At 32.7% G+C, this 144,179-nt stretch overlaps 11 protein-coding genes and 2 long non-coding RNA genes across 21 annotated transcripts; 8 read left to right on the top strand and 5 right to left on the bottom strand.

Annotated features, from left to right (window-relative positions):
• Window positions 1-995: 995 nt before the first annotated feature.
• Window positions 996-6,626, bottom strand: LOC108850444 (disease resistance protein RRS1B). The gene is made up of 4 exons (XM_057008011.1): window positions 6,169-6,626; window positions 2,033-3,044; window positions 1,661-1,948; window positions 996-1,589 (listed from the first exon to the last, which is right to left on the bottom strand). The coding sequence occupies exons 1-4, from the start codon at window positions 6,624-6,626 to the stop codon at window positions 1,314-1,316; spliced, it is 2,034 nt and encodes a 677-aa protein (XP_056863991.1). The 3' UTR covers window positions 996-1,313.
• A 21,247-nt stretch (window positions 6,627-27,873) lies between these two features.
• On the top strand, window positions 27,874-29,215 carry LOC130511996 (uncharacterized). The gene is made up of 2 exons (XR_008945527.1): window positions 27,874-28,455; window positions 28,956-29,215. It is a non-coding gene; the product is annotated as an uncharacterized LOC130511996 (long non-coding RNA).
• A 2,056-nt stretch (window positions 29,216-31,271) lies between these two features.
• Window positions 31,272-33,131, top strand: LOC130510916 (uncharacterized). The gene is made up of 2 exons (XR_008944698.1): window positions 31,272-31,545; window positions 32,106-33,131. It is a non-coding gene; the product is annotated as an uncharacterized LOC130510916 (long non-coding RNA).
• A 12,078-nt stretch (window positions 33,132-45,209) lies between these two features.
• Window positions 45,210-59,945, top strand: LOC108850445 (disease resistance protein RPS4B-like). The gene is made up of 6 exons (XM_057008012.1): window positions 45,210-45,685; window positions 52,517-53,705; window positions 53,796-54,110; window positions 55,482-56,023; window positions 57,637-57,952; window positions 58,896-59,945. The coding sequence occupies exons 1-6, from the start codon at window positions 45,210-45,212 to the stop codon at window positions 59,943-59,945; spliced, it is 3,888 nt and encodes a 1,295-aa protein (XP_056863992.1).
• Window positions 59,946-68,168: 8,223 nt separating this feature from the next.
• On the top strand, window positions 68,169-69,501 carry LOC108854669 (protein PHLOEM PROTEIN 2-LIKE A8). Of its 3 annotated transcripts, XM_057007639.1 has the most exons (4): window positions 68,169-68,203; window positions 68,282-68,637; window positions 68,709-68,887; window positions 68,994-69,501. In XM_057007639.1, exons 2-4 carry the CDS (start codon window positions 68,350-68,352, stop codon window positions 69,403-69,405), a joined length of 879 nt encoding a protein of 292 aa, XP_056863619.1. In that variant the 5' UTR covers window positions 68,169-68,203; window positions 68,282-68,349; the 3' UTR covers window positions 69,406-69,501. The 3 variants fall into 3 exon arrangements, with proteins under 3 accessions (XP_056863619.1, XP_056863620.1, XP_018483784.1); XM_057007640.1 differs by lacking the exon at window positions 68,169-68,203 and having other exon boundaries at window positions 68,225-68,637; window positions 69,015-69,501; XM_018628282.2 differs by lacking the exon at window positions 68,169-68,203 and having other exon boundaries at window positions 68,229-68,637.
• A 3,961-nt stretch (window positions 69,502-73,462) lies between these two features.
• LOC108854668 (cyclin-T1-5) lies at window positions 73,463-77,352 on the top strand. Of its 3 annotated transcripts, XM_057008653.1 has the most exons (8): window positions 73,463-73,684; window positions 74,204-74,472; window positions 74,681-74,762; window positions 75,033-75,167; window positions 75,244-75,419; window positions 75,509-75,660; window positions 75,758-76,719; window positions 77,098-77,352. In XM_057008653.1, the coding sequence occupies exons 2-7, from the start codon at window positions 74,243-74,245 to the stop codon at window positions 76,714-76,716; spliced, it is 1,734 nt and encodes a 577-aa protein (XP_056864633.1). In that variant the 5' UTR covers window positions 73,463-73,684; window positions 74,204-74,242; the 3' UTR covers window positions 76,717-76,719; window positions 77,098-77,352. The 3 variants fall into 3 exon arrangements, with proteins under 3 accessions (XP_056864633.1, XP_018483781.1, XP_018483782.1); XM_018628279.2 differs by lacking the exon at window positions 77,098-77,352 and having other exon boundaries at window positions 73,464-73,684; window positions 75,758-76,948; XM_018628280.2 differs by lacking the exons at window positions 73,463-73,684; window positions 74,681-74,762; window positions 77,098-77,352 and having other exon boundaries at window positions 74,332-74,472; window positions 75,758-76,948.
• A 2,089-nt stretch (window positions 77,353-79,441) lies between these two features.
• On the top strand, window positions 79,442-82,096 carry LOC108854998 (CBBY-like protein). The gene is made up of 11 exons (XM_018628683.2): window positions 79,442-79,825; window positions 79,929-79,975; window positions 80,074-80,137; window positions 80,458-80,506; window positions 80,598-80,666; window positions 80,763-80,824; window positions 80,905-80,985; window positions 81,140-81,294; window positions 81,399-81,483; window positions 81,587-81,730; window positions 81,844-82,096. The coding sequence occupies exons 1-11, from the start codon at window positions 79,560-79,562 to the stop codon at window positions 81,944-81,946; spliced, it is 1,125 nt and encodes a 374-aa protein (XP_018484185.1). The 5' UTR covers window positions 79,442-79,559; the 3' UTR covers window positions 81,947-82,096.
• A 68-nt stretch (window positions 82,097-82,164) lies between these two features.
• Window positions 82,165-87,254, bottom strand: LOC108854997 (protein ROOT HAIR DEFECTIVE 3 homolog 2). Its single transcript, XM_018628681.2, has 23 exons — window positions 87,094-87,254; window positions 86,803-86,990; window positions 86,615-86,681; window positions 86,403-86,505; window positions 86,249-86,319; window positions 85,961-86,024; window positions 85,815-85,880; window positions 85,686-85,733; window positions 85,534-85,596; window positions 85,365-85,421; window positions 85,124-85,282; window positions 84,984-85,052; window positions 84,813-84,904; window positions 84,641-84,719; window positions 84,379-84,544; window positions 84,185-84,309; window positions 83,834-84,096; window positions 83,659-83,755; window positions 83,411-83,581; window positions 83,097-83,201; window positions 82,923-83,017; window positions 82,717-82,813; window positions 82,165-82,631 (listed from the first exon to the last, which is right to left on the bottom strand). Exons 2-23 carry the CDS (start codon window positions 86,957-86,959, stop codon window positions 82,341-82,343), a joined length of 2,505 nt encoding a protein of 834 aa, XP_018484183.2. The 5' UTR covers window positions 86,960-86,990; window positions 87,094-87,254; the 3' UTR covers window positions 82,165-82,340.
• Window positions 87,255-87,466: 212 nt separating this feature from the next.
• Window positions 87,467-97,178, top strand: LOC108855692 (DNA-directed RNA polymerase III subunit 2). 2 transcript variants are annotated; one of them, XM_018629567.2, is made up of 39 exons: window positions 87,467-87,625; window positions 87,805-87,864; window positions 87,973-88,069; window positions 88,172-88,293; window positions 88,449-88,541; window positions 88,628-88,700; window positions 88,784-88,874; window positions 88,952-89,004; window positions 89,280-89,344; window positions 89,496-89,601; window positions 89,688-89,798; window positions 89,917-89,976; window positions 90,318-90,350; window positions 90,482-90,532; window positions 90,604-90,702; window positions 91,006-91,065; window positions 91,156-91,248; window positions 91,592-91,702; window positions 91,793-91,903; window positions 91,997-92,113; window positions 92,279-92,395; window positions 92,478-92,558; window positions 92,941-93,045; window positions 93,137-93,217; window positions 93,310-93,447; window positions 93,550-93,594; window positions 93,833-93,910; window positions 93,983-94,122; window positions 94,215-94,305; window positions 94,704-94,822; window positions 94,907-95,042; window positions 95,143-95,273; window positions 95,503-95,628; window positions 95,716-95,771; window positions 95,985-96,055; window positions 96,149-96,233; window positions 96,369-96,472; window positions 96,550-96,678; window positions 96,917-97,178. In XM_018629567.2, exons 2-39 carry the CDS (start codon window positions 87,839-87,841, stop codon window positions 96,965-96,967), a joined length of 3,456 nt encoding a protein of 1,151 aa, XP_018485069.1. In that variant the 5' UTR covers window positions 87,467-87,625; window positions 87,805-87,838; the 3' UTR covers window positions 96,968-97,178. The 2 variants fall into 2 exon arrangements, with proteins under 2 accessions (XP_018485069.1, XP_018485070.1); XM_018629568.2 differs by having other exon boundaries at window positions 87,469-87,625; window positions 87,809-87,864.
• A 196-nt stretch (window positions 97,179-97,374) lies between these two features.
• LOC108849014 (ras-related protein RABF2a) lies at window positions 97,375-99,212 on the bottom strand. 2 transcript variants are annotated; one of them, XM_018622504.2, is made up of 7 exons: window positions 98,958-99,212; window positions 98,569-98,646; window positions 98,323-98,490; window positions 98,161-98,209; window positions 97,979-98,052; window positions 97,768-97,861; window positions 97,375-97,700 (listed from the first exon to the last, which is right to left on the bottom strand). In XM_018622504.2, exons 1-7 carry the CDS (start codon window positions 98,997-98,999, stop codon window positions 97,597-97,599), a joined length of 609 nt encoding a protein of 202 aa, XP_018478006.1. In that variant the 5' UTR covers window positions 99,000-99,212; the 3' UTR covers window positions 97,375-97,596. The 2 variants fall into 2 exon arrangements, with proteins under 2 accessions (XP_018478006.1, XP_018478007.1); XM_018622505.2 differs by having other exon boundaries at window positions 97,375-97,720; window positions 98,958-99,210.
• An 11,892-nt stretch (window positions 99,213-111,104) lies between these two features.
• On the bottom strand, window positions 111,105-111,935 carry LOC108850448 (NAC domain-containing protein 35-like). Its single transcript, XM_018623981.2, has one exon. It carries the CDS (start codon window positions 111,889-111,891, stop codon window positions 111,286-111,288), a length of 606 nt encoding a protein of 201 aa, XP_018479483.1. The 5' UTR covers window positions 111,892-111,935; the 3' UTR covers window positions 111,105-111,285.
• Window positions 111,936-113,591: 1,656 nt separating this feature from the next.
• Window positions 113,592-115,762, top strand: LOC108854786 (transcription termination factor MTEF18, mitochondrial). 3 transcript variants are annotated; one of them, XM_018628447.2, is made up of 2 exons: window positions 113,592-113,737; window positions 113,825-115,762. In XM_018628447.2, exon 2 carries the CDS (start codon window positions 113,831-113,833, stop codon window positions 115,574-115,576), a length of 1,746 nt encoding a protein of 581 aa, XP_018483949.1. In that variant the 5' UTR covers window positions 113,592-113,737; window positions 113,825-113,830; the 3' UTR covers window positions 115,577-115,762. The 3 variants fall into 3 exon arrangements, with proteins under 3 accessions (XP_018483949.1, XP_018483950.1, XP_018483951.1); XM_018628448.2 differs by having other exon boundaries at window positions 113,601-113,737; window positions 113,819-115,762; XM_018628449.2 differs by having other exon boundaries at window positions 113,609-113,737; window positions 113,806-115,762.
• A 374-nt stretch (window positions 115,763-116,136) lies between these two features.
• Window positions 116,137-118,897, bottom strand: LOC108854785 (regulatory protein NPR3). Its single transcript, XM_018628446.2, has 4 exons — window positions 117,822-118,897; window positions 116,990-117,737; window positions 116,704-116,904; window positions 116,137-116,611 (listed from the first exon to the last, which is right to left on the bottom strand). The coding sequence occupies exons 1-4, from the start codon at window positions 118,356-118,358 to the stop codon at window positions 116,331-116,333; spliced, it is 1,767 nt and encodes a 588-aa protein (XP_018483948.1). The 5' UTR covers window positions 118,359-118,897; the 3' UTR covers window positions 116,137-116,330.
• Window positions 118,898-144,179: the final 25,282 nt, after the last annotated feature.

The raw sequence follows: 144,179 nt of genomic DNA on the forward strand, positions 1-144,179 counted from the left end.
ACCCGATTGTTTCAATCTATAAAGTGACTTATTCAACTTTATACAATGTTGTTCTCGAGAACCTTTTGCATTTGGTAATTCAATACTCTCTAGTACTTTCAAATAAATATCACTACCAGTGGACCATATAAATATGCAGTTACTACATCCATTAACCGCAAGTCTAATTTCTCTCTTATAGCCAGACTTATTAAAAATCGAAAAGTATTAGCATCCACCACATGGGAGTATGTCTCCCCATAATCTATTCCTGATCTCTCTGAGAATCCTTGTGCAACTAGCCGTGCTTTATATCTCACGATTTCACCATGTTCATTTCTTTTCCTCACAAAGACCCATTTATATCCCACTGGTTTTACATCATAAGGTGTCACAATTATTGGACCAAAAACATTTTTTTCTTTAAAGAATTTAACTCCACGTTTATAGCTTCTTTCCATTTAATCCAATCTGATCGTTGAGTGCACTAATAAATAGACGTGGTTTCATGATCATCGTTTAAATCCATTAATTCAAGTGCTACCTTGTATGCAAATATATCATCAATGTCGACATTCTTATGTTCCATTATGTACCAGACATGGCATAATTTATTGAGATCTCATTATTATCAAGACCTTCAGTACCCTGAAGCTTAGCGTCCCAAGCCTCATTGTTTGATACCTTAGGCTCCTCGGCCATGTCAGGGTTTCCTTAGCCTCATATTCATTCTCAGCACCTTTCTTTAATTTCTGAGGGTTCTTATCTTTCGAACCTATTGGTCTACCACGTTTTAGAAGTGCTCTAGACACTGTAGCAACTTGATTGTGTCCTTGTTGAACATCAATACGAATTGGTGCATTAACAGCTGGTATATATGACTTTGTTACTCTTTTCGGGTCAGCAAAAGAATCTTGCAATTGATTAGTTAGCTTTTGTAAATGTATTATCTTTTGGACTTATAATTCATATTCTTGAGTCTGAGGATCCTGCCAGGATAAAGATGGTTGATTCCATTGGACTTATCGACAAAATTAGGGTTTTCTATTTAGGAAGTAACAGTTGCTTGTCTTTCACGACAACAAAAAGAAAAAGAGCATAAACAGAGTAAAAATACAATCCGAATAAATCCCAAGGAAAACAAGTTATATAATCTTCTAAAACCGTCCGTTATTAGCATATATTAAATATTGAACAGCGTTTTCACTTGTTTCCCTAATCCATTTAGAATTCTATCTATCAAGCTTAAATTTTGGTGCGACGCAAAGGTATTCAACATAAAAGCTTTTAAAATTTTGTAGTCTCAAAACCTCTATGTGTTAACCAGTCTTGCCTTAAGTGGAGAACACCATTGATCCAGATTCTATTTCTCTCAGTCCTCCTACATCCAATGGTTTGATCATCTCTATGACCTCTGTACGTTTGATTCTCGTGCAACAAGAGAGATCAAGAAGTTGAAGATTCTTTAGCTGATCAGTGCGCGGGGTGCGCTCCAAAGTTGTGCAACCTTTTAGAACGATCTCCTTAAGACTACAAGCTTTCGAGAGTTCATCAACTTCAACTAGTTTCTGAGAATGACTAAGATTTATTATCCTCAACTTCGCTAGACTCTGTAAAACACAATGAAACACAAAGTAAATCAATAAAAAATGTAAGAGTGAACCAAAAAAAACAATTGTACCTTGGTTCCTGTCCAGAGATATTGAAGCTGACTATAAGGCATATTGATTTCAACAAGGTGTCTCGGATCGAAATCTTGAGGCAAGGATTGCAACGGATAGTATTCCCAGTGAAGTAGTTTGAGCTCATAAGGCAGAGATTCTAGCCCCTTAGGGAGATAAAGTTCTTGAGAGCTTGAACTGTAAATCTTCAACAGCCTAAGATTATACATATTCTCAAATGCATTAGGATTAACAAAAACGTTTATGTTTGTCGTGTCAAGAAATATTCCTTCAATAAATTCAGTTTCCTACAAAAAAACATAAAAAAGAGGGTCAGATTGTCAGATTGATGAAGAGGGTTTCTATATTATTCATATTTGACTCAGTAGTACCTTAGGTTCATCATCTTCTAGTACTGACTTGATGCTTGACGGTTCCCACATTCTCGCAATGTGACTATTTTCTGTTTTGGCGATTTCCCGACCAACATCTCGTATCAAATTATGCATCTCCACCTTTCTGTTCTCTGATATCATCAATAGAGACCGATCAACAAGACGGTTAACTCCAACGTGAGGAAAGAAACCACAACCTTCCAGAATTCGCAAGATTTTGTCTAAATGTTCATCTTTAAAGAAACAAGCAATATCTAAAAATATGTTACTCTCGTGGTCGGTGAGCGTATCATAGCTGCTTTTGAAAACGTCCATAATCTCTTGTGGAGGATGACGCTTGATCTTTTCGAACTCTACTTCCATTTCTTCTGGTTTTGTTCTCTCCTTCAGCTCTCTGCCATAGGAGCAAAGAGCTGCACGATTCCCATTAGCATACTCAACGACCTTCTTTGACATTTCAAGTAGATTACTATCACTTGGTTCTTTCTCTGGAAACGCGACCTGCCTGAATAGTTGTAGAGCCTCCTTCTTGTTTAAGGATGTTACCTCGAGAAAACCCTCGACTTGACACTGATAAAGAACTTGTTTATCTCGTGATGTTATGATGATTAAACTTGCGGTACCAAAACAATCATATTCTCCAAGGAAAGACTCGGCTTCCATAGGATTGTGCACATCATCAAGAACAATAAGAACTGTTTTCTTTTTTAGTTTCTCGATGAAATGCTCTTCCCGCAATTTGTATAGTCCTTCCTCATGAAACTTTATGTGGAAGTCTTCGATGAAGCAATGAGCTTCAAAGTCCTGACACATTAGGTTAAATGCTGTTTGAGCTATGGTAGTCTTGCCTACGCCAGGCATACCCCATATCCCTAGCCGGTAGATGTCATGAGATTGTTTGCGAAGCAAGTTTTCAATCCCAAGAAACCTCGAATAAAAGCCGATCTTACCAGTTGGATACATCTTCTCGCGAACATCTGCAACAATTTCATCCACTAACTCCGAGTCACTGCAAGTTGTTAAGACATGACTGTATTCGTTATTTGATCTTTTATATGTGTTACTGGTAATTTCATACTATACAATGCTAGCCATAAAATCATTATTACTGTCCAAACCTAGCATCGTACACGTAAGGTAAAACAATATATTAACCAATTGCTGACTTGACCACTACTTAGAAAGGTTATAATTGTTTACAACATTTGACTCCAGAATCCAGATTACAAAATTTACACTCATCCATATATATCATCAAAATGTTTTAAATCGTTTGGATCTGAAAGTCACGCAGGTTCCCAGATTTAAATTATTATCAACACGAAAAAATAAAATAAAAATGTATTCTCTCCGTATCACTTTAAGTAGTTTTTAAGGATTTCGATTTTGATTCAAAATAAATGATGTTTTTACTTTTCTAGATAAAATTTAATGTCACTTAAAATTTTTAACCAATGAAAAAGATATTTTAACCAATTACAAAATAGTGTATCTTTTTCATTGGTTAAACTAGTTTTATTTAATGCTATTTTTATATAACTAAGATAAATGACATAAAATATTGAGTTTTCTTAATCTTTGTGAGAAAACCTTAAATTGGTTATTTAGATATTTTTAGGTTCATATACATCTGAACCGAACTCATCCAGATCTAAAAAGACCCAAATCAAAATCGACACATAAATTTATAATATTCAAACGAGCCTTAATTTCAAATCAAGAAAAAAAAACGATGTTCGAAATGAACAATATGTACCTAAAAAGAATAGCAATATTCATGCCTAACTGATTTTATTTAGTAAAATAATTATGTGGAGTGAAAAATTAATTGACAATAAATGTAATTCATTTTTTTATTTTGATTTAACTTATTATTTTATTCACAAAACATGTTTTTGAATTATTTTTTTGGCTATTCCACGATTGAAACTAAAATAAAAATGTTTTAGTAAAACAAATTAAACTGAACGTTTAACCATATTCAAAACCCAATTATTTTACATTTTTGATTTTATAATTGGCACAAAGTTAATATTGATTAACTAATAAATAAAAATATGCACTATTATTATGGTAATATAATTAATGATGTAAATTATTATTAAGGTAAATAATTAATAAATTGTTAAGATAAGTAAATATGAGACTACAATTATTGTAATAATGTTATCCATGTTTCAAACAATTTTCATTTATTATGTTATCTATGTTTCCAAACAATACCAAAATGTAATTCAGTTTTAACAATAGAGATTAGTCATATCAAACATTATTATTAAAATTTGTTTTTGGGATAGTATATTTATCATATAATAATAAACATATTTAATTAATATAAATAAAATATAAATAAAAATATCTGTTTTCTTAGTAAAATTACTCAATTTGTATCATTCTCATTCTTACATTTACTATTTTCTTCTTTATTTTATTATTAAGAAACTGGATGAGAAATTAACAGTAAAAAATCAAAAGAAAATTATTGAATAAGGGTATAACTAGTTGAAACGCAGCAGTTATAGGTGTAGTTATGAAGTTCACGGGGATATAAATGAATGTGGTTTCAAGCGTTATTAAAAGATGATTGATACAATGGTTAGAAATTAGTGCACTTGTGAGATACTTATGACTCGTTCGTTACGCGATATTGCAACAATTTGATAATAAATTATCAATATTAACTTATAACGTTATAAATATATCAAAAACCTATTATCATTATAAAACAGAAAATTATTATTTTAATATAATTAAAAATAATGTGTTTATTTATTGATTATTTTTAGTTTATATCATAGTTATAATTTTTTAAAAAGTTCTGAAGATTTATATTATAATTGTTTAACATTGTCTGGTATATTTATATTAATGTTTAAAATCATAGTGAATATTTTTGGTTTAAGGTTTTTATAATATACATTATGATAACGTTAGTGAATATAAATTTAAATATCGAAAGTATTTTTATTTTTTTATTTATAATATATCAATGTTAAATTTTAAATTTAAAATATTTAAAAGTAAAAATTAATCCACATGTAACTTTCCACAACCGCAAATGCTAATAGAAATTAATTTTCAATTTAAAAAAGATTAGAACCGTTTATTGCATTTTTTATAAATGTTGCAAAATACTAACTACGTTTAGGGGCTGACTGGTTTTCCCGCTACCACCCGCAAACGCAGCTTTTGCGGTTCATAGCGATTGTTGGCGTTTCGAAACAATCACAGAAAACGCTACAAATCGCTTCAAACCGCTCCGAACCTCTTAAAATCAAAAGCTGGTTCCAGCTAGCGTTTGCGGTTGCGGGCGGTTGCGGGAGAGTAAATTTTTTTTCTTTAAAAACAGAATAAATAAAAATAATACTAAAAATATCCAATAAAAATTTTCAATTGAAATAATAGAAATTTTAAAATGTATTCATATTATATTTCAATTTATATTATAAAAATTCAAAACTAAAATATTTTCTATAAATTTTTAAAATTGAATAATATGATTTTATAAATATAAATTTTATATTTATCATATTATTATGATTTTAATATTTTTTATAATTACATAAAATGTAAATATTGTTAAATTATTATTTAACAGATGTTGCGTTTGGTGATTTACCAGTCATAAGGGTCCCGCAAACGCAACAATTTCTAACAGCTGTACCAGTCGTACAAATCTCTAGAAAACGCTTAAAACCGTAACCATCCGCACCCGTAAACTCCCGCAACCGCAACCGCAACCGCTGCGGTTACACCAGTCAGGCCCTTAGTTTACAGATAGTAACACTAAAACCAGTCAAACTCTAAGTTATTTCATAAGTTTCTAAATCCAAAATAGAGAACAAATAATAATAAAAAACGTTTCTACGTAAGAAACTTTAACATAAGAAGACTTTTTTGACATCTGTTATTTTCAGTAGCTAATATACTTTTTCAAAAAACAAAATTATCATAAAATAATTTATTCACCTATGTTAATGGCCTAAATATTGTTGCTCAATAACTACAAAAAGAATTAACAAAAACAAGTTAACTCCACCAAACGAATCTGGATCAGTTTTGTGAATTAACGGGGATTAACTTTACTATATTTCAGATATATGAAACGATACTAATTTAACATACGAACTCACTTTCGTTGATCACTTGACTTATGACCTCGCAAGTTCGCGGCTTCAATCAAACCGTTTCGCCATCTTCCTAGCAAATTCTCGGAAAAATCCTCACCGAAACTCTCCATCTTTTGCTCAATCATAGCTAGAGTGACATCACCATAGAAGAGCGGAATAACCACGACCAGGCCGTCTTTACGCCGCTCTAGGAACTTCACGAGCGTTTCCAAGAAGAGCGGCAAGAACACGTCGCTCTTAGAGAAAACCACCACAAAGAACTTAGTTTCCTCAATCGCAGACTGAGACACGTCAGTATTTGACGTCACTGCCTCACCGTTGGTTTCTTCTGCGACAAAAACGGAGATACTACTCCGGCTGAAAGCAGCTGAGAGATGGCTGACGAAGGAGTATCGGAACTCCTCCAAGCTGAAATGGATGAATACGTCATGTTGATTCGCCACTACAGGAAATTCGCGCATTGATAGCAGTGCATAATAGCGTTTCTTAATTTGTGCTATGTTTAATATTTTAATAGCGTTTCTTTTTTTGTAAACGCTACGAATAGGTAGTCTTAATAAAAAAAATGGTGACGCGTAGAATACATAGCATTATGTATTTCAAAACGCTGTCGAAACTGGGAGCGGGGAGTCATAAAAAAAGACCCGCTTAACACTTGGTGAAATTTTCAGTCTCCCTCTCATCTCACTTACAGAAATGTCTCGATCGAGTTTTTCTCTTTTTTTTTTCATTTTCCATCTCACTTTGAGAAATTGATAGAGTGAAGACGATAATCAAGCAACATTTCTCCCTTAGAGATATCTCTCGATCCATTTCTTCCTTTCAAAAGCCGCCGAACATCTAAAACCTAGATCTACCAGTTCGCGAAGAAAGTGTTCGATTAAAGGTTTGTTTTTGGCTCTGTCTCATCGATTTCTTATAGATCTTGGGTTTAGAAACTATAATTGGGGGTTTAGGTGTTTCGATTTCAGTTTGTTTCAATTAGGGATTTCTAATTTCAGTACTTTCTGTTTCGTTGGTTTGGGAGCTGTTGCGGTAATGGACAAGTCATGGGTTTGGCTTCCAAGGTATGAACTTCTCTACAACTTTCTTTGCTTAATCCAAGATTTGTGCTAATCGTTTTTTATAAATTACAGGGCAACCACTGAGTATGAGGAAGGTGCACGTGGTTTTGTGTATGCATCAGCAAAGAGATTGGGTAATCCTCTGCAGATGTTATGTCCTTGTATCGACTGTCGGAATGTGTGTCATCAAACTGCTGGCACAATACTGGATCATTTGGTAATTAAGGGAATGGATCAGAAGTACAAGAGAAATGCGTGTTGGAGTATCCATGGAGAGAGGAGGTCTGAGAAAACAGTTGACGATCAACATGCTGAGTTAGAAACATACGAGTTGTTTAGATCTGCCTGCTTTGAAAATGGTTCAGAATCCTCGAATAAGGATGGAGAACAGCCTGAAGTTGTTGGGAGTCAAGAAGAACTTGAGTTTAAGAAGAAATTAGAGGATGCAGAAACTCCTCTATACTCGGAGTGCCCAAACTACACCAAAGTTGCAGCAATTATGGGTCTCTACCGCATCAAAGTGAAGAGTTCGATTTCAGAGAATTACTTTGATCAGCTTTTAAGTATGGTTCATGACATGCTTCCCAAGGGTAATGTGCTTCCAACATCCACATCTGAGATAAAGAAGTTCTTGAAGATATTCGGTTTTGGATATGATATCATCCATGCGTGTAAGAATGACTGCATTCTTTACCGGAAACAGTACGAGGTGATGAGTAGCTGTCCAAGGTGTGGGGCTTCAAGATGGGAAGTTGATAAGCATTCTGGTGAGACAAAGAATGGGATTCCAGCAAAGGTACTCAGGTATTTCCCTATAAAAGAAAGATTCAAGAGGATGTTTAGATCGGAGACAATGTCTAAGGATTTGCAATGGCATTTCAGTAATGCTTCTGAAGATGGAACAATGAGACACCCGGTTGACTCATTGACGTGGGCTCAGGTCAATGCTAGATGGCCTCTTTTTGCAGCTGAACCGAGAAACCTACGACTTGGTATATCTACAGATGGGATGAACCCGTTTTCTATCCAGAATACGAAGCACAGCACATGGCCAGTTATGTTGGTGAACTACAATATGCCTCCGACGATGTGCATGAAGTCAGAGAACATAATGCTAACCCTTCTGATACCTGGTCCAACTGCCCCAAGTAACAACATCGATGTTTATCTTGCTCCTCTGATTGATGATCTGAATGATTTGTGGAATGAAGGTATCAAGATATATGACTCATTATCCAAGGAGAATTTTACACTGAAGGCTATACTATTGTGGAGTATCAGCGACTATCCAGGTTTGGGGACCTTGTCTGGTTGTAAAGTGAAAGGGAAACAAGGATGTAATGTATGTGGGAAGGATTCACCTTCTAAGTGGTTGAAGTTTAGTCGGAAGTACGTCTATTTGGGAAATAGGAAACGACTTAGGCCTGGTCATCCTTATCGACGACGAAGGGTTTGGTTCGACAACACTACAGAGGAAGGGACGGCTAATAGAATTCAGACAGGAGCTGAAATATTTGAGCTGCTTAAGGATTATAAGAATGAATTTGGGAAACCTTTGGAGAAGAAAAGCAAAAGGAAAAGATCAGGTTTGTGTGATGGTGAGGAGCTTAGACATGAAGAATATGAAGAAGACTCTGACCAATGGAGGTGGAAGAAACGTTCTATTCTATTTGATTTACCCTACTGGAAGGTTAGTCTCTATTAAAAAAAACGTGTAAATTCTTTATCACTTTCTGTGACTAATTTATGTTTTTGTTTGTTGAGTTAGGATATGCCGGTGCGTCACAACATCGACGTAATGCATGTGGAGAAGAATGTCTCTGATGCTATTCTATCCCTTTTGATGCACAATACTAAGTCAAAAGATGGTGTCAAAGCACGACAAGATTTGGAGGACATAGGGATTCGACGTAACTTACACACTCAGCAACGTGGGAAGAAAATGTACTTACCTCCTGCTGCTTATTGGCTGAGCAAGGAAGAGAAGAAGAGATTTTGTAAGAGATTATCAGAATTCAGAGGACCAGATGGCTACTGTGCGAACATTGCAAATTGTGTCTCACTTGATCCTCCTCTGATTGGTGGTCTGAAGTCTCATGATCATCACGTTCTTCTGCAGAACTTGTTACCAGTAGCTTTGAGAGGGTTGCTGCCAAAAGGACCTAGGACTGCAGTTAGTAGATTATGCAACTTCTTTAGTAGATTATGTCAGCGTGTAATTGACCCAGAGAAGCTAATAACACTGGAGTCTGAGCTTGTGGAGACGATGTGCCAAATGGAGAGGTTTTTTCCTCCATCTCTTTTCGATATAATGTTCCATCTCCCAATCCATCTAGCTAGAGAAGCACGTTTGGGTGGCCCGGTACACTTTAGATGGATGTATCCATTTGAAAGGTACATAGTGTTTTCTGGTTTTCTTTTTAGTTGTTATAAGCAAATATCTAACAAATTTTTCGTATGATGGACAATTAGGTACATGAAAACACTTAAATCGTTTGTTAAGAACTTCGCTAGGCCAGAAGCATGTATGGCAGAGGGTTATATGGCAGCTGAATGTATTGCTTTTTGCTTGGAGTTTCTAAAAACATCTGTACCATTAAGCGCCAGAAAGGTGAAGATGCGAGTGTTGAGCCATTGAAAACTCAGAGAAGACCCAGAAAGCTTACTGGTCAAACAGCAGAAGACACAGCAACTGATATGCAGATCGGTACTCAGGAATCTGCATTGGAAGAACATCCTCGTGAAGAAGTAGTATCACCAGAAAAGGAGATAGAAAACGAGGATCCAGAAAACGAAGGAGATTCACCAGAAAAAGATGGAGAAGATCCAGAAGACGAAGGAGAAGAACCAGAAGACGAAGGAGAAGAACCAGAAGACGAAGGAGAAGAACTAGAAAAAGGAGACGCAGATGATACGCAGCATCCAAGTGAATCAGTCCTTGGTGAGCAGCCAAGTGAATCAGTCCAAGGTGAGCAGCCAGAGACCAAGACAAAGAGACGAAGAGGGCGTACTAGGATGAGTAAAGTGGCTAAAAACATTGAAGACAAGGTTGAAGTTGAATTTATATCTCTCGGTGAACATGTAGGGGATGGATCAGTAACACTTTCCTCATTTCTTGGTCCACTTGTGAGAGAGCATGTACCAGTCCTTCTTGGAGATTGGAGGCACCTTGATGAACAGATCAAGGATACAATGTGGGAGGAAATTCAGGTATTTTCTCACCTGAAAATAGTAAAAAAGCTTTCATTACATAACTTCTAGCATTGTGTTAAGTTCTGAAACTCTTGTAGGCGAGGTTCAAACTGACAGAACAGTGGCAAAAAGAAGCTGTGTTAAAGCAGATGGGGTGTATATGGAGGTCTTCAAAGTCAAGGCTTGTAAGCCTTGTGCGAAATGTTGGGAGCATGGAAGAACTTACTAAACTAAAACCAAGCAATGTTCAATCTGCGTCAGCTTGGATGAATTGGGTGAAGACAAAGAAAGGAAAAGATTTTAAGGTCACTAGTGACAAATTCAGGGAATTGAGGAGAAACCAGATTCCTCACACAACTAGTCGCAAGGGAATGGTTCGCTTGGCTCATGAAATGGTATGATTATACTTTTAAAATATTCCAGTCTCTTGTAATAATGTAATATCCTTTTGTCACGTGTAGAAGAAAAAAAGTTCAAACCCCACGCAAGTGACTAGGAGTAAGGTCTGGATAGCAGGACATACACATTCAGATGGGAGACCTGTGAGGCCTGAGTTTGAAGATACTATTGTCCGTATATTCCAAATTCTTTTTCTGAGTTCTTGTTGTCTAAATCTTCAGTTTCTTATGCTATTACTGTCTTATTCTTTGAAATCAGGAAAAAATCAAAACCCTTGATACTGAAATGGAATCCACTGCCAGTACGAGTGTTAACGACGATGCTGTGAGTCAGGTCCTAGGAAAAGACAAACCAGGAAGGATTAGAGGAATGGGCAGAGGAATAACTGCTACGAAGATAGCATTCATGCAGGCCAGAGACTCACATGTACTGAAACTTGAAGCTAAGCAAGCTGAATTGCAGGATGAACTTCGTGGTTTGAAGGATGTAGTTCGTGGATTAACTGCATCTAAAAGTGTAAGTTTAACTTCTCTTTTTCTTTTTCGTGAATGAATTTTGTGGTTGCCAGAGACTCACATTAGTGTTTAACTTATCTTTTTATTTTTCTCTCAGAATCATGTTGACGGTGTCTCCAATTCTGAGTTCAGTGATCTGAGCAAAGGACCTAGGTGTCAGATTTTAGACTGGTGTTCAGTAGATGATGTTGTCATCGGAGAAGGAGAATTCTGCTCATCTGAACCAACTTACAAAATTGGACGAATTCCACTTGGTATGCATGCTGGTGCTATTTTAGTTAAGTCTGTTACAAATGAAGAAGCACCTATCTGGAGGCCTACGACATCTGTTACCACACTTGGCCAAGCCATTGGAATGAAAATAGCATGGCAACTTGAGAAGCTCATTCTGGATGAAGACTACTCAGAAAATATGGTAAGTAAATATGTAAAGAAGCTAGTACAGAATCATGTTGATAACTAATCTAGTGTTGTTTCTGTAGCCTACAGAGGGAGAAGGCGATAAAATCCTAATCTATGATTGGTCAAAGGAGGATGTACTTGTTGCTGAGGGTCGTCTCCAGTCAACTGACCCAAAAAAACTGGTTAACAACATTCCATTGGGTCCTAGTGCTGCTATTGTCAAAGTAGATAGGGTAGTTAATGAAGATGGTTCTCTATGGAGACCAAATGTGGAGAAGTTGATGATTGGTGATGCACTCGGTGAGAACATCCCATGGCCTATCCATAAGATTCTTAAGGCTACTGTACAAGCAAACAGAGATGAACTGATGTCTAGAAGTAGATCGCGTGCGGTAAGTCTCTAAACATTCTCAGTTTTTATTGTGGTTGGTAATTTTCTGCTGTTGCTGAATTTGTTGTGTGGATTTTCTGTTTAGAGTGCAAGTAACAGCTCTAACACCAGCAAGAATGAGAAAAAGAAGTGCATCCTCTTAGATTGCAAGGGATCAGGAAAAAAGGTTGCAGAAGGTCGAGTTTCCTCGACTAATCCAGATGATGTCGTTCATTTTGTTCGGTTAGGCCCCAATGCAAGCAAGATATGGGTTGATGTTCCTCTGATTGAAGATGCACCACTTTGGAGACCTAATTCAGAACTTCAGATCATTGCTGATGCTCAAGGAAGTATAGTTGCTTGGCCAAATGACAAACTCCTTTACATATGAATGCTCAAGGAATGTCTCACAAGAAATCTACTATGTTGTTGTACTTTTAAAAAACGTGAATGCTCTTTAGTACTTTAAAAAACATAAGCCTTATGTCTGTGTTGATTTGTATGATTTGTACCACCTTGAATATTTAGTGTGTTGCTTGGTTATTATATTTTTCTTAAAAATATGCATTAAATAAAGTATATAAAAACATTTGCATTAATAATAATACAAAATAATGTTTCAAAAATATAAATCGAAAACCCTAAATGGTTTAGGGTATATTTAGGGTATAGTTTAGGGTATAGAGTTTAGGGCATATTTAGGGTATAGTTTAGGGTAAAATTCATACAATTTATTTAATCTAAAATAAAGTTAAGTTTAAATTAAATTCTGTAACAATAATATCATGAAATCTAATCTTACAATTTATCAGTTATTCAAAACTTAAACTCTAAAATCAATACCCTAAATGGCTTTGTATACATATGTGTGTCAAGTATTTCAATCATGACATCTATTTCATAAATTATAAATAACTAGTCACAAAAAGAATTTTCAGATGATTTGTAATGTTTTTACGATTGTTAAAATAATTACCAATTAACTATAACACCTTTTTATTTCATACAATTATTTTAAAAACATTTTAAATCACCATTTATGAATAACATGCTAAATCAGCCAATCATAGTATATCACCAAGATAGCTATTATAAACCACACGATCAGATTAGAACCTTCTCACATCTCACCGTTAAATCCATTGTCTCGGTGAGAGCCAATCATATTATATCACCAGGATAGCTATTCAAAACCACACGATCTGATTAGCTACTCACATCTCACCGTTAAATCACCTTCTCACATATCACTCGTAATCGAAGATCTCGATATCTCTCTCTCTCGTTTCCCTGAAAAGAAAGCTCATCTCTCTCTCATCTCGATCTCTCTCTCTCTCTCGTTTCCCTCAAAAGAAAGCTCCACGATCTCTGCAACCTTCTCTTATGTCTTAGGCTCCAAGATCTCTGTAACCCTTACCTTCTTTGTCGATATCTGTAACCCTCTCCGACGATGAACCCTTACTTTTGCCGTCTTCTGTGAAGAGATTTGGGTAAAACTAATCGTCTATTTGTCGTATCCTTGTAATTTTCCTTGAAGAGACTGCTTCTGATACTGTTTCTTTTTGTAGTTTTCCTAAAGCTCGAAGGAGCAAAGGAGGCAGAGACTCCTAAAGGTTAGGTCTTTCTTACATAGCAATTAGATGAGACACATAGAACTGATGTTTAGGTTTCTCTGTTTGCAGGTTTCTAATTGAGGATTTCATACGGTAATCTTATTTCTAATTGACAATTTCCTTTAATTTGTTGTTATAATATTGTTCAATAATTTATTTGTTTCTTTGATTCAGAAATGCAAGCTAGGAAAGAAATAGTCTTAGCACTTCCGGCACCAGCAGTGCTTAGGATCATTCCACCACGCCACCAACAGCCAAGACAAGAGGCATCTCATGTTCCACCATCCCACCAACAGCCACGACAAGAAGCATGTGATGTTCCACCATCCCACCAACAGCCACGACAAGAAGCAGATGATGATGTGGTTGAGCTCACAGACCGACAATACCAGAGAGCACTACAAGAAGCAGATGATGATGTGGTCGAGGTTACAGAAGGACAGTACCGGAGAGCTCTTGGATACTTGATCCGCATTGAGGAAGATGAAGAAGACATCGATCCAATGTACCGAAGAGTTATGTCTCAACGGAGACACTCTAAACAAGTGAAAGGAGAGTCTTCTAGAGGCAAGGGTCAAAGAAACTAAGGAGGTTTTGCTGAATTGTAATCTGTTTTTTTTGTAGCAAAAGCTGAATGTAGTGATTAAAAAGGATTATGCTAATGTATTTTGGATTATCTAAAATTATTAATATATTAATTTTCGGATTTGATATTTTAAATTTATATATATATATATATATATATCAAAATTAAAAATGTCGGGATATCAAAAATTATAAATAATTTGCAAAACTGATTTTGTATTTTTTTTTTAATTTTATATAAGCCTATTGCACAATAAGAAAACGCTGTATTACAAAATAATAAATAATATCGTTTTAAAAATACGCTATCTTAAAAAAGTGTAGCAAAAATTAATTACATTTAAGAAACCGCTATTGTATCACAAATACATATCAATAGCATATAATAAAACGCTATTAAAAATGTTGTATGGTCTGGTACGAGTTCCAACTATAACATTAATAATACAATTAATGGCATAAAGATAACGCTATCGTAAAATAAACAATTGCAATTAATAAAACGCTATCGTAAAAGTAACTAATGTAGCATTACGTAAAAGCGCTACAATAGCTCTCGGACCTATTGTCGCGGTCGAAGACACAGCGTTTCTAACAACGCTGCGATAGTAATAGATAGCGTTTATTGCACGCTATCAATGCTCGAATTTCCTGTAGTGCGCGCTTGAAGTCTTCATTGAGTTTCTTTCTTTTTTTAGGAGGGATGTTCTCAAATTCTCTTGTCTGAAACTTTCGGTTCACTCTTTTTCTCTCTCTTCCTCTCTAGTGGTAAATACAATTTCTTAGTTTCAGAAACAAATAAGTCTACTTTAAAAAGTTTTCTTTTACATATATACTGAAAAAAGTTTATTAGATAATTTCTAGTTGTAGTCTCTCCTAAACAGCTCTTCAACCACACAAAATTATATATTATATTTTATTTTGAGATATTATATAATATTGTTGTACTGTACAAACTCTATAAATTAATTTTAGATAAAAATTGACTAAGACAACTAATTAATCTTCAGTTTTAAGTTATGCCAGTACAAAATATGATACAATTCAATAAAGCATAAATTTTCGAGAAACCAAGTATAAATAAATATATAGTCCAATATAAAGATAAATTAATAATTAAAATTAATCTATATTACATTTACACCTAAAATAAAATTACATTTAAGATACATATCTTATATACATCAAATAGATGAATAAAAACAAATAAGAATTTATAAGACGTAATCAATAAATATAATTTAAAAAAAATTCTTATTTTAACATTAAGATATACTTCAATTTTATAAATCTATAAAATTATTTTATATTAAAAAATCTAAAATTTAATAAAATAGTATGTTCCCAACATATTAATTTATAGAGTTTTTACTGTGTATACTCTTTAGATTATGGTATCAAAATTTTAACTCTCAATCATTGATTTTTTTAATGTCTTTCCATAACTTTGATTCAACCTTTTAAGTGTGAAGATTTTCTTTGCATTCCGGCCTGTATTATTCAATAGTTTTTAATTTCCATGTATATATCTTTTTATCTAAGAAAAATTCTAATTTTTAGTATATTTTGCGATTTTTCAAAACAAGTAATTCATATCTGAACCATTCACATACTTCAACAGGAAAATGAAAAAAGAATTTTCTTACTCTTTTTCTTTTTCCTCGTGCCTCTCCGGCATCGGTGAAACCGGTGACGTGAGAGAAGACATCCTCTTTTTCTTTTTTTTTCTTCCTCTTCAATTCAATCCCCAATTTACATCTTATGATGTTCTCGTGTCCTTGGGTGTTGGATCTCGTGGCGACAGTGTCGTAGCAGTGGTTGTACGGGTTTTTGGTGTCTTAGCTCTAAGGTTCAAGTCTGTAAGGGACGATCTGGACTAGTACACTCCTGACTTGATTCCCGTTTTAAATTCACGGTGGTTAGTTTTTATTGGTTTAAGCAGCACGGTGTATCTATCATTCGGGTAAGGAAGTGAGACGCGGTGATGAGGCTTGATAGCGCCGAGTCCGAACCACTGGATGATATTCTAAAAAACATGGTTAACGCAACAATTTTTAGTTTTACAAATTTGATTTATAAAATTTATGTTTATGGCAGAAAGGGGGGAATTATAAATTTATATTTTGTTCATAATTTACGTATTAAGTTATATAATGTTGTTAAAAATTGTGGACAAGATTTATTTTAACTTTTTATTAGATCTAAAAGTTTTGGATTTTGAAAATAATTATAATCGTTGTTTCACACCGATTTTTAATTTAAATAATTAAAAATTAGAAGACAATTATTTATTACAAGTTTCATCGTCCAATTTTATTATATGTGTAAAATTATATTTTAGATATTAAATTTATGAAATGAAGTTAAATTTTTAATTTTGTATGTTAAATATATTTATCCTTTACATTTTTGAAGAATAATTATCAATACACACAATATAAATGGTTTTATAGTTACAACATTAACCAAACAGTAACAAACATAAGATCATAATTAACTTTTATAATAATATATTTCAAAAAATAATTTGTTTTTACTAAATAACATATTTCATGATAAAACTTATTTTTTTTTTAATATTCTACAGCTAAGTTTCATTTTTTATTATTTTTATGACCGGTAAACATCCTACGAAAATATGCCATATAAAATGTTCCATTTTCGATGGACATTGTAGTTTCCTTGAGAAAGCTAAAAGAGAATTTACATTCTGACCATTAAAAACCTCATTATATACTACTCTCTCTCTTTTATAAAGTGTCATTTTAATATTATTTTTGTTATATAAAAAATGTGATTTTACCATTTTAATACAAATTATACTTAATTTCAGTTGAAATTAATTGCATATTGCACTAATTTGATAAATAATTTTATTTATCTCAAATACTATTGTCCAGATAGGTATAGTTAATAATAATTTACATATATTCAGCTATTTTTTTCAGTCGGTGTTAAATTGTCAAAGTGTATGTGTATATTTGTTCCGCATGATAACTGATAGTTGTATATTTTCTGCAATTAGTGGTGTGCCATATATATATCTGGTTTCGAAAAACGACTAGACGAGAGACTTATAAGTTACTAGGGGTATTCCGGCGCTACGCGCCGGGTTCAGACATATTATTTTTATGGGTATTTGTTCATGTTGTTTCTCTGTAGCAGGAAAAATTATATTTGCTACCTAGATAATACTTGAACATTGTAGAATTGTATATTTAGTTTATGTTTTGTGTAGTAGTGGAAATTTTCAATAATATAACTTAGTTTGTAAGCGCCGGGTTGGGATATTATTTTTGATTCAAAGTTCAAAATCTTGTGTTCTTGTATGTAGTAGTTAGGAGGGTATGTAGTTTTCTGTAGTTGATTGGTTTGTCGAAGTAAATATAGTTGTAAATAAAAGTGTTGAAATGTCTCTGGTTTACTTGGATGTTAACTCTTCTTGGTTGTCAACAATACTTACTGAATTTCTATTTGTTCTTAAGTGTTTGTGGGGACTTCGCTGGGCCGGTAAAAGTGTGTTTTTTTTATAAAAAATTAGTTGTGTGCATTGGGGTTGAGGCCTTTCACAAATCATGGAATTTGTGGTAGAAGGAAGTTTTCTTATCTGAAGTTTGTTAATAAGAAAATTCCGAAAACATAAGTGATTTCATTGCATGGGAAGTTATAGTTTTTAGTTGATCGTGATAGGCATTCGTGTTTCATTGCATGGGACGAAAATACAGTTCTAGTGTGTTGGATAGATCCGTCCTACTGGCGGGATATACTTTACTTATGATCTAGATTTTTATATGATTTTGTGGTTTGTGCTGTTTGCAACATTTGCGTGTATAATAATTATTTTTGTCTTTTAAAAATTTTTAAGTTAAGAGAAATATTATATTCATTTTACTTAATGTTTGATCTTCGTTTACTTTTCTAATTTTTTTATTTGTTGTCAAATATATTTTATAATATTATACTATTTTAGTTGTTATTTATCTTTTTGCTATATTTTTATAATGAAAACACATTTTTACATCATCTTCCCATATGCCAAATAATTTTTTTATTTTTTATATTTTGATGGATCGGTTTTTATAAAAAATATAATTTTGTGTAAATTTTGTTTTATGTTAAGTGGGGTGTGAGTATGATTTGTTGCCTACACCAAATTTCTTTTTTTCATATATATGTTGTCTATTTTTCAAAAATCCCAGTTGTAATTTAATTTTGATTGATTAAAACATATTAAGAAATTTAAATTTAGGTTCATTTCGAACTCTTTTGTTTTTGCTTCCCGGAGTTCTTGTGCATGTAGTATACATCTCAGATTTCTTTCGCGGGAATTATATTATTTAGTTTAATGTTTGATATCTATTTATATTTCTGACATATATTTTATTTTATTTATTATTAAATATATTTGTGGCTTTTTATATTTTAAATATTATTTTCTCTTTTTATTATGTAGTCTTATTTTATATAAATAAGTTTTCATTTTTTCATAAATTAATTAACATCAACTTCCATTAAGTAGCGTTTCCATTAAATTTATTTTCATAACTTTTTTATAGTTTCATAAATGTTTCAGCTGTCATTTAACTAATTAGATTTTTTTTTTAACTAATTAGATTTTTTTTTTTTAACGTCTGGATCGATTATTATCGATTAATTATGCTATTACAACGATGAGAATATTACAAAGACGATTCTACAGCCGACAATTCTACCACCCTGTGAGAATACACGCCTGACTGCACCACTCTGAGCCGTCATATGAGATCCATGTTCGATGGTACGCCCTGCACCAAGCTGAAGATCTCCTGTAACCCGTTTCTCCATAATCTGCATAGTTTGGTATTTTCTGGGGTTTGAACCCCAGACCTTCGGGTGTAGAAGCAATTGAACCCTTAGTCAAACCACTGGACCAAGGGGGCTTCCACAACTAATTAGATTTGGTATTGAACTTTGAACATGATTTAGTTTAATATTCCACACCATTGAACAAAATTTGACTACTCGTAGCATTGTGTTTACATTATTAGAAACTGCTTTAGAATTACCTTTTTTCTTAGAATCTTGAGATGCCGAAGTATTAACATGAGAATAATGTGAAATTTTTAATAGTTGGAGTATTGGTTGAGTTGTGAGGCATGAACGTGATCATTGTTTCCCTTTAGCTTTAACAATATACATTAGAATACCGACATGCCTACTGGCTGTAGATACGATATCTGTTTCTACATGCAAAGGCTTTTCATGACTATCGGACATAAGGATCTTTACTCTTGAGAGCTTTAGACAAAGCGAAGCTCTTCAACTCCCTGAGACAAAATCTGATTAGTATGTCTCATAAATTGATACTATTTTGCTTGCTGCTGATGTTTTGCTGAGTTAGGCTGCTCATTTATAAACAATGAGTTAAGGTAGCATATAGTGGATTGAAACTTGCTTTAACACTTGCAATGAGATACTATGTTTTGATTTATTAATTTGGATCTTAAGTAAGGAGAATCCTGCTCTTCAGCCAGATCAATTTTAAGCCATCAAATCAGAGTATCAAAAATTCTTACCCAAATCAGATATCCAAAACATTCATTACAAATACAACTTTTCTTTTGTTCAAGACAAACACAACTTTTACATCTTATACATACATGAAGAACTAAAGATCCGTTACTAACCTTTTCTGCAACAAACACCATGTCAGACGTGTGACCACAACCTGCTTAATACGCGTTGAACCCTTCCATGCCTTGAATCAAAAACTGCCACACCAATGTTCCTGCCCCAGACCTCCACCTCTTTGCTGATTTGTAAACAACATCATATACTGTTCTGTAGAACAGATCACGCTGAGACGGCTCGTAGTCCTTGTTCAGATTCGAGAGCCCAAACTCCGTGAAGAGAACAGGCTTCTTCAGTTCCTTGTCCCCGTCTTCCATGTGAGATTGCATCCATTTCACCGCAAACTTTAGATTTTCTTCAAACCCTGATCGTGAAACCTGCACACACAAATGCATCAGAACTTTGTTTTTTTTTGTTTCAAAACAAATATAAGAGAGGGAGAAGCGGCTTTACCAGTGATCATGGTAGATATGAAACGATGCAAAATTGATGTTTGGGGACTCAGAGTTTCTAACAAAATCTGATCCAAGCTCAGAGGCCCACCTTCCAAGCCTTCAGTTAGAAGATGCTTCTTGTCAATCGATTTAATAAATGCTGTCATTTTGTTAATCCAGTCCTTTCGTACAAAAAAAAAAGAGTAACTTGGTTAGCAAAACACTGACTAAACAAAGTTATTGGACAAAGAAACCTATCAAACAAACTCACTTGGAGAGTATCCCCCGAGATATCAGTCAAGCACCGAGGCTCGTTTATCAACTCCCACGCGAATATTGTAGGGTCGTTTCTGTACTCTATCCCTGTAATCGAGTTTTTGCAGGTCAGAAGCACCTAGAGAAAAATGTAATATCAGATATTCAACATCACTAACAACATCAATGGACTAAGCTCTACATATACATTAGAAAAAAAAAACTCAAAGTTGTTTCGTATACAAAACCTTGTCCCAAAGAATGATGTAGAGGTACCTAGCGCAGCGGCATGAGCAGTGTCAAAACCACCTATAAATTGAAATCAAGAAGAGAGTTAAAGATGAAATCAACAACATTTGTTTTCGCTCTATCAACAATTACTTAAAAATTATTAATCTTACCTAAATGAACTTGTTACCCACAATCCCTGCATTTTAAAATAAAATTAAAAGGAGTTCTTGATTTTATCTCAGAAAAGTATAAAATGAAAGTTGAAAAAAATGAGTGTTACCAAATATGAGATTACCATAGATCTACCAGTGACAGCTAGCTTTTCAAAAGCAGTTGCTTCATTGAAACGGACGGACACAGGGCCATCAGTCAACCTGAATTTCGGCTTGCTGCGTGTGACATCAAACCCGCTGAGGGTGTAAACTGATCCTTCAGTAAGACGTTCCCTGAACTTACGTTGGTGAACCGCAGGAACACACCCTGTTGATATCAAAGGGAAAAAATCAGTAAATTGAAGAAAAATTAACTGTGAAGAGAGTTAATCTGAAAAACATTTCTAAACGAAGTGAAATTAGCTGACTGTGAACACAGTTAATGTTGATTAAAATTATGTCTAAAAGATCAATTCTCTTTGATGGAAGTGATAGAAAAAATTATGGGGAGAGATTAAATCTGGGAAGAACACTTACAGCCTCATCGATGAGCAGCATCTCAATACTCATCAGCTCCCCTGCTTTGTTGTTATTTCTGGCCTCTCAGAACCTCAGCAGGCGGACCTCTGCAGTTTTTGAGCATCGGCCAGCTCTCAAATTGGCAAGCAAAGTGTATGAATTCGCCATCTGAATATGTTGCTGCTAGGAAACCTTCCAGTAAATCGTTTGAGATTTGCTGTGAATGGAAATCTAGGCCGATATTTATAGATGGAGTTGTAGGAGGTTACAGGGTTAACGAAGAGGTGAATCGAGATCATGACGCATGAATTTTGGATTAATGAAGGGAAAACTCAGAATAAAAGTCTGAGTAAAGGAGGTCTGAGACGTTACAGTGGCGGAAGGAAGTGTTTACTTTGTTTTTTTTTTCGGCAGCGAAGAGGCAGTGATGCAGAGCGGAGAATGAAGATGATGCAGAAGAACCTTAATCGTATATGGGCCAAAATAATTATGGTCAGGTGGATAGAGTGGGCTAAGTTACGAAACTTAAAAAGCCTAACTCTCTTTGCTTAAGTTATAAAAAAAACAGCAGCCCACAGAGACCAAACAGGACAAAAAAAATATGGACGCGCGGGAGTAATACAGAACGCGTGAAGAGCACAGATCCATTACCGATCCAACACGTGTCGCAGAAAGCCCAACTCTTCTTTGGTGTCGTGGAGGGCTGAACAGGTTGATAAGTCTACTTTATATATTAAGATAACAGTGCCCCACACCATCATGGATAGCGATAGCGTTAAGCAGATTTCAAATTTGATCAATTACGGGGTTCATTGTTTTAAATATTTTTTGGTTTTGGTTTTTAGATTTTTAAGTTTTAGGTTTTTGATTTTCAAGTTTGATTTTTTTCCACCTTTTGATTTTGGTTTTTAGTTTTATATTTTAATGTTGACGGAAGAAAATTTTAGATTTTGATTTTTGATTCTTGGTTTTGCTGTATTTTTAGTTTTCAAAAAATGATCAATATTATTAAAAAATAAAAGCTAAAATAGCAGTAAAATATTTAGAAGTTTTCTTTAAAATTTATAAAAATATAGTGATTGTTATTTAAAAATAAAAATGCATTAAAATTTTTAAAATTATTTTATTTTAAGGTATTATACCAAATATAAATCATACATTATCTATAAATTATACAAAATTAAAACTACTAAAATTTTTTAAGCTATTAATAAACTTGACTGGCTGTTTTTAAACTAATATAATATAGTGTATCAATAAAAAAATTATGTTTTTAGAAATTTTATCTATTGATTAGTGTGTCTAATTTTATCTTTAGATATGAAACACAAATAAATGATTTTTATTATTGTTTAAATGATATTTTATTTACGAAAAAATTACGGAAATTTTATCTTTACGAAGGTATTAGTTATTTAATTATTAATTAACTATAATGTAGCATTTTCTACGAAAAAATGTTTTCTTATTAAAAACTTAGAAAAATTGGTTTTTGATTTTTCTTCATGACTTGGTTGAAATTTTGAAAAAAAATAGTGTCCCTAAATTTTAGGGAGACTCTTTGTTAAAATTTTGACTGGAAAATCAAATAGTTTTTATAAAAACAAAAAAAAACTAAAACTTGATTGGATGAAAAATAGCTTCTGGAAAAATAAAAACCACAAACAATCATCACATAAGTCGTTTAAAGATGAAAAGAGCTCGTAGTTGTTTCCGTTACTAGTTGCTTGCGAAGACTGAGAATCCATGGATCACTCCTTCAACTAGTAAAAATATTTCAGTGTTAAAAAATATTAATTAAATATAAACTATCCATATAGTTTTACAAACTTGAACCAAGGAAGCCCTTAAAATGGGATGGGAAATAATAAACGTTTCTCAGAAATGGTGAACTTCAATATTTTAACAAAGTTATTTGGATTATCTAAATTGTGAAAAATCATGCAGCAGATTTGTTAGCAAAGAAGGCTTATAAGACCAATAATCTGTATTCATGTTTGATTCTCTACGGTTGTAGTTCCTCTTCATATGTTATTATGATGATATTAAAAAAATTGATTGAACTTACGATAATATATTTCTTCTGTTTCATACTAAATGTTATTATAACATTTATTTATTGGTATACAAAAAATATCACTTTATAATTTCAATGCAAATTATACTTATTTTCAGTTGAAAATAAATTGAAAACTGCATTGATTTTATAGATAATTTTATTTATTCAAATACTATTGGTCAGAGAAGCGATTAATAAAAATTTACAAATATTTTCATCATTTTCTTAATCTGTGTAAAAATGTTAAAATTACACTTATTCAGAAACGAAAGAAGTACATTTTAATACTACATAAACGGTTATTTACATGGTTTTCAAAAAGGTTACATGTTTATAGTAATGTGTTAGCTATATACTTTCGCCATCCATGATAACAAGTAAATAATGGGTTAGCAATGTAATGTGTGACATGTGTCCTTCATCGAACCATTATTAATGTGTGTTTCCGTCACTTCAAACCACGTGTAGGCTTTCATTACCACCTAAAGCTACACTGCAAAGAAATTTTCCAGAAATAAATTCAGTAAAAGCTAGTAGTATTGATCATTGATCCAAGTTTTTTTGAAGACCTTTGGATAAATCTCTTGCTTATAACCTAAAGCAAAACTCAAATCTGATGTCTATCATATCAGAAACGATAAGCCCCGACGATTAGCGACAAACACTCATTGAAACTATCACTTATACACGGAAAGATGTCTGATTCATCACATATAGTAAAAACAAACATAAAACAAAAAGATCAACCATATAATCAAAACACATCACGATGAAACAAACGAGGTTGTAAAAAAGAAATAAACATTTCGTCAAAAAAAAAAAAAATAAACATGCCACAGTATCAGGGGAATCGTCATTTTTAGGCTTGCCGTAACCATCGTTAAAATAGAGGAAGGATGATAAAGCTTGCCATACCCATAACCTGTTGATGTAAAGATGTCCGCTCTGAAGTAGTCGCTGACGTAGTTGCTGAAGCAGACGTCGTAGTGAGTAGTGAAGACCATGTGGAGTCGAGATGCTGAGCTGGAGTCGTGTAGACTTGGAGAGTAAGGGAGTATCTTGAAGAAAAGGCAAAGAAAAATAAACTTGGGGAGCAAGTTTATGACTTAAAAGAAGAGGAATAAGTGCATTCCAAGAAAAGGAAAGTTGCACTTATTGATATGGAAGTTGTCCATATTGTGGTTCTTTGGAGATTAGGGTTTCGGGAACGTGGAGTTAGTATAAGATAGCTATGTGGATTTCTGTAGAGAGACAGAGACACAGAGGCTGATCTTATAGAGATAGAGAAGCGTTTGGAAGTGTTCTGGGTCGTGCTGAAGCAGGGGCTGAAGTACTTGACGGTGGAGAGACATAAGCGGGTAGCTTATGAATTGTTCAGTGACGTGTGTTAGGGTGTAACACTAGACGTGTAAATCTGATTAAGCAGAACTTGTAATAGGGTTTACAAGGCGATTTCTAATAAAGCTATTGATGTGGCCTTGTGTATTTTGTCTCTCTGATTTACCTTCTGCAGTACTATTGTTTGTGTCGTCTTTGCACTTACATAACTATTGCTAGACAATGCGCACCGTCGTGCCTGATATACCTGGGATTTTAGGAATTTTAACCATGGTATAAATCTAGTTTAGAGTCTCTTAAATGCTAGTTACAGGTTCATGTACGTTTTGGAGTTTTCTGGAGGTTATGAAATCATTTAGAACATCAAGTGAAAAGAACCCGAAACTTAGAATTTGGTGTATAGATTTAAAGATGTGTCGATCTACACCACCCTTGGTGTCAGACACATTTGCTAGGAGCCGGCCAACCAAAGTTTCCAGAATTACAAAATAGCCCAAAATTTCCAGTATTTGCAAAAAGACTCATTAACATGTTTTAACCTATATTTAGTAGTTTTTCAGCCACTATCTAGACTATGATTTATTTTATTAGAAATATATGAAAAAATGTCAGAGAACTCTTTCAGAGAGATTGATTGGAACTCCAATAATTCTAACTCTATCTATTTTAGGCATTATATTTAGTTTTTGACTGTGTTTTCCATGATTATATTTGAGTAGTCCGCTTGTTAGATTTAAAGATTTAATGAACTTAATATCGAACAGATAATCATAGACTACTAGGGTTCTTTACAGATTTCCACACTAGATTTTTTTATCATATTACGATCTCGAGTAATTAACTAGAACCTGGAATCATATGATCATTGTGCTACATGAGAGTGTAATCAATATATGAACCTAATATTGTTTGACTAAATACATATTTGAAGCGATAGTTGGTCTAGGATTTAGTTAAACAATATCAAATTGGTTTTAATTCATCATATCCACAAAGAGAGTTGGCATTTGATTAGAATAAGACATCTGATCGTTTATCGCAGCGAGAGTTGGGAACTTATTTTTGATATTCCAGTTCTAGAATTAAACCTAATTAAACATCGAGAATCTATTCATATATGTTTCTCTTTATTGATAAATCTCTGAGTCTAGCGCTTTTTATGGTATCTTAAAACCGATCAATATTATTCTTTTGTTTATTACTTTGATATTTCTGACTTACCTTGACTAGAAACTGATTGTCTACTGTGTGATTCTCAGTCCATGTGGATTATATCCTCAAATTATTACACCTATCCTCTTTTTGAGAGAGAAAAGTTTATTTGAGTATATAAGTACTTATCTGGGTCGCTAAGAATCCCACCACCATGAGCGGTAGAAAGAAATAACCAAACCAACCCAGCTGTTTGATCAATCTCAGAGATTTTATCGGCCGGAAAACCGGAGACGGACAACCACGTTCCAACCTTACCAGCTCCAGAAGTGGGGCCGAGAAGAGGCCAAAAGAACGTGAACGCCCCGACTTCATAGAGCATGATTGAATGCTAAGGTTTCTACAATATTCCATTTGCGTGATAGAATAAAAGTTTCTTTTCCTAACAACTGATCATTCATTAATAGCTAGAAATTTTATCGGAGAAAAATAGAACGGAGGAAGAGATGTGGTGAAAAGGACTAAGAAATTCTCTTTTGCAAATAAAATATGATTTTAATATTTTCTTATATATTTTTAACAAAAAATATTATCTTACACTTTAATTGGTTAATAATAATAATAGTATATAACCATAAGTATATATAAAAAATTACTCTCTTTGTATCATTTTAAATAGGTTTTAAGGATTTTTATTTTGTTTAATAATAAGTGATGTTCTCACAATTCTAAATAAAATTTAGTGTCATTTAAAATTTGTGATCAATTACAGAATTCTACATATCTTTACTTATTAATCGAATTAGTTTTATTTAAAGTTATTTTATGCAATTAAGATAAATTTCAAAGAAATTTGTGTTTTTTTAAATTTTATGTGAAAACCTTAAACATCACTTAAATGATACGGTGAAGTATTCAGATCATAATCAGGTGAGTTTAAAAACATTGATGACAGCTGACTTTCATAAACATGTCATAATTGATCTTCATACCTGTCCCGCATTCGGTGTGAACGACCTCGTGGGAAATGAAAGTCGCAGCCGATCTGTTTATTTTTGTATAACTTTTTGGTCATTAGTTAGGGAATAGATCTGGTCATTGTAAATCTTTCTTTTTGGTAAATGTACAAGGTCATTTTACATATTATTGTTTTTTGTTAAACGCATCGGGTCATTTTTAGAAAATGGTTGTCATGTTTATTCATTTTTGCATGTATTTCACACTCCCTCTATTTCGAATTAGATGTCGTTTTAGAGCAAAATTTTTGTTTCAAAATAAGTATTGTTTCATGATTTCAATGCAAAATTTATTAATTTTTTATTCTAAGCTATTTTTCTATTGGTTGGAATCTGGTTAGATGTATTGGTAATGATGTTTTTATCTAGTAAATATATAAATTTAAATTTTTTATTAATCTATGTGTCGAAATCTAGAACAACAAGTAAAATGAAACGGAAGGAGTATTGAATTAAATAATAATTCAAAAATAATACATAAATTTTATGTGTCGTCTTGTTTTATTCTGGAAATTTATAATAGTGTATATTTCATACTAAAATAAAAAGTTCAAAAATATTATACGAATTTTCAAAATTATGTATATATATATATATTGGCAGTCAAAAGTATTAATTATTGGTTAATTTATCAAAATAACATTATTTGGATAAATTCAGTAAAATTAAAAAAAAACTTTAAAAATTGTGTTTATATATATTAACTATCAAATATATTAATCATTTATTAATTTATTCAGAATTACGTCTTTTTGAATTAATTCAACAAAACGTAAAATTAATTTTTGGGAGGTTCCCAATGGATCTTCATACCTGTCCCGCATTTGGTGTGAACGACTTCGTAGGAAATGAAAGTCGCGGCTGATCTGGTCAGATTTATTTTTATTTTTGGTCATCAGTTAGGGAATAGATCTGGTCATTGTAAATCTTTCTTTTTGGTAAACGCATCAGGTCATTTACATATTTTTTTGGTAAACGCATCAGGTCCCCTGTTCTAAAATACGGGCGCCTAGCCGCGTAATCGCCCGCGTATACGTGAAGCGTAAGGTTACCGTGGCGAATTAGTCCAACTCGGTGACATTATACGGTGCTCCGATTTTAGTCCGAGTAGCGTATTAAATTTGATTATACGGCCGCCTAATAGATAATACGGTTGATTAAAAATCGTTTTGGCCCAAATTATTTGGCCCATTTAGATTAAAAAGATAAAGAAAACTTTTTCTCTTTGTCCCGATAATAGATTTGGGTTTTTTTCTGGGATTTTCACACTTGGAATCCTAATTCTCATCTGTGATTTTTTTTGTCAATCGAAAGTGAGACATAGTGAATCAAGAGCTGATCCATGTCTGATCATCATTTCCACCCTTACTGAAGTCATTTCTCGGTAATAATCTTCTACCGGAGGTTGGTTGTTAGTGAAGCTTGTTTAGGTTGATGTTTATAGATCGTGAATCAAAAGCTGATAAAGGTTGTGAGCGAAGCTTCGTTGATGTTTAGTGGAAGCTTTGTTGATGATTTTTTGAAGCTTTTTCAGTTTCATATCTTTTTTGGTAGCTTTTTTTTTGTTTTGATTAAAACTAAAATCTTGATTTAGAGCTTCGTCATATACACCTCACACCAAGCTTCTTGCTATATATCTGGTTTTACATCACCTTCCCTAGAGTGTCCGTAAGAAGGTTCAAAAACATCTTTTTTTGTTAGAATTGCTAGTGTTGTTTTTATAGTTCAGTAAATATTTTTTAATAAAGATAATGGAACTTGTCCTGTAGTGATGTTTGTATGTTAGCAATCAAAATTTTGGAAGTGTTGTCGTGAGCTATGTTAATAATCATTTCACGTTTTATATATTTTGTCTCGTGATGATGTTTTTTATTGTTGTTTTAGCTTAGGAAAGAATGGACAATCCAGCTACAGATATACCTCCACCATTGAAACGAAACTCAAATAATGTAGGCTGGGAGTATGGTTTGCTATGTGATCCACCACTTTCAGAAAAAGTGAGATGTAGATTTTGTGGCAAAGAGTTTTCAGGTGGCAACGGAACCAGAAAAAGTGAGATGTAGGTTTTGTTTTTGTATTAGATATGGTTGAAGAAACAACAATTGTGAACTTGTGATATATGATCTAATTTGGTATTTGATGAATTTTTGTATATTTAAAATTAAAATTTTATTAAAACTAGGCCCCGCGTATATTCCGAGTTTATCCCGAGTTTTTAACAACTCGCTAGACCCGGGATTACCGCACGGATAGCGCCTAGCGCGATTCCGAACAGGGATCAGGTCATTTGATTAATTCTAAGGGATTTTATATTCAACACATTAAATACATGTCAGTGCCGTAAATAAATAAGTAGGTCAGTTACTGACTCTCTAATGGAGTGGAGTATACAATTAATTGTTAGTTGTCATTGCTAAAATTTCTGTAGACAGTCTGGATATAACCGCGTCAACAGAAAGTAGGTGGTTCCCATGATTATCTAACAAACCTTCAACTAAATTAAAATTAAACTAATCACCGATGGATTGTCTAGGCTATTATATCTATAGTTGACAGTCTCGAATTCTGACAATTCATATATAATCATTTTGTTTTTAAATAAGTGCCACTTTAAAAAAATTCAAAAAAATATATTTTTTTTTGTATAATTGACAAATATATCTTTGTTTAGTGTATAATTAATTAACTGAGTATTATTTAAGTAAAAATCTATTGATTATTTAATATGGTAAAATTAGATTTAATGTACAAAATTATATTAAAATTCTAAAATGACACTTTTTCAAAAAAAAAAACTTAAAATGATGCTCCACTTATTATGAAACAGTAATATTATGTGTAAAGATACAAAAATGTATGGGCTCAATTTAATCAAAGATCATATGTCTCAGTGTTTCACCTTTTTTTTTATGAAGGGAAAACGTTTAATCTAAAGTAACTTACAACAATAGCAAAATAAGTTTTATTCCAAAATATAATAGATCCAAAAATAAATTGTTTTACTCTATTTTATTCGTATTTGCTTTCAGATCTTAGCAGATTTTAAATAAAGTATACAAGTTATATTTGTGATGTATTTTTATTTTGTTTCTGTACATCACATTCAACTTATCATCATTTGGTGGAAATCTACTTAAAATTAACAGAGAACTACTTATTTGAGTGTTCAAATTATTTTAATATATTCTATCAGATAATTCGGTTGATGTTGATAGGAATACGTATAATATTATAATATACATTTTCCTAAAAATGACTAAATTTTTATTTAATCAGAATTTGGAATGTTTCTATCAAATATTACGATAGCTGAATCTCATATTATTATCAAGTAAATTGTTTGGAATTCAATAATATATTTTCAAGTAATTGTGATTTTGTTTAAAAAAAAACTTAAACTTTGTGGTATCTCTTGTAACCCTGATCTTCCATGGTTAATTGGCTTTCTATATCTGCTCTCTCATTCTATGGCCTATATCATGCGCGATGGCCGGTGCATTTATTTTTCAGATGTTCAAAAATTATATTTACTGATATTGCAATTCCACATGATCTTTCTTCATAATTTGACTTTATTCACGTGGTATCGCAAATCATTTTCTTATATATCATACATCATTCGACTAATTTAGCTAAACACGTTTAATTATAGAGTTTTAAACATGTGTATACTAGACAAAGTCACATTTTGGTAATATATATAACCAAATCATTATGTCTTTTACAATATACAAGAAATCGGATGTCACAAGAAAATACCCTAGTCATTTTGTATATTAGTTAACCTATTTGATGTAAAAAAAGAAATAGTTAACCTCATTACAACCGATATCCGGATTGAACTATCTAAACTATTAAAGGGGAAGTACAAATTGAATTTATCCCTTAAAGTTACACAAATATTACAAAGGAATGCCACTGCATTAATGTTCCCATTGTTACCAATTTAAATGGACACTAAATCGAATGGGCCTTGAATTGACGTCCCCTTCTCTGATTTAATATGAAACTAAACCTAATGAACCAAAAAATACGTCATTCTCCACAGTAACCCCCGATTAAATTTATTCTGCACTAATAAACCAATAAATACTAGAAAAAATTACATTATGAGTCACTTTTCTACTTTGTTATTACACCATAGGTCACTTCTTTCTGCTAGTACACTTTTCCTTAACTAAATCCACTATCTATTTACACATTACTAACTTTACCGAACTATAGTGGAAATAGTAGGACCCACAATCTTCTCTCTCATATTTTCTTCATTTTGAAATCACCTTTTCAATTTTTTTAAGAAATTGGTTTTACAGATTTGTTTCTTTCCAATTTCTCCCTCAAATAAATCATAATATTTTTATTCATGCATTATCATTGTCATTCTCTATCATCTCATGATCCAACTCAATCTAAAGAATTTAGAATAGTAAAATGAGATCTTGTCTCACGGTGCAGTCATCGCTGACTCCACGAGGTACGATTCACCATTGCCCTCTTCTACCCAACTCGTCTCTGTCTTTGCCGTGTTCTCAGCTCTTGTCGTCGTGTCCTCCGGTCACCGTGCGTTATTGATCAGAGCTTGGGATCGAAAACTCAGTCAACAATGACCAAATTCTGATAATTGCATCTTTATTCCCTGAAGTTTTTTTTATTTATTTTGGACCCAAAGTCTAAACATTTGAAGATTAGTACTCAATTTTGCCTTTAAATTTTCAGTTATGCACTCCAAACCTAATAAATATTTATCTCAAACTTCTAAATTTTTATTTTTACAAAAGCTTTGCTATGAGACAATTGGACAATTGAGTAAAGATAAGAGATTGTTTAAGGCTTTGCACGTTTGTGTTTTCTCTAGGATTTTATCTTTCCAACAAAACTGAGAATTAAGTAGTATTGTAATTGATATAAAAAAAAAGGTAGTATTGTAATTGTGTATGAGGAATGGTTCTCCATTACTTGATATTTTAACAATAATTATATGCATGTTTGTCATTTTTATTTGGTCATGAATGCTTTTGTTTTGGAGAATTGCAGACTTTCAGTGTCCATATGTACGCTAACGCTTTGCATTGTCCAGCTGTACACCTATACGCATGGATGCTGTTTTGTTTTAATTTTCTTAAGTATGTTTTCACATTAGTTTCATCATAGATGGTCAAACTATCTTCTTCATGTACATAACTCTTTCGCTTCCAGCTATCTTCTCAGTGGTGGGTTTTATGTCTTGGTTGTTCATGCACCCCATTTTTATTTTTCCAACCGGTCTTCCATGTATGTATAAGTCCAATGTACACGTGAACAATGCATTTTATGTACACACTTGAGAATACATACAAGTCTGATTTCGTGTACAATGCGCTTTATGTACACACTGGAGAATACATACAAGTCTGATTTCAATAGAGATAGCTGAGACAGAAACTCATTGATATCTCATGTTTTTGGAATGTTCGCTTGGGTTTAGTTGTACATTTTAAAAGTACAGGGGTCAAATCGTGAAACTCTGAAAATAGAAGGGTCAAACGTGCAAAAAGCTGAGATCTGGCCATGGATACCGTCGAGCTTCTTCTGCGATTTGATTCCGACGACGGCGAGCTGGCAATGGAGGAGAGGACTTGTACGGTGGTTCGCAGTGGTTCGCGGAGGTTCATGACTGAGGGAGACGACGATTGGAGCCGCGGCGGATGAACGGAACTGGATCTTCTTCACGGAGGAGCTCGGCCACGAGGAAGCTTGGTTGTAGCTGCGAAGGAGAAGACGAGATGACTCGGAGCAATCACGGCGTGGAACGAGCCAGGACCAGGTGGTGTCGTAGGTTGAGCAGTTACACCCGTGAGGTGAAATATAGTTAGCAAAAAAGTAAAATAAATAATGGTGAAACAGATAGAATTGGTGGTGGATCATTAATGATGAAGTAAATAGAATAGATGGTGGGTTCTATTAGTTGTATTTAGTTATGCTTTAGTCAAGGGAAAAATGAATTAGTTAACAAAAAGTGTCTATGGAGAAGAAAGTGACTTATTATGATATATAAAGTGATAAAGTGACTGAGAAAGTAAATTTCTCTAAATACTATGTTAATTGATTACATTTAAAAACCCTATTGTATAAATATTTAACCTCACAATTTGATCCAATATATATATATATATATATATATATATATATATTATTAACACTAAAGTATAAATTATGTTTGTTTAGAAACATGGATAATAATTTTAAAAGGATGTTTGTTTGGAAATTTATATATCAGTTAAAAAAGCAAGTTTGTTTGAAAACATAAATAACAATATAATAAAAATGTAATGTTATTTGGAAACATAAATAGCAGTATATTAAGCAAAATATGTATTTATGTTATTAGTAAAAACTGGAAATCTACTATATTATAAGAAACTACCTATTTGTGTAACTTTAAAATATATGAGAATGAGCTCTAATTATCTAAATATATCATTTCTCTAAAATAATCATAATTTTTTTTTACTTATATACATATTTTAAAATAAAATAATAATTTAAAGTCGATTTATATCAAAAATTGATTTAAAATATACATATATTCAGAAAACAATTTACTAAAAATTTTCCAATAACCATTATTAAAACATGTTTTCAATATATATATAAAAAAATACAATACAAAGTCAAATTTCATATACCAACTTAAATTATGATTTTTATATTTCACATTTAAAAATATAATAGATGTGATTATTTATGCGATAATACATATAAAATGCTATTAATTATATGTTTTATATGCTTTTAAAGGAAAAAAAAACAGATTGTGAATTAGGGGTGGACGTTCGGGGACCCACTCGGGTTTGGTTTGGGTATGTTTGAGTTTCAGATTTTCAGGGTTAAAGATTTCAGTCTCATTCGGATATTACTAAATTTTGGTTCGGATTCGATTCGGATCTTTGCGGGTTTGTTCAGGTTTGGATAACCAATTTAAATTATTTTAAAATTCATTATATACTTTAAATTTCGTAAAATATATAAACAAAATAATATATTACATATAAATTTGAATAGCATATGTTAGAATACCTGAACTTAACATATAGATTAGTTTAATTTAAATATTTTGATAGAGAATCAATAATTATTTTAAGTATTTTTGGTGTTTTGAGTATACTTCAGCTATTTTAGATATTTACAGTTGACTATTTATATATATATTTTCAATTATTTAAACCAACTTAAAAGTACCATATATATTCTGGATGTTTTTATATACCTTAAATCTAAAAAATAATATATAAGTATATAAATCTATTTGCAATACATTTAGATATCCGGAATACTTTGGTTTAGATCGGATTCTGTTTCATTTTTCTAAATACCAAAATTTTGATAATTAATCAATGTCGGTTCGGATTTGGTACTTCTTTTTGGATCGGGGTCGATTCTATTTTTTGGATTCGTTTTTTCGTAACTCTAATATTAACATTAAAACAACATATTTATATAAAGAAATACACCCGCACGGACGTGCGGGTCAAAATCTAGTTTCTTTTAAATTTATAATCTTTATTTCAATTTAGTCAATGCTAAAATAAAGAAAAAAAGATCAAAAAGAAAACTAAAAAATAAGAAGCATCGGTTGCGATGAATTGTTATTTAATTATACTTCAAATGTTTTACAAATCATGACTTCTTTATTACTGTAAAAAATATGGTAATAGTTATTAGCAAACAAATTAACTTATGACTTTCATACGTCGTTATAAAATATATACATATTTACATTTTTCTATTTTTGATCGGTTTTATTCGGTTTATTCGGTTTTATACCAAACCATATCCAAATCCTACGGTTTTTTAGAAAATTACATTCATTCGATTTGTATGGTATATACCAAATCCAAACCATATTGTCTATTTCGGTTTGGTTCGGTTCGGTACGGTTCGATTTTACCATATTGAACAGCCCTAGATGATTATCATAACGTTCTACTCCTTCGGCTTCGGTTTATTAGAAATCAATCAACTCTCGCAAGTTTAATACCAAACTAGTGCTTAGATTGCATTAGCAATTATGCGCCTGGTCCTAATTTCAGTTCAGCAAGAAAGTCACACACGAGTAGAGCTCAGGTATCCAAAAATACCAAAAATAAGTTTCTTTTTACCAAAAAGAAGTTAAACAAAGAATAGTTCTAAAAAAGAAGAAGAATAGTTTGATGACGAAAGAAAAGAAGAAGAATAGTTCTAAAAGAAAGTCAAACAAACAATTAGTCATATAAAACTATTCCATTCGTTTCTGAATAAATGTCACTTTATCATTATTTAAACAGATTAATAAACTGACAGAAATATGTATAAGTTATTATTAGTTACACATATCTGACTAATAATATTTGAGATAAAATAATTATTTATAAAATAATACATTTTACAATGAATTTTCAGCTGAAAGTAAATATAATTTGTATTGAAATTGTAAAGTGACAATTTTTTTTTTATTTTTTGTTTAACAAGAAAAAGTGTTATAATGACACTTATTATAAAACAGAGAGAATATTATATTATATGTTGGTTTTAGGTGTTTAATTGAAACTAGGGTAGATATTATACCCGATACCTGAATTTGAATCGGAATCCAATCCGAAAAACCCGAAGCAAAATTCGAATAAATCATCCGAACGGATATTTGAATTAGGAGAAATTGGATATCTGAACTCGAATTCGAATGGATATTCAAAGATAACTGAATATATGTATATTTAACCACATACTACTAATTTATTTATATTAATTTATTCAAAATATTTACATTAATATTATACATGACTCAAAATCATATAATATACATAGTTTCGAATAAAATGATTTTATATTCATTTAAAATACATGTCAAGGTTCTTGTTTCATGCAGTGACAAAGTTGCATTCAAATTCTCAAAAATAATAATTAAATTAGTGTTTTTCTATTTTCAAAATTTTATTTCCAAACTTATTAATCATTCCACCTATTAAAATTTAAATAATCAGTTAAGTTAATTGTAAATAAAGTATAAGAAACTTCAGTAGTGAATAATTTGATTTTTTCAAAATCTAAATTATCCGAATCCGACCTGAAATAACCGAACCAGAACTTAAAATACCCGAACCCGACCTTATATGTAAAATATTTGAATGGGTTCTAGACGTTTATACCCAAAATGAAACATACCTGATCTAAATCTGAATAGGTACCTGAGTAACACATTGACAAATAAAGGCAGAGAATGGGCGTGTCACCTGTTATTTTGTTTATTATTTAGTTTTATAAAAAATAAAAATATTAGTATAATTATTTGAAGTTAATTATATATATATATATATATATATATATATATAAAAATAGATTTTTATTTAATTAAAATATATTGTTTTATATTATTTTTTCTATAATGATGTTTGATTTTATTGAACAAAATTATTGTTAAGTGTAAAAAATGAGTAAATATTGTATTATTATAAGACAAACTGAAAATATGTAAGTTAAATAATGTGTTTAATTTTGAAAATTGTGAATAATCTAAATCATTGCAGATTTCACAGACTATATTTTACTACAAAAATAAGAAATTGAATAATTTTCTCATTGTTTAAAAAAGAAGATATTTTCTCATTCATTAAGAATCTATTTTTGAGAAATTACTTTATATTTGTTTAGGTAGATTAGGTTTGATAACCCACAATATTTGTAATTTTTAATGATATATAAAATATATATATATATATAGATAACTTATATGACTGTGAAAACGACCATCTCATATCGAACACATCGCGATATTTTCAATTTATACACAACTTAAATGACCGCGTAAAACCATACATATACCTTCGAAAATTTCAAATAGATGCATATTTTTAGTTTTTGGTAAAATCATAAATTAGTCGCCACATCAGTTGTTACATCATCTAACTTTTTTCACGTGAATGTTATTTCAGCTAATTTTGTTAACAAATATGACAAGTGTACATTTTCTGTTAAAAATAAAATAAATCAAAGTAGTTTTTTTATGAAAACATCTTTTTATAAATATAAACGTTTGTTAATTTTTATTATTTAGTAAATTAAAAAGTTTAATTAAATAATGAAATTTTAATATTATATAAGAGATATATCCGTATAATGTTTCGATCCTATCAGTTACTTTTATGTTAATTGTGGTTCTGTGTTTGTATAGAAAAATTTTAGATCGTTGTGTAAAATTTTATTTTAAGCGATTAAAAATTTATGATAAATTACTTTAAATTATTTAAATGTAAATAACATAATCAATATTAATCGAGAGTAACACGACTGTATATGTGGTATTTATGTCTGCAAAAGTAGTTGACATAACATCTATATCAGTAAAATAGATGATGTAGCAGTTTATGTTGGCGATTGGTGTATGCTTTCATCAAAATGTAAAAAAACATGTATGTTGTTTGAAATTTCTAAAGTACTTATATGTTTTTGCACAGTCATATAAGATGAGTATAAATTGAACATATTGAACATGTTACTATATGTTATGTATGAAATTACAGTTTTCCGAGAAAAATACGACAGCAAAGCAATTTGGAAGTACTCGGTCAAACCATCCATAGTCATTGACTAATTTACAAGTCCGAACATTATAAATCAATCAACCATGTGGTTTATTTATAAATTCTTATACAGAATAGTAAATGATATGGATCTTTCTTTGAAAAGTCATTGTAAAAAAATAATACTTAATAAAATATAAAAGTAGGAAACTCATTTGTATTAGTGGCCACTGATTTATTTTATTCCTACGGTAAAAATAGATTTTTAAGTGCACATTTGTATTAGTGCACATCTGTATCTCTGTTCCAAAATTTATTTGCAGACAATTAATTCTTCTTCCATTCAGTCTCAAGTATCACACAAACATAAAATTCTATCTCTGCTAAGTCCTAGAAAATTCAATGTAAGTCCTCATCATCTCCTCCATCAATCGTAAAATATCTCTGTACAAAACCACCACTGTAAATTCTGTAATGCAAGTTTCTCAGTTGTTACTATATAAATACAAGATGGATTGTGACACAAAACAATTATAATGTGGTGTTTTGTAGGTTGTGTGCGTTTTCATTTTCTTTTGTTGTTTTAATTATTTTAAATTTGTAAATTTGTAAAACATTTTTGAAAACTCATGTTATTCTAAATATTTATCTAGAGAAATTGCAAAGTATTTTTTACTAATAAACATTATTTGGTACCTTTAATTTTATCAAAATCGCATTTATCCTATAATTCACATAAATCACAGTTACACTATACTGCATTTTAGTTAAATATTATTTAAGTGTTACAAAAGGTTATTTATATTATAAAAACTACAGTACCATTGGGATCCTGTAACATTGACTAACTTACAAGTCTGAAAGACAATATACTAGTCAACCACGTGGTTCATATATAAATTCCCATACAAAATAGTAAAATGATCTGGGTCTTTTTTCGAAATTCATTTCTAATATAATAAAAATAGAAAAGTTTATTTGTATTATAAAAGTAGAAAGGTTTAAAATGGAAAAGTTTATTTGTAATATATATTATAAAATATCAGAGTACAGAAACTCATTTGTATTAATAACTGGTTGATTTTATTGCTATTGTAAGTAATTTTACATGTGCACGGTCCTCATGACAAGATCTAGGGTAGCAATTAAATGAAAATGGCATTTCATTAGCAATTTTACACATATTATGAAATTAATCTCTATAACTTGTGATTTACGAAATATAATTAAGATTTTTTTTTTAGTTTTCCATGACACCAAAATAATTTTAATTAGTTAAATATATATAATAGTTCATAATATTTTTCTTATGATTTGTTTGATTATATATATATATATATATATGTATATATATATATATATATTACAACAAAATATCATAAAATTACACAAACAGTTGGCATAAAAACATAGAGCTCAACAAGAATATTTCAGATACTGCATGGTAAATTTATCCTGATTTTAACAGAAAGGGTACAATAATACTGATTATGTAGAAATTAAAGAGTGCACGTGAGAAAATATCTAACATAATTTTTTGGATTTTGGAAAAAATTTGCGTGAACCTAAAAGAGATATATTCAATTGAGAGTTTTAGGTTATTTATATCAAAATGACACTATTATTTAAATATGAATTTTTAAACTTTATTAAAAATTTAGGGCTATTGGACTTTATATTTTATAATGTACTCTTAAATCCATTTTTATTAAAAATACTTTAAGCTGTAGAGTTTTAGGGGAGTGTACTCAATTTAACATTTGATGTGATTTGATTTTTAATGGAGTTTTGGATGATTTTAATAAATTGCAGAGATTTAGGTGATTTTTGTTAAACTACTCTAGAATATCACCAAAACCATGGGATTTGAGTTTAATTTTTTAACTAAGAAACTCCATCCAAACACCATAAAATCACCTCAAAACTTTAAAACTCCACAACTTAAAATATTTTCAATAACAGTGAATTTCGGAGTACTTTACGAAATGTCAAGTTCAATAACAGTGGATTTTAAATGAGTTTTTAAAATTCATGTTTGAATAACAGTGGATTTATCATTTTAATACAAATCACCTAAAATTCTCGGTTGAATACACCCCTTAATAGTTTCCAAGTGATTTCAGAGTGTTTGGGTGGAATTTTTTAGTTAAAATAATTAAAACTCAAATTGCAATGTTTTAAATGATATTTTAGCATAATTTAACAAAAGTCATTTCAATCTCTATAATTCATTGAAATCATCTAAAACCTCATTAATTCAAATAATCTCAAAGTTTAGATTGAATACACCTCCTAAGCGTCTAAACGTTAAATCTAAACAACAATTCAAACAAGAAAACGTACGTGAAACCTCCTTTGATCCAGTGGTTTCACTAAATGTTCATTAATGCTTCTACATTATGGAGATCTTAGATTCAAGTACCAGAGAAACATAATTATGCGAAGAATTAATGGACAAAAGACTTACCGTAAACATGAGAGGTCCATAAAGTCTGAAGATTGAAGGGCTCTCGTTAACAGTTAAAGCCCACAGCCCAGTCAAAGGCTCCAATGGCCAAGTCTGCAAAACTTGAAGACAACTCCTTTCTCTCTCTCTCCCTCTCTACAAATAAACAGAGTACAAACTCTAGCATTAAAGTGCAAAACAAGTTTTGTCTCCTCACTGATAACAAGTCATGAGATAGACTTTATCTCAGAGCAGAATATGCTAAAAATTTGTTCCATTAGGTTTAAACAGTTATCTTTGTATAAATAATCAAGCTTGTAAACTCTTCTTCCTGATGCAATGAGAATGACTATTTGAAACATTTGGATCTTTCTCTTGTTATCCTATATTTCGCTTAAGCTCACATGGTATTAGAGCAATGCCAGCTCCAACACCTTGAGACGATTTTACCCCAGCGACTCTCTCTATTACTCAAGTCGTCACCTTGAAACTGAGTGATACTAACTATTTATCATGGAAGCTGCAGTTTGAAAAATTCCTCAACAGCCAGCTTCTTCTTGGCTATGTTACTAGAACCATACTTTACCCACCACCTACTCTCACGGTGCACAACGGAGACCAAGTAACAAAAACTAACAATCCAGCCTTCCTCAAGTGGGTTCCTACAAATCAACTCATCATTGCCTGGCTGATAGATTCATTGTCTGAAGATGCTATTAAAAGTGTCTATTGGCTTCCTCCTCTCAAGAGACCTGCTTTGCGCTTGCAAAGAAGTACAACAAAGTCTCAGCTACACGAAGACTCGGCATACGAAGACGTGTTCAGACCACTCTAAAGGCTCTAAACCGCTGTCACAGTATGTATCTGAAGTCAAGACAATGTGCGATTCAACTGGACTCCATTGGTGCTCCAATATCTGAACAAGAAAATATCTATGGTGTTCTCAATTTTCTTGGGAGAGAATATGAGGTCGTAGTCACGATGATCGAAGATTACATGGACACACCTCTGGGACCCCGCTTTGAAGATGTCATGTATACGCTTATTGGGTTCGAGGACAAGCTCCAGAAATATGGAAATCCCACTGAATTTACTCAGCATCAGACCTTCTACACTGACAGAGGTGGTTACTCAGGCCGTGGAAGAGGTCAAAACCGAGGTGGTTTCAGAAGAAGACATTACTACAAAAATCAAGGCAGAGACTTTCCTCAACAGTTTGGTCAGCAAGCTAGTTGTGGCTCTTCTTCTGCGAATGATTAAAGTCCAACTTGCCAGATCTGTGGCAAGTACGTACATCCGGCTTATAAGTGTTACAAACACTTTGATCAGTCCTTTAAATTTGAGGAAATGAAACATGTCTTAGCAACAATGAAAGTCTCAGATGGTGATGCTAGCTCTAGAACGGACTGGTATCCTGACACTTCTGCCACTCACCATGTCACCAATGACCCACAACACTTGCTCTCTACAGTTCCATATGAAGGAAACGGCTCGGTGATTGTAGGTAATGGTGAATTTCTTCCGATTTCTCACATAGGCTTTATACCTCCTCATGGTCTCTCAGGTAACCTCAACTTGAATGATGTGTTAGTATGTCCTAACATCACTACATCTCTACTGTCAGTATCTAAGCTCACAGATGATTATCCTTGTGAATTCACCTTTGATTCTACACAGGTGTATGTTAAGGAAAAATTAACAAAACATCTTCTCAGTCATGGGAAAAAAGATAAATGTCTCTATCTGTTGGACAATCCTCAATTTATGGCTTTCTATTCAGCACGACAGTAAGCTGTCTCTGATCAGACTTGGCATAGAAGACTGGGGTATGCTCACCATCAAGTTCTTCAACATCTATCATCAATAAAAGCTATCACCATCAATAAGAAGTTTTAGTCCATGTGTGAAGCTTGTCAGTTAGGAAAGTCTCGTACTTCCTTTTTTAGAGTATGATTTTCAAGCCATTAGACCTCTTGAGAGGATACATTGTGATGTGTGGGGACCTGCACCTATTGTCTTGGTTCAGAGGTTCAAATATTATGTTATATTCATTGATAACTACTCAAGTTTCTATTGGATTTATCCAATTAAGTTAATGTCTGAAGTCTTTTCAAAATTCAAAGCTTTTCAACAGCTTGTCAAGAACAATTTTAAACAGAAGATATGTATTTATCAGTGTGATGGAGGGAGTGAACTCCTCAATAATCAATTCATCACCCACCTCACTAATTATGGAATCAGACATTACATCTCATGTCCACATACTCCTGAGCAGTATGGACTTGCTGAAAGAAAGCACATGCACATTACTGAAGTCGACCTCTCTATGACATTTCAAGCTCACATGCCTGAAAATCTGTGGGTTGATGCCTTTCTTACAGCAAAGATTGTGATCAACCTCCTACCAACAAGAGAAAACACTACATGGTCAGTCCTTATGAGAAGCACACTGAAAATAAACTTGTCTAGACGTCATTGCGGGTGTTTGGATGTGCTTGTTTTCCTTACTTGCGTCCATACACTCACCAAAAATTTGATCCTAAGTCACTGATGTGTGTATTCTTGGAATACTCTGACCAACACAAGGATTGCATGTGTCTCTATCCTCCAGCAGGAGGAGTATACTTGAGAATACATGTTTTATTAAATGAAGCTTCCTTTCCTTTCTCAGATAAATACAGAGAACTTGTTTCATCTCCTCTCACTCCATTTTCACAAGCGTGGCTTATAAACACAAAGAAGATTGCAGAAGTTCTGAAACAATAATGAAGAAGAGCTTTGCCAAACAATGTAATGTCATGTTTCCGTATACCAAAAACGGTAATGAAGAAGCTTATGAGTACATTGACACAATCTTGGTGGAGTTCAGGAGGCAATACAAGAGGTACACACTGAAAATCATGGGATAAACTATGTTGTCCTAATGACGAAGGAGGCTTAAGGTTTAAAGACCTTACAGACTTTAATACAGCTATGCTTGGAAAGCAACTTTGGAGATTGATAGAGTAACCAAACACATTATTCTCTCGTGTGTTCAAAAAAAGGTATTTCAGGAATGCATCGTCCCTGGCACCAATTAGATCGTACTCGTCGTCCTACGGCTGGCACAGTATTGTCTCTGTTAGATCTCTGGTTAGCAAATGACTGATCAAAACGGTGGAATCAGAATTATCTCTTTCAGTATGGAGTGATTCTTGGCTCCCATCCACTTATCCAAGACCATCAAATAAAAATCAACACAACCTTTACCCAAACCTTACAGTGGACTCTCTCATCAATGTAACATCAGGAACATTAAATTTACAGGTAAATTCGGACTCTGGTGGATCCTCAAGATGCGACAATAATTGAAAGTATACCACTAAGTCGAATTTTGACACAGATCGTGATGGATGGCACTTTACAAATTATGGGAGATACACGGTTAAATCTGGATATCAAAAAGAACAAGTGTATCCGGATAGAGAAAGAATGTTACCGGAGTATGGTCCTTCGGTCTTTCCATTAAAAGCTTTCCGATGGAAAGTACGTTGTCCACCTAAGATGAAACATTTTTATGGCAACTGGTATCATGATGTATAGCAGTTAAGAAGAAATTTAAAGCAAGAGGAATACAAGGGGATACAATTTGTGCACGATGTGGAACACCTAAAAAATCTATAAATCATGTGTTTTTTTGAATGTCCACCGGCAGTTCAGGTTCGGGCACTCTCACGAAATCCATCAGACCCATATATATTTCCTACTTAATCATTCTTTGCAAACATGGATCATTTATTTTGGAGGGTTCCTTCGTAATTGGAAGATCATCAATTTCCACGGAATTAGTAAATTATAATATATAGTATTAAATACTCTATTAATAAATTATATACTCTATTAATTTAGTAAATTATATACATAGTAGTATTTGTCATAGTATTTTAGTAAATTTTATCAATATAGGATATTTTTGGATGTTATATTAGTAAGTTTTGTAATTTTTATTATTAAATTAAGATTTCAAAGTATTATATTTTTTTATTACAACCTATTTTTTTATCATTTTGGGTTTTTAATATTAATTTTTAAAATTGTATACTTGGTCAAGAAAATTTGGAAAATTACACAAATATTTTTGAGATTGGAAGATTATATGATTTTGAATCTTTTTTGTTACTAAATTAGTTAACTATTTTATAAAAAAATAAATTTGAAATTTTTGGTAATATGTTTTTAATATTTTTATCAACATATTTTATAACTAAAATAAATATTAAATTAATACTTAAAATTAATTTGTCATTAATATCTTTTATTAATTATTAAAATATGAAAATATTTTAGTAACACATTTTGTAAATAATACATGAACTAAATGTTAGTTATCACTATTATTTCTGTATATAATCATTTTAGATAATTATTGCTTTGAGTTTCAAAAGAAACAAATAGATAATATTTATATTTGTAAATAAATGTTAGCATATGTTAATAATTTTTATTTTTGCATAAAATATTGCATAGTTTACGAACTTATCCCCTTTTAACGATGAATGATAAATTATTTAAATGAAAGCATTTTTAAAAATATTTTAATCTAAAAATTTAATATATTTTCATATTTAGTTCATAGAGCACCTCGATTTTGATATAATATAGACTATAATGATAAATTCATAAAAATAACATAGTTTTTATTTTATTTTTTATGATAAAAATTTAATTAAATTAATTATAATACTATTATATTACTAATTACAAAATTAATTAATGCATTATTTTATAAAGATTATTTAGAATGTTTGATGGGATATTGTTAGATTTTTCTTGATAGATCTTGTTATAAGTAAAAATAAAATTCAAATTTGTTGTGAAAACTGATTTATTATCAAAATCTTTATGATTATTAAGATTTAACATACATAATCAAATATGTCATTTTAAATAATTAATTAAGTAGAATTTTCAAAAAGAGTTAACTAATTAAGTGGTCTATATGACTTATCAATGGTAGATAAAAAGTTAGACTATAAATTAATAGATTAGAAAAGTGTACGAAGAGAATCTGCACTCAAACATTGCTATATACTCCACTAGTAAGGAGACTGCTCACTCTATACATTTTCTGAAAACGTTTCCGGATAAAACAAATCCCCTTAAGAAAAAAACATTCTGATGTCGAAGGCAGCCTCCACCAATGTTGCCCAGCCAAAGCTACAATACAAAGTGTTTATAAGCTTTCGGGGAGAGGAGCTCCGATATAGCTTCATTAGTTATCTAATCAACTCTTTGAAAGCCGAAGGAATCGATCCTTACATCGACAATGAGGAGACATTGGGTGAAGATTTGAGTGTATTTTTCAAGAGGATCAAGGAGTCGAGCATTGCGATCGCTGTCATCTCAAGCTTATACTCGAACTCAAGATGGTGTTTAAATGAGTTGGCAGAGATCAAAGAATGTGTAGCTAAAGGAACACTGGTAGTATTTCCAGTGTTCTACAAGGTCCCTGTTGACACAGTTAGGAGACAGACATCAACATTTGGTGAGAATTTGAATCTATTAGTGGGAACAGATGATACCAATGGTACGAAATGGAGAACGGCCCTAACGTATATCACAACGAAGAAAGGCGTTAGTGTGCATAAAAAGAGGTAACTTTTTTTTCTTTTTAATTAGACGCGTATATACATGGACAAGACAAATTATACACGAACTTCTCGGTTTTGTCGGTTTGCTTCTTTTTTTTTGTTCAATCACTGATTTCATTAAATAAACTTAAAAAGGGCTCAAGGCCCATAGGGCCTGTTTTGCCAATGAGTCTGCAGAAGAGTTTGAGCCTCTAGGAATAAAACAGAACGGTTTGCTTCTATCTCAACGTTTTCGGCCTGCTTTTGTACTGTTGTTTTAGATACACTACTCACCATTGTTTTTTATTTATTTTGTAACTGGACTCACCATTGTTTTCTGAATGGTCTTTAACGAATGAATCTGATTTCGCTGATTGATATCCACATATTCTTTTTTCTTTCTGAAGAAAAAAATATCCTCATTTCAAACTAACTTATAGCTAGTTTAAAATATCTTATATATATATATATATATATATATATATATATATATATACCATTGTTTTCTGAATGGACTTTAACGAATGAATCTGATTTCGCTGATTGATATCCACATATTCTTTTTTCTTTCTGAAGAAAAAAATATCCTCATTTCAAACTAACTTATAGCTAGTTTAAAATATCTTATATATATATATATTTTCTAAATTTTTGTAACAAAATTAAAAAGGAAAGAAAAAAACTTAGACAGACTTTGAATAGAACAAGTATGAATCAAGAAGTTTAAATATTTCAGGGAAGTTGTTTGTAAGCTGCTTAGTTAAGTCAAAAGCAGTGTCGTGCCTGAGTATAAACCAATCAAACATAAGTTTGGGGCCTTAAAAATTTTATTAATATTACAGGTTAATTCTGGGCAGAAATAATTAACTAGTTATATTGATAATGTATTTATTATAAATAAATAAGGTATGCAGTTCAATTTCTCTTCATAACATTTCAAGTTCTCATGGTCTTGGGACCAAATAAATAACTAGATTTCATGACCCAAAATTTCACAACCCTGGTCAAAAGGTCAAAAGTTGTTTACCAGACAAAAGAACGAGTTCGACTAGAAAAACTTAGGTAGTTAAAACCAACGTCGAGTTGGCGGGGTTGTAATTAGAGTACTGCCATCCAAATTTAATTTGGTGGGATTGATGATTATTTATATGTTTGGTTCCGGCAAATAGGTGAAATTAACCTTTTAAAAAAAAATTGGGTAGTTAAAGTATATCAAAATATTATAGTAAGAAAACTTTTCAAAAAAGTCTTTCACCACATATATCAATATTATATTAAGAAACCTTTTCAAAACTTGATAGATTCATTTAAAAAAATTAATGAGAAAACTTCTAATATAATATTAACATATGCTGTGCAAAGCCTTTATTGAGAATTCTTTGATGTGCGGCTCCTGAAAAATAGGAATAAGACGGATCCGAATTCGAAAAATAGAATTTTTTGATGTGTGGCTCTTGAGAACTAGGAATGGAACGGATCCGAATATCCGAAAATATATTTTTTTGATATCTGGCTCCTGAGAATTAGGAGTGTGATGAATACAAATATCTGCAAATTTTAGAGTATTTGAATTTGGATCAGGATCCGTCAGTTCTGTAATTGTAATATCGAATCTAAATTCCTTTTTTTTTGGATATTCGTTATTAATTATATTACCGAGACTATACAAATTTTGATTTGGATCCATTAAGAAAATATAAAATATATTTAAAAAGTACTATCATATTTACACTAATACATAACTTAACTATTTAGACAAAATTATATATATATATATTAAATATTATAAATTTATGATATAATATTATTAAAAACGTTATGTATAAATATTAATTTATCAACTATATTTATTAATAAAATTTAATATATAAAAAATTCAGATTCAGACCCGGATTTTCGGAATTGAAATTTAAGATATCCGGATTCAAATCATCTTTTAGCGAATCTGACATTTTACTATCAAGATATGGATTGAGACACCCCCAAATATTTTATTTTCAGAACGGATCCAAAACAGATCTTAGATAATAAGTTTCACCCCTACTGACTGACCTTTAGTATCTATATTATTATTTTAGAAGTGAGCTTAATTATTTATTATATTTTTCATGATTTTAGTCCGAGTCATTAGTTTTAAATTTAAAATGCTGATTAAAGTTTTGACATTTTTATTATAATAATATAATTCATTATTTAAATATTTGATATTAAAAATAAAATATAAGATAATCATTAACAAAGTTTTTGTTTTTTTATTTTCCATAAAAATTAAGATAAACAGAATAAATATTTAATAGAGTTATATATTTAAAATATATGTTTTGATATATTTTGTTTGGTTTACATGGTTTTAGTTTTAAAATATCAAATGTTTTTCTAATTTATTTATCACAATAGATTTATCGTCATTTAAACCAAAAATATATTGTATTGTTTTTAGATTAATAAATTCAACATTTTGGACAGCATACTAATCGTCTGTTCATTATTATTAACTAGATATGAGCCCGTTGCAAACGCAACGGATTTTGTTTGATGTTTTAATTTTATGAAAACCATAAAAATGAAAAATATTTTTAGTGAAATTGTATGATTTTGCATATATAATGTGAAAAAATATTTTTTGCCATTTTTAATAGGTTCATTTTCAAAATTCGTTTTTTTCAATATCACTAATATTTTTACAATTTAAAGTAATGACAGATTTTTATTGATACATTCACAATCTAATTTTGTTTAGACTTTTGAAAAAGGTACTAAATCTCTAAATCAAAAGGTCATAAAGCACAAAAAAATAATTAAAGCTTGGTTCTTCAAATTTATTAATTTTTCTTTTCTAAATCTCTTTAAAACAACAAAAGAGAGTTGTATCATATTTTGGGGGAATTTTCTAAAATACCACTTTGAAAATACCATTATTTATCTTTACCATCACTAAATATATATTTTCAAAAATACCTTATTTATTAAAAGGTTAAAAACTCTTATATCTTTGTTTTTTATATGCTTTTCAAAACTCTAACCCCAAACTCTAAATCCTAAACCCCCAATTCTAAACCCTAAACCCTAAATCCTCAACTCTAAATCCTAAACCCTAAACTACATACCCTAAATTCAATACCTTAAACCTAAACACTAAAACCTCAGCTATAAACCGTAAATCCTCAACTCTAAACCATAAACTATATATCCTAAATCCTAAAACATCAAATCTAAACCCTAAATCCTAAACCTTTAAATCTAAATCCTTCATTAAAAGTTGGTAAAAGTGGTTAGTGTAAACATGAAAAGTGGTACTATGAAAATAGTATTTTTGGCAATTTCTCCATATTTTTCTACACATGTCACAATGTTTTTTAAATAACAAATAAAATTCACTTCCTTTTTACTATTAATTTTTGCTTAGATTTTTTTAAATTGAAAATTACTATAAAGTATTTTTTAACAATATATAATGTAAAAGACTATGTAGTAGTAATTTTCCTTCTCCTATACCAAAATCAATTTGTACAATATTTAACACTAATTTTTATTTTCTAAAATCATAAAGAAAAGATGATTGTAAAAAAATATTTGATTGTAATTATCCTTTTTAAAAATCTTAATCAAAAAATTTTAAAAGAATGGTTAATGTTAATTTTCCTTTATTCAAATCCTAATTAAAAGGTGATAAACCAAAAAAAAACTACAATCTTATTATTGACATATTAACACGATTTGTAAAACAAAGTTATAGTAATTTTCGTTTTTAAAAATGCTATATCAAAACCAATTTGTATAACAATATTAACATTAATTTTCCTTTTCTAAAATCATAAAAACGATAATTTAAGAAAATATATCTTATGATAAAGTTAGTTACTATTATTTACAATACTTTTCTCAAAAAAGAAAAATTACTATTAAATAGTTATTTATATGAAAATTTTAATTTAACACATGTTATAATCTTAAATATAAAATTGACATGTGTCACAATCATGTTAATTACTAACTTTGAAGAACCAAAAAAATATTTGATTGTAATTATCCTTTTTAAAAATCTTAAACCAAAAAATTGTAAAAGAATGTTTAATGTTAAATTTTCCTTTATTCAAATCGTAATTAAAAGATCATAAACCAAAAAAACTACAATCTTATTATTGACATATTAAAACGATTTGTAAAAAAAAGTTATAGTAATTTTCGTTTTTAAAAATTCTATATTAAAACCGATTTGTACAATAGTATTAACATTAATTTTACTTTTCTAAAATCATAAAAAGACAATTGTAAAAAAAAATATCTTATGATAAAGCTAGTTACTATTATTTACAATACCTTTTCTCAAAAAAGGAAAATTACTACTAAATAATTATTTATATAAAAAAAATTATTTAACATATGTCACAATCTTAAATATAAAATTGACATGTGTTTCAATCATGTTAATTAGTAATTTTGAAGAACCAAGCTTAACATAACTTTTATAATTTTTTTTTGTTTTAGATATAAAAAAGGAAAATACCATTAAGTAATTGTTTGTATGAATTTTTTTGTTTACAATATTTGTTTAAAAGTTAAAAAAAGAAAAATTACTATTAAATAGTTATTTTATAAAAATTAGTATTTAACACATGTCACAATCTTAAATATATAATTGCCATGTGTCACGATCATGTTAATTAGTAACTTTGAAGAACCAAGCTTTATATAATAAGATAGATCTAATAATAATTTTAACATATACAACTGTTCATAAAAATATTATAATAAATATTTAATTTTCTAAGTTAATTTGGAATATTTTTTTCTATTTAAAACTGTATTATTTCATAGAATTCTAGTAATAATAACAATATATTGTCTAAGTTTATGATATTTAACCAAATTTAGCTATTAACTTATTTTTCACAGTTTTGTCAAAATCAAAATTTTTATCACTGAATTGACATGTGCCATGATAAAAAAAAGTCATGTAATATTTTCACTGAACCATATTATCATTCCTATTTAAAAATGAATGTGCTGATTAAACGTAAACAAAGTTGACAAACATCACTTTGAAAATAATATTTATAGAATTACAATGCTCCTTTCCTTTTTATACAATATTCCAATTTTTTAAAATCCAAAAACTAATTAGTTAAATAGTGTTTAATAAAAAGTAAAATGAAAATTTAAAACTAATTCATTATCAATACTAATAAAACATAAGCACAACTTGGACATAACCCTGGTATAACGTGTGGTATTAACAGATTTGGACACTTATATTAACTATGCACCTTTCAGCTAAGAAATTAATTATTAAAATAATTCAACTAAATTTTTAAATATTTCTAACAAATAAGATAACTCTATAGATATTTTCTACATATCTTTTACGATTTTAATCTAATAGAATCTTATTATATAATAAAATATAAATATACTGTTAAATAATTTGGTAATATTTATCAAATAAATATGATATTTTAATATAAATTTTATTTAGACTTAAATAAAAGATATCAAATATATGATTATATTAAAATTTATAGCATTACTAAATATTAAGTTCATGAAAATATAGTTAAACAGCTTATTCTATTAATTACTTTGTAAATTATAAAAGTAAGTTGAAGTATATGTACACACAAAATAACAGACAAGTCCTAGATTTTCCATATACTAAAGTCTATAACAATATTATAAAAGTAATCATTAAAAATAATTATTAGCTATAGTTTATAAAATAAAAAAAATTATAGATTTAGATATTAATAATAAAATAAAAACTAATAAATATTTATATTATCTATAATATAATGGAATTAGTCACAATTTATAGTTTTATGATTATATATTTTCACGGATTATTTTATTTATCATCCAATATATTAATATAACAAGAGTCGGTTTAAACAAACACCTCAACTCATTTATATTATTTTTCTCTCAAAACACATTTAAATACTGCAAAACATGTTACAAGCTGTATTACTCTTGTTCAAATTTAGCTTGTTAAAATATATAACTCTTAACAAATAGAAAAAAATATATTTAATTTTGATTATTATATGTTCATATTTATATGATTTTTAACTTGACTACAGAATATTAAAAAATAACTGATATTTTTATATGAAAATTTTTGTTTCGTCAAAAATCATTTTAAATAAATAAATACATATTTTCTAATGTGTTATTTATAAAATATATTATCGATTTTAATATAATTTTATTAAAGACAACATGTTGTTGTTATCTATTAAAGACAACAACGTTAATACATCTAATATATTTTATTTGTAAAATAAATATATGTTTTCTTTCTATTATAAAAGACTTATAAAATATTTTTTATATTTTAGAAAATTAATTACTTAAATTCTAATTTTTGATTAAAACATTTGAAAATTTGAATTTGATCAATAGACAAAAATAGAATATCTAAAATATTAAACAATTTTAGCTATGAGGAAAAATAATAATTACATTATTAAATACATAAACAAAATGTCCTTTTAATTCAATAACCATGTCTCTTTAATTAGCTTATAACAACTGAGTATTATAATATTTTATAAGAATTAACGAAATAAGCCTATTATATTTTTCAAACTGAATAATTTTAACTCAAACAAAGCTAAATGTGAGTGTAGCAAAAAAATAAAACTAATCTACATGTATAAACATAAATTAATTTTTTATAAAATCAAAACTAGTAAAAACTAATTTCCCTTTTGAAAGTAAAAATACGAATCTAGTAATTAATTAAAACATAAATAGTATGATTTGCTGCTTCTCACCTAAGAAGCCTTTATATGCTGAATTACTGTAAATTTAATGGAATTATTGGCTTGACTTTTGTATTTGTCACATATTTTGTAGCGATGAGGTCCAGGTGATCAATGAAATTGTGCGTAACGTCAAGAAAAGGCTAGAAGAAATCTCAAAGGATCAAGGAACTAAGAATCAAATAGAAAAATTTACTGGAATGTCCAAAGGAAACTTAGTAGGAGATGCGCCTATTAGTTCTTCTTCCTCAAAAGTGTCTCCCTTCTTTGGGATCAAAAAACGCCTAAAGCAGTTGGAAGAGAAGTTGGATTTTGAATCAGACGAGGTCACTCGAGTTATTGGAGTTGTTGGGATGCCTGGAATAGGTAAAACCACTCTTGCCAAGAAATTGATGGAAGATTGGGGATACATGTTCTTGCATACGATGTTCCTAGATGATATCCGTGCCAAGGCAAGATCTCTTGGAATCCACAGGTTGGAGGAGGACCTCCTATACGGTTTAATGAGGAGCAAGCATGATGGAAAGGAAATAAGATATGCAGAGTTTACACTTGAATCGTTGAAGGCTGAGCTAAGAGAAAGCAAAGTGTTAATTGTTCTTGACGATGTGAATGAAAAGAGTCAGATAGATATGATTCTTGGTGGACGAAAATGGTTAAGAGAAGGAAGCAGAGTTGTCATCACGACGAGTAGCAAGTCCGCAATCACAGGAATGGTGGATGAAACTTATCTAGTGCCGGGCCTGAGCGACGAGGATGGGTTTAAATACTTTGAAAAACACGCATTCACGACCGGTGCTTGCGAGCCAAGGTTCATGAGACTTGCAAGAGAGTTTGTGGATTACACTAGGGGACATCCATTAGCTCTTAAAGTACTTGGTGGTGAGCTTCTTACAAAGGACGAGGAGTACTGGGAATCAAAGCTTGGGGAGCTTGCGAAAAGCCCGATTAGCAACACAATTCATAATGTGTTGAGAAGTTCTTATGATGATCTTAGCAAACACCATAAGGATTTGTTCCTTGATGTGGCATGTTTCTTCAGGTCCGAAGAGGAGTATCATGTGAGCTGTTTGCTGGATTCATCGGTGCAAGACAATGTGAGTGAACTAAGACATCTTGCGGACAAGTTCTTAATAAACATTTGTGGCGGTCGACTAGAGGTGAATGATCTGATGTACACGTTCGCAATGGGACTAGAGTCTCAGTCATTCTCTGAAAATTCAGCTAGTGGGCGTAGGTTGTTTAACCATGGCGAGATCATTGCTATTCTCCTAAACAAAGCAGTGAGTGATACTAACTTTTGCTGCACATTTGAAGTTATTTTCTGAATTAATCTTACATTTTTTTAACATGTTATGCATGTGACTTTGCAGAAAGCAACTAAGGTCAGAGGAATTTTTCTTGATATGTCTGAGGTACCAAGGAAAATGAGTCTAGGTAGTGACACATTCAAATATATGGGAGATCTCAGATATTTGAAAATTTTCAACTCAAGTTTTCCAAAAGAAGGCGAAGCCACATGCAACTTGTACTTCCGCGACGGGCTTAAGTTCCAGTTGGAGGAGATTCGGTATCTTCACTGGCTGAAATTTCCACTCAAGAAACTACCAGAACATTTTAACCCGGAGAATCTTATAGACCTCAACCTGCCTTACAGTCGTATTGAGCAAGTTTGGGATGGAGAGAAGGTATTATTTATATATATACTTAGAAGCCCTATAAATTAATAATTAATATAATTAATAATCCAAAAGTTAATAAAATGATAAATTTGTTTTAAGAATAATTCTAAACTAGATTTTGACCCGCGCTTTTGAAGCGCAGGATATTTTACGATGAAAAATTTCACTAATAATTTAACAAATATTTTGGTTATATTTAAAAAGTGTGTATTTAAAATATTTTTGCATTTAAATCAGTATTTTTAAATTCAACCCGATTGTGATTATACCGGTTAATCCTGAGATCTGACAATTCAATTTATGTTTTTAAAATATTCATATTAAAAAATCACTAAAACCCGAGACTAACCGATTGAACTGATGGATGACCAATATGTAATCTAATTGGATTTAAATTGTAATAGTTTCATAATTTGTAATCTTATAATCGAAATTTTAAAGTTTACTATTTTGCAATTTATGAAATTATGACGTTTTTACAAAATTTTAAAGAGAAAATGATAGATATAAAATAACTAAGATTAATTATTGTATTATTTGGAAACATTGATAGTAGTATAAAAAATATATTGTTTGGAAACATTGATAGTTGTATAAAGAAATAAGTATATTGTTTGGAAACATGGATAGTAGTATAAAGAAAGAAACATTAGTGATTTAATGTATGTTTAACTATAAAATATAAAAGTGTATTTAATTTAAAAACTTACAAAATAAATGTTAGGTCCAACAGAATGTTTCTATTTTAATAAGATAGATTGGGACGAATTGAAATATGCACAATTTGATCAAATAATGGTGATAAATTCTTCAAATTATATTTAAATCTATGGTTGCACTAATAGTATAATTAATAATGACTATAAATTATAGTTGAATAAGAAAAAGTTGAGTAAAAATACTATATAAAATTTATATAAGCATAAATAAAATATGTATTATTAATTGTTCTTCAAAATAAAGTTTATCTCTAATCTGTATTACTTTAAAAAAATTGTAGTTATTTTTTAGAATTGCATCTAAAAATCATAACATATATCTCTAATATACTAAAACAAAATAATATTAAAAAGAGAAAATTTGAAATTTGGAGAATATACAAGACTATGAAAATAAATATTTCATACGTTGATAAAAAATATCTAAGAATATGAATTTAAAAAGGTACATTCTCTTTAAATAAACAGTTACCATAAATTAATAATTATCAGTGTATAGATTTCTTACTGTATATCTTTTTTGTATCCAATTGTGATGCTGCGTTAACGATTTTTTTTTTTTTTTGGGTGTTTGTATCGGCCACAGAACGCATCAAAATTAAAGTGGCTCGATCTGAATCACTCAAGTAAGCTGCGTACGTTGTCGGGTTTATCACAGGCTCGAAAGCTTGAAAGTATAAACCTTGAAAGCTGCACAGAGTTGAAGACAGTTCATGAAGAGCTACAAAACATGGAAAGTCTCATATTCTTGAACCTAAGAGGATGCACGAGCCTCAAGTCCCTTCCACATATAAAGTTGATCTCTCTGAAAACACTCATCCTCAGTAGCTGTTCAAGTCTTGAGGAGTTCAATCTAGTTCCAGAAAATCTGGAAGAGTTGTACTTAGATGGCACCTCTATAAAGGGTCTTCCCTCAACGATTGGGAATCTCCAGAAACTAGTCTTGTTGATGTTGAAAGATTGTAAAAGATTGACGGGTCTCCCAGATTCTATCGAGAATCTAAAAGCTCTTCAAAAGCTAGTACTCTCAGGTTGTAAAAGCTTTGCGACCATTCCAAATATAAAAAAGAACATGAAGCATTTAAAGACTTTGCTACTCGATGGGACGGCCATAAAGGATATGCCACGTCTCTTGAAGCGCTTCGATGTTAATCAAGGCGACGGGAAATCGGCCAATTCATACTTCAACAGAGGGCCGCGGTCCCGATTAGTACATACACTTGGACCCTATGTTAAAACATACATCAACACGTAATATATTCAAATTTCATACATCAACTAACGAAATTCGGCTTTTACATACATTGACCGTTTATCCGTTAGTCAAAAAAAACGGAATCTGAGCTGTCCGTTAAATAATGATTACGTGGCTTTTTATATTTTTAAATAATTAATAAAAACTATCTAAAATGTGGTAGGAGAGACTCGAACCTGGGTCTGGACAATATTTCAACATGTCGAATAACCACTGTGCCAAATATGCTTTGTTGATTCTTTTTTCTATTGTATCCTATTTATACCTAATGAATGTTTCATTCAAATATGACAATTATCTCCAATAATAATCGAATAATAAAAAATAATTTGTTTAGTTTTCGAAATATATGATTTTAAATTCAAACTTTTTCAATTTTTTTTTAACTTTTTGAATTTCTGAAACTACTTTAAATTTATTTTGTTACAGCAAGAATTCTGATTTTTCAACTATGGAGGTTTTATTAAAGTAAATATACATTTATATTCTTATGATTAACTAATATACACTTATAGTTTTGAATTTTTAAAAAATAATAAAAAAATAATAATAAAAAAAAAAATTTTTTAAAAAGAGAGAAATACCCTAGAATAACACTAAAGGGGTTTTTTTGTCACAAATATATTTGAAATTTGAAAATGAAATTTTAAAAATATTTTCAAAAATTATTTTCGAATTTCGAAAATAAAATTTTAAACAAAAAAATATTCGAAAAAATATTTTCAGAAAAATATATAAAAATCTGAATTTGAAAACATATAATCTGAAACTATAAAAATATTTTTTTATTAATTTTATTGAAATATATATATAGGATATAAGAATCTTTTACCAATTAAATGAATTTTTTGGTCATTTTCCTCCCTAGTATCTTTTTGTGACAAAAATTTGAAAATAATCTATTTAGGAGAATTGTCCTTTAAAATTTTTCAAAACATTGAAAAAAAAACTGGAAATCTTTTTTTAATTAAACTTTGAATTTAAAAAAATATATATTTCGACAACAATTGTTTGAGAGAATTAATATTTTTTTTCATTGTTTATTTAAATAATTATTTGAGAGAATTGCTATATATGAATGAAATATTTACTAGGTACAAATAAAAACTATGTTGTATAAGTTCTACAAGTATTGTTTGTCACAGTGGTTAAATAGCATGTTATTATATTGTGCAGACCCAGGTTCGAATCCCTTCCCCTCCCTTATATGTAGAATTATTTTTATTAATTATTAATTATCTAAAATATAAAAAGCCACGTAATCATTATTTAACGGACAGCTCAAACTCTGTTTTTTTGACTAACAGATAAACGGTCAATGTATGTAAAAGCCGAATTTCGTTAGTTGATGTATGAAATTCGAATATATTACTTGTTGATGTATGTTTTAGCACAGGGTCCGAGTGTATGTACTGATCGGGACCGCGGCCCTCTGTTGAAGTATGAATTGGCCGATTTCCCATCAAGGCGACCCTTCTACTTGTTCATACTGCAATTTGCGTGAATCGCCGTATGAAATCTACACATTATCATCAGTTCGACGTTTATGTTTGAGCAGAAACAACTTCGGAAGCTTGCCAGACAACATCAGATATCTCTACAATCTCAAATGGCTTGACCTCAAGTATTGCGAGCAGCTCGTGTCCCTTCCAGTGCTTCCACCGAACCTTCACTGGTTAGACGCACACGGCTGCATTTCACTTGAAAATATTGGGAGCCAGTTAGCTCTTATCTTAGCAGAAACAGAGCATCCACACTCCACATTTACTTTCACTAACTGTACCAAACTTGATCAAGTTGCCAAGAATGGTATCGTATCTTATGTTCGGAGGAAGATTCAATCAATGTCAGATGCAATAGCCCACCAAGAAAAGGTATAACATATTTCACTCTTAAACTCTTATATGGTATGAATATTGTGGTACGGATGGAGTGTATACTAAAACTAGGACTGAGCACAAAAACTGGACCCGAGGACTCGAACCGGAACCGAACCGAAAAATCAGGGTATCGGGTATATTCGGTTCTTCAGAAATAACCGTTTAGATCCTAAACTGTTGTATCCGAAGAACCGATATCCAACCCGACCCGAACCAAGAACCGAATGAGTATCTGAAGATATCCGAAATGTACATATGTATTTAAAAATATTATTTATAATTATATGTATAATAATTTTAATTATAGTTATAAATTTAATATATTAGTTATTTTCAATACTTTTGTGTATTTTCAGATAAAATATGATAGTTTGGATAGAAATACTTAAACAAAACCGAGTCTAATGAGTATTTTTTTGTTGTTTTTTTGGTATATTTGGATAGTTTGGATACAAAATACCCGAACCGAATTGGGTAATATGGTTACTTTGGATACTTTTATCCGAACCTATTTCAGATACATTGGTTATTCGGTTTTTTTAGGTTCTTTTACGTCAAAACCGAACCCACCCGGACCCGGGAAGACCCAACTCGAACCCGATCCAAAATTTTATAATATCCGAATGGGTTTCAGTTTCCAAACCCAAAAAACCCGATACCCGAAAGAACCGAATCATACCCGAATGGATACCTGAACGCCCATGCCTACTGAAACAGCACCAGCCCACCAAGAAAAGGTGTTATGTTCCATATACTGTACCCGAAAAATATTATTAACCAAAGCTTACCGAACATATATAAAATCCGAATGGAGCCTAAAAACTCAATCTAAACTGGAATGGGTATCCAAACGTCTAGGCCTAGTAATCAAATGTACCCTTAAGAGTGAATTTATTTCTAGCATCTGTTTGATTCTGTTATGGTATCAAATTGGCAGGGTTCGAAACTTGATGTGTTGATTGGAGTCTGCTATCCTAGTTGGCAGTTACCTGTATGGTTCAATCACCGAACGGTTGGGTCAAAATTGAAGCAAAATCTGCCTAGGCATTGGAATGAAGATGGTCTTACCGGTATATCTCTTTGTGCTGTTGTCTCTTTTAAAGACTACCAAGCTACGAACAACCGCATCTTGGTTAGATGCACCACGGAGTTCAAGGAGAAAGACGAGCCTTTCATTCAGTTTAGTTGCATCCTTGGTGGTTGGACTGAACATGGCAGCGATAGACCTCGAGAGATCATTGAATCTTCCGGTCATGTGTTTATCGGATACACCAGTTTGTTGCACATAAAAAAATGGGACATAGAAGAACTATTTGCTGCTACAGTGGCTTCTTTTGAATTCGAAGTGACTGACGGGACAAACCAGATCACAAACTGTGAGGTGGTTAAGTGTGGCTTTACTCTTATCTATGCACCCACTAAACCTATTCATCCCTTTTGTACCGAGAAAAGCTCTGACCGTGGTGAGACGATGTGTGGTTCAACTACGGAGAGTAGAGTCAACATCAACAATGAAGAAAGTCATTTCCAGATCCTAAGTGGTGAAGCCTCTTCCTCCTCGGTGATGGTCAGCGAGATCACAGAGAAGATACAGCCTTTCAAAGCTACAAGAAACGTAAAAGACATCAAGTATAGAGATAAAACTGTTGCAGCTTCGTCAAAAGGCGACAGTGGAATTCCTTTGGAGGTTAGCTTTGATGTTACTACAACGAATAACAACGGTGGATTCATGTCACCGATGAGCTCAGGAGGAGGGGAAGTTATTGATGAGGAATCTCCAAAGATTGATGAGACCAATCCAGGAGTTGAAACAAGGTCCTGTGAATCTCCGGAAGATACAGAGAAATCTGGTAATGAACAGAACACACGTAATGGGGCAAACAACCTATGTGAGCGGATGGAGAAACCTATACGGCTTATTTGTCTTGTGGTCACTATTTGTGCTGTTTCAGCATTTTTGTTGGGCAAGGACAACAAAAAGAGATGAAAAACTCCATCAATCAAATAAAATATGTGTATGAATTGTTCCTTCCACATGGTGTTCACTTTTTTCATAATAAATGTAAAAGTATATTTAAATAAAATACTGGAGCTAAAACTGTTGCAGCTTCGTCAAAAGTGACAGTGAAATTCCTTTGGATGCTGCTACAAAGAATAAAAGTGGTGGATCCTCGTAGAACCGTATTATATAAACCATGAAAAACTAAATATTATAAAAATAAAAATGAAAAAATTATACAAACGGGTAAAAAAATAATGATATAATTGTAGAATCGAAATATTATCTATTTTTTTAATTCAAAAATGTTCCGTAGTCCGACTGTTTTAATGAGTCGTACGACTGCAAAAGATCTTGTGATTTGCATTACTCTTTCAAAAATCTGATGGAACTAGTTTTACGTGTACAATCAGACTCAGAAAAAAAAATCAAAGAAAAAAAAAGTGTGAAGGATTGTTTATTTTCTCTCTCTCTCGCTCAAAAGAATGAATCTACACCACTACTTCTCTTCCCTTAAAAAGAAATGAAATATATGTCACCACAAAGACGAGGGAGGACTAGGATTTAAAAATCTCAATGATTATAATACAGCCATGTTAGGCAAACAATTTTGGCTGCTCATTAAGAAGACTAATAGTAATACATTATTTTCTCAAGTTTAAATGACAGTATTTCAGAAATGCGTCACCCCTGAAACTAACTTAATCATATTAACCGTCTTATTAATAGCATAGTATTGTATCTAACAGATCTCTCGTTAGCAAGTGACTGATTAAAAAGGTGAGATCATGATCTTCTATCTCTATATATAGAATGATTTTTGGCTCCCACCACTCACCTGAGACCAACAAACAGTAATCAACACAATCTTTACATGAGTTTTATAGTGGACTCTCTCATCAATACAACATCACATGCATGAAATATCAAGCAATAGTGGACCCACATCATACGAAGATTATAGAAATCATTCCATTGAGTCAAATTCATATGGTTGATAAAAATGGATAGCACTTTACTAATAATAGGAAATCACGGTCAAATCAGGATATCAAGTGGAGCGTATATATCTCTTCAAGAAAAACATGCTACCAGTGCATGAACCCATCATCGTTTCTTTAAAGGATTTTTCCTAGAAAATATGATGTCCACTAAAAAAACATTTCTTATAGTAAAAAGTCTTGGGGTGTATTGTGGTTAAGAATAATTTGGGAGTGAGAGGGATTCAAGGTGACATACACTCATACAGTGTGGAAAATGTGGAGTAAACGAGGAATCATTCAACTATGTGTTTTTTTTTTTCATCGGTGGTCCAAGTTTGGGCTCTTTCACTGATTCCATCGACTCAATATGTTTTTGCTTCACACACTTTTTACAAACATGGATCATTTTTATTGTAGGATTTCACAGCATGTAGAGGATCATCAATTCACATAGATTTTATGGTATATCTAGAAAGTACGTAATAATAAAGTTCTCAGGAATATTGATATTGAACCTTAGAGACACCTTCAAATTGACAGAAATGAATCATTATTCTGAGCTGTGTCACAAGCCTCATTCACACGAATGGCTACCCAATCCATAGACTTGGAAGTGAGAGGCTTTACCTTCTAAACCAGGAAGATGATGTTTCATAGATGGATCATGAAAAGATCAGGATAATTTTTTGAGATAAGGATGGTATAGTATTTAAAAGGCTTTGATAGACTAATGGGGGAGAGGAATAAGAGAACCGGTCTTTCACCTCTTCATTCGGAAATAGAAGCTCTCATATGGCAATGGAATATATGAGAAATTTGCGACAATTTCATGTTACATTTACAACAGGTTGTTCTCAGTTGATGAAAATAGTTTCGGAACCGAAGAATGACATGCTTTACAAGTTATTTGGAAGACATCAAGATACTTAAATGAAACTTTAATCACTTAGAGATCATTCATATTCTCTGAACATAGAATATGGACAGTCTTACACGCAATGCCATGAATCAACCATTTTTTATCGTTCACATGGATGCGGAGTTACCAGTGTGGTTTGTAGAGTTATTTGAATTTATTTATATTGATGGAAAAAAATGAAAGGTAAATAATTTAAGATGGAGTCCTGGTTTCACGTGAACCACATTTGCGCAGACATGACTCATATGCTTGATCTACTAGGGATATAATTGAGAGGACCCAATTCATTAGTCTTGTAGAATACATATGATAACCATGATCCTCACCAAGTTAAGGGATATATCCCTAGTAGATCAAGCATATGACTCATGGTTATCATATGTATTCTACAAGACTAATATTACCTTCACTCCAATTGTGTTCCAAAACAAGGCCCTTTTCAAAAACTTAAAATCATTTATATATTTTTCTGATAAAATATCATTATACTAATCTAATTTTCATCTAAATAACACCATTTTTAGTTTTTTTATGCAAAATCATCGACCAATTTTTTTGGTTTGAGTAGAAGAGATATGTTTTGGATTTTTTAATTAAAAATTTATAAGAACACTTCTTTGAGAATATGGATTTTCAGTTTTTTTTTACGTTTTTTATATCCATAATCAGAAGCTATAATCTATAAAAGAATAATAGAACAATAGAATCTGTATAGTGGTAATAGAATCTGTATAGTGGTAAGACAAAAAAATGTAGAATTTTGATTTCATTAGACAAGAAGTTGGAGACTTTTTTTTTATGGACAGAAGCTTAGACTAATCTTTCTTCTGGTGTTTACTATTTTTCTTTAGAAATATTAGTGAAAAATTATATATTTATCTCCCTATTTATAATCACTAATTAATAATAGTTTTCTAAACATAATCAAATTAGAATATTAACTTTCTAAGCCTACATCGAATATTAAAACAAACTCCAACATCTATTTTTTACTTTCCAAAATATATAATTGATATAATGCTAATTACTTCTTAACTTATTGCATTTTTTTGTTGATTGTGTTAACAAAATTAAAATTTTAATTTATATTTATTTGTTAATAAATATTTAATTAAATTTGAATAACAGTTATCTGATTTTGTAAAAATATATGTTCAGAATGGAAAATATTCGGTCAAATCTGGGTATCAGGTGGAGCGGATTTATCCGGATAAGGGCAAAACTTTATCCGTTTTTGGTCCTACAGTTAATTTCCTTAAGGCGCATTGCTCGAAAATTCGTTGTCCACCAAAGATCAAACACTTTTTATGGAGAATAGTGTCAGGATGTATTTCAGTGAGGAAGAATTTACACTCACGAGGATTATCAGGGGATTTATATTGTGATAGATGTAATGCTCCAGAGGAATCAATTAATCATGTGTTTTTTGAATGTCCTCCAGCGCTTCAGGTTTGGGCACTATCCCAGATCCCATCTAATCACTCTTTTTTCCCACTGAATCTATTTTTACTAATATGGATTATTTATTCTGGAGAGTTCTTCCGACATTAGAGGATCATCAGTTTGCATGGATATTATGGTATATTTGGAAAGGAAAGAATAACAAGGTTTTTAGCAATTTGGATATTGAACCTATGGATACCCTAAAACTAGCGGAAATAGAATCAAGGCTTTGGAAGGAGGCACAAATTATCCCTACACCAGTAATAGGTCAACAACACTCGGATCTACCGGCCATTCCAGGGCGGTGGTGTTTTATTGATGGATCCTGGAAGGACAAAGAGATTTTTTCAGGACAGGGATGGTATAGTACCCTTGAGGGATATGATGGACTTATGGGAGCACGGAATGTCAGGGCTTCTCTATCTCCTCTCCACTCAGAGATAGAAGCATTAATTTGGATAATGGAGTGTATGCGGAATCTGAGGCAGTACATGGTTACATTTGCGACAGATTGTTCTCAATTGGTGAAGATGGTTTCGGAACCAGAAGAATGACCTGCGTTTGCAACCTATTTAGCAGATATCGAGACTTTGAAAGGAAATTTTCATAGTTCAGATATTATTTTTGTATCTCGCACGAAGAATCTAAAGGCCGACAGCCTCGCACGATGTGTTAGGAGACAACCGACCTTTGTCGTGCATATGGATACAGAGTTACCCGTTTGGTTTACAGAATCCTCATGAGTCTGTAAAGTCGATGACAAAAAAAATGATTTTAAATGTATAGCTACTACTAAAACAAAAAAAAAATATGGACCCTTTAAAATTTTGGACCATGTTTGGCCGCTCCAGTTAAACGTACAAAAAGACGGTCCTGGGACAGAAATACCTTACCTAAGTATGAATGTTGTGAGTCGATCAAAATTACAGTGCTGAATTAGTACGATAAGATGATCCCATGATGTTCTGATCTTATTTCCAAGCATCTATCCTATTAATTCTCCAGCATAACCAATTGATATTATGTTGTGTCTAATTATTTATATTACTTATTTTATCATCATTTTTACCAAAAGTTTAGTTACCGTTTTGTTATTGGACAGTTATACTCCGTTTTGGACGCATAATATAATATGCAACCGTTTGTTACCATTTTAATCGGGAGATGGGTGGACTATCAGCTACTTTTATTTTCAAAAATCAACACCTACTATTCTAACTGAAGACTACACATCAGATATAACGGGTATAGTTTTTGTTTAAATTATTTTTTTGAAGAATTTAATTTTTATATATGAGTTTTTGTAAACATATTATTTTAATATTAATTTAAGTTAATATAATTTTTGGTAACTATGATAAATCTTTTTGATTGGCATTGAAATTACATATTTAAATTATTGTTTTATTTTTACCAAAACGAAAAAAAAACAAATTAAAATTATGATCCGATCTCAACTTTCAAACCATATATCTTATTTAAGTTTCAAATATTGTTTTATTCAAATCAAAATATATAACTGTATATGAATTTTGATAATATATGAAAGGTTTATTATAAATATATTTTTATAATAATTAAATTAAAGAGTTATGGTTTAAAAAAATATAACCCGCAGATAACCGCAAAATTAAACAGAATGGGTACAAAATTATTGATTGCGGGTTGTATGGGTCAGATTTTTTTGACCAAAACAAAATTGAAATCCGCAGGTTGGCGGGTCAGCGGGCCGGGTTCGACCCGCAACTCATCCCTAACCGAATGTATACCGGATCAATTTTTTAAATTGCCATTATTTAATAAAATATATTTTGATTAAAATTTACACACAAATATGACTTCAAAAAACATACGAATATAATCACAAAAAAAACATAAATATAAAAACTAAATTTAAAACAAAAAATATATCCGCCCTTTTCCAATTTTTTTATGAACTGTCAAAGAAATTATTGTTTGTTGATAACAGTTGCTTGAAAAACGCACATTCATTAGCCTTATTTCGAACCTAGTTACTTGGCTGATTGCATAAGCGATTTAAAATTGCAAGCCAAAATAAGAGGACCTTAGATGTTGCTAGTTAAACCAAATGTATTTGTGCCGATTTTTCATTGCATAGGTTTCACAAATTTTGTTCCAGGTTCCCTGCACACTGAAATTCTTCTTGAACTTTTTCTCAGCCAACCAATCTCCAAAAGCTAGTAGGGTGGCTTGATAAGATGATCAATCCAAAGAGTCAATAAAAGAACACTAAAATCACCTATAGAGAACTGGATCCAAAATCATCTAGACAGAAAAATCTTAGGAATTAAATGTGTGATAGAGTAATTATTAAATCAGGTTAACTGGCGACAAAATGGGTCAGAACCATTAGAAACAAGTAAGAAAGTTGGTCACTGAAACAAAATAGGTTCATTTCTGTCTCCTCCTTCAAATGGAGAGTTAAGAAGTCTGGTCTTCAAAACAGAGATGCCTCTAAATCCTATGAAGGACCGAACCAACCTCAAGATGTCCTAAAAGATCCCCTGATTCACAGTGCACAATATTTGAGGTTCGTCGAGACTCGAGGCTGAACATAAGGAACAGTAGAAACTTCCCTAGCCGGAGAAATGAAAGTAGAATGGAACGGCAACCAGTACGTCGATATAGTTCTCCTAATGAGAACCAGGGACCAAAATCTCAATCGATTCAGGAGCTAGAGGAGGAGCATCGACGTAGAGAAAAATGTTGAAACCGAGGACCAGCATCACTCAGAGCTTATTGTACCGAGGAAAATCCCACGATTCAAAGGGCTTCTACCGACGGGGGCAGACTTACCATGGATGGCGTTCTCCCAACTAAGTCCTAGGGGTTTACGCCAGCAACCACATCACATGTCACAAACCAGGATAAAATAGATGTGATGGACGGGGTTGAGCATCGAGATGAGGAGAATTATTTTCGTAACGCAGAGCTTTCTCCCTATACTGCAGAAGAAATGAATAACATATCAGAACAATATGCAGATGTGGAGATGGATGAAGATATGATTGCTTAGGATGATCTGTTGAGGGAAGAGCACACTGAACCAAAATCGCATAATGATGGAACATAGAGTGAGAAAGATCAGATTGCAGAAGCTCAGACCCTGCAAACATTACCAGCTCCTGAGAGTGGATCCCGAGAGAAGACTCGTAACAGCACTGGAAATGCTCAAGACCACACAGGGAAATCTCTGAAATCCAGCAAGGTTTGTACAGCAAGCAAAGACCGAAAGAAACCTATCTCACAAAGTAGAAGGAGAGGTCAGCGAAGCCCCAACAGAAAAGAGGTAATGCAAATTCATTTAAAAAATTCCAATTTTAAAAAGTTATGATCAAATTTATATGTCAAAGTATATATATTTTCACAATTCACATAACTTAAAAAATATATCAACTCTTAAAATTCACAAACGCTACAGAGATTCATCTTCCAATACCACCTAAGGACTTTGTTGTAGGAGTAAAGAACAAAAACAAATTCAAAGCTTGGATTCAGAGTAGAAGCTACTTTCGAAGGTTTTAATTAGTTTTCCCTTTAAAAAATTCTAAACTTGACCCGCACGTATGTGCAAATATGTATTTTCACTTTTATATAGAAAAATATATTTATTAGTTAATATTTTAAATATTTATCATATTAAAATGATTATGAACAAAATAGGTAAATAGTTTACATGCATGTTATAAAAATTTTGACTTGTGTGCCATATTAAATCTTTGACAAATATTGAACCATTGATATGTTTGAATAATATTTTTTAAACACGAAATTGTTTCAAAAATCTAATAATATTTAAAATATTTTGGTTAGGTATAGGTCATATGCCGAGATTTAGATACATCAGAAAAGAAATATTAAATATTATTTAACAAATAATTCAACGATATTTAAGTCTTAATATAGATTGATTTACTGTTGAAATAATTAATAGTAAATGAAATGGTTAAAATATATTTTAGAAAATTTTATATATATATATATATATATATAATAGGCAAGATTTAGAAAGATTAAAAATAAACATTCAGTTATATAAAATACATATTATTCTACAAGTAATTCAAAAATATTTAAACCATAGCACAAACAGATTTTATTGTTAAAAATAATTAATGGTAACAGTAATTCTTAAGCATATATTTGTAATATTTTAAATACATATGTTGAACACAAAAATTATGTGGAAGCCCACTTGATCCAGTGGTTTGACTAAGGGTTCAATTGCTTCTACATCCGGAGGTCTGGGATTCAAACCCTAAAAAATATCAAATTATGCAGATTATGGAGAAACATGTTACAGGAGATCTTCAGCTTGGTGTAGGGCGTACCATCGAACATGAATCTCATAGGACGACTGAGAGTGGTACAGTTAGGCGTGTATTCTCATAGGATGGTAAAATTGTCGGCTATAAAATCGTCTTTGTAATATTCTCATCATTGTAATAGTATAATTAATCGATAATAATCGACTCAGATGTTCAAAAAAAAAGAACACAAAAATTACATAATATTATTAAAAAAAAATTTAAACTTGAAGTTTCCTAACATTTAGCTAAATCATTTTTGGAAGTATGTTGAATACAAAAATTTAGCTAAACCTGATTTAGGAAATGATTTAATAAAATAGGAAAAGACATAGATTATTTAAATGTAGAATTATTAAATATTTCAGTGGCATAAACTTTTAAATAAGTAGCAAATTTTAGGGTTATTTTATATTTGTATTTATATTTTAATAATACAGATGTTTATGTGTTTCCTCTTTTTTGAGCCGCCTTGTCGTATACATTGTGCAAAAATATTATTCCATCGACACAGTACAATGCCTTTATGTTATTTTAGATGTCTTATCACATGCATAACCAGTCGACATAATGGTAATCCGAGTCACTTCTATCTTTTGTCTTTCTCTCTCTCTCTCTCCCTTTTGTACTAATTTGTTTGACTCATCACAGACGTGAGTTAAGGATTCTGTTCGTAGAAACTTGTAAACCGTTTCTTTGAAAAACTTAAAGCTCCATCAATGGATGCCCACAGCCGCCAGTTGAACCAGCAAGTGTTCGTCAATTTCCGTGGCGAGGAGCTGCGGTGTGGTTTCGTCAGCCATCTCGTGGAAGCTCTGCAGAGACATGGGATCAATGTTTTCATAGACAAACACGAGAGAATCGGCGAAGATCTCACCAATCTCTTCGCAAGGATCGAGGAGTCGACCATAGCATTAGTCATATTCTCCAGGAGGTACACGGAGTCCAGATGGTGTTTAGACGAGCTCGTTAAAATCAAGGAACGTACAGATCAAAGACTGCTCAAGGTGCGTTTGCCTAAACTATAGATCGGGCCAATACGAGATTTGTTTACAATTAGGTTTACTGTCTTTTCCAGGTCATTCCTATTTTTTTCAAAGTGGAACCAATCACGGTTAAACAGCTCAGGGGAGCATTCGGTGATCAGTTCAGGGAACGAGAGTGGGAATATCGGTGTGATAAACCAAGAACCGATAGGTGGAAAGAAGCTTTAGCATCTGTGTCCTGTAAGATTGGTCTGACCTTTGACAAGAAAAGGTAATGGCTTTTCAACCTTATATAATTTACGACTAAAATATGTAAATTTCCTGCCGATGTTTTCTTTTTGGACTATGTTTTATTTGGTTGGTATGGGTTTTTGCAGTAACGAAAGTAAATTCGTCAGGATAATTGTCAAGGAGGTCAATAAAATGCTACAAGGGAATCTTGGGGATTTTCCATTATCAGGAGGATTTAGAGATACTGCTTTTCTAGGAAGTCAGACATCAACTCAAGAATCGGTTGACCTATACAGAGAGAGCATTAGTCTAGTGCAAGCAAACTCTAACATTGCAAACCAAGTTGCTGCGGTTTCCAAGTGTTTCACGGACATCGAAAGTGAGAACCACATTCTAACGACGCAGTTCGCTGAGTTAACCGAGAGGCTGCGTTCATTAAACTCTGTCATCGAAATGGTGGAGGGAGTCGTAGAGATTCCTGATTTTCTGATGAACCCTTGGCAAATGTCTTGCTCTTTACAGCCAGTCATGGCTTCTGCTGAAATGTTTCAGTACTGATACTTATTATTTGGTTATCTGGGTCTTTCACTCTTGCATAATCAATCACGTTTTGTTAATGACTCACTTTTATAATTAATCTCATTATAAACTCTTTTCAACCTGTGCAATAATATCATTCCCAGCCATTATACTTTCAGTAATTCTGAGCCGGTTTCATCTATATAGTCTCCTTTCATGCATTTAATATTTGAATTCTGACTATGAGTAAGCAGGTACCATTTACCTCAATTTGACTCCAAAGAGTTCGATAATCCTCAACATAATTCTCCAGATTATCTTCATCTATTTCAACAACTTAGACCATTTACGTCCTTCAGGCTGTAAGGCAACTTATTAAGGTTTCTATTCATTTTCGGCATTTCAGAGTTCATGATATAGAGTGAAGTGTGTAGTTCCTCTGTGAATATATCCTAGTTACCTCGATCTCACTTACTCTTTGTCCTCTCTTTGTGTTTTAGCTCTCAAGAACAATGAAAGAAAGAAACTAGAACATGCAAAACGATTTTGTTTACCTGGTGTTCACTTCACCTCTCAAACTAGTGAAGCAGTTATACTCATCAATCAACTAGCTTTGGTGACCTTAAAGCTTAGATCAATGTTCGGTACACAATCATACCTCTTCTCTAACTCTTTCTTGACTGTAACAACTTCAGCTCAAGAGACGAGTAGACGAAGCCCATCCCTTAAGGCTTTATAATTAGCCTTGCACGTATTTCACATATGATAGAACGAGATATGGTTTATATTTAACCTAAAGCAGAACGCAGTCACTAACCAGTTTAGCTTTTCTTGATTGAACTGAGTGAACCGGGAAAAACTTGACTATACAGTAAACTCTATAAATCAATAATGTTAGGATTTCAAGAAATTATTAATTTATAGAGTTATTAGTTTAAAAGAATTTTTTTTTTTGGATTTATATATTTTCAAAATATATTTAGTGTAGAAAACTGAAATAAATATTTCATTATGATATTATATATTAGTTAAAGTTTATATGTAGTTGGATAAAATTATAAAATTATAATAAAAATAGAAATGAAACCTATTTTAAAGAAAGGTAAATAACAAAAAGTTTTGTGTATGTTTATATATAATTTATATATATAATAATTATTAATTTATGATTTTAGAAGGACCATGTATTTACCTAAAAGTTTTCAAAATATTATTATCTCACTATCTTACCGAATTATGTCATATTTTATACCGGACCAACTAAAAACCAAATAAAATTTATTAATTTACAGTGTTTATTAATTTATCGAGTAAGGTATGGGTCGATGTGGTTAAAATTGGAGAAGCACCTGTTTGGAGAGGAAATTAAGAAATTCAATTCAATACTGCTGATGCTTTAGGCGTTCCAATAGCTTGACCTAATGAATTCTTCATTGTCAGTTGAACATGCATGCATGAACTTGTGGTCGTATATATTTTGTATGAATGATATATGGTACTTTGGCTTTCAATCTGATACGTTGATGTTATTGATTTCGTAAACAAATTCTACCAGTAGTGTCCAAGTCCTTGTTGCCCATAATATATAGCACATCAATTTATCATGAAAGTATTAACTCTACATTTACACAAAATTTGCAAGTGTATAGGAACTTTATAGTAACAAATAAATATCGCTATTATAAATAATATAGTTGCAGAAACGAACCTCTATTAATGAATAAGCTTACATAACATTTTAGAAAACCGCTACATATACGATCTTTGATCACATGTGTGGTCATCGCGCTTTCAAAACCGGCATGGTTTATATCGGTAGCGTTTTTCCAACTTACTAACATGGGATTTTCCCGTAGTGAAAACCTCTCAACTAAATTTGTTCCGGATAAAAACTCCTCAATCTAATTATTTAATGGAAAAACTTCTAAAATAACTTAATTTATTGAATTAAACCCTATGTTACATGGAAATAGAAACAAATACATGGAAGCGGAAGCGTATAGAAACGCAAAAACGAATTTTTAAAAAAATTAGGAAGCGAATACTTGTTGGAAGCGTATATTCATATATATATAATAATAATAATTTTTTTGAAAAAATTTATAACTAAAAATTATATGATTTAAATTTAAAATAAAGCATTTTTATTTATAATAATTTTGAAATGAATTCATATTAAAACTGTAAAAATACACATAAATTAAGTTTAAAAGATATTATTATATTAATTATCTTTAGTACTTCATAAATAATTGACACAATATATTTGAATATATGATATTTCTTTAATAAAAACCTCAATGCATAAAGATAGTATTAGTTTTAGTATTTATATATTTCTATTCACTCTGTTTTATCACTATTAAAATTTGGATTTTAAATAAATTAAAAACTAGATTTTATATTTTTATTGGTTTATGACATTGTGTTTTTTTAAAACGGAAACGTGATTCCAAAATGAGCTCAGCGTAGTTTTAAAATGAATATTTTAGAAGCATTTTGAAAGCGAGATTCTGTAAGCTTCCACAAGGTTCCGATTCTGATTCCGGTTCCGAAGCGAGAAGCGGACATCCGATGAAACTTCCGTGCAATCTAGAAACCATAAGTCTATAGTGCCGGTCAAAACTACCAATACTCCTAGTAAATCTTTAGTTTAAGAGTTTTTACATTAACTAAACATAGTTGAAGATTTTACCATTATGTATATCAAAACTACGATGATTTATCTTGTTAACAGTTGACTAACTTATGTTAGAGTTAATATAGACTTAGGAACGTTTGAAAAGTTCAAACAGTTTTTTAAAATTATAATTAAGTTGAAGTCGTATTTGGTACTCACATCATTTGGTACTCACATCGCATTTGGTACTACTTAAATTGTTGGGGTCAAAATTGATTTTGTTTTTGTTATAATAGAGTGGGTGTCAATAAAGAAGAATAACAATTAGCTTGTTTGTAACTTCGAAAGAAACCGATTAATGAAATTTTTTTTTGGATAATTTTGTAGTCTTTTTTTTTTGTCAACTTGTGGTTTCATTAACCAGCCCATTGGGCAAAGATTACAAACAGACTCAAATTTTTTGACCCAGGAAAGCCCAAACACAAACAGATACGTTTACATGCTAAGAAACACGTGTGAAGACTCGTGGCGTCAAGTCCTTTGCCGAGAAAGAAGAGAGACGGTGCCGACTAACTCCCCGGTAATCCATCCATCTCCATCTCTGATCAGTTGAGGCTGCTTGCATATTCTTCTTTCCTCCAATCGCCGTTAATCTCGAAATTTTCTTCTCTAATTTGTTAGAATTTTAGCCCAAGGAAAAGCTTTAATAGAACCAGGAATAGAACCTTGTCGGAACGCTAACCCTATGGCAGCTCCGGCTCATCTGGATTCTGTTCTGGATCTTCAAAGTACAGTCCAAAACCCAGGTTTTGATCATCATGGAAACTTCACCCAAACCCATAGCGAAGCTTGACACCACCTCTGAATCAAAAACTAAGCATGTCTAACAAAGAAGAGAATACAACCCTCAATCAAAAGGTGTATCAAATTAAAACAGAAGGAGAAGAACTAAACCAAAACTTTAATTATGTTTAACCCGTTTCAGAGAAAGATAAGATTGATATTCAACTCTGATTTGGGTGAACTTTACACATCAAAATCGCCTATGCGAAGAGAAAAATCGCCATAGCGAAAAGAAATTCTCCTAAGAAAACACAAAATTGATCAGAAGATCGAGTATTTACAAACAAAAGAGAACCTCATATCCTTCTCTGAAAATCTCATCTCCTCTGAAAGATATGAGTGAGTTAAGAGGAGAGAGTTTTCTATCTCTAAAAAAAGGAGAGAGGTTCTTTGGGAATACGGATAGTTTTTTAGTCTATTTTCACAAAAATAATTTTGAAAGAGAAAAATGACCAAAATTTCTTATTAAAGAATAAATATGTGTATATTCTTGAGTTAACTAATCTAGAAAACTTAGAATTTTAAATTTTTTAAAATAAAAAATAAATATTAAAAATTTTATAATAAAAACGATAATTTAATCATTTTATTTTAAAAGAAAATATTTTGTGACAAAAATTTAAAAGGGCTATGGATGAGAATCGCCATTATTTATTTCCTAATGTGTAAAAGGAAAGAGTGGAATCTGTCTCAGCTTTTGGGATCAGACTCTTTGATCTCAATCCTATCAATCCCCTTCTCCTTCTCTTCTTCCTCCTTTGTTTCTCGCGACTTCTAGGGTTAGGGTTTGTTCAATTCACGCTTTATTCTCTCCTCGTCCTGCAAATTCGATAAGTAATTTCATCGCAGGTAAAGGTAAGTATCATCTATCATCTCATCATTCCTTCCTTCCTTCTTTCTTTCGATCACCGAATTGGCTTTTAGTTGAATTTCTTCTTCTATCGATTTTTGGGTCTCTTTAGAATTGAAAATTTCAACCTTTCGATTGCTTTCTCTAGAAACCACTTGGATTTGATTGTTCTCGGTCTTCTGAGCAAAAGTTTCTAATTTTTACTCGAATTGGTGATTAGATTTACCTAATCAATTTCTCAGATTTTGTTTGTTTATGAGAGGTGAGATAAGTTCATTTCCATTAATTTGCAATTCGCACATGGTTTATGGTTGTGCATGATTCATGTTCATAGCTTGAAACTATGTGCTTATTGTCATATGGCACTTCAATCAATCTCTTCAGTCTATCTGTCTTAAAATCTGCTTTCTTTGTTATTGATTGATTCATCTTCTTTACACATCTGCTAGTCAAAGCTAAAGTTTTTAGTGTAATTATGAAGATCATACAGTCGCTAGTTCTTTATGATCTGTTGCTTTTGCTAGGTTTAGGATATATATTTTTGAGTTTAAAAAGATAGCATAATGGCTGGAGTACTACTAGCTGGAGAATGTTCGTACAGTGAGAGTGGAGTTTCATCTCACTCCAGGAACTCTCATGAAAAGCAAGACGAGGGTTCCCGCTGGTACTTCCGAAGAAAAGTAATTGAAGATAATTCTCCCTCAAGGTTGGATGGTATTGACTTGAAGAAGGAAACTTACCTCCGTAAATCCTACTGTACGTTTCTCCAGGACTTGGGCATGAGGTTGAAAGTGTAAGTTCCCTTTTTTTCTTACTTTTGTTTTTCTTTGAACTGCTTGGTATTGCTTTGCATTACAATTGTTCCATTTTAGTCCCATCAACATTGTGTACAGAGGAATCATTACTGAATTTTACTTCCGCTAGTCATGATTTCTCTACTGTTCTAGGCTTTCAGTTTCTTGATTCTCATTTGAAGTGGCTGATATAGTTTCCCCCAACAGTCCTCAGGTTACAATAGCTACAGCGATTATCTTCTGTCATCGATTCTTCTTTCGCCAATCACATGCAAAGAATGACAGAAGGGTGAGTTTGTTGTTTTGCACCTGAGGCTAGTTGAATACTTTTTTTAAAAAAATGCTAGTCTTTTATCTGTATTGGCTCCATCTCCTTGCCATTTTTAGAGGTTTCACTTCTCTGTGAACAGATAGTTTGGCTGTGACTTTGATACATATTTAGCTTGATTCTTATCCTATGCAAGGTTTATGAATTGTGACTGTCAGTGCTGATTTACACTTCTAGAGCAGGGGAAAAAATACTTAGATACTGAGTAATTTTTTCGTGTTGGTTTCACAGACAATTGCAACCGTATGCATGTTCCTGGCTGGAAAGGTTGAGGAAACTCCACATCCCTTGAAAGAAGTTATTTCTGTATCCTATGAGATCATAAACAAGAAGGATCCTGGCGCTGCACAGAAAATCAAACAAAAGGTAATCATCACACTAATGAACCTTCACAGATCTTTTGACTCCGTTAAGCTTAAGCTAAAATATATCACTCTTGCAGGAAGTATATGAGCAACAGAAAGAGCTTATATTAAATGGAGAAAAAATAGTACTCTCTACACTAGGCTTCGACTTCAATGTTAATCATCCTTATAAACCCCTTGTAGAAGCCATAAAGAAATTTAAAGTTGCCCAGAATGCTCTTGCCCAAGTTGCATGGAATTTTGTCAACGATGGGTACGTCGAAGTGCTATTTCCTTCTAAAGCTTCCATTAGTTTTGTGTGTCGTGTATTTTCCTCTTCATACAATGAAACGTGGCTTGCAGTTTGCGGACATCACTCTGCCTGCAATTTAAACCTCATCACATTGCGGCTGGTGCAATTTTTCTTGCGGCCAAGTTTCTTAAAGTGAAGTTACCATCAGATGGAGAGAAGGTTTGGTGGCAAGAGTTTGATGTCACACCTCGACAATTAGAGGGTATGTAGATGATGAAATTGATATGACTACTCTTTGTTTGACTTGCATTACCTGTTTGGATATGATTTCAAGAGTGATCACCTTTTGTATATTTCAGATGTTAGCAACCAAATGCTTGAACTTTATGAGCAAAACCGTGTCCCTGCATCTCAAGGAAGCGAAGTCGAGAGTAGTGTAGCTGGAGGGTCAGCTCATCGGCCAGGCTCCAGAAATGGAGCGTCAACCGATGATCATGTTGGCTCTAGGCAAACGTCAGTACGTTCAACCCATGAACATTCAAATTCTGATAATCATGGGGGTTCATCAAAAGATGGCTTGAGTCAGAACAACGATATTAGGGGTGGTGACGCAGCTAATTCTAGTGTCGATTACAAAGAGGAGATAGAGAGAGAAATAAAAGAAAGCCCGTATCATGAAAATCATCCAGCTCACAAGGAAAATGCGAGAGAAGTCCCCCACAACTCTAGACCTTTAGTTGATGGACCTGGGAAGGACAATTCAGAAAGAGAGAGTGGAGAGCTTCAAGATGATGGCGCTGCTCCTAAATCCAGAAAGGTTGGAACAGGTGATGCCCCGATCATCCAATCGCCAAAAGACTTGAAATTGCTTCGGGATAAGGTGAAGGCTAAGCGAGAAAAGGCTAAGAAGTTGCTAGGTGAAAGAACGAGGGAAAAGGATGTGATGGATGAGGATGATTTGATTGAAAGAGAATTGGAAGATGTGGAACTAGCTGTTGAGGATGAAAAGGCGACGCAAAAAAATGTACAGAGCAGGCCAAAGGCCGAGAACTCTGATCTCATGGTTACAGAACATGGTGAGATTCGAGATGCTAAAGGAAATAAAAATGCTGCAGAAGAAGGTGAAATGGTAAACGATGCGTCTCCAGTGCATAGCCGAAAGAGAAAAATGGGAAGCCCTCCTGAAAAGCAGTCAGAAGGAAAGAGACGCCACAGTAGTGAGAACGGTGAAGAAGGCCACAAGACGACGAGCAGAGGTAGTAGTCATCGTGGTGATAGAGAGCAGAGAAGACACTCACAAGAGAACAACCATTCATGAGAGGTAATGATTATTAAAAGTGCTACTCTTGATATCATCTTATGGCCTTTCTAAAACCTGTGGCACTTTGATGCCCAACCATGTGAACTTGACTTCTCTACGTGGGTCGGTTCAGTCGTTGGAACCGTGGTCGGTGTATGTTATGTTTAATTATATATCTATTTGTGGCATTTTGCACAATCCAACGGCTTGAACGAGAACTCATCATCCTTAAAGGATGTTGATAAGCTAATCATGCTTTCTTCCTTATAAGTACTCCATGCTAGGAACTTAAAGTATGCACTATGCATTATATCACACCTGCTTTTTTCCGCCTATCTTGAACTTAGAAATGGTTTGTTTCCGCTGGTAAACTTTATACTTCTACTTGCTTGAAAATAGCCATCATGATAAAGTTTCCTCCACTATGGTAAGATGGGAGTTGTCATCGTCTGAGATACCGATCATATGAACCTTGCGTTGTGGTCAAAGCCACAATCGCTTTCACTTCTTTGTTGTTTAACTGATTTTACTTTTGATAGCTTCTCCAAGATTTTGTTATTACAATATCTTTTTAAGTTATATCTCATGTAAAAGAGAAACATTTGTACGCTATTGAAGCGAGTTATGGAGAATCTATCCATTTTTTTCCTGACAGTTTGGTCTTGACTCAGTAAGTACCATTAGTCAACCAGGGACCCGCTGAAGTATGTCGTCACTCATATATTTATATATATTATTAATATATATTATTAATATAAAAATATTATTAACTATACATATAATTGAATTTTAACCAATAAAAAAATAAATGGTATAATATAGAAAGTTATATAGCATGTACAATAAATTAATTTTGGTATTAATATTGGGTAATTCTATAAAATAGGTTCCTTTCAAGTTTTTGTCACAAAAAAACTATCAAAATGTTTCATTTAATGGGAGAAAAAACAATTATACTATAGATATATAAACACAATAAATAAATAAAAACAAAAAGTAAATTTCTTATAGTTTCAGGTTATATATATTTTTTAGATTTGAATTTATTTATAACTTTTTTTGAAAACTTTTTTCCAATTTTTTTTGAAATTCGAAAATACTTTTGAACTATTTTTAAATTTTTATTTTCAAAATTTTAATATTTATTTTTTATTTTATAAAATTTTAAACCTCAATCTCAAATCTCCATCCTTTAACTCTAAGGTCTAGACTAATTAACGAAGACATAATTGCATATTTACTTTTTTAATGAAATATTTTAGTCATTTTAGTCGTTAGAGTTTATATTTGTGACAACAAATTTTTTTAGTGCTATCTTAAGATATTTCTTTTAAATATAAAATACCATGTAATCAAAAACAAAAATTCTCTAAAATGTCTACCGTAGGTCTGAGTATTTTAATCTAGATCCAAAAATCTGAACCGGAGCCGGTCTAAAAATACATGATTTGAACCCGACGTGAAAATTTACAAGTACTTTTTAGATCTAAATTTCTTTTATCCGAATAGATTTGGACTCGAAAAAATCGATCCAAATAGATCTGGACAAAAAAAAACGACCTGAATAGATCCAGACCCGATAAAAACAGATTTATGCCTGACTTAAAAACATGTATATCCATAACTATGATTTTTGTGTTCTATTTTATATATATATTATATTATGATTTAGTTGAAATATTTTTTGTTAATAATATTTATAATTGTAACATTTTTAGGTAATATACAGTTTAAAACTTAGAGTTTAAAAATGTTTTATGTTAATTATTAATAGTTTAATTTAAGTTAATTTATAAAATTTTAGATATATATAATAAATTTTGACTAAATTTGAGTGAGTTTGGGTATGTTATGTCTTTTTCAGATCCTAAATACCCGAATCTGATCCGGACTAATATATATGGACCAGAAAATTACGGGTATTTTTACAGGTATTGGAATTATAGACCCGGATCCGACAAGATCCGACCGGGAACCAACCCGAAAAGTTATAGGTATCTATATGGATCTAAATTTTTAAGACCCGATCCGAACCCAACAAAACTAGATCTGAGGACCCGAATGCCCAAGTCTACTCTTCCATAAAAAAAAAATATGTTCTGTGTTTTATCTTCCATAAAAAAATCTAAAATATCTTCCATAAAATTTAGAATTACTTGTAATCTAAAACAATAATTCTAAACTAGGTGTTTTGTGCATGCGCAGTAGTAAAAATTTTAAAATCAAAATATATTAAAAATAATATTTTATTATTATTTTAAAGTAAAGTTGAAAGAAATAATATAATTAGATTAAAATTCGTGTCTTCGCCCCGGAATGAATATTGTGTATATAAATCTTTTTTATGTACTATCATTTATTTGCACTCTTTTTACATATTATTAAGTAAAAGAAATATAATAAATATATTGAATAATTAAAAAAAACCAATAACTATTATGCATATTATTAAATTGATACATTTTTATGACAAAAAAAGAAAAATAAATTGATTCGTATATATAAATTAAAAAATTATTATTATTATTTACAATCATTTTTAAAATATTTTTTTCAATTTAAATATTACTTTTTATTTTGTATGATTGTAAACCTTAAATTGTACGTTTTAATAAAATATTTCTGTTATTTTGATTTTTAGATGTGATAAAACTTTTTAAGGCGTAAGATATTTTGCATATATAAAAACGATTCGATTTAGCAATGAGAAAGAGAAGAAGATAAGAGTAGGCAAAAAGTAAAAGAATAATCATAAAAAAAAACGTGATTTTATTTTAGGATGGTAAACAAAAAATAATAATAATTGAAGACTCTCTGGTTTGGTATGAATCAGCAGAAAACACAGAGAGAAGAAGGTAGCCATGGATTTCGCTTCTTGTTCGATCCTTAACAATCTCCAGCTTTCTTCTTGCACAAAGTCTCATCCTTTCACGACTAACCTGTGGTCACACGACACTGGAAGAAGACGACGAAGTTCCTTGGCTTTTCTTGATTGCCCAGAAAGATTCCAGATTCTCGGAAAATGCCTGCGAGTGCATAGACAGAGTTCCTCCACGCGCTGCTTATCAGCGAGCCGTGAAGATGCAAACCCATCTGAAGAACTCGCCGTGATACTTGAGGTTGATGGGTAAGTTCCGATGAAGAAGCAAAGCTTCAAACTTTATGAAGCCATGCTATGAATTGGAGCAAGTTCTTGGTTTTGATTCAGTTCGGTTTTTGTTTGTTCTCAGGGTAATGATTGATACATGGTCTAGTAATCGCCAGGCTTTCAATGTAGGTGCGTCTTCAATCACCCATTTCTTTTTCAAAATCGCCAGGCATTCAATTTGTCTCTTTTCTGATGGTGTTACTCTCTCTTATTTGTGAATTTTACAGCTTTTAAAAAGCTTGGGCTTGACTGTGCTAATTGGCCTGAACCAGTTTATGCCGACCTGTTGAGGTATGTGATATCTAAGTTTTGTAATAATATTTGGTTTGACTTGTGTGCTCTAGCTGGTTGGCTTTTTGGTTTCTTGACGTTTACTTTTTGAAATGCTTAAGATTTGATTCTATTCTTGCATATGTGATCCTAGAGAACCAAGTTGTTCCCAATCATATATGTTTCCTTAATTCTTATACAAGTCTATTAGATACTAAGCTGAATGTTTGTGCTGTAACTCAAACTCTTTTTGCTTCACTTGGACATAGCCATAGACGATTAGATTTTTCGTTGTACAGTAGTTCCATTTCCTTGTCTTAAGTTTAGTTGATTATCTCCAGAAAAGGTGCTGCTGATGAAGAGAAAATGTTGGTTTTGTATTTCAACCAGGTAAGTTAATCAGTTCTTTTTTGCTTGGTTGTCACTAGCGACAACATACGCTTCTTTCTTATCTCTTGTATATCTACTACCTCTTTTCCAGATTGGATGGCCTTCCTCCTTGCCAACCAATGAGAAAGGGACTTTTGTAAAAAGTGTATTGCGAGAAAAGGTTGCACTCTTTCTTTGAACATGACGTTTTCTTTTCAGCTAAGTATTATTCTCTTGGTAGTTAAGGTCTGATAACTTCAACTTGTTTTGCTGGCAGAAAAATGCCATGGATGAGTTTCTGATGTCGAAAAGCTTACCTCTCAGATCTGGAGTCCAAGAGTGAGTCTCTTTAGATATGCCTCTTTCAGACTGATTTAGAGACTTCACTTCTCTTGTGGCTTAATCTCTTTGCGGTGTAGGTTTATCGATAATGCACACACTGAGAAAGTACCCGTTGCTATCGTAACAGCCTACTTCAAGAGTGGAGACAAAGTAGCCTTGTAAGCTCCCAAAGAAATTCTTTTTGAAATTTTAGTTAAGTTAGTTAGTAGCCTTTTTTTACAAAACAGTCCAATAGCATAAACACAATCCTACATAGAGTTTCTCTCTGTTTTGTTGATTTCTCCTTGTCTTCTTGATGCGGGTATTTAACAGATCCATTGTCGAGATGCTTGGAGAAGAAAGACTTCCCAATGTGAAAGTTATTGGAGACAATGAGGTGGAACAGAGTATGTATGGACAACTTGTTCTTGGCAAGGGAGTTTCTTCAAGTCTAGAGGAGCAACTAGTCAAGGAAGTCAAAAAAGCAGGTATAGAGCTCGGAGAACAGTTTGCAAGTACTCTTGATCTAAGATCTTGTCTTGTAAATGCACTTAAAAATCTCATCCTATTAAACTTTTTTTTTTGTGACTAGCATCCGCTGAGAAACAGAGGATAGCAGAAGAAGTTGCATCGATGCTAAAGCTAAGTGTGGACATTGACACAAGCTCATCTGAGAGGTCTAATTTTCTCTTCTTCTCTACAAAAAAAAAAAAATCAATTCAATACCTCAACATAAACACTAACATATTTTCTCGTTTTCTTTATTTATTTATTTTCCAGATTGGAGAAAATTGTGGTTGCATTGCGTGCTGCTGCAGAGTATACTGGATTACCTGTTAGAAACTGTGTACTTGTTGCTGGTAGTCAATCTGGAGTTTCTGCTGCAAAGATGATAGGCATGCCTTGTGTAGTCATGAGAAGCAGGTTTACTAAATTTGATTTGCATGTTTCTTTTATTTTATTTTTTGTTGCTTATTCTTCCTGAAAGTTTGTTATCTGGAGCATTGCTCACTTGCGTTAACATCTCTTTCCGCTAGTTTAACTGCAAGAGGTGAGTTTCCATCAGCAAAAGGTGTAATGGATGGATTTGGAGGTGCAGACTTGACCATTCAAAAACTTAGGCACAAGATCAAGCCTTGAAGAAACAATTTCAAGAAAGCCGTCTCAGAGTGTGTTTGTTTATTTCTGGTGAAGTTTTCAGGTTGATGATATTTTATCTGTTGCTACATGCTGTAACATATTTGATTCTTTGTAATGTACTTTTTTGATTAGTTTTTTTTTTTGGTACTATTGTCTATTTTAGATTCCAACGCTCTACGAACCTTTTTCTTGTCTAGCCTAAGAAGAAAACCAGAGAATTCACAAAATGAGCTTCAAGGAAACATAAGTTGGTTATATAGCTAACCAAGATTTTAAAAACTTCAGTTACTTCTTCAAGGTTTTATTTTGATATGAGTCCGTTTCCAAGTCGAGACATCACCTATTTATACAGACACATACTCTTCCATGGTAAATCTTTCACTTCTAAGTTGGTTTACATTTCAGTAATCTCTGTTTCTCGTACGTTGCTGGTGTTTCGTCTCTGAACCGGAGCAGGGCTCGAGTATTCTGCATCATCATCAGCCAATGATGATATGTTTGATGAGACAGATTCAGCTACTGTGTTTGAGACGGAGTGTGAGGGAGATTGGTGTCTGTAGCTTTGGGAAGCTGAGTATTCTGGTACTCCTTGAGTTGTTTTTCCTTGAGCTTCTTCCGCAAGCTTCCTTAGAAGATTCATAACAGTTGGAAGAAACTTTGATGTGACAGAGAGTACTCCAGCAAGCTAAAGATACAACAGGAAACATGATGCTGTTAAAGATAGTGGTTTGTATTTGAAACAGTTGGAGAATTGGAGTCATAGAACTTACTGCGCCATGTTGAAACTCCCTAGGAACGTCAAGCTGCACCCATAAGGCTTTGGAGAGTAAAAACGCCACAAACAGGCCTAAGAGGTACAAAGGATTCCTGTTCCACAAAAATGAAAAATGCCAAATGAATATAACTAGCTGAAGCACTGTTATGGAGAATTCTGGAATAAAAGATGTAGAGGAGTTACAAAGACAATAAACTTTACCTCAAGAGCATCATTAATTCATTGAAACCAAGGACAATCATCAACACGATCGCCCAAGCAGGTGGAAGCCAGTTGTTATTCCGCTTGTGGGCTTCCTGTAGAATAGAAATGAAAACAGATTCCACTTAAGTATATAGAACGTATAGAAATTCTGAGGTAGACTTGCAAAATCACCTGTGCCGAGATAGCCTGGGTAACGGTATACTCGGTCTCAGATTTGAACTGTCTCCACAGCGACTTGCACTGCACTGGCGTCAATAGCACGTCTTTTGGAGGAACCTGCATCCACAAAACCAAACATTGGTTAATTCTATTTGACTACAACCGGAAGCGGCATTGGTATTACCATCTCATGTGCCACAATGCGAAAAATGTCTGGTTAAGTGAACTAATATGTTAAATTCTCTATTCCATTTAGTGTGATGCCTCAATAATAATCATTTACATTAACCAGACTTTACTAGAGGTCACTCTATCATGTTGTTTACCTTTTCCCAGGAGCTAGACGCAAGTGGATCGGTAGAAGTTCCCATGCTTCTGTTGTGGGAAGATGTATCAGATACAGTTCCATCCATGAAAGAAGAAAAAAGAGTACTCTCAATTTTGTCCGGACTTTCATCGAAACGTATCGCAGCCATCACAGATAGAAGACTTAAAGCCTACAGAAGAGTAACATATAGAGTCAGTTTCATGACATCAACTTAGCCCCCTCGCCTATTAATTCTAAAGAAATTACCTCTGCGCGAGCATCTTTTGTGATTGCTCTAATATCCTCTTTTCCAGTCCAGACCCGTGGCATTGAGTCTTTGTCATGACTGAAGACTGTTGAGAACCTGCAAAAGGTTTGAAAAAATTGACATCAAGCAAAGATAACTGACTGTTAATAGGAGGCTAGTCTATCATTTTCTTACCTATCTTTCATTCGGATCAGAATTTTTGCAGCTTCTTCTCTCGCCTTTTTCTCCACCAAACTCCGAGAATAGTCCTTTAGATTCTGAACCATAGCATCAGTTGTAGCGTGATCTAGCTCAAAACCAGTAACCACATCCAGAAAATCTGTAACAGCTGCTTCAGTCTCCCGTTTGAGAAGTGTCCTTATGGAAGGCCAAGTCTCTTTTCCACCAGCTTCCAACAAAGATTCGACAGGTGCACTCAGTGCTTGAGTTAGCCGTTTCTGAAAAAAAACACCAGGATGCAAAACAGATATTAATACGGGCACTTGACAGCTAAGAAATCAGAAGAAGAGAAATCCAAAGCATAACCTCGTAATTGGCAGTTAATTCAGATAGTTTAGCAGTCCGTGCAGAAGCTGCGTGAGAATCAATATCACGACAAAGCTTCTCTCTGACTTTTGATGCATTCCAAGTTGCTTGTTTAACCGCAGCATCTGACGGGGAACACAGTTTATAAGAGGTATAGTCTATAAGAAAGTTATTGTAGTCGATTTGTTTCTCACCTTCACATCCTTTGTCAAAAACAAGTAGACAAGACTGCTGGGAGTCCCGCACAGCATTTGCGAATCCTTTTCCTTGATTTAGATATTGTTCCAGCCGGACCTTGAACGATTCCAGTGCATTGGATCGTAAATGTCCCAACATGGTAGCATAAGCAGTGTACACAAACTGAAAATTTGGAGAAAAGCAATCATTATCATAAGTACCCAGACCCTGAGTCACCAAACACTAATAGTGCAAACACAAATACGGAGGAACTCTTACATCCAAAGCTTTAGATTTCAACAGTAGACGCTTTTCTTTTCTTACTCCTTCATCAAAGTATATTGCCTCTGCGTCGTATCTAAGAAGTGGTAAGCGAAACAAGATAACGTTAAATCTCTTTGCTCGGGAATAAAATATTTCACGAACCAAAAAATAAAAAAAAGGAGCTTACTCTGAGAAGTATTTTTCTAGGATAGAGCTGAGCTTTCTGCCGAAACCAGGAGCCAGACCACCTTCTACGGCTTTTTGCAACTCCAACCAACTCTACACAGAATCTACCGTGTTATGTTCTCACAAACCAGCAAGAAAATTTATCGTAGGTAAGGAGGCCACGGAAGTATACCTCATCGGTTGCCAAGTGATGTAGCTTCTCATTGGCTATCTCTTCACACCGAACAGTGGCAACCATTACCTTGCAAGCATAAACAAAACAGCATTAGATGGCAAGACCAGAAAGCATGGTAGATTTTAGTGAATAGAGACCTTGTGAGCAGGAAGGTCCAAGTCTCTATTCTCTTTTATAACTTTCCAAATCTCCTGGGAGCTGAAAGAAAACCCTGAAGCAGGAACTACACCACGCCTATCACCAGCAAGTCCCCCAGGTGAAATGGAATGGAAAAACCTCTGCCTCAACTCAGCAACCTATTTAGAAGTTGCCATGAATCAAGGGAATCAGTCTTAAGATCACTTTGATGCTTACGTGTTTTAGATATAAGAATAATACCTCTTGCTTAAACACTTTTTCCTTATCTTCATAGCTCGATAAGCCAACGACCTCTACCTACAAGCACATATCGAACTAATTTTAGAAGACAAGACGGGTATATTCATGAAAATTTTGGTAACAACAAAACATTAATTAGATAGAAGCATCGTCTCGACTATCTCCTTACATTGAAGAATTCACTCAGAGGTGTATTCTTGTGTGCTTCAGGCTTGCGAACTGAATCCCATATCTGCATCATAATCGGTACCCAAATGAAAGAGGAGAAACAGTAAGGAAAAGGAAACTGAGAGAGAGAGTGTGTGTGTATGCATGTGTAACCTTCTGAATATCTTCTCTTAGAACAGGTTCAAGACGATCCATTGGAGTCTAAGAAAAATAGCATATGTTAATCAAAGAAGAAGTATGACTTGACCATCAAAGAATCATGTTCAATTGAAAAATCTAAACCTTTGTTTTATCACGTATGACGAAAAGAAGAGTTGTTTTCCGAGGGCTAAACAAACGCAGCATAACCTACAAGAGCAATAATGAACATGTTACTGAGGCCATTGATTGAACATAAAGTTCCAATAAATATAAGCACATCATGATACCTGGAAAACTGTCTTCAGCAATGGTTTGTTGGCAGCCTGTTCCCTTCCGATGTCATGGCACCACCTACGGAGTTCATTATTTCAAATATAAGTTTGAACACAGAAGTTAAGAGTTAAGATCCAGAAAGGATATCAAATGTACAAGTAGTGAGTGGAGTGATCAATCTGAAACTATATCTATCTTCTATTAGCACCGAACGTTAACTTTCTGCTTTCGTGTAATATACATACCATCACTCATCAGAAGTAGTTATCAGAAGAAGAGCCAAAAAAAAAAAGGAGACTCACATGTTAATGAGTACAATATCAGCAACAGCAAGAGCAAAGAGGGCACTTTGTTTCTCAAATGTAGTGTCATCCTGAAAATAACAATAACCGTTGACAGGAACCAAAAATGGGTAGAAAACACACAAGAAAAGAAACTTAAGCCCAGAGATCTGACCTCGCCTCTTTCTCTACCATCGGTACCCTCCAAATCCATGACAAGTGTGAAAGGCTCAATGCCAACACACTTAGCCATCCAAATACCTTTGGTTGTTTGACTCCTGTGAAGAAGAGAAAAAAAAGAAGAACCACCAAGTCAAACAAATTTCAACTCTAAGAACATGGCAGTGCCACCAAAAAAAAAGTAATATATAGAGAGAGAGTAGAAACCTTCCGGCAAAAGCATCCATTTCCTTAAAACTGGTATTGAAAAGATGATTCAAAAGTGTACTCTTCCCTGTTTTATCACCCAAATCAAATTCAATACAATTATGATTAAACAGTTAGCAGCGCACACAAAAAAAAAAAAGATTCAAAGACTTGAATTCCAAAAAAAAAAGAAAGAAAGATCATTAAACCGCTGCTTTGAGGGCCCATGATGGCAACAACAGCATAAGAAAGTCCAGAATCAGAGAGCTTCGTCTTCTTCACGAAAGTATCCAAACCCTCCACGTTGAATTCACCCTTCCCATCGATTAGCTGAGTCGGGAAACAGTCCTCCTCGCTTTGCCCCATTGCTTTATTTCACGTAATCGACTCTACAACCCTAGAGAATGTCATAAAAACTCGAAATTAAAATCATGTGTGCTTAGATGATGATGATGTTGCATGCAGAGTATAAGCTAGTAAGGAGTTTTGGTTTCCCTTACCAAAATAGGTATTGGCGTTGATAGAGAGAGAGAAGAAGGAAGAAAGAAGAGAGAAGAAGAGAGAAGCGCCTAGATTGCAGCGGGGAATATACGAAGCCTTGTTTCTCGAGTTTGTGTCTCTTTTTCTTCTTAACAAAGAAAAATTAATTTGATTTTTTACTCTTTTTGAAGATATATTTGGTTCCCCCTAGAAGATTTATGTTTCCAGATTTTTTATTTTTTTTAATTATGAAAACACCTCAATGTTTCACAATCTTGTACCGAATCAAACCGAGATTTATACCAAACGTAAACCGACTTTTACCATTATTCGAAAGATTTAACTAAACTAAACCATCCAATCTAACCGAAAACCCCTCACCTTTTTTTGGGTACTTCTTCTGGGAGGGATTGTAATAAAAAAAATTGGTGAACTTAGCCGCAGGAGGGTTTTAGCTCTCTCTCTCTCTCTCGCTTCTCCGCAGTCTCCTCTCCATCCATTGTCTGTTTCTTTCAGCCGACGACGCTCGCTGTTGTTGTTGTTGTTGATACGGTTAGCATCTCTTCCTACCGCTTCTTTTCTTTCAAATATATCCAAGAAAATCCACCGGCTTACCAATTCCAAAGCTGTAAATTTGGTTTTGTCTAAGGTTTACGAATTAAAAAAAAAAACTCTATGTTTCGCTTCTTTCTTCATATATATATTAGTGTGGTAATTATATTTCTTTTCAGACAGTTGACAGCTGAATTGCAAGTTAAAAGAGTGATGGGACTCAGTCACGAAGATCTTGAGTTTGCTTCTTTTTTTTTGAAATAATATGAATGTGCTTTCTTTGTTTATGTTATAAAATTGTATGTTCATACGTTTTTATTCCAATGTAACTCTTTGTATCGAAACAGCTTGACCAACGATGACCATTTCGTGGACAAGCAAAAGCTTTCAGCTCCTATCAAGTCTACAGCTGATAAGTTCCAGCTCGTTCCCGAGTTCTTGAAGGTACACTGCAACTATTTGTTTGTGCCCTTTTGTACCACCTCCGTGTGTGTGTGTGTGTGTGTGCAATCACAGTTAGATGATTAATTGTGTCTTGTTTTCTAGGTGCGAGGACTTGTGAAGCAACATCTTGATTCATTCAATTACTTCATCAATATCGGCATCAAAAAGATTGTTCGTGCTAACTCTCGTATCACATCCACTCTCGACCCAACCATTTACCTAAGGTCTAAACCTTCTTTTCTTCTTTCTAATCCCACTCTTATCTGTGTGTCTTGTTTCATGGAAAGGAAAAAAGCAGAATACTTTTCAGTCATTTTCTCAGTCTATCTTACAAGATTGTGCTTAGAAACTAAATTTTTTTGAGCTATTTTTGGGGCAGGTTCAAGGATATCAGAGTTGGTGAACCCTGTATTGTAAACATTAGTATGACGGAGAAAATTAATCCACACATGTGCCGATTAGCTGATATGACGTAATGACTTCTTCTCTTTACTATTTCAGAATATGCTACATTCTTCGTGTTTTAAATGCATTGTAACATTTTGTTTTACATTTCAGATATGCTGCTCCAATAATTGTCGATATAGAATATGTTCACGGAAGTCATGGACAGACGACAATAAGTGCAAAGGTAACTAAACGTATCTATCTTTATAACATTATGCTGCTTGTCAACAACAACAACTCAGGCTGAATATACAATGTTTGTTTCAGAATGACGTTACTATCGGAAGGATGCCTATTATGTTGCGGAGTTGCCGCTGTGTATTACATGGAAAAGATGAAGAGGAACTTGCAAGATTGGGTTTGTGTTTCACTCTTATTTCAAAGCCTTGCTTATTTTTGTTCATCATTTTTATTGTAGTCTGTTTTGGATTCCAGGTGAGTGCCCACTTGATCCTGGTGGATATTTTGTCATCAAAGGAACCGAGAAGGTAACAAATAATACTTCATGCTTCGTATTTATAATCTTCTTACAACTATCTTATGGAGTCTATATATTGACTACTTGTCTGCACTTTGACTTTTGGTTATCTCTTGTGTTTTATATCTCTCTTTAGTTCATACTAGATTGTGTTTTCATTTGACCATTCAGCACCGTTCTTGTTCTAATTCGTAGTCGACGTTCATTTTTTAGTGTGAATCAATTATTTTTCTTACGTGACCTGAAGTCTCTATTGATTGTGTTGGGGTTTGCTATTCATTTCAGGTGTTGCTGATACAAGAACAACTATCGAAGAACAGAATCATTATTGATTGTGATAAAAAGGGCAAGTAAGTGATATCTTCGTTATTTCAGTCCTTGTTGTATTGATGGCAAGCATCCCCATAGCTATTATTAACTGTCAAGCCAAAGAAGTTTGTCAAAGTTCAAGTACCCAAATTTCATCTTTTGCTGATTCTCTCTTTTACTGCTTGTTCCCAGCATAAATGCATCTGTCACAAGCAGCACTGAAATGACGAAAAGCAAAACGGTTATTCAGATGGAGAAGGAGAAGATATATTTATTTCTACATCAATTCGTTAAAAAGGTGAAGATACATCTCCACGTCCTTCTCTGTAATGGTAGATCTTCCAGGGTTGGACTCTATTGGCTAAACATGTAATTTTTTCATAGATTCCAATTATAATCGTCCTCAAAGCTATGGGAATGGAGAGCGACCAAGAGATCGTACAAATGGTTGGAAGGGATCCCCGTTTTAGCGCATCACTACTGCCTTCTATGGAGGCAAGTATTATAACCACCTGCTTTTTTCTTCTATGTCACTTTATTCAACCTGTGGCTCTGATGAACCTTGATCTGTAAAGCTTCATATTTATCCATCAAAAGGCTTATCTAATTTCAGGAGTGTATTAGTGAAGGCGTGACTACGCGACAAGAAGCACTGGACTATCTTGAGGCAAAGGTGCAGTGATTTATTCCTCTTAGAGAGTGATTTGAAAGTCTTCTTATTCAATGATTCACATATGTCTACTTAAAAAACCTAGAAAAAAAAAAGATATCACTGCCCTGTTGAAAAAGAGCTCTTTCTAGTGTTACAAGGACCTTAGCTCGTCTCTGTCGCTACTGAAAAGAAATCTGCAGACTTTATGTTCTTATAGAGTTGCATCCACTCAGTTTGTGATGTAACGAGTGAAATAAACACCCCATTGAAGAAAAGAGTAGACTATCCTTTAACAGTAGTTTCTGATTTTTGTCAATTTGCGGCAAGACTGACTGACATATTTTTTTTATTAATTTCTGTAGGTGAAGAAATCATCGTATGGACCTCCTGAAAAGGTTTTTAATCCGCTACTAAACTCCTTGTTCAACTTCAGACAGATGGATAATATGCCTTTGTTCAAAAAAAAAAAGAAAGCTTTCTTGCTTAGTAAAAAAATTCACATTGTATTATTTACATGATGTGCTAGGATGGCAAAGCTCTATACATTCTCAGAGCTTTATTCCTTGCACACGTACCTGTAAGTATCCCAACTTCTTTTGGTTCTTAAAATTTTAGTATTTGCTTACTGATTGCTGTAATCCCCTTTAGGTGCGTGACAACAATTATCGCCAAAAATGTTTCTATGTTGGGGTGATGTTGAGGCGAATGATTGAAGCCATGTTAAACAAAGATTCCATGGATGACAAGGTAATACCATAACCCTTATATCTGCAAAGGTTCTTTTCTGTACATGTGGAATATTTTTGTATTCTGGCTATTTACTTTTAGGATTAGATTACCTAAAGCTGACAAATTTAAAACAGGGAGGGACATACTGAAATAGCTTACAAAATGTCAGTAAATAATTTTACTTACTTGATCATGATGGCTGACTTGTTAATCTACCATTTGAGAATGAACTAAGGATGATCTGGAGACAAGTCGTATTATAACCCGAACCCGACAATTCATATTGCTTGTATATATGTTCTTAAATGTGTCTTCATGTAGGATTATGTTGGTAACAAGCGGTTGGAGTTATCTGGACAATTAATATCTCTTCTCTTTGAGGTATCACTGGAACTTATCACCAGACGCAGAATTTTCTTGTGTGTGTACTCTAGTCCTTACCTATGGTTTTCCTCCTTAACGCTGCTACAGGATTTGTTTAAAACAATGACCACTGAGGCCATTAAAAAAGTAGATGGTATCCTTCAAAAACCTACCCGGGCAAGCCGTTTTGATTTTTCACAAGTAAGTGTAGAACTATACTGCCTTGCTAGTTCATGTCTTGCTTTAGCTATGAACTGGTCCTCTTTCATAGTACTGAATTAAGTAAAACGTATTGCTGTTTTCAGTAGGCTCATAATGGGTTGTTATTAGCTAGGTGTTAATGCTATTATGTCGATTGGCGATTGCTTTATCAACTTAATCCCCCTTATGTATTCCGCTACTACTTGAATTGCTACAATTAGGATATTTACCGTTATGTATAGCTTTTGGCCTAGAACATGGATGGAATCAATTTTTAGAAATAATTACTTTAATGAAACAAACTGATCGTACAACTTCAATTTCTTTTGTGATGTGCTTGTAGTGTCTTACTGGAGAGAAGAATCATAATATTTCTTTTGGACTAGAAAGAACCCTTTCAACGGGGAACTTCGATATTAAAAGGTTTAGAATGCATAGGAAGGGCATGACACAGGTCAGTCTCACTCTCTCTACACACATCTGCATGTATGTTTCTAGCCTCATTCAGGCGACAGTGTTCTTAAAGAAATCTTTTGATATATAGGTTTTAACAAGGTTATCTTTTATTGGGAGCATGGGGTTTATTACGAAAATTTCGCCACAATTCGAAAAGTCTAGAAAAGTTAGTGGGCCTAGATCTTTGCAACCCAGCCAGGTAATGATGCTGTCTTTATAAGCCTATGTGAATTACTGCTTCTCTTTGAACATTCATTTAGTTTGATCTTTTGCATTGTGATTGCTCTATAAGTGGGGCATGCTCTGCCCATGTGATACCCCAGAAGGCGAAGCTTGTGGTCTTGTCAAGAACTTGGCGTTAATGACTCATGTCACAACGGATATAGAGGAAGGCCCATTGGTTGCTATGGTATGTGGTTGTTATTTTATCAACTTTTAAGTCAATTTACTCACATTAATGGCCTTTCCTATGGCTTTGAGAGTGATACCTCCGGAATCACTATACCCTTCTCATTAACTTTGGCTAGTCATCTGGTTTTGAATCCTTATGTTTTGATGGATTTTCCGGAAACAGTGCTACAAATTGGGTGTCACAGATCTGGAGGTACTATCAGCAGAGGAGCTGCATACTCCAGACTCATTTTTGGTCATATTCAATGGGCTAATAATTGGCAAACATAGAAGGCCGCAGGTACCTTTTTCTACAAATACACGGATCTGCACTGGGCACTATACACATCTTTGCACCTCTTCACTAGCTTCTATTGTTTCAGTACTTCGCCAATTCTCTTAGAAGACTGCGTAGAGCTGGGAAAATTGGGGAGTTTGTCAGTGTGTTCATAAATGAAAAGCAGGTATCTCCTCCAGTTCTCTTTTTTTTTTTGGTAATCCAAGTATTTCAAATGCACGTTATAGCTTGTGTCCATTCGCCCATTAAGCATAACCCAATCGACAGCTGTGTTCGTGTGGTTAAATATTGGAATTAAGATTAAGAATTCTGAATTAAAGTTAGACTCAGGAAGCTACATGAATTTATTTGTAGTCTCTTCAGCAGCCCTCCTTTGAGTGATTTTAAGCGTAGAAATACAGTTGAGGAGTGGTGATCTCATTTAGAATACTACAAATTCAAACATTGTTGTTAATAAGGAAACGATTAATCCCTAAATGTCTGCCAAGTTTTTCTCTTGGTACACAAATGTTCGCTGGGACTGACTCCGTAGAATTTCTTTTTATCAGCATTGTGTTTACGTTGCTTCTGATGGTGGCCGGGTGTGTCGACCACTTGTTATAGTTGATAATGGAGTATCAAGAGTTAAACAATACCATATGAAGGAATTACAGGTACATGTGTTTTACTCTCCCAGATTCATGCATACTTGTCTTAGTGGTATAAGTTAAAGACATCGGTTGACTAATGTGTATTTCCTTGAAGGATGGTGTACGCACTTTTGATGACTTTATTCGTGAAGGTTTGATCGAGTATCTTGATGTCAATGAGGAAAACAATGCATTGGTTCGTGCCAGTCTTTGTTTTTTCTAGATGTATTATATTGTATTGCACCATATGCAGTCGAAAATCATCACTGTTCCTTTCTTTGTTTTTAGATTGCTTTATACGAAGGTAGCCCCAAGGAAATGAAAGACACAACCCACATTGAGATTGAACCATTCACCATCTTAGGTGTCGTTGCTGGTCTTATCCCCTACCCTCACCATAATCAATCACCTAGAAATACGTATCAGGTTTGTGTGTCATGACATTCTGATACGTATTTTGCAGCATAAGATATGCTGCATATTCTGTTGGTTTGCATCGCGTTAATAGTCCTGTTACATTGCGTGCAGTGTGCTATGGGAAAACAAGCTATGGGAAATATTGCCTACAACCAGGCATGTCCATTTATACTCTCCATATCATTTCTTTGAGGCAAAGCTTACTGCTTCCCAGTTTTGTCGACTTAATTAGAACAATTGTTGCTTGTTTTTGTACTAATGTTTTGCTTAATTAAGTTGGTTATGTAAAGTCCAAGTACTTTAAAGCCTCTGTCTTCTCCCTTGCATCATGTTCTATTATATCTTGCTTTATCTCAGCCACTGACTTTGCCTTCTACAATCTGTGTATATATAGTTAAACCGGATGGACTCATTGCTTTACCTATTGGTGTATCCTCAGCGACCCCTGTTGACCACAAGGACCATTGAATTGGTAAAAAGTGTATTTGCCCTAATATGAAAGGATTTATAGTTTTGTACTAATACAAAATATGCTTGTTAACAGGTTGGCTACGATAAACTTGGAGCAGGTCAAAATGCAACAGTTGCTGTTATGAGTAATACTGGATACGACATTGAGGATGCAATAGTGATGAACAAAGCTTCCTTGGATCGTGGTTTTGGCCGCTGCATTGTTATGAAAAAGTATGTTGGATTTCTCTTTGAGGCAAAAGTCGGTTCCCTTTAGATAGAGTCTCGTACACTAACTATTATTACTTCTCACGTTTGTGAAACAGACTTGTTGCTACTTGCCAGAAGTATGGTAACGATGCAGTAGACAGAATACTCAGGCCACAAAGGACAGGTCCAGATGCTGAAAAGATGCAGGTAATACATATTTCCTGCATGTGTCCTCAATGCTACCTCTCTTGCAGACATATCCTAGGACTTGTCATTCAAATTCAAAGATTTGGCCATTTAGAGAATTAGTTTTCTCGCAAATTCTTTTCTTAACGGATATTTTAGATGCTGTGAAAATAGTCCTAGGTAATCAATCCCTTGAGTACATAATACATATCCCCATTTCTGATTGGAGTGAGCAAACACAATATTACTGTTGCTTTTTTAAAATTGTTTCGTTATTTCTCAGAACAGAGACTTCATTAGCAAAATTTTGACCTGGCATAAACTCTACAAGATGTTCTTATAACATTCCTATTCCGTGCTTTCCCTCTGCTAAAACATGGTAGATATGTTTTCATGGTGACTGTTGTTTTCTCCTTTAGATACTGGATGATGATGGAATCGCTTCTCCAGGGGAAATTATTAGACCGAATGATGTCTATATAAATAAGCAAGTCCCTGTGGATACAAGAAATAACGTTACATCTCAGCAATCGGATAGGTATCCCACTAACTTTTCCCCACATGATCATGATTGTTTTTATAACTCTAAAGGCAACCTGACAATATTTTGTGCAATTTTCAGTCAATATCGTCCAGCCAGAGAGTATTTTAAAGGTCCTGATGGGGAAACGCAAGTGGTAGATAGAGTTGCTCTGTGTTCTGACAAGAACGGCAATTTATGCATAAAATATATCATTCGCCATACTCGTCGGCCAGAGGTGAGAAATTTTATGTTCAGTACTGTTTTCTTTCTAGCCCTAAACGGCTAAGGCGTCATGTTCTACAGTGTTAATTGAGTCTTGGTGTGCTCTTGTTTAGCTTGGAGACAAGTTCAGCAGTAGGCATGGGCAGAAAGGTGTATGTGGTACAATCGTTCAGCAGGAAGATTTTCCATTTTCTGAGCGTGGAATTTGCCCTGATTTGATCATGAATCCTCATGGTTTTCCAAGGTTAGCAAATATTCTTTATAGCCCCAACTATTAAGTAATTTTCATGGTACCAAACAAGCTAAGTGTTACTATCAGTTGGGACAAATTTGTTTTCTATGTTGGTACGCAACTTCGAACGTTTATGTTAAATCCCTTTAATTCAAAAGCTTGAAGTGTCATTTGAAGTTTTAGATTACTTGAGATCTGTATTATAACTGGCGAGTTTATAAAAACGCTATTCTTGTCACAGTCGTATGACAGTAGGTAAGATGATAGAGCTCCTTGGAAGTAAGGCTGGGGTGTCTTCGGGTAAATATCATTATGGTAGTGCTTTTGGAGAACAAAGTGGTCACGCTGACAAGGTTGAGGATATAAGGTACAGTTTCTTATATATGATGCTTCTTCTAGTGTGCTGAAACTTTTGTTTTGGCATTTAATGTCGTCATATGTTCCATCATTTCAGTAAGACCCTTGTGAAGCATGGCTTTTCCTACAGTGGGAAGGACTTGTTATACTCAGGTACTGCTTTTCTTCACAACATTTCAGAATGTGCAATAATGTTAGAACCCATTTAGTGTCGGTTATTATATTCTTTGAATAAAAAAAAGTCGCTTAGATTCATTGAAATTGAACAAAGAAAAATGAGATCCAAACTTCTTACTCCAAAGCCATATAGGGTTCATGATTCTTTCTTTGTACATCATACCTGACGATCTTGAGAGTCCCTCACAGGTCTCAGTGGTGAGCCATTACAGACATACGTCTTTATGGGGCCAATATATTACCAGAAATTGAAACATATGGTGAGGTTCCTCTATAACCTATTTAAACATAGATGTTTGGTTTCTCGGAAAAATAACATTGTATATCTACCTTTTTGTACTTATGCTGAATAGGTTCTGGACAAAATGCATGCACGAGGGAGTGGACCCCGTGTGATGATGACAAGACAGCCAACTGAAGGGAAATCTAAAAATGGAGGTAAGTTGATATGTGACTATGGTTAGATAGATTTCCATTTAATAATTAGTTTTGAAGTTTTCCTGTTTTGTATGTTCACTCTGGATTTAACCATGAGTTGTTGTTTTCTCAATTTTATCACTAATGCTGTCACAGGTTTACGAGTGGGAGAGATGGAACGAGATTGCCTTATTGCTTATGGAGCCAGCATGTTGATCTATGAGCGCCTCATGCTTTCTAGTGATCCTTTTGAAGTTCAGGTAAATATTATTATTCCAACATTGTATGAAAGATTAATATATTTGTGGATAAACTAACAAACAATTTTAAAATGCAGGTTTGCAGAGCTTGCGGTTTATTGGGATATTACGATTACAAGCTGAAGAAAGCAGTTTGTTCAACATGTAAGAATGGTGATAGCATTGCTACTATGAAACTCCCTTACGCATGCAAGCTCCTCTTCCAGGTAAAACTACCTTTTTGATCTCTGTTTTTGCCTGTCAAACTGAAGCTCTCTACTTAGTCCAGATTCGTAAATGATAAGATGATTTTGAACCTTCGATGCAATTTCTAACTGAAATTAGTAAAGAAGCTTGTATGGTGTTTTCAGTTTTACTCACTCATAAAGCTACTCTTTACAGTTTTCTTCATGCTTGTTTCGGTTGTCTGAACTCTTTTTCTCTCTGCTTTATACATGGTTACAGGAACTCCAGTCGATGAATGTTGTTCCCCGTCTGAAACTCGTGGAGTCTTGATCTCAGGGGAACGTTGTCAAAAACTCTGAAGAAGGTTTTACTTTTATAATAATATCGTTGGCTTTTGATATTCTAATGTCCACCTCTGAGGTTGGATCATATTAATTTAAACATTCTGCAATTTTGTTCTCCTTTTTGGATGTCAGATGTTTTGTTCTCACTGTTTCTGAAACTTTGAAATAAATAAATCACAGTACAATCTTCTTTGTTACTCTATAAACATTGTTTTCATCATGACAAGACGACCTTAAAGAATTATACAGGTTTAATACCCAAGTCCTGAGGTTAGATGACATTAGATGATTAATGAACCAAGAAACACATGTTTCGTTTTCTATGTTTCTGAAAACATTTGTCTTCATCAAAGATAACACAACCTTTGAACATATAAACGAAAGGAAAAAGGATTTTGGTGCAAAATATATAGAGAAGCGATCACACGCATAGTAAGTTGTGATATCTAATTACAAATCAAACCTCTTCAAATACAAGTATCTTTAGATTTCCACAGAGCGGAAACATCTTGATATACAATGCAAAGCAAAGCGACAACGTTAAGACAAGAAGAAAACACATAAAGAGACTGGATGTTTCCTTTCTACAGTGACTAACCAAGAGAGAGAGCTCTCTTAAGCACAACATGATGAACTACTCACTGCAGTAGCTGCTGGCCCGCTTGGGAGAACCATTCCTGCTGGGTTTTCTGCTGGCTGTACACGTGGTAGCCTTTTTGCTGCAACGGTATAAAGGGAACTTAGTCAAAAGCAATATAATTTGTTTCGAGTGTAAGAATGACTCACCGATTTCGTAGAAGATGTCTTTGACATTTGTTGCAGTCTTAGCAGAGGTTTCCATGAAGAAAAGGCTGTTCTCTTGTGCGTACGTCTCTGCCTCCTGCAAAATGAGACACATGATATATTACTATCATTAGCAATTAACAACACAAGTCGAATCTCTGTTCCAAAGTGTGTATTAGCACTTTAACAGGAGTGAGTGGAAGAGTTGGTATACCTCGGCAGACACTTTCCTTGCATCCAATAAATCAGCTTTGTTTCCAGCAAGAGCCATCACCATATTAGGGTTACCTATTGACACAAGAAGAAGATATATAAAGTCAAAGCCCCATTATAGCAAACACGCCTCCCCAACTATACTATATGAAAACAATAGACCATAGTCAGCGATAATCTTACCTTGTGCCTGAAGTTCCTGAACCCATTTCTTAGCCCTCTCAAATGAGGCCTGTGAAAATAGAAAAAAAGTTAAAAAAAAAAAAAAGAAGAGTTAAAAGCACACCTAAAGAAGCACAAGGCTGAATAGTGTGAAAGGGAATGAGAGAATAATAGGGTAGTTACTTGATTAGTGATGTCAAAGACAATAATGGCAGCAGCAGCACCCCGGTAGTACATAGGAGCCAAGCTATGGTAACGTTCCTGACCAGCAGTATCCCAAATCTCAAACTTGACAGTTGCATCATTGACAGCCAATGTTTGAGAGAAGAAGGCTGCACCTATCGTTGATTCCTGTTCACAACAACATGTATCAAGAATCTCTCTAGAAAAGAAGAAAAGACTAATAATGGGGAGAGAATGTAGAGAAACCTGGAATTCAACAAACTGATCTTTGACGAATCGAAGCACAAGACTTGATTTTCCAGCTCCAACATCCCCAAGCAATACCTGAACAACTTAACCAAGTTTAAACCCACTAAAACAAAAATAAATAAAATAAAGGAATGAAACACAGATCAACGATCCAGTCAAACTAGTTAAGATCATTCCACGCAAACAAAGCTACCAGATCGTGAAAAGATACAACCTTTACACTAAACCCTAAGCTTAATACTACTGATAAAACATGCAATCTGAGATCGGAACAAGACGAATTTCCCAAATCGGATATCAACGATCCAATCAAACTTGTCCAGAGTCAAAATCACGATCCGATGATAAAAATGAAAAAGGAGAGCAGAAAGAATCAGGACACTAACCAATTTGGCGTTGATGTTCTTGTTTCCTCCAGCGGTGGTCATGATTGTTGATCTGTGAAGCTCCGGAAATCCTCTGATCAACGAGAGATCGCAGATGAGAGATACGCGTTGACAATTCGAAAGCCGGAGAAGAGAGAGCCAAGAAGCTTTGACAACACACAACCGATTCCTCTTTCTCTCTCTCTCTCTGGGGCTCTTGATGACGATAGCAAAAAAGCAGCAGACGAGAAAACAATAGGACAAATATCATACGGCTAACTGGCGTAATAGCCATGTTTCGGTGATAAATTAGGGAAGTAGACATGATTTTGACATAATTTATTCCGGTTATATCCCTCTAAAAAACAGGTTACCGGTTTCAACACATAAAGCAAACAACGTGGTGAATCTCTATCTCATATTAACAACGACATAATTTAGGAAATGCGTCACAAAACTTTATTCAAAATCAAAGGAAATGAAGAAAAAGATGCAGAAAGAAGAGTAAATAACTATTGTAAGTATAAAAAAACAGCGTTAAACAAACGGAAAAATCAAAATTGTAGTTCCATACTATGTATATTAGATAGAATAGTATAAATATAAATGTAGTTCCAATTGAAAGATACAAATGTAGTATAAATACAAATGTAGTTCCTATCAACTAATCACTAAACCCCATCCCAACATTTGAATAGTGAACTTTAAACTAAACCCTATCAACTAAACATTAAACCCTACACGGAATTATAAACATTAGTCCAATGTTAACCATAATCTTCTATAAGATTAGTAAGATGCATTACCATTCTACATGAGGCATATAGAACAGAAAATGTGAAAATGTAGTTGAATTTTATATATCATCTTAACATATTTCTCAAATGTTGATATGGTTATGCCTTCATGAAAGGTGGTAATGTTTGCTCTAATGTCAACTCCAATTGTACATAAACTAAATCCTATTAACTATCACTAAACCCTACATGAAAATATAAACCCTAATCCGCGGTTAACCTAAATCTTCATAAACTAAATTCTAGCCACTAATTATTACACCCTACATGGAATTATAAACCCTAATCCAATGTCAACCCCAATCTTTTATAAATTAAATACCCAAATTTCAAATTATCAGTAAGATGCATTTAAATTTTACATGCGCATATAGAATAGAAAAGGTGACAAATGATATAGTAAAAAAATTATATTCCATTTACGTTCAACATATTGTTCCTCTTTACAAAATCATATACACACTAATATAAACACATATATACACTGATATAAAACGCATATCAATAGAACATGAAACAACAATAAACAAGATTGAACTTTCTTTTCAAGAATCAAACTAAAATAATAAAATAGCCAAATTTGAAAGAAAGGCATTATGTTCCATTTCATAAGATAGTATAGAAACACGTTCACTGTTCATCTTCTGCCTCGTCTTCGAACCTAAAACCGGAAATTTACAGGTTTTCACGTTTCGTCTTCACTCAATGAAAAATCTTGGATTGAGAAGATGGATGCATGGAACAGGGTGATGCTCCTCACCCGTGTGATATATATGGAGGCGAATCGGCTCGCGTGATGATCTTCACCACCTCGACGGTAACTGCAGCGACTGTTTCAAAAGCAGAGTGGTTGGGATTTTGGGAAAAGTTTTCAGATCACAAAATATTTTCAGAACTCAGATGGTAGTGACGATGTCGATCTAATCTGTAAAGAATTACAAAGAAGGGATATGTGGATGTTGAATTGCCACAAATTATATCACACTGTAATAATAGTTATTTTTTATCTTCAGGTTTCACCGGTCAAAAGAAAGAGTAATACAGTATTAATATGTATATGTAACAGAGTGTATAGATTTGTTAGGTAAAATAGTTAGTCTGTCAATTATGGTTTTTTCATACCCCAATTTCACAATATTATATAGCTCGTGAATGGGACCGCCATGTCAACCAAAGAAGCTCCGACGACAAAGCTCTGAAGACAAGAAGCAAAAGAAGAAACACCGGCTCACCACGCATTCCCTCAACGGCACGATTCTCGCTGCTCAAACCCCAACTCAAAACAAACGAAAGGACTCTTTCCAACAAACTCAGGAACCCTCACTACTTTCTCACCGCTACTGACAACCATGGAGGACAGAAGACTATCGGCGGCGGAAAAAGGAAAATCGGTGGTTTCGGAACCTTATCAAGCTCCTCGCAAAGCTCGAGTCAGGGTTCCAGAACCAGAAAACCATTTCTTGCTACAGAAACATTCTCTTACCCTAATCGGACGGGTCACTAATCCCTCCACGCAGAAGATATGGTCGCTCTTGCCTTTCTTTGCTGAGAAGTGGGCCACTGAAACCCGCCCTATAGGATCTGATTTGGGACAAGGAATGTTCCAGTTTCAGTTTGAGAAGGAAGAAGACCTGCTCACCGTTCTCGCCAAGCGTCCTTACCAGTACGCAAGATGGATGGTAATAGTAGAAAGATGGAACCCTACGATGGCCCCTGACTTTCCATCCCTCATTCCATTTTGGATTAAAGTCCAAGGAATTCATGTCCATCTATGGACAGAGACAACCATCAAAACCATTGGAGAAGACATAGGAATCTACGAGGAGGCAGAGATAACCTCACTTAGCGCTCGTATGCGAGTGCAGATCAACGGGAGACTTCCCCTCATCACGAGTACAATAGTTGAATTCCCACGTGGAGAAGTCACTGCAACCTTGGTGTATGAACAAATTGGAAAACATTGCTCTTACTGCTACCGTCTAGACCATGAACCCAGAGACTGCCTCAAGGCAAAAGCAGAGAAAAGAGCAGCTCTTGCTATCGAAGAAAATGACAAGGAGGAGTTCTCCTACCGTTCAAGAGAACATACCTCAAAGGAGAGACGAGGAGATCCACCTTATGGCAAAGCGCCACCAGCTCACCAACGATATACATCTAGAGCGTCACCATACAGTCGCCCCAACGCCTATGAAGGGAACCGCCAACAGCCTAATAACAATCGTTCTGAATCGAGAAGCTACAGGGAAGACTACGCAAGACGCTCAGAAGACAGAAATTATCAACAAAGAAAGGCCCGAGAGCACCACTCTTTGGACAGAGAGAGGTCTTCACATACCTCTGCTTTCAGGGAGGACCATCGCCAACCACCCCCTGCAGCCAGATATCCCTCTAGAGAAAGGGGACTCCCGATCTCTAGAGAAGAAAAGGAGGACTCTAATGCATCCAAGAGAGCAACCCACAATGTTGAGAAGGGGATTCCCTTACAGACAACAGGGGAAAATTTACCAAGAGAAGCTTTGGATGAAGCTAGAGGCGAAGTACACGAATTCATGCGCCAATACTCATCTGTGGCAGACCCAACAGAAAGTGCAGTTAGAAAGGAACGTTACAGATTGTCAGAGGAGCTCGGAGAGATAGAGGAAACGGCTGCACAAATGGTCAGGGCACGACTGGAATCTCAGGAGCTTCCATTTCAAGCTGACGTTACTAAAGAAACCCCCCAACGAGTCCCGGCTTTACTGAGGCTAGGACCATCTCTGCCACCAACACAGGAACCTCCGAACCCGACAAGCCAAACTGGAACTAGGCGCAAACCAGGGCGACCACCGGGAGCAAAGAAAAAGGTTCATAGCAGTCCAAAGAACTTAGTGGGAACAAGCTCGAAGCTGAGAAAGGTGCAACAAACAAAGCCCCCGACTTGCCGTAGGAACCTCACGAAGCAAAAGAACCCCCGAACCAGCAAGGGAACAACCTCAAGGGAGAGCTCTGATAAACAAGAATCAGCTCAGGACTCTGAGAATCAACCTATTTGCAACATGATCCCGGCGACAACAAAGAAGAAGAAGGCGGGTTTTCGGACTCCGTCAACTCTCGTTCCTTAAAGATTGTGAGCTGGAACTGCCAAGGTTTGGGGAATCCTTGGACAGTTCACAGGCTGGGAGAGATCAAGAAGAGCATTTTCCCGGACATACTTTTCTTGATGGAAACTAAAAACCCCAACACTTTTGTTCTAGATAAGCTCAAGCATTTGGGTTATTTACGATTTAGTTCCCCCAACCGGCCACGGGGCAGGGGGACTTGCTTTGTATTGGAAACAAGAAATAAAGCTTGAGGTGCTAGAAGCAAATGCTAACTTGATAGACACGGAAGTGGAGGTTGAAGGAAAAAGTTTTTTTGCATCCTTCATATACGGGGACTCTGATTATAAACAACGCAGGAGCCTATGGGATTATCTACTCTCGTTAGCGGAAGCAAGGGATGCGGCATGGTTTATCACGGGCGACTTCAATGATATGCTCAGTAATGAAGACAAGACCGGAGGACCAGAGAGAGCTGAGGGCTCGTTTTTGGACTTCCGAACGTTCTTTGCTGAAGGTGATCAATTTGATCTCCAACACAGTGGAGACCCCCTTTCATGGAGAGGGCAGAGAGAGGATCACTTAGTCCGCTGCAGGCTGGACCGAGCTGCTGCAAACTCAAACTGGGCAGAACAGTTCCCCACTACAAGATGCACCTACCTGGCTTACGAAGGGTCTGATCACAAACCTCTACTCACAGTGTTCGAACCTGGCAGAAAACGAAGAAGGGGTATCTTCAGATATGACAGAAGACTAAAGGAGTACCCAGAGGTTACAGAACTGATTAAAACAACCTGGAAAGAAGCACACCTGAAATCAGTCTCTGAGAAGATCGGCCTAGTTCGGGGAGCTATCTCAAGATGGAACAAAAAGAAGCAAGCTAATAGTCGACTGACCATTGAGAAGAAAAAGGGAGAGCTCGAGGCTGCACAGACCAACAGCGTGAATGATTTGCAACTCATCCACAAGATCTCTGACGAACTAAAGGCGGCGTATAAATCTGAAGAAGCTTATTGGCGACAACGTAGCAGACTCTTATGGCTACGACTCGGGGACTGCAATTCGGGCTTCTTTCATGCCACAACGAAGAACCGGAAAAGACTCAATGACTTCTCAGTCATAGAGGATGCAGAGGGAAAACCTGTCTACAAAGAAGATCAGATTGCCAAGGTCATTGTGCAATATTTTGAGGAGCTATTCACGAGTACTCCTGGAGAAAGAGAGGAGATCATCAACCTAGCGCTCGAACCAAAGGTCACGCCTGAAGAGAACGAGCAGCTGATAAAAATACCAAGCCCGGAGGAAATAAGAAACGCTGTTTTCTCCATACATGCTGATAAAGCGCCTGGGCCTGACGGGTTCTCGGCTGGATTTTTTCACTCCAATTGGGACTCCATTGGAGAGGATATAGTCAATGAGATTTGAGATTTCTTTATCTCAGGGAATCTACCAGCCGAGATAAACGACACTTTTGTCCGACTGATTCCAAAGAAGGGAAGTCCCCAAACAGTGGCGGATTATAGACCGATAGCGTTATGCAATGTCTACTATAAGATCATCTCCAAGATCTTGACAAAACGCCTCCAACCGCTTCTATCTTCTATCATCTCGGAGAATCAGTCCGCTTTTGTCCCAGGACGAGCTATCTCGGATAATGTTCTAATCACGCATGAGGTTCTTCACTATCTCCAAACCTCAAAAGCGGAAAAGATTTGCTCAATGGCGGTAAAGACGGACATGAGTAAAGCCTACGACAGGCTAGAATGGGAGTTCATTCGACTAGTCCTTGTTAGATTGGGATTCCATCAAACTTGGATCAACTGGATCATGGAGTGTGTTTCTTCAGTTACTTACGCCTTCCTCATCAACGGCTCGCCTAGAGGAAGAGTTAAACCAAGTAGGGGAATCCGTCAAGGAGACCCGTTATCACCATACATTTTTATTCTGTGTGGAGAGGTACTCTCGGGATTATGTAACAGAGCACAGGAGAGTGGCGCGATGGCGGGAGTACGAGTGGCAATCGAAAGTCCCAAAGTCAACCATCTCCTATTCGCGGATGACACCATGTTCTTCACACGCGCAAACGAAGCTAGCGTGACAGCCCTCAAGACGATATTACACCAATACGAGACAGCTTCCGGTCAGGTTATTAACGCCGACAAATCCTCAGTCACTTTCTCACGCAGAAGCCCGGCTCCCTTGAAGACAGAGATCAAGAACCTCCTCGGCATTCAAAAGGAAGGCGGCATGGGAAAATATCTCGGTCTTCCCGAGCATTTTGGCAGGAAGAAACGAGATCTTTTCACATCCATTGTGGACAGAATCCAAGTGAAAGCTAGTGGCTGGTCCAACAGACACCTCTCTGCAGCCGGGAAACTCGTCATGCTCCACAGTGTCTTGACGCCGATCCCTTCCCACGCCATGCAATGCTTCAAGCTCCCAGTGTCGCTATGCAACCGTATCCAATCTGCGTTAACTCGATTTTGGTGGGATGGAAACGATGGGGATAGAAAAATGGCGTGGGTATCATGGTCAACAATGACGCAACCAAAAGAGATGGGGGGCCTAAGCTTTAAAGACTTTCAAAGCTTCAATGATGCTTTCTTAGCAAAGTTGGGATGGAGACTCCTCAACAATCCTTCCTGCCTCCTAAGCAGGATACTGAAAGGAAAATACTTCCCTGAAACAGACTTCTTAAGTGCATCACACAAGTCTGTGGAGTCACATGGATGGAAGGGTTTGCTAATTGACATGGACCTTATTTGCAGCAACGCGGGATGGGTAGTAGGCAATGGAGAGTCAATCAATGTCTGGAAGGACCCATGGCTAAGCTGCACTGAACAGATTAGGCCGATGGGACCAGTACCAGAGAGTTACCAAAACCTCAAGGTCGCTCAGCTGCTCTTACCGGACGGGTCTGATTGGGACAGAGAAGCTATTAGACGGGTGATCCCAATGGAGGAAAGTAGAATTCTGAGCCTAAAGCCTAGCCGAACCGGAGCACCTGACAAGTACATCTGGTTAGGCACCAGCTCTGGAGAATACACGACCAAAACAGGGTATCGAGTAGCTCTGGAAATGTCAAAAAACAGAGGTGAGGAGCAAGCGGTTGAAACGATGGACTGGCAAAAAGGAGTATGGAAGCTACAAACAGCCCCGAAGCTGAAACTATTTCTATGGAAGATATTTCGAGGAGCCCTACCGGTTGGAGAATGCCTAGCTGCACGTCATATTAATGTCGATACCAACTGCAAGCGTTGTAACACAACTGAATCTCTCAATCATCTATTTCTCCATTGCGGGATAGCTCAAAAGGTTTGGAAACTTGCCCCTTACGCTAATAGCGTGGACTCTAGAGGATTGGTAGATTTGTCTGCGTGTTGGAATGATCTTTGCAGTTTGGTCTGTCTCCCACCTTCGGGAGTCACTACGGGCCAATTAGCCCCCTGGATCCTCTGGCATCTATGGCTGGCAAGAAATGAGTTTATCTTCAGCAACAAGGAGACAACACCGGAAGTGATCATCACCAAAGCGGTAGCGGCAGCACGAGAATGGATAGAAGGACAAGCAACAACGACGGAACACATGACGATCAAGCCCATAGCGCCAAGGGATAACACCCAATCAAATGCTGTAGTTCTCCAAACAGATGCAGCATGGCGTGAAGACTTACAACTGGCGGGACTCGGCTGGTGTGTGGGAACTGGAAACGAGAAAGTGTCTCTCTTAGCACACTGTCACTTTGTTAACTCTCCTCTAGTAGCAGAGGGACTGGCTCTAAGGGAAGCTCTGCAATACTGCATTGAACATAACATTCGTCATCTCCACTGCGAAACAGACTCGCTACTCCTCGTGAGGGCGTTCAACTCAGGACAACAAGCTACAGAGATCTATGGCATAGTTGCTGATATAATTTGTCTTTCTCTTGCTTTTGATTTTATCTCTTTCTCTTGGATTCAACGTGGGAGAAACAAAGATGTTGATGCTCTGGCAAAGCAAGCTCTTAGGAATGAATCTCTTGTTATGATTCCTCTGAACAATGGAATCGATCTTTAAGTTTTAATGAAGAATTTGGTGTTACAAAAAAAAATACAGCTCGTGAATACGACACCAAAAATGTATTGAAATTACGGAAGTATCCGTATATTTATCTTTAGTTCCAAACAATACCCTTAACAAAATAGAGGTTAACGGAGAGGTACCAAATTATTTCTTTTTCTTTTTTAAGAAAAAATTGATGTTTCGTATCGTGTGACTTGTGAGGAGATTGCCTACTTTTTGAAACTACTTGCATGTTTTGATACCTAATGGAAGATATACATTTCAAACGGCACTAAACTTCCTTGTAGTCAAAAATGTATTTTGACAAACGGGGTTGTAAAATATTAGGTACAAAAGTTTTTTTTATATAGAAATCATTTGTCTATTTATTTTAAAAGCCAAAAGTTAGAATGAAAACCATTTTGTTTCATAAAAACAGATGGTTTGTGTAAACACACAACTTTTTAATAATGTTATGTTGGTAAAGTATACAAAAATACGAAAATCTACTTGGGACAACAATGATTTACATAAGGAAAAGAAAAACCTATGATGGAAACAAGAAATATTCGTATCCCATTTACATTCCAACCGGTGCCGAGCTTTGCGCAGAATACTAAAATAAATTATAACTTCTAATTCATAAGTACTAAAAAGGAAAGAAATATATACTGACACAATATATAAAAACTGCCTATTATGAAACTTATTATAAAAAGTTTATGATATACAAATCAATGCCAAATAAAGAATTTGGACTTTCTCAAATACGGGACTATCTGGGTTTAAGGTGAAATAATCAAACTGACAGTAATATAGTATGTTTACTATTGTGTCATGTTATATTAACTGTATCTCCGAGTGAGTAAAAATTATAAACGACTTAACTTATTCTGAAAAATAATAATACTTTTCAAAACTAAATGGGTCAATCAGGACATACATTGAAAATACGGACTGTTATTGCATTGAAAAGAAAACATTCGACTTTCCATATTCAAAATAACACTAAATTAATGGAAACTAGAGTTTGACCAATACGTTTGTGCAAATATTTTTTATTTAGTAAATATATAACTTTGATATAATCATAGAAGTTTTAGATATATGATTTACATCTATATTATTAAAAGAGAAGTACCCATATAAATTGCCCCTAAGTTTTCAAAGTTATTTACACTACTATGCCACTGAGAATTAAATAAGTTACTTAATTTAATGTTTGTCTTTTTTAGTTGAATTAATGTGATGTCCTAATATAAATTAAGTTACATATTTTAATATTTGTCTTTTTCAGTTGAGTTAATGTGTTGTCCAAATATAAAATTTAACTTTCCTTCTCTATTAAATCAATTTCGAAATTATTTATAGTTTTATTAATTGCTGTCTTTTCAGTTTAATAAATACATTTTCTAATTCTAAATTTACCACATTTAATGATAATAAAAATCATATATGGTATGGTAGGAAAATTATTGTGCCATCACTATTTTTTAATATTCGAACCAAACCAATTTTTATGTTAATTTAAAGTTTTTGGCATACAATATTCAATTTTATTTTTTATATATATATATTTTTTTTACTTTATATTTTAAGAGTTTTATTTTTTTTAAACAATTTAAATGAGTTATCCAAACTAGAACATGAACCGAAATTATAAATACCCGAATGAGGCTAAGATTTTTCACCCCGAAAACTTAAAACCCAAAGAGACCTGAATCAAACCCGAATGAACATCCGAATGCCCACCCCTACTACAAAATATAGAAATAGAATCACCTTATTTATTTTCGAAAAATTATTTTTCATTGACTTTCTCATCAGTCTACAGTAATTATAAAACTAATTGTCAAAATCCAATCTGAAAATTATTGAACATGTAAACCCATTTATAATAAAATAGCAGTTAGATCAAATATATATTATATTACATTTCATTTTCTTACAAATTTTAATCTTAATTTTTATATGTCACAAATTTGTTAAAAGTCTAAAGCTTATTTTTTTCTTACAAATTTTATAACTAATGCATCATACTTATCATTCAAAAACTTTGTTTGCTATATATCTTACACATACATCTAATCATATAAATGTTAGATTTTTTTAGGTGATCTCCAGTGTCGGTGATACATTTTACGTTAACGCAATATTTTTAAATTACTTAATTTAATATGATTACATTTACAAATATAACATTTAGTACACACAAATTAAAATTTAAAATTATTAACAAATTTATATTAATAGAAATTCCAAATATTTGGAATTCGAAAGTATTATAATCCACACATATACTATTTTAATTATGATAATTGAATTTATATAAGAATATTTTATTAAAATTTTAATTTTGAATTTTTTTTGTAACTGCAAAAAGTTAGTTTTCGATCTAAATTTATGATCAAATATTATAAATATATCATTTAATACAAACAAAGAACTAAAAACATAAAATAAATACCCGTGCAGTCGCACGGGTCAAGATCTAGTTTAGAGTTATATCGTATAACTCTATAATTTTATTGTTTACGCTTTTTATTGGTTATTTATTAATATATAGTAATTTGTTTTTTTGTCATATAACGATTTGTTTTATACATTTCATATTCTTCTTTTTGAGAATTTACATTTCATAACTTATTAATATATTTTTGAGGTTGATACATAAATTATAGCCTGAAATAATAAAATATATAGCATCTTTTAATATAGCTTTTTAACTTTTATAATTTGCATACAATACACTTTAAAATTTATTTAGTTATATAGTACATGTATATTTGTTTATGATAATTTATATTTCCATATTTTGTTTAAAAATAAACAGTTTTTTATCCGCACATGTGGACATAATAATTTTCAAATAATTATAAATAGATATATATCAATTTTAGACCCAATAAGAATATGTTATTAATCATATGTTCAAAATATTTAATAATAAATTTAAAAAAATTCTTACAAAGCTTTAATCATAATAAAAAAAATTATTACGTAAAATAAAATTGAAAACACTCATGCGTTTGAAATATTTAGTGATAAAATAAATACCAAATTATTTGCATTTTAATTTTTTTTTTCTTTCACTTCTTTCTTTAGAAATTGTGTGATATTGTGTTGAATACTACTCTTTTATTCTTTTTTTAAACTGGGGCTTATAGTAGAAATGTTTGTGGTTTGCGGTGTCCTCTAAATCGCTTCCTGATCTATATAGATTGTAGATTTAAGTCAGTTGATAGATTTCAGAAAAAAAAAACTACTTACATGTAGACAACTCTTACATGCTAACTATGATTTAAGAGACCCGTAAAAATAATCCAATTCAATCAAATAAAACACAACAACATATAACACCAAAGTTTAATATCATCAAGTTATGTATTTTTGTTCATATAAAACATAATTTATAAATATAAAGAAAATATTCGGGCGAACGTGCGGGTTAGAATCTAGTTTTATTAAAAAAAAATAGAAATTTGTAAAAAAAAACTTTAATTTCAATTAATAAAATATTGTAATTCCTATTGATATAGTTTTAAAGTATAATCATTCTGTCATGTTTTAGACAATGCAAAAACTAGGGTAAAAAAATCCGAATCCAAAAAAATTGAACCAAATTCTAATCCAAAAAATTTGGAACTAAATCGGAATCAAAACAGGTTAATTATTCGAGTGGTTCAAAATTTTGGTATTTAAATCAACTAAACCAAAATATTTTGGATATCCAAATATATTTGAATCAGATTTATATTTAAAATTTTATTTATTTTCATATTTAATATCTAGAACTTATCCAAAATATATAAAATATTTTGAAATTATACAAAGTAGTTAAAATATGCAAAAATAGTCAAAATAAATATCTAAGGTAGACATGAGACTTAAATCCTATCCAGGATCCACTCTGGCCTGCTCAGAAAATGGATATTTAGAAAAAAAAGTTGTTGATAGTGATTTTAAAGATCTGGATAGTGAAATTTTAAGTCTGGATATCTAAAACCGGATCTGGCCTATTATATATTTTTAAAATATTAAAATTAAAATTATATTTGTATATTATATATAATTTTTACATATAATAACTAATTTTTTATTTGATTAAATATCACTAATTTTCGATTTTTATTTACAAAATAATTTTAAATAGTAAAAAATATTAGTTTTAGTTTTTAATTTAATTTTTATTGTTTAAAAAATCTAGATATTCACGAGTATTTGGATTTTAGTCTAATACTCTAACTCCGGATATCTACGAGGCCTGGATTTGGATAGTAATTTTATGGATCCACTAGATCTGGATCTAAATATCTCAAAATACTTCAGATATCTGATCCATCTCACCTCTAATCTAAAATAGTTAAACAATACTCAAAACAACAAAATTAATTGAAATATTTATTGATTACTCAAGACAAACTAATTTTTATGTTAAACTATAGAAGTAGAAGCTTCATGACGATCATCCTTCTTCTTCTTATTGGAATTCTCGATCACATGAATCTTGCATATGACCAGCTCACGAAACTTATCTTCTATTTCAGGAAGCATATATTCTGTCATAATCCAGCTATTCTCGCTACCTGGTACACCAACATCACAAGAAGTACCGTCTCCACTCTTCTGCTTCTTCTTGTTATTTACTGAGCTTTTAACAAAAGCTAGGGTTTGGTGTTCCCCAATGACCATCTTTGTTTCCTTGTCCTTGATATCACCTTTCGCATTAGCTTTCCAAGACCCACTGTTATTGTCTCTGGTGATCTTCCGTTTCGCTTTCTTACCACAACCTATTTTCTTCTTAGAGAGTTGAGTCCTTGTCACAAAGTAGTACCACTCGTTCTTCTTGAAAAACGAACCCATCGGATGGTCCAGCAACCATGGCTCCTTTGAGTAAACATCCTTCATAGTGATCTCTCCCCGCGGTTTACCTTCCAGTTTGGGGATTAAATATTCGTTGATGAGTTCGTCATCGTAGGGTTGAAACTGAATCCCTCCATCTTCGTCGTTGTATTCATACATGTCGTTGTATTCATACATCTTCTCGTACGTGTCTTATAGTGTGTCTTGGTTTAGGAGTTCTTTGGGAAGTATTCTGTGAGGTTTGTGATCAGCCATGGCCTGTATTTATAGCACCCTACATTCTCATGAACCAATGTCAAATTGGTTTTGAAACTCATTTCTAATAAGGATTATGATTATTTATCTTTTGTTAATTTTTTTAACTTTTTTACAGCCAAAGAAATAACATGTAGATCTTTCCTATCTTATAAGATATCGTTATCACATTTTTGTTTTATTCTGCTGTAACATCATCTGTTTGTTACGGTTTCCTTTCGTTTCATCCTTTTTATTTTTACCATGTATATAATTTGTGGAAATACTAAATAGTGATGATCTCTTCTAAACAAATCTATCTTTATGAAAACAAAAGACACGTTATTATTACATCCAATAAAAAATTGTTACTTCTGTTTCCTTTTATTTTTACTATATTATTTAATAAAAAAATTGTTAGCGATCTCTTTTGAATACACAAAAGTTTTTTTAATAAACAAAAGTTTAGTTTTAAAAACAGTATCAGATTATTATTATTATCCTGGTTCAGATAACCATATAATTTATTTAATTTGCGTAAATAGAAGTCCTTTTGACCAATACATATGCATTTATTAAATAATGAAATAATTATAGATATATAAACTTTCATGAAATATTATTTCAAAATTTCATTACTCTGATTCTTGGGTCAACATCGTTATGCATGCATAGTACACTTATGTTATCAATGGAGCATGGTTAAAATATTAAAATTACTATTAATATGTTAACAATACATAATTGTAAAAGAATATGTAATTGTAATTTTCCTTTTTAAAACCCCTAAAAATAACTGTAAAAACTATTATGGTACTAATTCTTTTTTTTTCTAAATCTCTTTATAAAATTTAAACAAAATAAAATTGTATAATATTTTGACACATGTCACAATCTTATAATAAATATTGACATATGTCAATGTTAATTGGTAATTTTGAAGATTCAAGTTTTATATAATAAGATTTAGTTATTTTGATATACATTATTCGAATTTACATGTTATATATTATATTATATTTTTTAGATTTTGAAAAATTAAAAGTATATATAAATTTTAAAATTTTAAAAACAATTTGAACATGTTATCTGAACCCAAACCAAACCTACAATTCTAATCCAAATTTATAGATATACAAATATAACTTAAGTTTTTATTCTGAAAATCTAAAATCCGAATAGATCCGAACCGAGTTCGAATGAGTATGTCTAGCTAGGAAAATCTCGAGCCCTTTTAAAAATTTGCACCTCCTACCCAAACAATACTCCATAATTAACAATATACACATTCAATCACCCCTACATATTAGAGTATTTGACCTGCTATATTTGTAATGTTTTATATGACTTTCCCAATTTCCATATTGTTTTAGGTTTTTGGCCTAGTTAACTCTTTAATTAATCTGCACAATTTTTAATTTGGTAACCTGGTTGGGCATATTAGTAAGAAAATGACAGTTTAAGGACCAACTGACAATGCCGGGTCGTTCGTAGCCAAGTGGTTACTGAGCTCTGCCTTCAGGTCCTGGCGTGAGGGGTTCGACCCTTCCTTACCTCAGTTTGAGGATTAAAGGTTCAAAGTGACCAAAGTTGACAAAAAAAAAAAAAAAAAAAGGACCAACTGGCAATTTTTACATCCCGTGGTGGCGTGGTCGCTTGAATATCACAATGCGCAAAAGTAAAAACCCTAACAAAGAGAGGTTTTAGCAAAGCTAGAGAGAGAGAGATTTTGAGCGACGAATCAGGTGATGATGGTTGATTCAATCGCGTAAAGGGTCCATAACTTCTGGTAAATTTCAATTCTTTCGCTGAATTGCTAAGAAAAAAAAAACCCATTTTTTGATGCATCTTCAATAGCTCTTTGCCTTAGTCTCAGGTTGCAATGATGCGTTTTAGGCTAAAGATTGCTCATTTTAACATTGGCATTGCTTTCTCCTCCATCGCTCACCAAACCCAAGCTTCAAGGTCCGAACTTTATCATGTTAGATGTTTCCAAAGTGGTAGATTTGTCTGCGAGGGTGATGAATCATCTTCTTCTTCTTCAAGACATTGGTCTCAGTCACCCACACGGGTTTTCGGGAACAGGGTTTCCCGAGCTATGAAGAACGAAGCTCAAAAGGCTCTCTTTGATTACTTGCATCACACTAGAACTCTCAGTTTCGTTGATGCAGAGCATATAAGCAACAACTCCCCTCGTTTCATCTCCTCTTTGTTGTCCAAGATCGATACCAGGAAAGAGGATATATCTCAGTCTTTGACTAAGTTTCTAAGATACAACCCCATCAACGAGTTTGAGCCATTTTTCGAGAGTCTTGGTCTGCGTCCTTGTGAGATCTCTCGTTTTCTCCAACGAGACCTTGTGCTTCTGAGTGATGACACTGTCCTGTTTGAGAATTTTCATGTTCTTTGCAACTACGGGATTCCTCGTAGCAAGATTGGTTGTGTGTATAAAGAAGCGAGAGAGATTTTCGGATATGAGAATGGGGTTTTGTTGTCGAAGCTCGAAGCTTATGAGAGATTAGGTCTTAGCAAGCCTATAGTCATTAAGCTTGTAACTTATTCCCCCTCGCTTCTGGTCGGTGATATTCATAGGGAGTTTGTTGATGTGGTTGGTAAGTTAAAGGATTTAGACATGGCATGTGATTGGCTTGGGAGGTATTTGTCTGACAGAAAAACATATAACTGGGGGAGTGTTCTTGAGACAATGGAGCTTCTTGAGAAGATGGGATTCAAAGAGGAGAAGTTGAGTAGCCTTTTGAAAACGTATCCTGACTTGGTGGGTGAAACTTCTGGGAAGAAAGCTTATGTGATGTTTGATAAGTTGCTTAAAGTGGGACTTGAGATGGATGAAATCGATAAGCTAGTGATAGACCACCCAGAGATGTTACTAGACAAGTCTGTGAAAAGCATTTTGGCGGCTTTGAAATACATGATACGTATCAGATTGGAGAAGCAGTTTATCGTTAGAATTTTACAGCAACACATGAAGCTTATCTGTTCAACTTCTCTGCTAGGACCAAAAGCTGTTTGCAGTAAACTGAAGATCGGAAGAGAAGAGTTACATCAGATCATTAAGGAAGAGCCTTTGAAACTGTTCAGTTTAGCTTCTAAAACAACAAAGAGAAGAATTGAACTTGATTCACTGGATTTCAGGAACGCTGAGAAGAGAGCCTTCTTGTTGAAGATAGGGTATGTAGAGAACTCCGATGAGATGGTGAGTGCTCTGAAGAGGTTCCAAGGGAGGGGAGATGAGCTACAAGAGAGATTTGATTCCCTTGTGAAAGCTGGTTTGGATTATAATGTGGTTACAGAGGTTGTTAAGCGAGCTCCTCACATACTCAGCCGGCCTAAAGATATCATTGAGAAGAAGATCGATCTTCTAAAAGATTATCTAGGTTACCCAGTGGAATCTCTTGTAGAGTCCCCAACCTATTTGTGTTATAGTATGGAGAGAATACATCAGAGATTCTCAATGTATATTTGGCTGAGGGAAAGAGATGCAGTAGTGCCGAGGCTGACACTAGGCACTATTGTGGGTATTTCTAATACCAGGTTCTTGTCATACTTTGTTAATTCCCACCCTGAAGGTCCAGCTACTTGGGAAAGTATAAAGAAATCATCTACCTGAGGTGAAGCTTTTACTGGTCAGTTCAACGTTGTAACGTTATCTTGAAATTGACGTATGTTCATCAGTATAGTGACCCACAAATGGAACAAGGAAGGACTTGGAAAGAACAGAGATCATCCTTGAGTATAGCTAATGTTGATGCACTACTAAACTCAATGAAGTGATTCTGTAAAGCTCAACTAATTGTTATCAACCTATTAGGTTGTGCTTTTTTGGTACCATCTCTTCTGTGGCTGCTGAGAGGAGGAAAGACACACCTTATGATGATGCCAACGTGAAACGCTTTCTTTGTTGAAAGAGACCAAATATTGATGTAGACCAAAGAAACCAGCTAATAACTACTTACTGGGACATACCTGTCACAGTTCTTGTTCAGGATGCATTATTACATGTTTGAAAATAAAATTGGGTTTTTACTCAATTATTGTCCTCCATTAGTCCATGTCTGGCAACTATGTAAACATTGACAAATGATCATGTCTCATCTATTTTTTATGGTATTTCTCGTTTGTTTTAGTCTTAGGAATCTGAGAGTCTCTTGTATAGTATGAAACTGAAAGTATATACCAAAATATTTGAAAACAAAAGGTTGCATGTAGTTAGCATGTTTTTGGGTTAGTAAGTAATTTTACTGTTGTATAACTAACTACCCATCCATCTTTTTATTTAAACTGATCCTAAAGTATCTAAACAACACCCCCAAAAGAAAAACTTTTCAACACATATAAAACAACATTCAACTTATACTACAGTTTCATGTTGAGTTCCTCAGACCATCTCCTCTTAAAGAGGACGAAGAAGAAGGGGAGGGTGAAGCAGAAAGACAAGACCGTGCAATCTTAGACTCTTTGTCTTTGCTATACGCCTTTTGGACATCATCCTTAAGCTCTCTATATCTCATTCTTTTCAACCTTTTCTCCTGTGGAGATCCCTTCTCAATCTGTAGATCATCCAGAAGGTCATCGTCTATGTACTCCTCCATGTACTTATCTAGAACCTCTGAGCCATATGGAAAATACCTTCGACCAGTCTCAACTGCATTGCAAGACGTGTAGGAAGTCAAGTCAGCCAAGAGAAACAGAACAGGAGTGATTCAAGAAGAGCAAGATTTTCTTCTTTTTGTTTACCTGTATTCATTAGAGCCTCCATACGAGTAAGAAGTCTTTTGGTATGCATATGAGGAGTTTCGTTTAAATCAACCTGACTCAAGTTTCCGGTTAACCCATTTGAAGGTGGTGGAAGACCAGTGAACTCGCTTGTGCCTTCTACGTTAGCAATGTCCATTGCTACTTTAGCTTCTGTTGGAAAGAACAACTGAGCAAGCCCCACTGCAACAAAAAAAAAAGTTTAATGCATTAACAAAAATAACATAAATGAGATACACAAGAATTCGCCAATTATAAAATACGTTACCTCTCTTTTCTAAGTATAACAGTCTCATTTGGAGATCTTCAGGCATAGAAAGAGAACACATTGGTGAATCAACAACCATAGGGTTCCTTCTAACTTCTCTTTCCAAGAGATCTATACATAACCGTGCTTTACTAGCTTCCCTCCCTTTCGCTTTTTTCGTATTATAATCCTTTGGAGTTGTCAATCTTCTACATATATTAACCGCACTGCGTCCATCACACGTGAAGCCAGACGCATTTGCACCTTTCTTGAGCAGAGATATGATGATGGAAGGCTCTTTACGCATGGCAGCTAAATGAAGAACCGTGTAGCCACGTGAGTTTCTGTGGTTGACATCACCCATATCAAGAGCAAGAATCTCGGCAACAACTTTGGGATCACTATACACCACGGAGTAATGAAGACCATTGGCTTCATCTAGAGTGATATCTGACTCGGTTAAAAGAAGCTTCACAAGCTCAACGTCATCTGAATCCAACGCCTTTAGAATTTTACCGATTCTCTCCAGCGTTTTATCTGAAACTTTGGGACTGTTTTCTTCTTGTGGAGACTTGAGACGTTTCTGTTGAATCTTCTCTGCTACTTCTCCAGGAACCTCCTTTTCAATACAGAACCTGTAGAGATCTGACCTCGCCACTCTCTCAATACATTGATCAAGAAGCTGAGTCAGCTTACAGTTGAAAGCAACCAAAAGAATCGGAATAACGTTCTCAACAAGAGACTTCTCCACAAAGTTACAAAGCCTCCGCTGCAAACACACACCCAAAACCAAAAAGAATCAGAACCGTTACTGTCTGTGAATCAAGAAAACAATGAGAAAGCATTTACACACCTGAAAAGATGAAACAAGCTCAGGCACTTGGAGAATAGAAGAAGCATACATCAATTCAACAACGAAATCAATAGCAGGTCGACAAGAATCATGAGCACAAACAGAGTCAACACAAGTAGAAACCTCTAAAGGAAATGGCTTTAACCTCCCGGTGTAGATATAACTGAGGAAATAAACAAAAGCTTCATGCCCAACAGCTCCTCCATAAGGCAACACCTCTTTCAAATGGTACTTTGGTTTCTCAACCTTGGAACTCTTCTTGTCTTTCTTGAACAGCTCCTGGAAGAACTTGCTTCTAGCAGATAAGATGCATCTGTGAACACCAACGGGAACACCGTCTACAATGATCTCTGCATCTGTGTAATCACAATCAGGGTTACTGAGAAGCTGCTCAAGATTGGAGCTGAGTTTGCTTAGACTAACAACTTCGAGGTTAGAAGCTGAGCTTGGTGAGAAATGATTAGACCCAACAGAGACATTAGAGAAATGAGAAGACGTGAAGCTTAAAGATGATGATGGTTCAGTTAAAGTCGCCATCTTTTTTTTTTTGTTTCTTTTGCAGAAAACTTTTTAACTCAAAAAGCTCCTCCTAACTTTGAACCATGGAGATCAAGATTTTCAAAGTCTCAAAGGCCCTAAATTTACATTTCAAAATAGAGAAATCAATCAAACCCTACAAACCCAAAACGAAAAGATGAATAAAGAGATGAACTTTGAATTTTTTTTGAGGTATGATCTATACGGACAAGACCGAATAAAAGCTCAAGTTTTTCAGACAGGACATGACTCTTGCTTCTCCGAATCAATGTGTACAAAGAAAAAGTCAAAAAGAATATGAACAACGAAGGAATAGATCTATCAAAGAATCAAAACCATGGCTTTGTGATCTGCATCACAACCTCAAGATTAAGTTTGAAGATAAGGAGATCAAAAGAGAAGGCAAATGGAGGGAGGTAAGAACCAAATTGGAATCTATTTATCGAAGAAAAAAAGGGAAGAGAGAGAGTTGAGGAAAAGTCAAGAAGGAAAGGGATATTTAAAAAGGATATAGTATGAGTTTGAGAAGAAAGAGGACACAAACAGGTGAAGTGACGGTGCAAGTAAGAGACAGCTGAGAGGAAACCATTATAAAAGAAAAAAATATTTTAAATTTTTCTATTAGTTTAATGATGACGTAAGCGTAGATTGAAAACATGGTCGAGAAATGCATAAAGAACGACTCAAATGAAAGTTGGCAAAAGAGAAAACAAAGACTTGGAAAATCCGTGTACCAGGCCAAAAGGTTTCAGGGGCAAGTTGCTAGGAATCATGACTACATTTCATCTTGATTTTTTTACTCTCTAAAACACTTTTTGTCTTATGAATTACTCAATAAGACACTTCATGCTTGCCACACATATTATGGTTGTTGAAAATCCTTCATATCCTTATTTCTTACTAGACCACACTAACCTAACCAAAGACAAATAACCATATTCTGTCTCAAAACAAAACACGTCATTTCATAGATCCAGTTTCACTTTCCCAATTTCAAAACCCTTATTTTTGTTTGCTAAGTTGTGATTTGAAATCCCTTTCGATCCACGCCGGTGTTTGGCCACACGCCGGTAGCCTATTCTCCCTTCTCCTCCTCATCGTGGAATGTCACCCATGAGCCAGGCCATGGATTCCAAGCTCAAAAGTGTCGTGGATGTTGTGGAGGTGAAGAAGGAACTCGATCTCGTGCCTTCAAGTCTGCAACTTTTCACGTCTTGACATATGTACTCCCTTGAATGTGAAGCCACCGTGACTGAGCAGATCAAGTAAGCTTCTTTACAATTTTTCTCTGTTGTATGTCTTATGTAAGAAGCTTTATTATTTGATAAAGTTTATGTTTTTCTGGGTTTGTTCCTATGTTTTTTTTTCACCACAGCCACCATCTCAATGTTCTCCATCCTCACGTCCACATCCATCGTATCCAGCCACCATCTCAAAATTTGCCGTGGATGTTGTGGAGGTGACGAAAGAACTCGATCTCGTGCCTTCAAGTCTGCAGCTTTCACGTCTCGACATATGTACTCCCTTGAATGTGAAGCCACAGTGACTGAGCAGATCAAGTAAGCTTCTTTTCAAATTTTCTCTGTTGTATGTCTTATGTAAGAAGCTTTATTATTTGATAAAGTTTTGTGTTTTTCTGGGTTTGTTCCTCTGTTTCTTGTTCACCACAGCCACCATCTCAATGTTCTCCATCCTCAAGTCCACCTCCATCGTATCCACCACCACCTCTGTATCATGTCTTATGTAAGAAGCTTTATTATTTGATAAAGTTTGTGTTTTTCCCTTGATTACTCTGTTGATAAAGTTCTTTTCTTTTCTCTGTTGAGCAAGTTTGTTTTATTTATTTTCTTGAAGTTTTGTGGATGATGTGGTGTTTGCTGACTTTGATGTATATGGCTGTTGTATTAGCTTCTTGTTGCGTATATGGAGGTGATCCTTACCAGTTTCATGAGTAAAAGACGAAACCTTGTTGAGACATCGTAATTGGAACATCTGGTGGCATCAAGGTATGTCTTAAACCAAATACTTCGTTTTTTTTGTTTGTTTATGGACTCTCTTGACATTGTATTGTTATTCATTGTAGGATCATACTGAAAGACGAAACCTTGACTTGACTAATCTATAATTTCATGTTGTGGATGTTTTTTTTTAACATGAATTCATGTTTCTTCTCTTGTCCAAATAAGTCATTGTCCACAATAGTTTCTTGATATTCTATCAGTTATCCACATCCACAAATGGCAACAGTGAACTTTCGTCCACATCCACAAACAACAACTATTTTCAGTATCCAACAAACATGTATACACATATGCATATCAGAGAGACTGTTTCAATACGGTAACTCATAGATATATCGTCTTTTGTCAAAGTTCAAATACTCAAAATACGATCTTAGTTAATTTAGTTAATATGAAACCACATTTCTCAAATCAACACTAAGTCATGTTCAATTTTTGTATATATTTACGGTGTCCATGTCCACAATTTTTTTTCATATTCAAATTACAAAAATATACCAAAATGGATCTTAAAATGTAGAGAACAAAAAGACATAATTTATGATAACAAATTTATTTATTTATATATTTTAAATATGTTAAAATAATCACATAAAGAAATAGAAGAGATTGATAAAAAATATATTGTTATAATCACTAACTCAAGTCAACAATCGACTAACTCAAGGGGAGGGGTACGCGGGTAATAACAAGGGGGGTGAAGTGGTGAGAAGTGTGCCCCATGTGGAAAGTGACTTATCATGTCCAAAAAAAGAAAATTGTATCCCTTGGAGTAAGTCACTCTTTCATCTTTTTAAGGGCTTAGAGCAACATTATCCCTAGAACCAATTAGTGTGTCCTTAGGTTATTTTAATGTTATTTTTCAATTAAGGACTTGGGTTAGGGACAATCTTAAAAGATAAGATTATTGGTAGAGAGAAGCAAAGTCACGAGATAAACGCCGTGGAGATAGAATCGCCGAGACCGAAGCGCTGTCAGCGCCGTCGAGACCGAAGCGTCGTGAAGAGAGAACCGGAGCACCGTCGAGACCGAAGCGCCGTGGAAACAGAAGCCGCGGAGAGAGACAATCGAACCCGTCAGAGATCCTCTATACCGCGGGGAGAAGAAGCGTCGAGACCGAAGCGCCGGCGAGAGAGAACCAAACAGAAGAGATGGCTCGAGATGGAAGAGATTGCTCGAGATAAACGGAAGAGATGGCTCGAGATAAACGGAAAAGATGGCGTAAGAGAGAACCGACACGAAATGAAGACGGACTCAACGAGATTTGCCTTAGAAATCACCGGCCATTCCCATCGTGACACGTGCGTGTTAAGGACGTCCGCCAACGTATCTTAACTAAGGAACGTCTCACGCTTAATTCACCATTTTTGATTTTCATTTAAATCGAATAATGTTAAAGACGTGGACAAATATACCGCGATAATGTTGCTCTTAGGGTGTAAATGGGAAACGCAAAAGTAATTAGGAGAAAAATCTAAAAAGGGAAAATGGGATATTACAAAAGATAAAATAAAAATCTAACTAAAATCCCATGAAAAAAGAATATAGTATTATACTTTTAATTAAGTAATAACCAAAATAAGCCTGTAAATGATAACCAGGAAATACATTAATGAAATAAAAATTGATGGAATTGGCTAAATCTTATATTATAAATTTATTCAAGGAGTTATTGGAACCAAAATTTATGTTGAGTTTGAGAATTCTAAAAGTTGGATAGGTTTTTAAAAGCCAAGTAGATTTAACTAATGTTGTATGAATTTTATCGAATATTTATATTTGACTCTCATTGATTGTTATTGACTATCATAGTTTATATATATACAAGTCAAGTTTTATAGAAATTTTGCAAATATTTTTCATGTAAAAGATATACATATATAAGTCAATAGATTGCTAAATACAAATATTTTCTTTTTAGAGATAAGAAGAAATTAGCGAAATATGTTTGCATGTGGATAGGATTTTATTACATGGATTCTTAAAATCTTGTGAATAAATATTATATTTTAAAAAATCTAGTCTTGTGAGTAAAAATATAAATAATTTATTTCCCAATAACAAAAGAGTTTAATAGAATTACAAAATAAATGATAACTAAAATTTTTAAATAACAAAAGCTTCGAATGGAATTTAAAAATTCCCAAACCAATAATAATGAATTTTAGTTTGAGTTTTAAAATTCATAAACCAATAACAATAGAATTTTAAAATTCTACAACTTATGTAGAATTTGTTTTCCAATATCCCAATTTTTTTTAATCAAAATTGTAGAAAATTGTTTTTGAATGTTTTCTTTATAAAAATTGTTTCCGAATGTTTTCATCATAATTTTTTGGAATAAATATTGTGAGAATTTCATGTCATTCAAACCAAGTTGTAAAAAAAAATTTAAATTTTAATATAATTCATATTACATCATTTTATCCCAAAATTAACAATCCTGTCGCAGTTTATAAAAAAAATTATTTGCCACCTATGAACTCAAAATTAGAGTATTAAATTTGCAGCTAAAATAAAAAATGTTATTTTGATATACAATTATATCTCTTCTTACAACTAATTATTTATTAAGGTTAATCTATTTTAGTCTATATTTTTTCATTTCAAACATTTTTTTGAATTTTTTGTATCTTTAAAAAAAAAATAGTTTGTTAATAGACATTTAAGTACGAAGGGAATTTTTTAAAGATTTTAAATTACCCATTAATAAACTAGTGACCATATCTAACAATTCTTTGTATCATTAGTATATTCATAATAAACTAGATCTTGAAATTTGGGATTATGCGAAAATATTTTTCACTATTATATATATATATATTTGTTTTACATGATTACTGGTATAAAAATTATATCATTTACCACATTAATTATTATTTTCTAAAGAACAATTGTTTTATAGTTTGCATATTATAATTTAATTTATTGCTTTTAACTTGTTAGCGATCGATATCTTTTTGCTAAAACATAAACACTAATTAAACTAACTTTATTTTTTGGTGGTATCTACAGAAAATACCACTCAATTTATTTTTAATGTTAGATATTTCATTAAAATTATACTTGTATTTTATATTTTGACCTTACACATTTATTAATCAAATTATTTGTGTGCTTTAAATATTTGACTTAGTAGCTATACCATGTCTTGACAAAAAAAAAACCTATACCATGTCAAATTTGCAAAATGTCCACTTCATCTAAATTATTTAAAAAATCGCAGTACATTGTATTTATCTATGCTCACTAAAATTAATATCAACAAATTTAATACAAAACCATAGATGAATTTTTAAAAATTAAAAATTAGTTAAATATTTAAAAATATTTGTTTTAGTAAAAAGGGAAATATACATTTACATAGAATTTTTTCTGTCACCAACTTAATCAGACTCATATAGACTATGCAAACTAATTGGTAGCTCTTGACATTTATATTGACAATAAACGACAATTGTTTTCTTGCATTGCGTGTGAAACTATCTGTCCTTGAATTTTACGTCTGTGGTATATGAATGAGTTCTAAGATGTTGAAATTTATTTTCAAGATCTTTATGTATTCCAAATAATTTGCAAGAATTATCATTTTCTGAATCCAAAATTATTTTTACTAATTAAGAACAATCAATTACAAATATAACAGTAAACTGTTTTAAATTTTTCATACATTCGATTGTCCAAATGAGAACCTCTATTTCCGAGTGAAATGGTTATTGATTCTCTTTGTATTCATCGTTCCCATTTAACCATCAAAATATTCCGAAAGAAAAAATTGAATATAAGAAATTAATACAGAGAGAACATGATTTTTATTCTCATTTTGACAGGTGGAAAAAGATTTGCTTTGTAAAAAGATGAATTTTTATTAATCTAATTTTAGACAAAATCTGAAAGTACCGATTTGATTTATTGTTTTAGAACATTATTTATTCAAAATTTTGTTTAAATAACTTTTAAATATGTTTTCTAAAAGTTATACATGAGATTTATGTTTAGTAGATAAGATACAAAAATTTATTGACAACGTGTTGTTATTAATGTGAAAAGTTTTAAATGCTAGTTTATATCTTGTTTTCACCCGTTGTTTGGGTTCTTAGTGTTTTTTTTGTCAATGTTTGGGTTCTTTTTTTTTACATTGAAAATCCATTATATTATTCAAATTTGAGATGGTTTAAATAACCAAACAGGAATAAAACAACCAATAACATATAATTTTTTATAAAGTTCTAGTAGTTTTAGCTAAAAATTAAAAATCTAATTATATGCTCGTGGAATATAAATGATTTTGAAATCCGGAAATCATACCTGTAGAGTTGATATCCTTTCTATTTCCGTTTGGGAACTACCTTGCAACGCTCTTGTCACCCACACGGATATGGGCCATGCTTTCGGCCCATTTGAAAAACTGGGAGGGGCGTCTATCCGTGGGCATTCCTTCCCCTTGGGGATTAGTCTGGGCCTTCTGGGCCTGGGATACCCCCAGGTTAAACAAAAAAAAAAAGAAATAGCCGAATCAAGAAAATATAATTAAAGAAAGTGCGATCGTCACGAGTGATGACGGAACTAACGTAAGCAAATGCGAACGGCATATGTGATGCGGTGGTGCTGTGATGTGCTGACGTGGTAAATTATGTCAGTTTCGAAAAAGTTGTAAATCATAAAATTATATTATTAAATTATTGCTAGTGGATGTAATTTTGTTGATTTTATATTATTGCGATGACCAAAGTCTTTATTTATATAATTTTATGTGGCTACTCTAATATTCAAAAGACATAGCGCATTCAAAAAAAAGTTGTATGAAAGAAAGTGAAAAGTAATGTTAAAAAAAGAGTTATACGTATACTGTTTGAATCTTTTTTCAAAGTTAATATAGTTAAAATAATATTTCCTTCAATTTTTTTTTGAAATCTAAATACGTTAAAAACATGAAAGTAGTCATGTCTTATGAAAAACAATATAATTTATTCTCAAAGGGTCTAACCGGTGACCATCTCAGGAATAGTAGGAACAAAAAGGAAAAGAATTGATGTGAATAAAATTATGGGAATGATGAGGAACAGTTATTCCATATCAAATTTAGTGAGGAATAAATTTGTTCTTTAATTCTCTACAATAAAAGGAATGAGAAGGAATGAAAAAGAATGACTATTCCTAATGAATGGTAAAATTTGTTAGGAACATTAAGGAATGCATTATTCCTCTTCATTCCTTGGTCACCAGTTAGACCCAAAGTTTTTGAAATCAACCGTGATCTCAGATGATACAGTAGGGACCGATTTATTGAAGTGCAGCCGTAGAAAATTTATTGTAGAATTAAATAGTATAATTTTTTATATAATTGTATTTAATATAGCTGTAGAAATTAAATAAGAGAAATAATGAAAAGAAAATATATTCCTACAACAATCTATACTAATAAAAGTAGTTTGTAAGGTTCCATGAAACGTTCACATCATCAGAAATTTTTTTTTTTCGAAAGATGCCATGTGACATTATTACTAAAAATAAATAAATAAATAAAAATAAATATATAATATAACGAAAATAAATAAAAAGTGAATATACAGAATAAGAAATAGAAATATGACATTAAATACTTATCTGGAAAAGTTATAGGTAAAATAAATAAAAAATAAATATAAGAAATAAAAATATTACATTTAACATTTATCATAATATTATAATTAGATATAAAAAAATAAAAATATGATAAGGAAATATACGATATAAGAAAAAAAATAAAAAAAAGTAAATATACAATATAAAAATAGAAAAATTAAATTATACATCTATCTGAAAAATGTATAGTAGCTAATATACGATATAAAAATAAAATTATTACATCAAATATCTATTATAATATTATAATAAGTAAATATCAAATAAAATAAATAAATAATAAGTAAATATATAATATTAGAAATATAAATATTACATTAAACATCTATCGTAATATTAAAATTTGATATATAAGTAAAACAATTAGAATAAGTAATTATACAATATAAGAAAAAATAAATAATAAGTAAATATACAATATAAGATGTTATTGAAAAAATACAATATAAGAAATGGAAAAACAACTTTAAACATCTCTCTGAAAAATATATAGGTTTACATTTCTATTATTTCTAAATACTTTATATGTAAATAAACAATATAATAATAACAAGCATAAAATATAACAAATAAAAATATTACATTCAACATATATCATAATATTATTATTTGATATAAAAGCAAGAAAATATACAATTAAAAAAGAAAAATAAATTAAACAATTATCTAAAAAATAAATAGTAAAATAAATAATAAGTAAATATACAATATAAAAATAGAAATATTACATTAAACATTTATCGTAATATTACCATTTGATATAAAAGCAAAAATTAGAATAAGTATATATTCAATATAAGAAATGAAAAAACTACATTGAACATCAATATGAAAATGTATTGTTTTACATTTTTATTATTTCTAAATATTTTATAAGTAAATATAAAATATAGGAAAACATAAATAATAAGTAAATATACAATATAAGAAATAGAAATATTCTTTATAGTAATATTAGAATAAATAAATATAAAATATAAGAACAAAATAAATAATAAGTAAATACACTATATAAGAAATAAGAATATTACATTAATTATCTATCGTCATTTAATATAAAAGCAAAAAGTTTAGAATAAGTAAATATACAAAATAAGAAAATTAAAAAAATAAGTAAATATACAATATAAAAATGGAAAAATAAACTAAACATCTATCTGAAAATTTATAATAAAACAAATGATAAGTAAATATAAAATATAAGAAATAAAAGTATCACATCAAACATCTATCGTAATATTAGATAAGTAAATATACAATATAAAATAAAAATTACATTAAACATCTATCTGAAAAATATATAGTAACATAAATAATAAATAAATATACAATATAAGAAATATAAATAATAAGTTTTAGAATGATGGTAAATAGTATTAAACAATAACTAAGAAACCAAGTCTAGATCAATCATAAACAAACATACCAGCCATAAACACAACCGCAATAAATAGTACAAGTTAAAAAGTATATCATATTGATCTTCAAGATGTACATAGAGTAGGATCTCAAAAACAACAAGCAGTGCGTTGCCATCACATAATGAAAAAGAGTCCACTGCCACAAACCAGAACTTTAAAAATTACAAAACAATATGATGCTAACAAAGAGCAAAGATAATAAAAACAAAATATGTCATAGATGGAGCAGGCAGTGAAATATACCACGACAAATCACAACACAAAACAGTCATATTGTGTAAATATAAATCTGCAAAAAAGAACAGAATCAAAGAATGATAAAGGCTTATACTTTAGACACCACTAAACACGCAATATAAAAATAATTTAATTTTTATATAAAATGAATTAAACATTTTAAATATATTTAAATAATTTATATATTTGTTACACGTCCTAGGGCGGGTTTAATCCTAGTATTTTACAAAGAAAATAGATTCTACAACTATATTTTGTTTGCTTTAGAAAATAAGGCTTTTCCAACTTTTTTTTTATTTTATTGAATTTAACTTTAAAAACTACTTAAAGCACGATTGGTAATTTAAGTGGTTGTAGGTAGAAATTAAAACTAAAACCACTAGTTACAACCCAACCAATCACTCATATAGTAAGTTTGGAAAATTGCTAACCATTTCTGGTTAAAACCCCTACAAAACTCAGACTTATTTATTTGTGTATCTATAGGAAATAGATATCTAATTCTCATTACAAACAATCGGATATTTTTGATGTCGATGAATATATCCTAAAGAATTAGTCAATTGGATCTCAGTCCATCAAAAACTCACAAATTATCAAAAAGATATCTCAAACATAGAGTTTTGAATTTTTATAATAACATATAAAACATCACAAGACAATTAAAATGGTGATGTATAGAATCAACTGAATATACATCAAATATACATCTTTTCATTGTAAAAAACCACAAAAACACGATAAAAAGATTTGGAAAAAAATGGCATATGGTGGAAATATATAAAAGCTCTGAAATTGCATGAATGCAAATAAAGATTCTGCTGGCACATGGATTTTTCAACTGGGTAAAGATATTCATGTACCAGGTAGGAACACACCTTTTACACATGAAACCGGTAGTATTTTTTGTCCATGTTGTAAATGCATAAATACCAAATTTGCTCGTTGTGAAACGGTTTGAAAACATTTAGTAATAAAGGATCTATCCCTACATTACTATGTTTGGTTTCAACGTGTAGAGAGTCATCATGGTAGAAATAAACCTACTAGTAGTAATCACTATGAAGATATTGGTAATAGTGAATAACCGAATCTTTTGCACACTGAGAGTAATTACCTTGATCAGGAGGATCATATGGTAGATCATGATAGGATGCACGATACGATTACATATGCGTCTCGCGAAACAACTTCAACAGTTGCTGTAAGAGTAGAAAATGTAGTTGAACCTAACTTGGACGCAAAAATGTTTTTTGAAATGCTAGACGCTGCTAATCAGCCAATCTATGAAGTTTGTAGAGAAGGTATTTCTAAATTGTCATTGGCAGCTAGGATGATGAATATCAAAACTGATCATAACTTATCTGAAGATTGTATAGATTCACGGGCTGAGTTTTTTAAAGAGTATTTGCCAGAAAATAACTTGTCTGCTGATTCTTATTATGAGATTTGAAAACTGGTTTATAGTATTGGCTTACCTTCGGAGATGATAAATGTGTGTATAGACAATTGTATGATATACTGGAGGAAAGATGCAGAGTTTTTGGAGTGTCGATTTTGCCAGAAGCCACATATAAACCGAAAGTGCGTGGGAGGAATAAGGTACCATACCAACGAATATGATACTTACTTATTGCCGATAAGCTGAAGAGATAATATCAATCTGAGAAGATGAAAGCAGCGATGAGATATATGACATGCCGAACATACTCAGACGGATGCAAGATCAATCATCCTCAGATGCAAAAGCGTGAAAACACTTGAATGTGGCACATCCTGATTTCGCTAGCAATATTTTCAATGTCTATCTTGGGCTTTGGACTGATGGATTTGGTTCTTTTGGAATGTATGGGAGAGAATACTCACTTTGGCCAGTAACCTTCACACTATACAACTTTCCACCTGAGATATGTGTGGAAATGAAATTATTTTTTCATGAGTATATTGATAATTGGTCCCAAGCATCCGAAGATGTCACATGATGTTTTTTACAGCCTTTGATAAAAGAATTGAAGGAGTTGTGGTCAACGTGGGTGCATACGTATGATTGTTCTTTGAGAAGAAACTTTACAATGCAAGCAATTTTTCCGTGGACCATCAATGACTTTCATGCATACAGAATTTTATCAGGTTGGGCGACATTTGGGAGATTAGCTTGTCCTTATTGTTGATTGTCATCAGAGATTTTTTCCCATTAACCCTCGATATCGAAGGAACAAAACATTGTTCAGGTCAAAAGTGGTTGTACGTGACACCACCCCACCATATTTATCTGGAGAGAAAATCAAGAAGGATATTGATTATTATGGTCCACAAAGAAACAATCTGCAAAGGGGGTAATTCACATATTCCTGAAAATATGGCAGATGGTTACGTGACACATCAGTTTGGGACAAGAAAAATATATTTTGGAAACTTTCATACTGGAAGTATCTACTTCTACGACACAATCTAGATATGATGCCATCTTTAGAAATGGCACCTGTGAACTCGTACCACCAGACCTGAGCCACAACTAAGTCGGAGATAAATGGTTGTCTACAATTAAGTACCTACCCAATGGATAAATTGACAGGTATAAAGCACACTATGTTGCGAAAGGCTTCCATCAAGTTCAAGTTCGTGACTTCACTGAAACTTTCAGCCCTGTTATAAAAGCCACTACCATCCGATCTGTGCTGAATATTGCAGTCAACAAGTTTTGGCGAATTTGTCAACTAGATGTCAACAAAGCTTTCTTGCAGAGAACTCTAACTGACGAGGTTTATATGGTTCACCCTCAAGGTTTATCATGTGTTAGACTTAAGAAAGTACTATACGGACTTCGTCAGACACCCATGACATGGTATCAAGAACTACGATAACATCTTCTCAGTTGGGGCTTCACTAACTGCATGGCCGACACCTTTTTGTTCACACACCGTGCAGGAGCAGAATTCACTTATGTTCTTATCTATGTTGACAACATGCTTATTACACGAAGCTCAGGCCGTATGCTCTCCCTTTTCTGATTTTGGAATGCGGCCCCTGTTGTTTACTGCGACAATATAGGAGCAATGTACCTCTCATCTAACCTGGTCTTTCATTCATGCATGAAACACATCGTGTTTGACTATGACTTCATTTGGGACAACACACAATTAGGCGCTTTACGAGTCAGTCACATCTCTACTCCTGATCAAATAGTTGATGCTTTTACCAAGCCGTTGCTTCGCCCACGATAGGCCTGGGCATTTTAACTTGGACCCGAAGACCCGACCCGGAACTGACCCGAAAATATCCGAACCGGAACTGACCCAAAAGTTTATAAGTACCTGTTGGGTCCGAAATTTTTTTACCCGAATAGACCCGGACTCGAAAAGAACCGAACCGAATAGATCCAAACCCAAAAAGAGCTGACCCGAATAGACCCGACCCGACAAGAACCGATTCATACCCGACTTAAAAACGTGAATATACAAAACTAGGTTTTGTTATGTTCTATTTTCAATATTTTTATTTTATGATTTAGTTGAAATGTTTTTTGGTTAACAATCTTTATTATTACTTTTGTAACATTTTCAAGTAATATGAAGCTTAAAATGTAAAATTTAGAATTCAAAATTTTGTTTTTTAGTTTTAATAGTTTATTTTAAGTTATTTTGAAAGATTTTAGATATACATGACATATTTTAACTAAATTTGATTAAATTTGTGTATTTTTATCTTTTTAGATCCTAAATATCCGAATCTGATCCAGACCCGATACGGTCCCAAAAATTATGGATATTTTATAAGTATTTTAATTACAGACCCGAACCGACCAGGACCCGATCAAGAACCGACCCAAACCCGAACCGAAAATTTAGAAGTACATGTTGGGTCCAAATGTTTAGGACCCGAAAGAACTTGGACCCGAAAGGAACCGATCCGAACTCGACCTAAAGACCTGAACGCCCAGGCCTAGCCCACGGTTCATTGAATAGCATCTAAGATTGAAGTCACACACCTGTCTTCGTCTTCGTCTTGAGAGTTGTATATGTGTTAAGACACTATTATGTAGATATGTTAGACCTAGTTACTCCTTATAATCACTATATATATTATACATCTTACTAATCAATAAATGCAAGTCACTACATTTACAATGTTGTCCTTTTGTGAGCATTCTGCGTCTTCGAGTGTCCTTTATTTCATAAAAAACTTACTAATAGATTATTTATTCAGAATTAAATAAGATACTTGATGTGCAAGAGACAAAGTCAAGATTAAACTCCATCGAACATTACCAAAATCAAATCGTGTTTTAAACTTCATCGTTTAATTCAAAGATCAAGCCTGCATGCATACGGCAATATAAATCAAATATCATAAGCAGTAAAAATCAAACCGAACAAAAGATAATAACCTAGTAGAAAATTTGAGACGGTGACTCGCAATAGTCTAACATAATATCCTAGGATTCTTGTTTAACATTATAGGGCGACTTCAATATAAAAAATATACTCTTATATATTTATAGTATATAGGGCGACTTCAACAGTTGTTCAAAAAAAAAAGGGCGACTTCAACTGGAAATTGCCAAAAAAATTTATATGCAGCTCACTCCTAAAACATAGTGCATGCAAGTACAACCTTGATTTCTTGTTATCTTTTGCCTTCCTGGGGACGTTCAGCAATGTATTGATGATATTGTCAAAGAAATTCTTCTCTACATGCATCACATCAAGATTGTGTCGCAGAAGTCGATCCTTCCAGTATGGAATTACCGAAAAATACTATTCTTGTGCTAATTATGTTGTGTCCCATAACCATCATGCATATTTGCGGGAGTATGCCAATTACCCCCTTTGCGGACTGTTTATAGGACACCATAATAATCAATATCCTTCTTGATTTCCTGTCCAGATAAATATGGTGGAGCGGTGTCCCGTACAACCCTTTTGACCGAAACAATGTCCTGTTCTTTCGGCTCGGATGGTTACTGGGAAGAAATCTCCGATGACAATCAAACCAAGACATCTTCCTATCATTCTTCAGCTGAAATGCGTCTATGATTTACATACAATAAGGAGAAGCTAGCCTCCCATGGTTTGTCCAATCTAATAACATCCCGTATGTGGGAAAGTCACTGATGGTCCACAAAAGAACTATTCGCATTGTAAAGTTCTTTCTCGTTGAACAATCATATGTCTGCACCCCTGTTGACCACAACTCCTTCAATTCTCTTATCAAAGGCTATGAAAAAACATCCAGGGACCGGTTCGGATGCTTGGGCCCAAGTATCAATATACTCATGAAAAGAAATTATCTTTTCATACACATCTGGTGGAAGATTGTATGGCGTCATAATTACTGGCCAAAGTGAGTCTTGTCTTCCCAGACATTCCAAAAGGACTAAAGCCATTTGTGCACAGGCCAAAATGAACATTGCGTAATAGGTAAGTAACACATCCGTAATCTTTTGAGATTGATATAGTCTCTTCAGTTTATCCGTAATAGGCAAGTACCACATCCGCTGGTACGGTACCTTATTACGTCTACGCCATTGCAGTTTATATCGTGGCTTCTTGCAAAATTTACACTCTAACAACTCTTCATCTTTCCTCCAGTAGATCATACAGTTGTCTATGCAGACATTTATCTTCTGTGAAGGTAGCCCAAGACAGGTAACAAGTTCTCATAATAAGATTCAGCAGACAAATTATCTTCAGGTAAATATTCTTTAAACAACTCAGCCCATGCATCCATACGAACTTCAGGTAAGTTATGATCAATTTTGATATTCATCATCTTAGTTGCCAATGACAATTTAGAAAGACCTTCTCTACAACCTTCATAAATTGGTTGATTTGCTGCGTCTAAAATTTCATAGAACTTTTTCGAATCGAAGTTAGGTTCCTCTACAGTTTCTGCTTCTGCAGCAACAACTGAGGTTGTTTCACGAAATGCATATGTAACCATATCATGCATCCTATCATGATCTACAACATGATCATCCTGAGGATTACTACTTTCATGATGCAAATGATCTTGTTCTTCCCTATTACCACCATCTTTAAAATGAGTACTACTACTAGCTTCATTCTTACTATCTGCACCCTCTCCATGGTAAAACCAAATCTAGCAACGTGGGGTAAATCCTCTATTAACTATATGTTTCCAAACTGTTTTATTACGGGAAAACTTTGTATTCTTGCACTTACGACATGGACAAAACATTTTACTCGTTTCTTGTTTGAGAGGTATGTTTCCGGTTTGGTACATGAATATCTCTGCCCGTTGAGAAACTCATTTCTCACAACACCCAAAAAATCTTTATGTGTATACATCTAACTCCAGACCTCATAGATATTGCCACAATGAGACTTTTTTTTCTTATTTGTTTTTTGTGCATCTTTAGAAAGAAGAAAGAGAATATATTTATAGGAAAATTTTGAGTAAGGTAGATGGAAATGTTGCAACTAATTTACTACATCATGAAATCTTCTATATATTAAAGGAAGAACATTTCGAAAATTAGAACCTCATGTTTGTATTAATTAAAAAAACTTCTATCCTACGTGTCATTCAATTGGAATGTTAATTAATCATATGTGGCATCATTACATTGAAATTGAAAAAAGAAAGAGGTCCAATTCGATTTTTATTTCTCCCTAGAATCTTTCAATACAAAACTATATGATATAATGCCGATGAGAGTAATAATTACATAAATGAGAGTTAACTTAACAGAGAAGAATATTTATTTTCCTTAAATAAAAGCTACGAAATTACCTAATATGATTAACATATATATGATAACTAATGATTATGAATAATAAATATTTGATAACATTTTTTGTATTTTAGTTTTTCTTGTTTGATTTTATATTATTAAAAATATTAAACAACCATATTAACCATATAATAAACTATATACAGTGAAACCTCTATAAATTAATAATGTTGGGACTACACCAAAACTATATTTTTTTATTAATTTATTGAGATTATTAATTTATCGAGGTACTAATTGAATCAAAAACTCAATTTGAGACTATGAAATTATATTAATTTATAGAGATATTAATTTATAGATAATTAATTTATAGAGGTTATAATGTATGTAAACTAGATGCATCTATATTATTAAAAGAGAAGTACACATATAGAATGTCCCTTAGTTTTCAGTGTTATTTACACTTACATGCCATTGACATTAAATAATACTTCCTATTTTAATGCTGTCTTTTTCACTTTGATTAATGTGTTTTCCAAAATTAAATTTGAATTAAATACACAATTAAATAATACTTCCTATTTTAATGCTTTGTCTTTCCACTTACATTAATGTGTTTTCTAAAATTAAGTACACTTCATTAACTTCTCAATTAAATCAATGTCAAATTCAAAAAATACATTTTTTTGGACAAACAATTCATGGAAATTATAATATCAACTCTTTATTGAACAAATCTGAATGAAAAAAATATTACCAAATTTGAATCGAAATTAGATAATATCCAAACGGATTTACCATTTTGGTATCTAGAGAACCAACTAAACCTTATCCGAACGAAATATTTTGGATATTCGAATGAATATAAATCATATTTATATACTTCAATATGTTAGCTATTTTCGAGTTAATATCCAAGATATAAGCTATTTTAAGTTGATTTGAAATATAAAAAATAGTCAAAAGTAAACATCTAAAGTAGATAAACAATAATCAGAACACCAAAAATACTTAAAAATATATATATTTATTCTTCATCCAAATATTCAAGTTAAATTTATTTTAATTTTTAATTTAGGTACCTTAGCTTACATTACTCACATTTACATGTTATATTTTTTTTAGATCGAAGGATATTTAAAAATATATAAATTTTGAAAATTTAAAAATAATTTAAACGGGTTATCAAACCCGCAAAGATCAAAATCAAACCGGAACCAAAGTTTATAAATACCCGAATAGAGCTAGAGTCTTTACACTCGAAAATCTCAAACCCGAATAAATTTTAACCAAATTCGAGTGGATGCCCAAATACATATTCCTAGCTTAGTCAATATAAAATGATCAAATATTATAAATATACTATTTAGTATAAATAAGTAAAAACTAAAACTGAAAATTAATACCCGTGCGGTCGCACGGGTCAAGATCTAGTTTTATATGTAAACTAAATGCATCTATATTATTAAAAGAGAAGTACACATATAAATTGCCCCTAAGTTTTCAATGTTATTTACACTACTATGCCACTGAGAATTAAATAAGTTACCTATTTTAATACTTGTCTTTTTCAGTTAAATTAATGTGATGTCCTAATATAAATTAAGTTACCTATTTTAATGTTTGTCTTTTTGAGTTGAGTTAATGTGTTGTCCAAATATAAAATTTACATTTTCTTTTCTATTAAATCAATTGCGAAATTATTTATAGTTTTATTAATTGCTGTCTTTTCAGTTTAATAAATACATTTCCTAATTCTAAATTTACCACATTTAATGATAATAAAAATCGCATATGGTATGGTAGAAAAATTATTGTGCCATCACTATCTTTTAATATTCGAACCAAACCAATTTTTATGTTAAATTTAAATTTTTGGCATACATTATTCAAATGTATTTTCTATATATTTTTTTTACTTTATATTTTAAGAATTTTTTTTAAACAATTAAATGAGTTATCCGAACCAGAACATGAACTGAAATTATAAATACCCGAATGAGGCTAAGACCTTTCACCCCAAAAATCTAAAACCCAAAGAAACCTTAATCAAACTCGAATGGACATCCGAACGTCCACCCCTACTACAAGATATAGAAACAGAATCACCTTATTTATTTTTGAAAAATTATTTTCCATTGACTTTCTCATCAGTCTACAATAATTATAAAACTAATTGTCAAAATCCAATCTAAAAATTATTGAACACGTAAGTTCATTTATAATTAATTAGCAGTTAGATCAAATATATATTATATTACATTTCATTTTCTTACAAATTTTAATCTTAATTTTTATATGTCACAAATTTGTTAAAAGTCTAAAAATTATTTTTTTCTTACAAATAATGCATCATACTTATCATTCAAAAACTTTTTTGATATATATCTTACACATACATCTAATCATATAAATGTTAGATTTGTTTAGGTGATCTCCAGTGTCGGTGATACATGTTACGTTAAATGAAAAATTATTAAATTACTTAATTTAATATGATTATATTTACAAATATAACATTTCGTACACACACAAATTAAAATTTAAAATTAAATATCGAGTGAGATTATTTTCTTAACAAATTTATATTAATAAAAATTCCAAATATTTGGAATTCGAAAGCATTATGATCCACACCTATACTATTTTAATTTTGATAATTTAATTTATATAAGAATATTTTATTAAAATTTTAATTTTAATGTTTTTTTTGTAACCGCAAAAAATTAGTTTTCGATCTAAATTTATGATCAAATATAACAAATATATCATTTAATACAAACAAAAAACTAAAACATAAAATAAATATATGTGCGGTCGCACGGGTCAAGATCTAGTTTTATATGTAAACTAGATGCATTTTATATGTAAACTAGATTTTATAATAAACTATATATGTAAACTAGATGCATTTTTCGTATGAAATAAATGCATTTTATATATAAACTTGATTCTGACCCGCCCTTTCAAAGGGCGGGTATATATATATATATATTATTTGTTTTTTAAATTTAGTTTTTCTATTTTTTTTGTATTTATATTTTTGCATACATTTTAAAAAAAATTATTAGTAAGAGAATTTGATCATTGTATTAAATTTATGATGTTGCATAATTATAGACTTTTACCGAGTATTTTGAAAATTGATCCAGACCCGCAGTTGAACCAGTAAACCCAGTATTCTAATTTGAGTTTTTGAAAAAATCATTATTTAATAATCTGGTAAAACCCATGAAAACCCGCTAAAACCTAGAATTCGACTGCCAGATAAAAATCAGTATACACAAATATTTTTTTGTTTTAATTACTTTTAAAAAATTCCCTATTTATTAAAAGAGGAACATTTCAAAAAATTAGAACCTCATGCTTGTATTAATTAAAAAAACTCATATCCTACGTGTCATTCAATTGGAATATTAATTAATCCTATGTGGCATCATAAAATTGAAATTGAAAAAAGAAAGAGGGTCCAATTCGATTTTTATTTCTCCCTAGAATCATTCAATACAAAACTACATGATATAATATGATATAATGTCGATGAGAGTAGTAATTACATAAATGAGAGTTAACTTAACGGAAAAGAATATTTACTTTCCTTAAATAAAAGCTACGGAATTACTAATATGATTAACATATATATGATAACTAATGATTATGAATAATAAATATTTGATAACATTTTTTGTATTTTAGTTTTTCTTGTTTGATTTTATATTATTAAAAATATTAGACAACCACATTAACCATATAATAAAAAATTAGATTTTTTCTTATATATTATATTTTGAATTTTTTTAAACGAATATAAATTAATATTAAATATAATACCAGATTTTAAATTTTATATCCGACTATACACAAAATTTAGGGATATACTTTGAAATAAATTACGGTGTCTTAAACCCTTTTTACATTTTTCTACAGTATCTTATATATATATATACTGTGTATGAAATAAATGCATTTTATATGTAAACTAGATTCTGATCCGCCCTTTCAAAGAGCGGTTATATATATATATATATTTTTTTAAATTTAGTTTTATATTTGCGTTTTTGTATTTATATTTGTGTATACATTTTCTAAAAATTAATAGTAAGAGAATTTGATCATTGTATTGAATTCATGATGTTGCATAATTATAGACTTTTACTCAGTATTTTGAAACTTGATCCATACCCGCAGTTGAACCGGTAAACCCAGTATTCTAATTTGAGTTGGAAAAATCATTATTTAATAATCTGGTAAAACCCATGAAAACCCGCTAAAACCTAGAATTCGATTGCGAGATAAAAACCAGTATACACAAATATTTTTTTGTTTTAATTATTTTTAAAAATTATGTTTGTGTATTTCTTTGTAATCATATTTGTGTTTTTCTTTGTAATCATATTTGTGTATAAATATTACTCAAAACCAATTTATAAAATAATAGAAATTTAAAAGTTGGCTTGGTATATACTTGGTTCTTTGTAATCATATGCATATGTGCCCGTTTTTTTGTAATCATATTTGTCAGTTCTAGATCTTAACCCATAAGTATAATGTTGGTTTGTAATTTTTTATTTTTTTGTTTCTTTCTGTAAATATGTAATATTTTCTGTATTTTTTTCTTATATGTTAAAAAAATTTAATTTATATGTTTCTGTATAATTGTTTTTAACAAAATTATTAGTAAGAGGTTTTGACAATTGTACTGAAATTAAATTTGTAATGTTGCATAGCTATACAATTGTGTCATAGACATTACACAAATAAATATACATAAGTATATAAATATATAAATATACTTAAGTAGGAGTTCGATACAAATAGATAAATATACTATAGATCATAGACCTTTAAAATAGGAATTTAAGTTGATAGAACATATATTTTCCAACATTTTGGTTGCAATCTGCGCCCTAAAAGATAGGAATTTATTTGTTATATAACTTCCTTATTGTTGCCGTGTAACTTCCTAGGAAATAGCAGTTATTGATTATATGTGCATATAAGCAGTTATATATTGCTTCCTTATTTTTTAAATTGGACTCAACTAATATCAATGGGACATAATCCAGATTTAATAATATTGATACACATACGTATGTAGGGCTAGAAAAAAAATCTTAATAAAAAAAACAAACTGAACCCAATCCGAAGATAATATTAAATCTGAACCGGAATTGATTAAATATCCGAACAAGTTGAATTTTTTGGTATTTAGAGAACCGAAACCGAACTGAATATTTTGGGTAACCGAAATATCTGAAATATGTTTATATACCTAAATATATTGATTATTTTAGATTTAATGTATAATACAAACATCTAAAATAGATAAGATACTTTTAAGTTGTCCAACATACTTAACAATATATACAAATAGTCAAAAATAAATGTGCACTAAATTTAAGTATACTCAAAACACCAAAAATACTTACAATTTCTATTTATTCTCTATCCAAATATTCAAACCAAACCAATATATATACTAAGTTTAGGTATTATGACATATGTTATTCGTGAGTTTATATGTAATTTTATTTTTTATAGATTTTTAGAAATTTATTGTATAAAATGAATTTTAAAAATTTTATAATAATTTAAATGGGTTATCGGAACACATATCGAATCTGCGAAGATCCGAACCAAATTTGAATCGAAATTTATAAATACTGAATGTGGATGAAATCTTTGATCTCGAAAACTCGAAAATTGAATACATCTGAACCAAAGCCGTATGAAACCCGAACAACTAATCATATATGTATGTAACATATATTTTTATAAAATACTTCACTCCGCGCAAGGCGCGGATCGTCACCTAGTTTACTATTACTTAACGATCATATTACTACCATATTTACCAACCATACATATAAACATTTATCACGATTTCCTCAACCACTAATATTGCTCGTAATTTAGTGGTTAACTAGATGGAAATATTAGATGTATATTTGTCGTAATATGTTACGACGAGGTGGACAAATCGTCGTGACGATAACATTTCGTCGTAATTTGACGTCCACTTTATGACAATAATTTTTTTCGTAATAGCATTATAAATTTCTCTTAAATTTACGATGTTCTTACAACGATAAAGTTTCGTCATAATTTTACGTCTATTATACGCGACAGTTTATATTGTCGTTATTGTAAGGTCGTCGTAAAATTACGAAGACAGTTTTTAGTCGTAATTCTCGGTCGTTATACCCATGTTTTTTATATTGTAATATAATATATAAATAGAGTTCTAAATTTTATTAAATAAAACCGTTTGATAGTGTAATAAAATCAGTGTTGTATTATTAGGTGAAATAAAAAGAAGTAGATGTAAGATAAAAAGAAGTAGATGTAAGATATTAAAATTTTTGAATATGGAATTTACAAACTATTATAGATAGTCTCATAAATATAAGGACATTTTTCTAACACACATTGTCATTTAAATGACATCTTTTTCTCTCTCAACTAATATCAAATATTTAAAATAACTAGATTTTATGTGTTCTATGCACATAATATGTTCTATCAAAAATTTAAATTGAAATTATGGATTAAAAGTGTTATTTTAAAGCTTTAATATATTTTAGAATTTTAATATATAAAAAGAAACTGAATCCATATTTTTTAATGTCAAATATATTCAACAACTGATTCACCAAAATTAGTTTTCTATTCAAACAAAAAAAACATAATTTGATTTTAAAAATTAAAAGCATATTAATTTCAATAAAATAATTTGAAAATTAATATTTATTATGTTAATTTAACATATTAATTAAATTCTTCAAGAAACAAAATATATTCAACTTTTAATCGGTCTGACATTGTTTTTCAATTCCTGATCTTTTATAATTGAAATAATCATTCCTTTTAACGAGTCTTGCATCTACGGAATTTGTTGATTAGGTCAAGGTTGGTGGCCTTGATGTGTAAAAATATCTGAAAATATGTTTTGAGTATATCAGACCTGATTAGTCCTTTTTTTTTGTTTTCCAATAGAAGAGAGAAATTCTATTTAAAAAAGAAACTAAGAAAGTGACCAGGACAAGCCGGATTTGTTTGTTGTGTATTCCCTCTGTTTAAGTTTAATTATCATTGTATGGTAAATTTTTTGTTTCAAATAAGTATCGTTCTAGAATTCCAATGAAAAATTTATTAACAAGATTCTATAGTTTATTTTTCTATTAGTTGAAATATGGTTAGATATATATAGATAATGATTTTTTGGAAAAATAGAAAATTGAATATTTTCTTAATATGTTTGCATAAATCTAAAACTAAAATTAAATTGAAACTGAAGGAGCATCATTTGAGTTTTTTTGTGTGTTATCTAATTTATTTAGGTAAAATATATTTATTTTTCTATTTTGAGTTATGAACTGTGGAATATTCCTGGATTTCTCTATCTTTTTGCACTGCTCTCTAAATATTTATGAATGTTTTTTCTTTTTTCTATTTATATGTTTAGTTCTCTATCAAAAATAAAAAAATAAATAACTGAAGGTCTTTGTTTTTAGGGTTTTCTGCAAAAAAACCCTTGGATTTGATATTTTTGTAACTTAAACCGAAATCTTAAAAACCTATTGGTCAATCCACCATGTGGAAGCCAACCAACAATATAAACCTCTATAACGTATATATAGGCATATTTGACAGGGTATAAATTTAACATTTTTACTACGTCGTTTTGACACCAAATTTTATTGAAAAACTGCGATGCAAAGGGTTTGAACCTTGAAGCTCAAACCGAGTTGATAAAACCAACTAATTTAGTAATTTATTGTTTCTTCACCTATGACATAATTTATATAAAACTTCTTAATGTCTTGGTTTCTTCCTCCTATAGTATGTGCCATGTAGGATGCTCCATTGGAAGCATCATGGCAAATAAACAGTTTGTATATTTGAACAGGCCACGTGGTCAAGTGGCAGCGGATGGACTTGGGGCGCTAACATATTTCAGGATTGATCTTTCTGCTATACAAAACTAAGTCAAATTGTTCTGTTATGTAACGTGGATATGAGTTCATGCTTTACGACTCATTTGAATGTCCTGGAGAAAAAGATTCCATCTGCGGGTTTGCGATTTCCTTGGATTTAACCACAGGTTAAAAAATTTAGTTTAAAAAAAAACAGTTTGATAATAAAACAAAAAAAATTACTTTCTGCTACTCTAAAGCTTCTGCAAAAATTTGATTTGCTCTCGCCACGATAACATTAACACTGTCTCATGCTCGTTAACTTGTGCTTGGCGTTAGCTAGAAGCCTAGAATGAGTCCTCTCACCATCTAGCATAGAAGGTTTAACCCAATCTTATAACACTCGACACCAATAAAGAACAGAACATAAAAAAAAAGAAAAAAAAAAAGAACATTCGAACAGTATACAACTAAAATATGATAAAGATAACAATAAGTAAAGAGAAAACGAAAAGAGTAGATGCTTGAGTTTGAGTAATAATCAAAGGATTGCATTCATTACCGATTTCCACGGAAGAAGAAACCAATTCACTTTGGGGTCGATTTGGTTATGTACTCTGTCCATTTCAAAATAGATAATGTTTAAAGAAGTTATTGATGTTTCAAAATAGATGATATTTTTGTAGTTTGATATAAGGGAGAATTACCAATTGTGACTCAAAACTTGGAGTCAAACCCAAAAGAGTACCCCAACTTGGGTCAAAGGCAAAAGTAACTTAAAAGGCTATTGAAATTACAACTATCTCCTTGTGAACAAACAAAAAAACGGATTTTTTTTTACGTTTCTACCCCTCGCAAGTCGTCTGTAAACAGACGACTTGAAAATAAGTCGTCCAGACGACTTTAAGTTAAGTCGTCTGGACAGTTATTCTTAAACATAATTTAAAAATTTTGTAAAAAATATTTTGATAAGTGAAAAATTGGAATTATGTAATTAACATATGTCTTAAGAGATATAAATTAATATATAACAAATTTCAATTGTTTTCAGCCCAGATGAGTGAAAGTAGTGAGTCATGATATTCTTTAGTTTATGTTTCATCAACATATGTTGTAGTATTGTATGTGTTCTTAGGGTTAGATTTTGGAAAGCATTAAAACCGTTTTTGAAAATTTTTAAAATTACCTAGGCGTGTTCGTTTCTGTGTATAGTAAACACTATTGAAGTATAATTTGATTTTATAACGTGGTTAGTAAGTTAATTTAGTCATTTTAGTTTAGGGGTTCATTTTAGGGTATTGGACGACTTAATATTTAGTCTTCTGTTCCCAGACGACTAAATATTAGGTCGTCTGATGTACATTATCAGCCAGAATAAGTCGTCTAAACCGGACCAAACCTTAAAGTTTACCAATGTACTTTTAAAGCTAACCGGATTATTTACCCAATATATAAGGTGATTTTTTTTTTTTTTTTTCATTTTCCGCGAACAGAAACCCTAACAGTTCTCTCTCACCGGCGATATCAAAGGCGATTCGAATTCCCACTATTTCCGAACAACCATCGTTCTCAACGTCGGCTATCTATCTCACTTCATTCTCACCGTTGTCGCCGCAGCTTCTTCTAACCCTAGCGCCGCCGATTCCTCTAAACCCTAGCGCCCCCGCTTCCACTATTTCCGAACAAACCGTCGCCCTCGCCACCGTGCTCACCAACGTTCTCACCGCCGCTTACTCTAAACACTAGCTAGCACCGCCGTTTCTTCTAAACCCTAGCGCCGCCGCTTCTTCTAAACCCTAGCGCCGCCGCTTCTTCTCTGTAAACCGTAGCGCCGTTTCTCTGTAAACCCTAACGCCGGTAAGTCATCAAACTCGTGGAAAAGATGAACATAAAACGTTGTC

Source organism: Raphanus sativus, chromosome 4, assembly GCF_000801105.2.
Source record: "Raphanus sativus cultivar WK10039 chromosome 4, ASM80110v3, whole genome shotgun sequence".
Taxonomy (NCBI): Eukaryota; Viridiplantae; Streptophyta; class Magnoliopsida; order Brassicales; family Brassicaceae; genus Raphanus; species Raphanus sativus.

Bases quoted from the DNA above. Each gene is read 5' to 3' on its own strand.
- LOC108850445 (XM_057008012.1), top strand. From the start codon at position 45,210: ATGTCGAAGGCAGCCTCCACCAATGTTGCCCAGCCAAAGCTACAATAC. The intron at 53,706-53,795 runs GTGAGTGATACT...GTGACTTTGCAG, and splicing joins CTATTCTCCTAAACAAAGCA to AAAGCAACTAAGGTCAGAGG. The intron at 57,953-58,895 runs GTATAACATATT...TCAAATTGGCAG, and splicing joins CAATAGCCCACCAAGAAAAG to GGTTCGAAACTTGATGTGTT.
- LOC108854669 (XM_057007639.1), top strand. From the start codon at position 68,350: ATGGATGCCCACAGCCGCCAGTTGAACCAGCAAGTGTTCGTCAATTTC. The intron at 68,638-68,708 runs GTGCGTTTGCCT...TGTCTTTTCCAG, and splicing joins CAGATCAAAGACTGCTCAAG to GTCATTCCTATTTTTTTCAA. The intron at 68,888-68,993 runs GTAATGGCTTTT...GGGTTTTTGCAG, and splicing joins CTGACCTTTGACAAGAAAAG to TAACGAAAGTAAATTCGTCA.
- LOC108854668 (XM_057008653.1), top strand. From the start codon at position 74,243: ATGGCTGGAGTACTACTAGCTGGAGAATGTTCGTACAGTGAGAGTGGA. The intron at 74,473-74,680 runs GTAAGTTCCCTT...TTCCCCCAACAG, and splicing joins TTGGGCATGAGGTTGAAAGT to TCCTCAGGTTACAATAGCTA. The intron at 75,420-75,508 runs GTACGTCGAAGT...CGTGGCTTGCAG, and splicing joins TGGAATTTTGTCAACGATGG to TTTGCGGACATCACTCTGCC.
- LOC108850448 (XM_018623981.2), bottom strand. From the start codon at position 111,891: ATGTATGAATACAACGACATGTATGAATACAACGACGAAGATGGAGGG.
- LOC108854997 (XM_018628681.2), bottom strand. From the start codon at position 86,959: ATGGGGCAAAGCGAGGAGGACTGTTTCCCGACTCAGCTAATCGATGGG. The intron at 86,506-86,614 runs GTTTCTACTCTC...TCTTCTTCACAG, and splicing joins ATGGATGCTTTTGCCGGAAG to GAGTCAAACAACCAAAGGTA. The intron at 84,310-84,378 runs GTGAGAAACAAA...GTTCCCCGTCAG, and splicing joins TTTTGACAAAGGATGTGAAG to ATGCTGCGGTTAAACAAGCA.
- LOC108855692 (XM_018629567.2), top strand. From the start codon at position 87,839: ATGGGACTCAGTCACGAAGATCTTGA. The intron at 95,274-95,502 runs GTTAGCAAATAT...TTCTTGTCACAG, and splicing joins AATCCTCATGGTTTTCCAAG to TCGTATGACAGTAGGTAAGA. The intron at 95,772-95,984 runs GTACTGCTTTTC...AGTCCCTCACAG, and splicing joins GAAGGACTTGTTATACTCAG to GTCTCAGTGGTGAGCCATTA.
- LOC108849014 (XM_018622504.2), bottom strand. From the start codon at position 98,999: ATGACCACCGCTGGAGGAAACAAGAACATCAACGCCAAATTG. The intron at 98,647-98,957 runs GTTAGTGTCCTG...TAAGTTGTTCAG, and splicing joins AGAACATCAACGCCAAATTG to GTATTGCTTGGGGATGTTGG. The intron at 98,053-98,160 runs GTAAGATTATCG...TTGTGTCAATAG, and splicing joins TCAGGAACTTCAGGCACAAG to GTAACCCTAATATGGTGATG.
- LOC108854785 (XM_018628446.2), bottom strand. From the start codon at position 118,358: ATGGCGACTTTAACTGAACCATCATCATCTTTAAGCTTCACGTCTTCT. The intron at 117,738-117,821 runs GTGTGTAAATGC...GTGTGTTTGCAG, and splicing joins AGCTTGTTTCATCTTTTCAG to CGGAGGCTTTGTAACTTTGT. The intron at 116,612-116,703 runs GTAAACAAAAAG...CTTGCAATGCAG, and splicing joins GGAGGCTCTAATGAATACAG to TTGAGACTGGTCGAAGGTAT.
- LOC108854786 (XM_018628447.2), top strand. From the start codon at position 113,831: ATGATGCGTTTTAGGCTAAAGATTGCTCATTTTAACATTGGCATTGCT.
- LOC108850444 (XM_057008011.1), bottom strand. From the start codon at position 6,626: ATGCGCGAATTTCCTGTAGTGGCGAATCAACATGACGTATTCATCCAT. The intron at 1,949-2,032 runs GTACTACTGAGT...GTTTTTTTGTAG, and splicing joins TAGAAGATGATGAACCTAAG to GAAACTGAATTTATTGAAGG. The intron at 1,590-1,660 runs GTACAATTGTTT...TGTGTTTTACAG, and splicing joins ATCTCTGGACAGGAACCAAG to AGTCTAGCGAAGTTGAGGAT.
- LOC108854998 (XM_018628683.2), top strand. From the start codon at position 79,560: ATGGATTTCGCTTCTTGTTCGATCCTTAACAATCTCCAGCTTTCTTCT. The intron at 79,976-80,073 runs GTGCGTCTTCAA...TGAATTTTACAG, and splicing joins TCGCCAGGCTTTCAATGTAG to CTTTTAAAAAGCTTGGGCTT. The intron at 80,507-80,597 runs GTAAGTTAATCA...CCTCTTTTCCAG, and splicing joins TGGTTTTGTATTTCAACCAG to ATTGGATGGCCTTCCTCCTT.